The sequence below is a fragment of the Eumetopias jubatus genome, unplaced genomic scaffold, assembly GCF_037043125.1.
Source record: "Eumetopias jubatus isolate StellerSeaLion01/CBP00866 unplaced genomic scaffold, mEumJub1_p1.0 scaffold_12, whole genome shotgun sequence".
NCBI lineage: Eukaryota > Metazoa > Chordata > Mammalia > Carnivora > Otariidae > Eumetopias > Eumetopias jubatus.
The window spans coordinates 3,958,734-4,102,912 of NW_028274818.1; the positions used below are offsets into that span (position 1 = coordinate 3,958,734).

The 144,179-nt window shown below is 46.1% G+C and overlaps 4 protein-coding genes and 2 pseudogenes across 6 annotated transcripts; 4 read left to right on the plus strand and 2 right to left on the minus strand.

The window, feature by feature from the left end:
- The first annotated feature begins 13,712 nt into the window (after positions 1-13,712).
- Positions 13,713-42,904, plus strand: CADM3 (cell adhesion molecule 3). 3 transcript variants are annotated; one of them, XM_028091000.2, is made up of 10 exons: positions 13,713-13,794; positions 31,029-31,130; positions 33,214-33,354; positions 33,859-34,011; positions 34,669-34,806; positions 35,148-35,318; positions 37,469-37,559; positions 37,982-38,151; positions 40,675-40,800; positions 42,786-42,904. In XM_028091000.2, exons 1-10 carry the CDS (start codon positions 13,713-13,715, stop codon positions 42,902-42,904), a joined length of 1,293 nt encoding a protein of 430 aa, XP_027946801.1. The 3 variants fall into 3 exon arrangements, with proteins under 3 accessions (XP_027946801.1, XP_027946802.1, XP_027946803.1); XM_028091001.2 differs by lacking the exon at positions 31,029-31,130; XM_028091002.1 differs by lacking the exon at positions 31,029-31,130 and having other exon boundaries at positions 35,148-35,180.
- A 3,313-nt stretch (positions 42,905-46,217) lies between these two features.
- ACKR1 (atypical chemokine receptor 1 (Duffy blood group)) lies at positions 46,218-48,014 on the plus strand. The gene is made up of 2 exons (XM_028090971.2): positions 46,218-46,579; positions 46,993-48,014. Exons 1-2 carry the CDS (start codon positions 46,556-46,558, stop codon positions 47,962-47,964), a joined length of 996 nt encoding a protein of 331 aa, XP_027946772.1. The 5' UTR covers positions 46,218-46,555; the 3' UTR covers positions 47,965-48,014.
- A 57,889-nt stretch (positions 48,015-105,903) lies between these two features.
- On the plus strand, positions 105,904-106,642 carry LOC148162718 (mucosal pentraxin-like; annotated as a pseudogene).
- A 1,543-nt stretch (positions 106,643-108,185) lies between these two features.
- On the minus strand, positions 108,186-109,409 carry LOC114199202 (olfactory receptor 10J1-like; annotated as a pseudogene).
- A 16,406-nt stretch (positions 109,410-125,815) lies between these two features.
- Positions 125,816-132,179, plus strand: FCER1A (Fc epsilon receptor Ia). The gene is made up of 5 exons (XM_028090880.2): positions 125,816-125,966; positions 126,401-126,421; positions 127,463-127,726; positions 130,049-130,306; positions 131,730-132,179. Exons 1-5 carry the CDS (start codon positions 125,816-125,818, stop codon positions 131,912-131,914), a joined length of 879 nt encoding a protein of 292 aa, XP_027946681.2. The 3' UTR covers positions 131,915-132,179.
- A 4,963-nt stretch (positions 132,180-137,142) lies between these two features.
- On the minus strand, positions 137,143-138,078 carry LOC114199159 (olfactory receptor 10J3). The gene is given in 1 exon segment (XM_028090950.2): positions 137,143-138,078. A coding segment is annotated over 1 exon segment (936 nt).
- Positions 138,079-144,179: the final 6,101 nt, after the last annotated feature.

Consider the following 144,179-nt stretch of genomic DNA (forward strand, 5'->3'; position numbering starts at 1 on the left):
AAAATACTGAAAGGTTAAGCACTTTGTCCAAAGTCACACTGCCAGTAAGTAGCAGTTCGTATACTTAAACACACATTTACACGTAGATGAAACATAACCTAGGCACATATATTGTTTTAGGTTTCTTTCCTATTTTATACAAAAGGGATAATAGCATGTGTACTTTCTTTGTATTTTCATTTAACAATACATCTTGGTTATCTTTCCAAGTTGGTATATATAAATTTACCTCATTCTTTATTAACTGTTACGTGTTATCACAAAGTACAGATATAGTATAATTTATTTAACAAATTCACTATTGATGGATATTTAGGTTGCTTGCTATTTTTCTCTACTGGAAACAATGACTTGATTCACATCTATGCACATAAATTACGGTGCTCATGTGTGACTAGACATATAGCACGGGTTTGTGGAAATAGCACCACTGGTGTTTCAATTTTTAATTTTGATACATTCTGCCAAAGTATCTCCAAGACGGCTGCCCCAATTTACATTTTCATTAACAGTAAATGAAGGTGCTTATTTCCCCAAACACTTGCCAACACTGGATGTGATCCATCATTTTAATTTTTAACAATCTGATGGGTCTCTGATACTTTTTAAAAAATTATTTATTTATTTTGAGAGAGAGAGAGAGAGAGAGAGAGAGAGCGTGTGCGTGAATGCATACAAGCGGGAGGGGCAGAGGGAGAAGGAGAGAGAATCTCAAGCAGACTCCACGCTCAGTGTGGAGCCAGGCATGGGGCTCGATCTCAGGACCCTGAGATCATGTTCTGAGCTGAAGCAAAGAGTCAGATGCTTAACCAACTGGGCCACCCAGGCGCCCCTAGTCTTTGATACTTTTTAACAATTTCAGGGCTCTTTGTTGCTTTAACTTGTATTTCTCCAAATCCAAATGCCATTGACCATGTTTTCAGATGTTTAATAGATAACTGTGTTTCTTCTGAGAATTCCTACTCATATACTTTGTCTACTTTTCTTTTGGATTGTTTAGCTTTTTATGTGTATTTATTAGGTATTTTGCATGTTATCCATGTAATACTTAGCTATATGTGTTGTAAATAAATTGTCCCCAGACTGTAACTTACTTTTATATTTTGTCTATGGTATCTACATTTATATCATTTAAAAAAATTAAGCAGTAAAACTTGTCAGTCCTTTCTTTCATGGATTCTGGGTGTTGTGTCTGGCTTAGGAAGGTTAAATGTATTTTTATGTATTAAACATAAATATTATTAAACACTATTTTTCTATTAGTGTTGAACAATTTCTTTTGCTCTGTTTTGTTTATAAAATTTAGTACTTCAGTCCAGCTGAAATTTATTTTTGCATATGGTATGAGGGAGGGCTCAACCTATCCCATGCCAACTGGCAAATAGATAATCTATTATTCTAATACCATGCATTAAACAGTCCAATCCTTAGTCAGTGATTAGAAACATAGTATATGATATAGTGTATGATTCTTCATGCACTATATTCATACACCAAATTCATACACTAAATTTCCACATCAGTTTGTGACCATGGTCTCTCTCTTGTTCCATTGAACTGTTTGTGTAATCCTGGACAATACTTCAATGTTTTCATTGCTATAATTTTAAAGTAACTCAGGATAGCTGGAATAATCTCCCCAACCTCCCCAACCCTGTGTGTTAAAAAAAAAAAATACATATATATATATATGGCTATTCTTGACTTTCTCTTCTAAGGGAATGTTAGGATCAATGGATCAAGTTCCATAAAAATAAAATACTGGGGGGACCTGGGTGGTGCAGTCAGTTAGGCATTTGACTCTTGATTTCAGTTCTGGTCATGATCTCACAGTGGACTCCACTCAGCATGGAGTCTGCTTCTGCTCCTCCCACTGCTTGTGCTTTCTCTTGCTCTCTCTCTCTCTCTCTAATAAGTAAATAAATAAATAAATAAATAATCTTCAAAAACAAAAATAAATAAAATATTGGGATTTAGCATGGGATTGCACTGAATTTACAGATTAAGTGGGAGAAAGAATTAACACCTTTGTCATTGTGAATCTGATGGTTAATCTTTAAGCAATAATTCAATCACATAACATCCTGCTACAAAATTTTTCTCACTCTCCTTGGGTTAAAGATAAAACTCTGCAGGGGCGCTAAGCCACTCTGAGTGGCTCAGTCAGTTAAGCATGCGACTCTTGATTTTGGCTCAAGACATGATCTCAGGGTTGTGAGATTGAGACCAGCATCAGGCTCCCTACTGGGTGTGGAACCTGCTTAAGATTCTCTCTCCCTTCTCCCTTTGTCCCTCTGCCCCTCCCCACTCTCTCTCTTTCAAAAACAAAAACAAAAACCTCTTCAGTGTCTGGTACTCAAGTCCGACCCTCTCAAATTTAGTTTAAAACCACTTCACCAAGTGAATTTCCCTTTATTCTCATCCTTAAAGTTTTTCAAACAGAATAGTGTATTTACTGTATCCCAAATAACCCTTTGTCGCTCTTGCTAGACAGCCATGCAAGTAGGAGAAGTGGTTGCAGAGATCTGGACTTAAGGGCAAAAAGAGAGGATTTCTATGACAAAATAACCTATGGTGGGGTGCCCAGGGTGACTCAGTCGGTTAAGCGAGTGCCTTCGGCTCAGGTCATGATCCCAGGGTCCTGGGATCAAGCCCCGCATTGGGCTCCCTGCTCAGTGGGGAGCTGCTTCTCCCTCTCCCTGCCACTCCCCCTGCTTGTGTGCACTGTCTCTCTATCTCTCTCCCAAATAAATAAATAAAATCTTTAAAAAAATAAATAACCTACGGCAACTGTTGTCTCAGCACTCATGGGTCAGAGAACTTTGTGTCGAACAAAGCAACAGATCATGGGATTTGAAACCCGAAGTGACCTTACTGGCACCCAAACTCTCCACATGTTTCCTGCAGCAAGCATCTCTTACAGATGAGATGCATATTAGAAGGGATGAGTAATGGTTAGAAGAACCTATATAATATTACCTGACAAGACAAGACTGAAATTAAACTGAACTCTGTTTTACGTGTGTGTTTGAGACACAGAGGAGTTAGGAGCCAGTTTGGCCAAGAAGCTGCGAGGCGCTGCATTACAGCAAAGCCACCACACCGAGGGAGCAGAGGATCGGGAATGGTGCGGGGTCGGGGTGGCCACACGAGGGTAGCAGAGAGCAGGATGAAAGGCGGCGCTCCAGGTAGGAGTGGTCAAGGAGTTGGAACTGAAACTCTAGACCCAGGTAGCACTTTCTATTCAGACAATGGGCACCGAGCAAGAGTCTACGGTCCACCCAGGCAGCCAGAGACAATCCCCCACACCTCTGCTCCAGGGTGAAGGCGGCACAGAGAGAGAGAGAACTAACATGTGCTGAGTTCTTAAATCAGATCAGTGTTTCACATGAATATGAATGTCCTCACTCTTCACCACAAGCCAATGGGGACAGTCGATGATCATGTCTAACGTTTAACAAATGAAAAGACTGATCTCAACGGCAGTGGCCCAGTTGGTCCATCTTCAAGCACAGGGGAGCCCAACTTCAAAATCCACACTTTCTCCCTCCCACACTGTATCTTCAGTGAGTCAGGAATGGTTCCTGAAACTTGCTTAACGTTCTTAGAGCAGGACACACAAGCACTCCGCCCAATGCTAGCCAGGGCTCACATGAGTGGGGCGAAAACACCCAAGTGCATCTGCCCCCATTTCTGGCTCAGCCACGGGAACACGAGGAAGCCCTGGGGTGGGATCTGGTGGTAAATCTCAGCAGGTGTCACCTGGCAAGGGAATGCTACTCTTAACGGTAGCAAGCCCTGGAATTTTAGGGCTTACGAAGGTATTAGAACCAAAATGGACCAAAAGTGACCATTAATTAGCCAAAGAGACAGTTTAAATCAAGAACAGCAGAAAAACAGGGTGCCTGGGTGGCTCAGTCGGTGAAGCGTCCACCTTCAGCTCAGGTCATGATCCCAGGGTCCGTTGGGTTCTCTGCTCAGTGGGGAGCCTGCTTCTCCCTCTCCCTCTGTCTGCTGTTCCCCCTGCTTGTGCTCTGCTCTCCCTCTCTAATAAATAAAATCTTAAAAAAAAATAATAAAATAAAATAAAAATGGTCAAACCTCTTGGAAAAAAAAAAAAGAACAGCAGGAAAACATACAAGAGAGCCAGCAGGAGCATGAGATGCTCGTAACCATCAGACAGGGCCTTACTCACCTACCAGGACCTGTTCTGAACCCGACTATCTAAGTAAAGAGGATCAGAGAAGAGGTTCCAATGAGAAAAGAATGGGCAGGAAGTTAGGAGTTAGGACACATTCACCTGACACCTGGGAGGTTGAGGGGCAAGTTACTAACAGTCTCACAGCCTCCAGAAGATGCTACATCGAGGCTGGTGAAGAGAAAGAGACGTTTTCTTTCATGAACCAGCAGGAAACAGGTTAAATGACAGAGGGAGATTTGCTTGGGGCCCAAGAAAAATATTCTTAACTGTAAAGTCCAAGAATGTGGACACTCTCTCTCGTGTGATGAGTGAGAATGTTCTTTTTTTTTTCAAGATTTTTTTAAAAAAATTTATTCATTTGAGAGAGAGAGAAAGAGCACGGGAGCACAAGTAGGGGAGAGGGGCAGAGGGGGAGGGAGAAGCAGACTCCCTGCTGAGTGGGGGCCCTGACAAGGGGCTCCATCCCAGGACCCCTAGATCCCAGGACCCCAGGATCATGACCTGAGCCAAGGTAGCCACTTAACCGACTGAGCCACCCAGGTACCCCTAGAGAGTGTTTTCTTTCATGCATTTATGCAAACATTTACTAAGCACCTACTACATGCCAGAGATTATTATGCACAATATCCTCAGGCTACTGGCAACAGCTTTGATCCAAGTTGACAGGTCTTCCCTATCCTGTGGCGCTTCTGTCTACCAGGAGAAGCCGCACAGATAACGAATACACAAACCAAAGACACATGATTAAGACTGTAGCTGAAAATGAGAGGTGTTTGCAAGGCAGTGGGAAGGTCTCCCAGGGGAGGCGACACTGAAGCTAAGATGTGCATGCAAGAGCAGCTTCCTACAGAGCAGAGGGGGAAGGTTCTGGCGCAGGAAGGCTAGCCAGCTAGCTAGAAGGCTTGGGTGTGTTAGGGACAGATAGCCAAGGGGGAATCCTGTGGCCATCAGTTACAGGGTGTCAGAGCTAGGAAAGGGCCAGACTGCACAGAGCTTTATAAATAATAAACATTTAGCAATCGTTGTAGAGAAAAAGTCAGGAAAAACTACTTACTGAAAGACTCGGTTATATTTTGCTTTTAAAACTTAACCCAACAGTATTCTACTGAGCTACTTACACATGGGGTTCTCTCACAAGTCAGCGGGGTCTCTGTGAGGAGAGAGGGGCTGAGGCATGTTGTTTCTCAGGACTGTCGGGGTCTGGGCATCATCTGGGGGTACTTGCTAACAGTGAGGCTGGGAATCTTTATTATGAGGTTACAGAACCAGAATCTCCTGAGAATCTGTATTATTTGTAACAGGTGGATATGCTGGTTTGCTGGAATGACCGGGCACTTTGGAGACAGAGCTAAATTAAGATCTCAGCTCTACCAGGTAATGTGTGACTCAAAGGAAGTTACCACATTTCCTAAGACTCATTTTTCTCATCTGAAAAATGGGAATAACTCTACCTACAAGTCATATGCGAAGACTAAATGACAGAGCATCTGCACAGTAAGCCCTCCATGAATGTTGAATGAATAAATGTATGCATGAATATATGAACCCTATGCATGAAGGAAAAGCTAAATAAACACGTTCACTCTCTGCAATGCCTGTTCTTTTGAGTCTGCAATGTTCCCTACCACCAGCAGAGAGCCCAGCATCTCAGAGAGCGGAGGTGGGGTCCTGGGGAGAAACCAGCCTCCACACTCTGTCTCCTACTTGGCCTTTCTTCTCTCTTTTCTGTTCAACTGGCCTAGCTCTTCTGAATCACCACTATCCCCCACCCCTTCCCATCTCTCCCCTCCCCCTAAAACATAAAATAACTCCGCTTTCCTTCCCCTCCAGTCTGCCCTGGAGATGACCCCCAGCTGGTTGCCAGGGAGATGCTCCGAGTAACAGGTGCCAGGAGGCAACTATCTGTTGACCAACCATCCCAGTGTATCCAGGACTTTCCCAATCTTAGCACTGAAAGTTCTGGAAAGTGCCTCAGTCCCTGGAAAGCCAGGACAGCTGGTCATGGTACCTACCCCCTTCCTCTACACAACAAGTTCCTGTCTCCAAGGCACTGTCTACTGGGAGGGGGCGGGTACGGATGGCTGGCTGGGTCCTCAAGCTGTGTTCTGGGTGTTATCTCTACTCTGCCCACAGGATCAGACAAGCCCACACTCAGGGGGCCCTACTCAGTGTCATGGTACTGGATCTGTGGTCTCCAGAAGGGTCAGCCTTCTGAATCAAATGATGAGTATCCGCCAGTCCATCCATCCACTACTGCCAGAGTTATCACTCTAAAATGCAAATCCGGCACTGACATTTCCCTGCTTAAAACCCTCCATTGGCTCCTGGTCTGCAGAATTAGGAGCTATCTCTGGCATAAATTCCTTTCACAATCTAGTGACAACTGAGGGGGCTGCTTCTAGCTTCCCTGCTTTTGCATACACTCTCCCCTCTTTTGTTAATGCCTTCATTCTTTTTATACCTGGTTGACTCCCAGTCATTCCTTAACGTTTCCCACAAATGTAATCTCTGTCTCTTCTGTGATTCTACAGGCCATATTTGGAATTGCACCACAGTATTTATCACACGGTGTAGCAATTATGTGCTTACATGCCTATTTTCCCTACTGGACTCTGAGCTCCTTAAAGGTTAGTTTCAGACTTGCTCATCTCAAGAGCCCAGCACCAGACACTGACATTTTGTTGTAGCATTTTTTAACATTCATTCCTATCTTATTCTAAAAAGCAAACCATTACTGCCAGGCTAGTCTTAATTACCAAGTATTTCACATCCCTGAATATTATTCTATCCCTGACTTTTGTATATTTCCTTACGGATAAAATAAGGCTCAAAACTGGGCTGGAAATTGGAGATGGGGTTAAGAACATTCACTGATCATTTTGTTTTGTAATTGAAAAAATAAAACCTGGGGTTACAGATTATTTTTTGTATAGATTGCAACAAAACAGCTGGGTCAAAACACCCGATTTCAACAAGCACTGTGCATGGCACATAAAAACTCCATAGCTACAAATGAACGAATGAAAGAATGATCAGAGAGTTCTATTCTCGGACATATGATCTCTTGTGTTCTTATATCCATGCAAGTATGTCCACCAGGTGTGAGTACAAAATGACAGTACTCTAGCTTAATTTTGTTTGTATTAACAAATAGACCAGAATGCCTTTGCTCAGAAATTTTCTAGAACTCCTCTTCAGGAACTGCCTTAAGAACCACCATTATTAGTCAACCTGTAAGTCATCTACTGTTACCCCACAGCCAAATCCTGTTTTTGTATTACCCAATATGAACCACCACTTATCCACAAGGCTTGGATCCTAAGGGCATTCGGCTATTTTCAAAATTAAAAGCCATCCTCAAAGGATGAAAATTTTCCACAACTGAAGATATGCAAAAGGATGTGGCAAGCTCTCAAGTCAATTCCAAGAATGACAAAAATGTATCTTGAATAAGTGGTTGGAAATACGTGTACACATGTATTAGAGTCATTCAACTTATTTTTTTTAAGATTTTATTTATTTGAGAGAGAGAGAATGAGAGATAGAGAGCATGAGAGGGAAGAGGGTCAGAGGGAGAAGCAGGCTCCCAAGGAGCAGGGAGCCCGATGCGGGACTCGATCCCAGGACTCCAGGATCATGACCCAAGCCGAAGGCAGTTGCTCAACCATCTGAGCCACCCATTGTATCTACTTGAACGCATACATAACTGCAGGGAATATGCCAGTGAAATGTGGTTGGTTATATACATGTATGTACTTCTGAAGAAAAATGGTTCATCAAGTCTCTGTGTTTATAAATATGCTATTTCAGTTAAATGCAGTAGAATTAACTGAGAATCTACTATTTTTCTGTTTCCACACTAAGCACTGGGAATAACAAGATTCGTGAACTATCATTGCTGCCCTCAAAGAGCTCACAGTTAGCAAAGAAAAACACAGACAAATCCTTGCACCACCGCAAAAGAAGGATAACAAGGGGAGGTTATATCCCCTATCGTGGTAGCACCTAGCAAGGAGTGAGTATCTCTGACTAGAAAACTTCACAGAGGCAGCGGCACCTAATCAAAGTTTGGATAGATAAACACAAGCGCCAGTTTCATCAGACTTAATGAGATGGGCAATCCAGGTATAGGAAATAGTATGTGCAAAAACACTGAGGCATGAAACAACACAGTGTGTTGGGGAAATTACAAGCCATTTAATATTGTGGAGCACAGAATGCAAGGAGAAGGAAGCTGGGATATTCGCTGGAGAGGCTGTAAATACCCATGTAACCGAAAATGGGTATTTTTGTTTGCAGATGATTATGTGTGTCTACCGTCTTTCCGAAATTCGTCAATCAGCCCGTCGCTGAAACAAAGTGGCACACACATTTATTGCATGATTTTATATTTGCCTGAATTTATCACAAAAACTGCCCCCAGTCTCAGCTCATATTTGTTCCATCCCCGATGACTTGCACCTCGCACTCATTCCCCTCTGTGCTCAGGTTGTCCTGCTCCGTTTCCCCTTGCACTGCCTCCTCCCAGACTGATCTGCGTCCTCCCATAGTCTCTCAGGTCATCCTCCTCTCTGATGTCAAGCAGTGCCTCTTCCCTCCTGCGGAACAAAGCTCAAATGACCTTTTCTATCTAACAAGTCTCCTGGCTCAACCCAGGCGCTGAACACTTAGGCTCTGGGCTAGGACAGATCTAGTGTATCTGAAACCTGGATCTCTCTGCCACGTCTCTGTGTTCTTGGGCCAGTCATTTGGTGTCTCCAGGCTTTATCTCCTCCTGAGGCTCAGACAGGATCACCCCTGTCTGTACAGCAGGGGTAATGCATGCTGTCCAGAAAGCTTGGGAGCACCAAAAGGAATACTAACAGGAAAGAACTTTGTGTAGCACCTGGCATATCGTTGGCCTTTCACAGTTACTGTTAATCATAAATTCAAATTGTCCAGCGATTTTCATGCCTAAGTCATATATACACCTAGGGTGATTTCATGGACAGGTATTGACCTTGACTTTATCTGCTGTTCTGATATGCTGTGGGAGGCAGGCTTGCTGGGCAAATTCAATGCCAACAACGTCCCCCCTGCCCAAGGTGGGGGGGGGGTTGGAATTCAGCAAGTCTGGGAAGGAAAAGGAGGCTTTTCAGTTTGTTTCTTTCTATAGTTTGATTATTTTAACTTATAAATACATTCACGTTTTTAAAGTGTCAATGGGGTTTCTGGGCAGGGAGATTTGGGCTTTTGTGTTGGTGTACTTGTTTGGTTTCTATTTTGTACCACTATTTAGTAAACAAACAAACAAATAAAAACCCTAAACTAATAATACACTCTCGGGAAACTCAATATTTTAGAAGTCATTCCAGTCAGATTTAGTTAGGATTTTAGGAAAGGGTTGGTCAGAAAGTATTTGTTGGCAGAAAGAGGAATGAGCACAGGCTTTAAGTTCAAGCGGGCCATAACTAGTAGATTCGGACCCACTATTGTCAAATGACATATCTCGTTAAGCCTTTGTTTCCTCATATTTGTAAGGCAGCTAATAATTCCATCCACCTTCAGGTACTTTCCAGTCCCTCAATGAGATGCTCTGCACGTAAAGTACCCAGCGCCAAATGTGGCAAACGTCGGATTCTCAAATGGTACCTGTGATCATTTTTATTATATGTGTGTTGCTGTCCTAGTTGCTGGCTCACAGCAGGTTAGAATGAAGATGCTGGCTCAAATTGACAATTAAATTGGGGTTGGTATTAGGACTAATAGTTAGAGTCTGTAATAGATTAGGGTTAGGATTGAAATTAGAATTCAATTAAGGTTAGAATTAAAATGCATACAGAGGTGATTATTAAGGATGGGGTTAATTAAAACTGGATAATGGAAGAAGGAAGCAGTATGAGGAGTACTGGTTCAGCTGGGTGGAAAATTAAAGAGAAAAGCAATGTGGAAACCCACGTAGAATTCACTGATAAAGGAAAAATCATAGAGACGAGAAGGATTAGAGTCCAGAACAGAACTGAGCCCAGTCTTCCGAGCTGTTTCCTACAGGTGCGGTCATCCCCTCCTGGATGAATAATACCTAGTATTCACCGGGCTTGGCTGAGGCCCCCTCCCATCCTGAGCAGGAGCAGGACCAGCATGGGGAAAGGAATGCCCAGGGCCCACACAGCTGCATCTAGCCCAGCACCAGTGCCAGCACCACATTCCACACCCCCAGCTCCCTAGGCTGTTGCTGAGTGGACAGGAGCATCCAGGAGCCAAAACCCGCCTTCTCTCCAGTCTCCTTCTCTGCTTCCCCCTGACACCCAGCCTCCACTGTAGCTACCAGCTCTTTAATCCCACAGACAACCTACTCCACACTTTGTGCAAGTCTCTTAGAAATGCATATTGTGTGTCACAGCATTTTAGAGTGGAAAGTAACCATAGAGATCACAATCCAACATGGATACTTTTATTTTACCTATTTACATGATGGGGATAATCCTTGTAGGTCAGTCTTGCTTTGCAAAAACTCTACTCCTAGTGATTAGGAGTGAGAAGCCGGGTGTGCACGCATGTACAAAGGGCATTAGAATGATTATAGGCAAGGACTTATTCCCAACGGAGACATCCACATCTGCAGGAGAAGCTACCCTTTCACTCAGAGACACGCAGGAGTGAGCAATTCCTCAATTTGTACACTGCTCAGAAGTACTGACAATGATTCTCCTTATTCCTCCTGCCCCCGAGGGGACTATCTGCCTCCCTATCCAACGTGGCTAACCCCTTTACTGCGTGCACCTATGTGATCGGGGGAAGTCACTCAACTTCTCCGAGCCTCATCTTCTTCATCCATTCAACAAGGGGCGTTGATTAGGTAATCTTGAAGGTTGCTTACGACTCTAATACTCTTTCATTCTATAATTCTAAAAGCCAATGTCTGCTTCCTATTCCCAGGGCCTAAAGTGCTGCCAAACTGATGCTGATGATGCAGAAAAGGGAAAAGGAGCCAGTAGGAAAAGAGCATTCCAGAGTCACATTTGCTAGCTCTTAATAGTCTCTCCAGAACAGCTCTCGCTCTCCCCCCACCCTTGATCTTCCTCCTGTGCGGCTACAGTAGAGGGTGGGGCTCGACCAGCAGGCCTTAGAGCTTTAGGTGAGGACAGGCAGAAGGGGATCACGGCAGAGCAGCAGACAGAAAAGACGATTAGTTAGAGAAGCTCGGGACCTAATCCCCTACCCTGCTGTCCCATCCTGCCCAGCTCCTCTCACTCCTGCGACAGTAACCTGTCATCTCTTAAGCCCGCTCTGATGATCTCTAAGGCTTCTTCTACCTCCTAAGGTAATACTCTTTAGCCATCAAGACCCTTCAGCTAGGAGACCCTGATCCTTCCCTTCTGAAGCCCCATTCTCTCTGAAAACACACCCACTGCTTCTTTCTCTCTGTAGGACTAAACTCATACCACCCTGGCCCCACCACTGTCAGAAAGCCCGATCTTCCTCTCTGGCCTCTCCTCTGTCTTGCATCCTGGTCTCTACAGCCTTCAACCACACTCTCCCCTCCATTTTAATCTCTCAGAGACTTTAAGACATCAGGGAGCCCCAGGGAAGAGAATGGTTTGGAGTCACTGAAATATGGGAAAGCAAGCAACTCAGACAGCCCAAGGTGGCCAAAAACTTCTGCAAGTAATTCTAAATAACTACCCAGACGCTCAGAAAATGTACAAAAGGCAGGCAGACCTCTTCCCCCAGAGACCACAGAGAGATTCTAGAAACAGAGAAAACAGTGGGGCAGCATTCTGACCATCCTGAAGGAATTTCCCAGGGAATATTCATTGGCCTCTCCATCAGTGACTAACACTGACATAGAGCTTTCCCGATTACAGAGTACTCCCCATATCCTTGTCCTTGAGCTACTAGGTGGCAGACAGTTAAGTCCATCACAGAGGGCCGAGAAAGCCTGTCAGAGAGGGGGCAAGATGAACCAAACATGAAGGATTTGCATGGTGAGGCACAGTCTCGCTGCAGAAAGGGTACTGGTGTAGAGGTTAGAAGACATGCACCCAAATCCATCATTCAGGGACAAAGCATGGGCTCACAGGACTGGAAGACACTGCAGAGATCATACTGCCCCATGTCCTAACCACCACTTTCGTTTTCTACTATTAACTGTCATGTAACCTTGGATGGGCAGTTAAGCCCCTACCACCTGTATAATAAGGGGATGTACCAAATGTTTTTAAAGAATCCTTATATACCTAAAATTCTTTGATTCAGAGAGTCTAAGATTTAGGAATGTATACCCAAAAGCTATGGTTGAGCGAAACTGACTTCAAGGGCTCCCTTTCTGAGATGTACCAAGAGTCTTCCAGAAATACACAGATCACACAGAACAGCAAACCCCAGGGACTTGCGACTCTCGCTCTAAAAGCAAGTGCAAAGGCCCTGCCTCTCTCATTCATCTTATACCCGGCCTCAGGGACAAGAGCTGCTTTAGCCACAGAGGCACGGCTCCTTAAAGAAGGCATCTCCTCGAGGGTCTGCAGATCAGACCATTCACCCAAGAATCTTACTTACTAAAACTGGAGAAGGAAGAACAATCTCCTCTGGAAGATTAAGAAAGAAGAAAAAATACCGGGGGGAAGGGCTGTGAGTAAAGGGAGGACAAGGAGGATTAAGGGGGGAAACTACAGAGTTGCTTTGTAGGCTGTTGGGTTGGGCAAGAGTCTGAAGTGGAATCGGGTTTTAGAAGGGGAGTCATTTCTTGAACAAGGGATTGAAGAAAACGTTGATTCCCATGGCCTGGGGGTTTGCTGGAAGAAGCCTTTCAAGGGAAATTGCCTGGGGCCACACATTGTTGCTGGACAGATAATTGGGGGCTCTTGGGTCAGAGGAGCTAGGGATGGGTGTGTTTAGGAGATCCGGTCAGGGTAACCGGCGACCCATGGGGAGATGTCGCTGGGCAACACTCTTGATAGGGGGCCCCCCCGGGGCTCATGGGGTTCCCCAGTTGCCAAAGGAGGGAGGGCGGGGCTGGAGGACCTCGGGCTAGTGGGCACGCCCTTGCCCAGGCCTGCAGTGGCCGCTCCCGCCAGCTGGCCCAAGGCCCTGCCCAGGTCCCCTCCCTCCACCCAAGCCTAAGAGGGGTGCGCGCCGGGTCCCACTGCTGAGCCAGCTCCCTCCCTCGGCTCCACACCCGCGCCCGGCTGGCGGAGCTCCCGGGGGAGAAGGTGGAAGGCACCACGAGGGCGCGGAGGGGGTGTGGGAGGCGGGGGGCGTGGGGAATGCGGCAGCTTGGCCCCCCCGCGATCAGCCCAACCCCCCGCCGCCCCCCCTCCACCTCCAACCGAATGGTTTGCTCCGAGCGCCCTATTTAATCCCCGCCGACTGCAGCAGCGCCGGCTCCCTCCCGGTCCCCGCCTCGGCCCCGGGCTCCGAAGCGGCTGGGGGGCGCCCTGTCGGTCAGCGTCGTCGCCCACCCCCTGCCCAGCCCCCGCCCCCGGGGACCCAGGCTCGCCAGCGCGCAGCGGGGAGCCGGCCGGGACGCGCCATGGGGGGCCCCTCCGCCCTGCCCCTGCTGCTGCTCCTGGCCTGCTGCGGGGCGCCCGGCGGGGCCAACCTCTCCCAGGACGGTGAGTTTGGGGGGGGGGCGGCGGCGCTGGGGAGTGGGGGACCGGGGCGGGGGCTCTGATCGCAGCGGGGCGGGGGAGCCTGTGGGCTTTGTCTGGAAGCGGGGGTTCGAGTCTTCGCCGCCGCTGTACCCGGGTGGGTCTGCCCAGGCATCCGTGTCGGTGTGGGTCTGGGGTGTGCCGGCTGTGCACCTGCTGTACGCCTCGCTGTGTGCGTGTGCGCCGGGCTCGCTCGGCTTGGTGCAGCCCCGGGTCTGGCTGTGCCGCTGTCCGTGTGCGTGTGTCTGGGTGTGCGCGTCTGTGTTGGTGTTTCTGTGTCAGGATCTGTGTGTATGTCTGTGTCAGTGTGTGTTGGGGGCGGAGTGAGATCTGTCGCCGTTTCAGTAAGGGCGTGTGTCGGGGGTTTGTGTATGTGTCTGGAGGGGTTGGATAGCCAGTGCAAACCCCCAAACTGCTGTATGCAAACACCGCTGCCCACCCCCCGCCCGCCCCCACCCGCGGCGCAGCTCCGAGTGGGCAGGGAAGGGGCCTGGGTGAGGCTGCCGAGGGGGGCGTGGGCAAGGAGGGGGGGGGGCTTCTCCTTGGAGCAAAACAACAACACAGGGCGGGGGGCCCCAGGATGGCAGTATCCCTAGCGGTGGCAGCAGCTGGGAAAAGAAGCCCAGACAGGAGCGGAGGAGGTGGGGGAAGGTTGGGCGAACGGAAGGATCAAGATATTTGGGAAGGAGGATGCCGAGAAAACCCAAAGCTGTCTTGGGCTAAGCACTGATTTTGCCAGATTTGGGGTGGGGTAGCTCGCCTGGTCCCCTTTGCCCCAGGTGGGAACTCAAGCCTTCTTGGGTTTGTCAGCGAAGAGACAAGGAAGAGAGTGGGGGGAGCAGGGAGGCGGGGCCAGGGCGAGGGGACTTGGGGAAGAGCCCCTCCCGCCCTGGACCCAGCTATGTAGGTCAGCGCTGTGGGGGCCCCTCGGTTTTCTTAAAGGTTGCTGACGGTTCATGGGGTGGCAGGGGACAGTTTGTAGGGAGCCCAGGAAGAGAGCAACGGCTCAGAGCCTCAGGTCCCCTGAGGCGGGAGGGCAGGCAGTGGAGGGACTAACGGAATGCATCCTCAGTCTTCCCCGCCCAGTCAGAGGAGGGCTGGGCTGCCGTAGGGGGAGAGGGCACAGGACCTCTGCGGAGCAAAGGGATGTGGGGAGAGTGAGAGGGAGGGTGGTGGCTATGCCCGGACAGATGCCAACGAAAAACAGAAAGAACCGCAGGGGAGGAGAAAGGGGAGGCGGCTCCTGGGCTATGGACCCAGTGGCCAGCAGGGATGGGCACAGGGCCAGGGCGGGGCGGGGGTGGAGAGGGGAGGGGTTGAAACTGGGGAGGATGATGTAAAGAATTTCATCGGAAGAAAACAGGCGAAGAGTCAGGGTGCTGGAGGAATAATTGGTCCATCTCCCGTGACCTCCTCCCCCCCAGCCCTGTTTCCATCATGATAAAGGAGCTTCAGTTGGTATGAGGACACGGGGGATCCCCTCCCTATAGCTGCCTGACTCCTTCCGCGCTGTACACATCAACACCCCAAAGGGAGTCCCCGCCCGCCCGAGTCACCACAGAGACAGCGGCCCCTCCCCTCCGTGGAATCCCCCTTCCCCAGAGGATTACACTCATGACCCTGCTCACTGAGGAGGTGAGGTGAGGAGAGTCCCGAGGGCCAGCTAGGTGAAAGGCAAGGAGACACTGCTGGCCGTATGTGTCTCAGTAATGACCCTCTACCAGGCCTTGACTTTCAACCGCAGCCCCTGGCTTTCTCAGCCCACTAGCTGTATTCAGCATAGACGGTGTGACCCAAACTGCACCTGTTCAGGAGTGGGGATGGACAGCCCCAGGCTGGGACCTACACAGAAAGAAGTCGCCCCAGAAAGCTGGGAGCTCTTCAGCCCTAGCACATAAACATTGGAGAACAGAGTAAATCTGTATACTAGCCAAGTCTTTCTTCACCAAACACAGTATTTTGTCTTGGCCCTCAATTTGGGGGCCCAGCCCTTCCTCGGGGGTCAGGTTGAGAGGAAGAGAAACCCTCTGCCCTCACATTTATGAACACGTCCCAGCAGTGCTGGGGGGAAAGAGTACAAGGCACTAACTTTGGAATGGAGAATTTCCAGAGGAGAGGTCAGGAAGTCAGGGATGGGGAGGGAGGTCTGTTCCCAAGGAAGAGTCAAATGAAGCTTCATTTTCCTTCTAGAGTATTATCTGTCTAGATAGTAGACATACGTCTGATGTGCAATGTCCTGGGACTTACTGATGTACAAGACATACAGCCCCACACAGTCTTTCTCTCAATTAATTCCACCTCTTAGTTTCTGGACCTAAGAAGGCCAGCTCTGATGCAGGAGGTAGTCGCATAGATCTGAGGCTCATGGATGGTGGTCTTGATGACCATTCTGACCAGGATCATGCAGAAGGTGGGTCTGGTGCCCCTGCTGTGGCCTGGGTCCCCTGGCAGGGAGCGAGGCAGTGCAGAGTCTACCTGGTGATGTTTGCCCAAAACAAGGAGATGTGGTGTGAAAGCGTGAGGACAACATTGCCTAACGCACAGATGCCTGAGTGGCCTCGGGTGTGTGGTAGAGTGGCTACTTCCAGGCAGAGGGAGGGAAACAAACAGCATGTGCTGCTGGGACATAGAGCTCCCTGGAGTAGAGCACGTTTGGAGGGTTCACAAGGCTGAACAGGGACTGAGAGGCTGGAGAAGCGCAGGAAATGCTATGAGAACGGGCCGTTCATGCTGTGGCTGGAGGCCCGGGACCCGTCCGCACATTCAGTTTGCCACCTGCTCCTTCCCTCTCACATTTCTCCACTGGTCCTGGCAGAAGCCGGTGACTACAGGTTTGGCAGATACGAGGCCTATGAGCTTAATGTGTTCTCTGGTAATCTCTGGTAAGCAGCTCTACATTGAGCACTGTGACCAGCCTTCCTTGGGCTCTTCCTTCTGCTTCTCAAGTTGTTTCCAGCACCCTGTGAGCTGACCGAGTGTACAGGATGGGTGGACAGCTTGACTTTGCTTCAGCCTGTAGCAATTTAACCTTGTAGCGCACTGCCCAACACATGAATATCTTTCCCTGTCCAATGACCTTCTGTCCACTGCCGTCCATTCTTCAGCCCCCTGGCCAGGTGCCCAGTGTAGAGCTCATGCCCAATGTGCCAGAGAAGTCCAGAAAGCATTCACTCCAGAGCTGCCCGCGGGTCTGCTTGGCAGGCCTCCTCCATCCCGTTTCTTCCTCCCTGCAGCTGTAACCGTTCTGTCCCTGTTCCCGTGCTCTCCCTAGTGCAGCTGTAGCCCTTGGGAAGGATAGACGTGCATTTCCTGGCACCGAGAACTTGAGGCCTTCAGAGATGCTGGTATGGCAGAGCTTCGTGAACTCCATGCAGAACCAGTCTATCTGACGAGGGGCCCGAGCTGTGGCACGTCCACTGGCCATCCAGAGTCCCAACTCGGTCTCTGCCCCAAGCTCTCCCCGGGGCTAGGCAGCACCGCTGGGCGAAGGAGTTTCTTTCAGGACCAGGACGGTGGTTTTCTCACTTCTAGTGTTGAAAATGTGAAATTCCTTTATCACATAAGTAAAAAAGATCAAAGGAGAATTACCCTGCTTGAAAGAGAGAAGACAGACCTGTGGCTCTTTCACCCTTCTTCCTGTCCGCCTCCAACAGTCTTGACACCTGGGCACTCTGCTACATGCAGCTTGAGGTCCTCTGGTCTCGCCCAACAACAAGGGAGCTGGGCCGCTGCCCTCAGATGCTCTCTCTCCTTCCTCTTCCAACTGAGGAAGACTGGAGGCCCAAGTCTAATTTCAAGAGTGCCTTGTTGGAGACATTCCCTCTTCACTTGGAGGGTGACTCACAGTTCTGCAGCCATAAAATTCCACAGATGGCATCTTTTTTGGTGCGCTGGTCACTTTGAAACAGCAGATCGGGGAGTTGTACCATTGGTCTGTGAATCCTGAGATTTGATGTCGGTACTCCTCGCTGATACTACAGTACTTCCTTGAGGTCCACATAATATGTAGAAGGGGATCAAAAGCTGCTTGTCCTTAAGTCACATGCTAGGACTGATATCTTCACAGTTATCACCAGAGAGATAAAACCCCGGGGTGAGGGGTGGCTATGAGGCATCACATTCTTTGTTACTTCCTACTCCAGTAACTGCACACTGGCTCTATGATCCCTGCTTTGTCGTCTGCTTCTCAGTGACAGAATGTCACCTAAGGCTGGTAGCCTAGGTTCCAGATTCTCCATGAAAGCAACTGGTGGCCTGGACTTACGTCCTTACTGACCACTGAATGAAACATCCCCAAGGCGTTAGAAAGTTTTGGTGATTATATCTCCTCTCATTTTTCACGTTAAAATTTAACATTTCCTGTTTAACCATTGGCTATAGGCCCATATACTGGAACATTCTGTTTCCTGGATGAGGTCATGTCCTAGAGGTCTATCCATAAACTCTGAGAACAGCAATCCCCTCGGGAATGCTTATAAGAGATAGAGAGAAACAAACCATCAGAAAAAGAGCCCAGAGAAACAAGCCATCCGATAAAGATTCAGGTCCCTAAAAACTCAGTCAAATTAAGAACAAACACTCCATGCAACTATAACATGGAGAAGAATAAGTCTCTGGAGCCAAAGACCTGTCTCTTCCTCTAGGATCAGCAGTAGTGATGATTCTTTACAAGGTCAGAACCAGCTGGTGCTCAGGGTTCCTATAACCCAAGTAAAAACCCAATCCAACCCTGTTATATAACAAGGAGATCCATCCCTTCTAACACTGAGAAACCTAGCTTTCAAGAGTCTTGAACACATGAAGTTGTTGAGACTTTTGCAAAATAGAGGCTTAGCAAAGCTACATATTCTTCACTGAAGCAACAAGTACTGGAGAGAGAGAACTAGATTTGTCCCTTTACCAAAATTTCTCTAAGTGTAAAGAGACCGACCAAATGTCCCAACTAATGTCCTGAAGACAAATGCCTTCTTAAGAGGCATGATCCATTCCTCTTTCCCATACCTGATGAATACTGGACCGTTCATGCCAATTTGGGATGCCTCTGGGCACCCTGACTCTGATACATCTCATACCCTATCTGATGGTAAGACACAATTTGGCTTTCTCATGCCCTAGTGTCTCTGAGGGGACACAGGCACTGTTTCCCTCATTAGGAAGATACTTTTATTCATAATTGATTGTGGCAAATTAAAACGCCCTCCACCACCCCTAATGCCTAGGTAATTGTCATAATTACTAAGGCTCACATTGACAAACTCAGTCTGGTGGTGGTCCTCACTTTTTATATGATCTTGGGTGTATATATGACAGGTTCAAACAAAGGACTTCAGGAGGCCTTTTAGAGCAAGTGACGGGTATAGCATGATCTTAACAGAAGTCCCGATGTCTGCTTTCAGTATGACTTCTGGAGAGCTGGATGCCTTAACCCATCATCCCTGTTCCCCTCTGCTTTTTGAGGAAGGACCCGAAGCCCTGAGCTCTCCATGGTGCTAGCCCCCACGTGCCACTCCAGGCTCTCTCTGCTGCTCTCCGTGGTCCTGCTCTCCCTCCAAACTTCCAAGTCTCCACCTCTCCTAAGGTGCATCTCCGTCCCCTCACCACAAACCCACCTGATCTTGGCTATGATCCCTGACCTGCTCCACCAGGAAGAGGGGAACAAACCTTGACATAGAGATACGAAAGGTCGTCACGACCATCTAAACAACTGTAGGAAGGGGACAGAACAAGCAGGTGAAACTGAGGTTGAGAAGATGTGCTGTTTGAAATGCTCAGTGACCTCAGATGGCCTCAGAGGAACTGGATGTTTTGCCATATGTGGAGTCATAAATGATAAACAGAACTACAAATAGTCCTGTTTTCGATTAAGACAGTATTGCTCATATACAATAGTACCACATCTGCCCTGTAAGTGTGGAATACAAAAATGTGCCCTCCTCAGTTTGCTAAGTACCCCCCTCTTAACACGACTCTGAGCCTGGCAACCAACTCAAACTGTCCTGTCATGGTGCTTATTTTCTCTTTTCCCTCAACCTTAGAAGTAAATACAAAGAGAATACATACGGATGGGTTATCCGAATAGGTAAGGGAGGAATTTAATATATATGAGAGGCACCAAAAACAAATACCAAAAACCTGACTCACGTCCCCCATCTTTACAACCATCTTGTTCGGAACTAAATACAACCATCTTATCCCAGAGTCCAAGTCCTTGGCCAAATCTCAAGAGGCGCATCTTTAAACTGGACTCTGCTACTCTTTGGGGGTATCTGCCAATACTGATGACGTCAAATGCAGCAAGGAGCCGAGAATGCTCAGCCCCTGCCAGTCTGAGACTAGACAGCCTGTTCCTCCCATCAAATTAGAACCACACAAGCTTATCTTCCCCTAAATGCTGATTTCCCCTAAGTGCTGATTTCGTATCAATTTCCTAGTAATCGTTCTTGTAATAGTTTACACTGGTGAATGACCTACAGCAGAATCTAGTTGGGGAGGCGAGCTTCCAGGATGAATTTTCAGGGCCCCTCTTCCATCTCCTCACGTGAAACAAGGAGAAACTTCATTCCTCAAGGACAGGTAATGGAAGTGATTTATCTCCATGAGTGAGCCTTCAGGAAGACAGAATTTGGGTTACAGTAACAGCTGGAGTATCTCCTATCTACTCATCTCCCTGAGCCCCCTGTTCTCATGGACAGCAGACACGTTTCAGGAAGGATTCTTATGCAGAGCTTCCAACATTTTTTTTTTTTTCAAAATTGTATCATTATTCTGCATTGAGTTCTTCCCTCTGGGATTCCTTAAACCTCTCTCTCTCTCTCTGTCTCCTAGAGATCTCCAGGAGAATGATAAGAAAGCTAAATAATATAAAGAACTAAAATGTAGTCTTCTCTAAGGATTTATTTTTCCTTACCCCAGCTAGACCTGCATTAATTGTGTACTGATTGCTAATTATAAGCACCTTTGGCTCATTTACTTCCAGTTCAGGGTCAGGAAGGTCAGATGCATCACCTTGCCCTAGGGGAAAAAAAGAACAAGAAATGAAGGCTGCTATCTCAGCCATTCATCTCTAACCTAACCACTACTTAGCTCTGCATTTCCTTCATATAATCCCAGATATTAGCCAGGCAGAGTGGGGAAGCGGTACTTCCAATACCAGATTTCATTGTGATTATGCAAATCCTGGCTTCCTACATTTATTTGTCTTCTTCTGTTGCCCTGATTCTTTGCTTCCAATCCTGATTCTAGAATTCCAGCCAAAACCTTGGGGTAAAAAGCTCTGGAGGGTGAACTGGTTTCTGGAGTCTTTGACTTAAATACCTGATACTTCTTAGAAACCCAGCAAGGCTCTAATAAATACATTGATGACAAGTAACTTGAGACTGAGCTTGGCTTAGGTCAACCTCTGAAGAGCCTAGAGCCAAGTTCTTTCCTTATTATGAAACGAAGGGCCAGTTTTGCCATCTGCTCCTAATCATTTGTCCCTCAGCAAATGCAAAAATGACAGTAGGACAACTGTACTCATTCTTACTAACTCTTACTCTAATTCCTAAGGATGAAATCTTTCTAAACCCGTATTATGTGTTTTCTCCTCTAATCTCTATCCTATCCTCTCAAACAAATATAAAAACTACCACCACTAAGCCCCTGGGCCTCATATATTCTCATTTATCCTCAACCGCTCCTTCATGCCAACTCTCTCCTGGTTTCCAAGCCCTGGAGTCCAGTGTCAGTGACAGATGGCCTGAGCCTCAGCCCTCGGGAGGGGAGAGGATTCTGTCCCTCTCCTGGGGAGCCTGAGCAGAGGAGAGAACCTAGATTCTGCTTTGGGGAGAATCTCTGAGTTTAAGCCATATGGTTTTCTGAAGTAAGGGGTTCTGACTAATAATGGGCTGGGGAAAAGGGCTCTGTATCTGGGTCATAAGAAAAGCTGTGTGTTTATGTCAGAAAAAAATAAAAACAGAGATATGAATAGTGAAAACTGTAGTGTGTCATGCGTGTTGAGGGACACATGCTAAATGAGAGAAAGAGGGTGACTAGGTTGGAATATATATGCATCGTGGAGAACAAAAATTGAGTATATACCCTCCTCAGAGAAGGTACTCAGTGAAGGTTAAGAAAAGAACAGGAGATCTGTGGGTCCCCATTGTCGGGACCATGAAGTCTGTAGGCTTGGAAGAATGTGTCTGTTTCACCGAAGTGCTCAAGTCCCCCTGGAAGGCACAAAGTAAGGCTAACTGAACAATGGGCCACCCTCTGGAAAATACATTTTTAAGTGAAAAAAGTGAAAGGAAGAGACGGTTACGCCTGAGGGAGGGGGCCTGGAGCAGTGTGGGTGTGCAGGGCGGAACACATTTGTCTCCATGTAATGCTCCTCTGCACTGCCCTGAACCTGCCATCCACACCCTGACTCTCATCACCCAGTGAAGGGAAACAGTAAAAACAAGTCAGTGAAATCAGAACCAGCACAGATGAATGCTTTCTTGCCTGACTTCTAACAAGTTAAACTTTTTTCCCCAGCACTGTTATCCCCGCACGCCGAGCCATTGGGCTGAGGTATCTAAAGTAGGACTTAAGAGCCAAGGAGAGTAAGACAGAGCCTGTTGAGAAAGGGAGGCCATCCATGCACTCAAGCAGGTGCTGAGGCTGGGGTTTCTCAGCCTTGGGGAACCCACTCTTTATTTCTCCTCCATGGCCCTGGGCTGCCTTGTCCATTCCCAGTCCCTCTTTTACCACAAACATACGGTCCAATGAGCTAGGTCTAATTCTCTGTTCACTTACTCCACACTGCCTCTGTTATGTTTCCTTTCCCAAGTATTTTATAAGATAGGAGATTTTCCCCCAATTCTATTCCATTCATGTGAAAGCGGCAAGGTAAAAATTTAGGGGAGGGGTATGAAGTGCCTGCACCTCATTCAGGGGAGCATCTCAGAGTTCAGACAGAGTCTGGCTTCCCGACCCCTGCATCAGCATGCGGACCCCGGCTCCCACCTGTCCTGATTTCTGCGTGTGTGAGCATGTGTGGGAAGGGAATGAGGAGGTGGGGTAAATGGACACTCCCCAAAATGGCTCAGAGCTACCATCAAGGGAGTGATGTCATGCCCAGCCTTGTGAGCTTACCTGAGCAACAGCAGAGGAGACAGCCCCCTGCATAGACCCCGGCCACTCTCCCAGCAGCAACTCCTGAGCCATCCTCTTTGCTCTGCCTCAGCCCCTCCCAGCCTCTTAGTCCAGAACACTAGATGCTTGTCCACAGAACACAGCCCAGTGCTGCGAGGAAAGAGCTAAGCCTGGGACGGGGCTCTTTTGGGATCAGATCCCCTTCCTCTTTGTCTCCCGACTGCAGTTCTTGCTACAAGGCAGTATTGGCTACAGAGGGGCTTGTTTCTGTCGGGGGCCAGCCCAGGGCTCCCTCCCAGTGCTAATGCACCGAGAACACTGACTCAATAGCAAATCAAAGCAACAGCTGTCCCCACCTCCTTCTCCGCCACCCACTTCCCAGTCTCCGCTCCTCGGAATCTTAACTAAGTCTCCGAGGGGCCCCCTCAGCCTACCACAAGCCCACTGCTGCCTCCAGATTCTTCTCCCTTCTGAGCTCAAGAACAGGACACGCTCCTCTGCTTTCTCCTCTCTTGCAGCCCTCCCCTTCCTCACAGTCAGCCCTGCATCCCGAGGCTCTCCACCACCAGAGGCCAGCACACGGGTGCTCGCACACAGCCTGTCCTCAGCCAGCCTTTTCACATCTAAGGGCATGGAAGCGCCTCTGCCCCTTGGTGTCCTCTCTGGGGAGACCTGGGAGAGGCCAGTAAGGCCCCGAGTCTGTGAAGACGCCATTCTTCACGGCTGCAGGAGCTCACAGCTCACCTCACACCACCTCTAACCTGCCTGGCACTTAGGAGCCATACCTCCTTTGAGGTCCACGGTCCTGGGGCGGGGGGGCCTCGCTACCATCCACAGAGAGATGGGGAGCAGGGAGGGTAGATGTCACTGAAAGTAAAATCACACCAGCTGGCAACTTAACCTCTGAATCCACTGGCCCACAGGGCTGCTATCAAATGACAGTGACCACAGTAGACGGGCTTCTAACCATGGGTTCCACAGACTGCCTGTGTGACCTTGCTCAAGTGTCTCCACCTCTCTGAGCCCTGGTTTTTCTTCTTTAAAATGAGATTTGCACTAGGTGCTACTTCGGATTCTTGGCAAGTCTCAAAGTCTATGCTTCTAAGAATGATAGAGGGGAAAATATTTTGGGGAGGATTAGGCATAACAGAAGGAAGAGAGGAATTACTGAACTCAGGTCTAAGAGGGGGTCAGAGAGGACATCAATTCCATCCTCCGTGTGGTAGAATCAAAAAGATCTTAGGATTAACCACCTCTGGCCATTAGGGGTCAGTAGAAAATGACCAGACATGCAAATCGATGGCTGGGTTTTAGGAAATATACAAAATAGATTTATTCATGACATATTGTAGTTTGGTACTTTTTTCTAATATTTGGGTAATTCAAAACATTTGGAATAACGAAACTTGTTTTTGGTGTTTTGGGGGGGTTTTTTGGTTTTGGGTTTTCAGGGGGTTTTTTTGTTTGGTTGGTTTTTTTTTTTTTTAGTGAAAAGAGGGTTAACCCACAGATAAGCTTTTTGTTTTAACCCCACCCTCACGCCCACCACAGGCGAGCTAGTCAACTAACCCAAAGATTCCCTCCTCCTCATTCAGCCTGGAAAAGCTTAGCCACACACCATTCCAAGCCCAGGAAACAAAAGCCTTTCATTTTCAATGACCTGCTTAGGATGGAACCAAAAGGCATCTGCCAACGTTCAGTAATAAACCTGTCGGAGCCTGGATCAGCCCTTCCAAACCTAAATCTCTTGGATTAACTAATAGTGTAGGATCCCTGGTTCTGCAGATCTGAACCTCTTGGCCATACTTCACCAAGCCATGGGGCAAATCAACATAACAGGCACTTCTTCTAGTGAAGGTTCTGTTCCCCACCCTATATACCATCTATTTTCACTTATATCCTGTGTGCCTCCTGGGACAGAACAGCAAAGCCTAGAGGGTAGTGCCTTCTGGGCCCAAGCGGCTGCTGGGAGCCAGAGGGAAAGGAGATAAACAAGACTCCAGGAAGAAAAGCCAGACAGCAACAGAAAGGACGGAGCGAGGGAACAAAGAGCCAGGTCTCAGAGGCCCCACAATAGAGAGGGTGGAGGGGAGGCCTGGGTGAGGGAGGCAGGCCACTGGGGTGAGACTGAGCTCAGAAGTCCTGCAGGAACTGTGAGCTGGAGCATATGTGAACCGAGCCAGGGCATCCTTTAGGCGATCCTGCCGCCTGTGAGCGGACAGAGGCCCATCCCTGAGGAGCAACAGAGAAAGCAGGAGATACACCTGGGAAGACAGACAATCCCAAATGTCGGAACAACTCCCACCTCTCAGGGCCCCAGCTTCTGTCTGACTGCACTCTAGTACAGAGGGAAGGAGGGATTGAGAACGCGGGGGGGGGGGGGGGGGGGGCGGAGTTAGAAAGGGACGGAAGGTAGAAGTAAGAGTTTTTCGACACTCAGGCCCTCCGTGCCTTAGATGAGGGAGAGCAGCACAGTGACCTCGGCAGAAGTAGAGTAATTCCTGGCAGCACACAAGCAAGTGTGAAAGTATGAAAGGAGTCCTTTTTTGATCAGGGTGTTGAGCTCTAAAGTCTCTCAGGTCAAAGTGACTCTCCCCAGATCTCGGAGTCATCATCTAAATCGGGACTACAAGGCCCACCTTCCTCCGGACTCAGAATCAGACATTCACTGATAAAGAAACATGTGGCTCTGGGCACACAGGAGAGCTCCAGGGGCTGAGTTCTAAATCTGATTTTGCCAGGCCCATTCTCTTCTGTGTGTGATCCAGACATACACAAGAATTCACTAGTAGCTCAGGTCAGGGAAGAATCCAAGTGAGACCCCTTGGCCGGGGAGCCTAGCGGAGGGTGTGGGTAAACGATCCTAAAAGTGGGTCCCTTCAGTATTTTGGGCCACAGCCCCCAGTGTGTTTTTCCCTTGGAGATAACACTCCTCCACCCACCTGTCATGGTAGTCGTGAGGAATAACAAGTAGGCTGGGAGGAAGAATATTTTTAACTCTGGAGTCAGAAATGCTGACTCATCATCATCATCACCATCACCATCATCATCAACTCCCACTCGGGGAGCTGGTTTTCTCTAGTCAGGGAAGTGAAGCTCTGGACCCAGGCGCTGGCAAGGCCAGCAGTGGTAACACGGGAGCTCTCCGTTCCTGGCCCACCACCCCACCTATGCACCTGTGACTGTGTTCACGGGCCCGAGGGCAATGCATTGTAGATTCCCAGCACAGACAGGGCAGGGGAGACATGAACCAAGCGATCGGGGCTTATACTGGCACATTCTCTTAGACTTCCCTCCTAGCATCCCTCAGACATCCCACATCTTCATTCATTTGAGTCGCTCATTTATTTATTCAATAAATATTTATTGAGCACGTACTATATGTGAGGACATGTGTTATGAGTGGAAAACTGAGTCACGGGCGCCACTGCGCTTTCAAGGGCACACGGTAAGTCTCCAATTCCCACTTCTGCTACTCTCAATGTGAACAATCAATCAGGAGGACATTGGTGGGTGAAAGGGCTACTTTGTCCTTTAAAATGCCGGGAGTCCTTAAGATACTGGAACTCATGGGTAAATCAACCAAGAATTAAGAAACCCCCAAGGCAACTGAGGGCAAACAAGACACTCTTTTTGTTTTCAGCCCAGACACTAGAGTCCTGTGAAAACGTGAGGGGATTCTGTTAGTTTTAACTAGACACATCTGCTGCTTGGTTAACTGAAAAGTCCCGCATTGTAAGGCTCTTGGGGGTAAATGAAGTATCCCCCAGAGGTATAGATGAAGCCACATGAAGAAATCCAATTAACAAGGAAATTCAGTGGGTATAAGCCATCCCATTACCACCACAAGCCCCCATTCCCAACTTGCTACACTGTTATCTTGATCATCTTACAGATGAGCAGTATGAATGTTGTTTAGTGAGCCAGCCCCCCCGCCAGCAATGCAGGAAGGAATCTTGACCCCCAGAACTCCTGCCCCCACCCCCCACCCCCACCACACACACAAAATGCATACTTCAGCAGAGGGAGGCAGTGCCGCGGAGATGTGCACAAAGTCTGGGCTCTGTGGTCAGAGGGGTCTAAGTTTGACGGCCGTCCCATCCCAACACTTACTGGCTCCGTCGTGTGGATGAGTTACTTGACTTCCCTGAGTCGCAGCCAACTCATCCTTAACGTGTGCATACTAATGCCTATCAAAAAGGGCTGTTCTGGATAATGATTATAGAGCACCTAACTTGGGCTTTGACACATACAAGGTGATCAATAAATATCGATTCCCACCCATATTGTAGGTTCTAGAGCTTCAGCCTCAGGATGGTCTACCTTCTCCTTTGTCCTGTTTCTTCCTCCTCCCGTCTGGTTTGCTTTTTCCTCTTCGCTGGCAGATGCTGAGCCTGGTTCTCACAACAGAAGATGCCCAGCATCTTGGATTCATTTATTAAATATTTGTTTATTAAGCCCCTTCCATGTGTAGTATGCTGCATTAAAGCCAGTGCTGGATACAGAGATGAATCAGATATCCCCACCTGTGGAATCTTTATAATTTAGGAGGGAAGCCAAACTTGCAGTACAACACAGAGTGATGCACACAACTTAAGAAAAGCAGATCAAGTGTTGCAACTCAGAGAAACCAGAAGCCATTTCCATCTGAGACAATTAAGGAAGACTTACCAGAGCAAATGCCACAGAAAGTAGGCTTTAAGCACTGGTAGGGCTTAGATGTATGAAGATGGGTGGAGGGCATTATCAGCAGGGCTATGGTAGGAAAGGGAATGTAGGCGGGAAAGCCAAGGGTTTTTAGAAAACTCAGACTGGCATCATGCCTGGGATATGAGTAGGATAAAGGAAAGACAAAGCTGGAAGGCACAGTGGCGTCAGACTGCCCGGGATCTTGAAGGCCAGCCTAACACATCTGGATGTTATCTGCAGACCACGGGAAGTCAGTGAAGAAGTCAGTGAAGGCTCGCAAGCAGGAAGACAGTAAGGCCCATTTCAATAGAATGTCTTCATTGCTTTTCCCTATGAGTAGCCTGCCCCCCACCCCCCAACAAGTGGCTCTGTGGTCCAAAGTCTGCATTTCCCTCCAGTGTCCCTGCCTGAGCAGAAGGTCCACTGTGTGCACAGCAAAGTCCATGCCGCCCTTTCAGAGCGCTACTGAGTTTTCTCTTCCACCTGGAGTCCACAGAAGGAATTTATGCTGATGTCATAAATGATGAGCACAATCTGAACCCAAAGGCACAAGGCTTTTGCTGCGACCGGTCATAATTTCTGCTACTTATCCATGTTTCTGTTAATAGCATTATAATCACTCGTCCACTGCTGGGGGAATGGCCATTCTGCGTTTATCATTGCAGGTGCACAGTGTTATAAGAACAGCGAGAAAACTTTCAGGCATACTAACAGACAGTTTTCAAGAGAAGACATGCGATCATAAGTACTTTTCAGAACTAGAGGGAGAAATATCACCGCAGCAGGGAAAGAAACACACACACACAGTTATCTGTTCACCAGCTTCTTAAAACACTACAAACCAGAGTGAGTTCCCTGGAAATCTACAAACACAATATATGTCATTTATTGGAGGCTATTCATTTTAATTATCTGTCCCCTCATCTGAACAATTCAGTGTGGTTTGAATGCCCTACCTTACCATTTCACATATTCATCCTGTACAGGGGGAGGAAATGCCAGCAAAATGCAGGAGGGGAGAGATGAAAGAAATAGAAACAGGAGGGAAAAGCAACTGAGGGAATGCAGCAAAAAAGCACAGAGGAAAGAAGGCACAGGAAAGTGGGGACGAAATCCACACTGTTGGGCAGATACATCCTCTGCCTGACTGTGAACAGAGCAGAGCGCCAGGTGTGTCTGAATGAATGACCAGAGCCAATTTAATGCACCAAGAGCCTGCTCTGCACTAAGAGCTGAAGATACAAAATGAGTAAGGTCAGGCCCCTGCTCTTAACCAGCTCAAAGTTTAGATGGGGAAACTGGTAAGTAAACAAGTGTACTGCAATACAATGGGCAGAAATGCCACACGGAAAAAAGAGCTGTTGAAAAAGCTTTGAGAGCCCCAAGGGAGAGAGAAAGAGGATTCTTGAGAGGTGTGCTGTGTGTGTGCCTTTAGGTAAGTCACTGGATCTCTCTCAACCTCTCTAAAAAGCGATTCTGTTTGGCTGCCTATCTCTCAAGGTTGTTTAGTCATTAAATGAACTGGTGGCTGAAGATCCACCCTGCAAACTGAGAAGTCCTGTGCCAAAGTCTGAGATCCCTATTCCCTCCGCTGCCATGAGCAAAGGCCTATTTGGTGCTTACGCAGTGCACATAGTACCAGTACTGGGGGTTGGAGGTTAAGCATGGACCCCTCTCTGGCTTCTCCCTGACCCTCTACCACCCCAGTCTGGCTTTTCACCGTGTGTCCAAGCACCCACAAATACAAAAACCTGGAAAAGAAGATGAAACACTCACCAGCGTCAGGTTGCCTCCAGCCTTGAAGTCCGCAGAAGGCAGCAGGGCCAGGGCCCGGCCCCCGGTGGTGGGGACGGGGGGGTGGGGTGCGGGGGGGCACTGCTGGGTCCGAGAGCCCCTGTGTTAGCCCTGGCCACCTCTCCTGGAGGCCTCCGTCTTCTTGCCTCCCTTCACCAACACTTTCCCTGGCCCCTTTGCTGCCTACTTCTCTCCGCGGGCTCCAGGTTTTCTGCTGTCTCTACTTTCCCTCCCTATTTGGACACTGGTGGAACACTCCCGGAGAAGAGTGTTTTCTCGAATTTCCTGGAGGATGTGTGGGAGGACCAGTGGAGGCCGGTGACCCCCTGAGGCGCTCTCTCGGGGCCCTCGCTCTCTTCCTCCGCCCCGCCCGCCCCCTCCCTCCCTCCCTCCCTCCCCTCTCCTTCCTTGCTCTCCCCTGCAACCTGTCCCTTCTCCCCTTTCCTTCACATTCCACAATTCCCCCCCTCGTCCCGTCCCCTTTCTTCAGGCCCCCGTCTCAGTCGGGTCTCGCACCCCGGACCCGAACCCCCGACGGGCCCTAGCACCGCCCGGGCGGCGCCGGCCTGTCAGGTTCCCGCGCGCCCGCCCCGCCCGCCAACTTCCCGCGACTCCCGGCCCGGGACGCGCGGCCGCTCCGGACTCTGCTCAGCAGCCGATGACGTCACTGAGCTTTGCGCCAGTGATTGGCTACTTCTGGGTTTGCGGCGGGAGACTCGGCAGATTCGCGTGGCCGGTTTCTTTGTCCCTCCGCCTCTTCAGGAGGAGCTGGGGACCCAGGCCCTGGGCTCCGTGCAGTGCTTCTCCGGCGGGTGCAGGGGCCACCGGCCGGGAAGACAGGCCATGACTCAGGCCCTGGGGTTAGTTGTGGCGGGCAGGGAGCGGAGCCAGGGGAATCAAGTGGGCAGTGGGCCGGGCTCAGGAGGAACAGTCCAGACTGCGCGTCCCCTAGCAGGTGGCTGTCGCCGGCCCGCCGCGGTCTGTCTGCAGTGGTAGGGGCCTCTGGACTTGGGATCAGGCATTAAACATTAAATTTCCAGTCTTTGTTCTTCTGTTTGTATGACCTTGGGCAAGTCACTTCGTCCTGTTTCCACTCTGCAAAACAGGAATCAGCGTGTTTATTTCACAGGTCTACTAAAAGGATTAAGAGTAAAGGTATTTTGTAATTATTAAATCTGTTGTTATTTTAGTAGATAATATGGTGTAGCAGAAAGAATCCTGGATAAGGAAAGAAAAACCTACGCTTATCTTTCATTTTCTGGGATGACCTTCACCAAGTGACTTTTAACCTTTGTAGGCTCCATTGTCCTCCTCTGTAAAGTGGGAGAACTGGACCAGAGGATCTTTAAGGTCTCTTCTGGCTCTGACTGGTAAAACTCAGCATCCTCCTTTTCTCTCTCCTTCCGAGGAAGAGTTCACTTCCTTTTTCAGGACTCTAGTTAGTCTCTCCCGTTTGTGGGAAACCCACCTTCTCTTAGGGGATCCTGGAGAACCTGCCTTTCATTAAGGGCCTGCCCTCTCCCCACCCTCAACAACCAACGTATCCCAAACGGCAGCAGCAAATACGTAGGGCTCATCCTTGATGGAGATTCTCTCCCCAGGCTACTGGCAGGAGCAGGATTTGGAGCTGGGAACTCTGGCTCCACCCGGCGAGGCCATCAGCTCCACAGTCTGGAGCAGCTCTGACATGCTGGCCAGTCAAGGTGAGAATCCAGGACCCTCATCTCAGTGTCCCTCGGTTCCTTCGGCCATCCTCACGTCATCTCCCACTCGTGTTGCCTCTGCCCTATGTTCTCACTCCCTTCATTACCACACAGCTCCATCTGACATTTCAGTTCTTAGTTCCACACCACCAACTTCTCTTGCACCTACGCCTCTTCCCTTACTCCAGTGCAGAGACCTCTGTATCCCCTACACCTTTTTCCCAAAATAAAATGATCCCAGGAGGAGGGTATTACTCAGAATAAAGAGGTTCTGAAAGACACAATCGAGGTAGAATTCTTCAAAGGGACCCAGGGACAACAGGATTACTGGTCAAAACGCGGTACATGGCGAGCAGTAAATGACAGGTTTCCCAAACCTTTAGTTCAGATGCTTAAGGGATAAATCATGTCCCTGTTTACTCAGCCAGCTCCGTCTCTGGCTCACTAATCTTAAAATCATCGTTTAAATTTTCAAGTTAGATGGTTACTTGAGGAGCATTCCCATGAAAAGGCCCCTGCATTGAGAGTCAAAGAACAGAATCGTAGTCCCCGCTGAAGTCCCTGGTTAGTAGAATGATCATAGGCAATCACTCCACCTCCATGGCCTCATTGTCTACATCTGTAAAATGAGGGAATTGGATTCCGTGATCCCTAAGATCCCCCTCAGTTCTGTTACAATTCTAAACACCAAAACCAGTGGCCAGACTTTGTGCACCAACGTGGAGACAGACACCCCGAAGCGCGCGTGCTCGTTATCAAGCCCAGCACACGCCACCTTCTCTCCCCAGGGCCCCTTCTCTGCTAGGAGCATCCATTATGTATTTCTTGGAAATGGAGCTCTGGTGACCAAGGAGGAAAGGAATAACAGACAGGGCAGGGGTAAGGTCAGTGCCAGGGGGAGGATGGGGATTGTTTAAAATTACTCAATTAAGAAACGCAGGAAGTAAGTTCCCTGGCTTCCTATTCGGAGAAGAATAATGCCGCTTTTAACTGGTTTTGTGCTACCGAAGGGATGGTGCGGATGCTTCAGAATCAGAGCTGGAAGGTGTTGTGCATTTTCATCCCGTGGAGGTCGCTGCTCTGGGGTCACAGAAAGTCAGCCCTGAAGATGAGGGAGTCAGCATGGGGAGCAGAAGCCAAGCCGTGGGGAACACAGAACAATGTTGGGTGGAGGCAGAAGCGAGGGTCACTCAGTGAGGGCTCCCGGCTAGGCCAACTTGAGGGCCCATTTGGGAGTCAAATGGCTCATCCATACGATACCTTATTCGTCCTTTTTTTATTTTTTTTAAATCAATTTGACTAAGGAGAGAGGGATGAGAAAGTATTTCCATCACATGGCAGGGAAATCTTTAATCCTTTGCTCTAAAATAACAGGAGGGGGGTGATTTGGGTTGGTGTGTGGAGAGGCCGGTTGTCCGGGTACTGAAAGAGTGTGAGCTGACGATGAAGGGAAGTTATTGTGGGAGGAATTCAAAAGTCTGTGCCAAAATGTTTCAGCTTTTCTTTTCTTTCTTTCTTCTTCTTCTTTTTCTTCTTCTTCTTTTTTTTTTTTTAATCTTTTTGGTTGCTTATTCCACAGTTTTATCAGCTACCTCTTATGTAAATGAATGTGGGACCCAAGGCTGGCTCAGCCTTCTCCTCGCTTTTAGTTTGGGGATTGTTGGTCTCAACCGCCTCTCCTGTCCTTGCTCGAACAGGCAGGCCCAGGCAGGAAGGCGGAGTGCAGAATGACAGATGCGTGTGCGTGCTTTCAAAGTGAACGGCAGAGCCTCTCAGGAAAGACGCATGTGCGGTGCTCTGTGTAGATTTGGGCGCCTTTATTCCCCTAAATGTTTGTGGCCCTGTCAGTTCACTCAGCAAACATTCAACAAGTGACTGTTTTTCTGTGTGTTCCGAGCAAGAGGAAATAAGGTCTGTCTCCCCTTCCCCACCACCTCCCTTCCTTCTCCCACGATGCCTTAAGAGAACACAGACAGACACCTGGGCCTTGGACCGCCTGGGTTAGATAAGGCACGCTTTGGCCCAGAAGTGGGTGGAGGGGCCAGGGCTTCCTCGGGAAGCTGACCCTCTTGTACTCCTGCAGATAGCCAGCCCTGGACATCGGATGAGACAGTGGTGGCTGGTGGCACCGTGGTGCTCAAGTGCCAAGTGAAAGATCATGAGGACTCATCTCTGCAGTGGTCTAACCCTGCCCAGCAGACTCTCTACTTTGGCGAGAAGAGAGGTACCGTCCCAGGTGTCCTCTCTCTGGGGGCACTGTGGGCTGGGGCAGGGGTCTGCAGAGCCCGGGGGTACATGTGCCTGGGGTGCAGAGGCTGGGCACTGGGAAGGCATGCTGTTGGAGGAGGCAGCTAAGCCAGGGGCTCCTCCCCTGGCTCCAGAGAAACTGTAGTGTTGCAGCTCTGACCTAAGCCATGCACGGTCCCACAGGGTCCTCCCTGGAGATACCCCAAAGCAGCCCTAAGATTTAGCTGGTGTCAGTGTTGCCCCATATACTTCATACGGCAGCCGATGAGATTCAAGCCTAATTTTCTGAGTGTCCCTGAGGCTGCTGTGCCTGCCCAGTGGCTCAGGAAAGTGACTGACCACATAAAGACTGCTCAAACTCAGGAGCAGTTTTCCCTGCCCCAAACCATGCTAGACCCCTTCTCCCAAAGACTCTGGCATGGGACTGGAAGATGAACAGTGCCAGTAAAAGCCCTGCTTCCCGTTCTCCCGATGTCCCCAGCCCTTCGTGATAATCGGATCCAGCTGGTTAGATCCACACCCCATGAGCTCAGCATCAGCATCAGCAACGTGGCCCTGGCGGATGAGGGCGAGTACACCTGCTCCATCTTCACCATGCCCGTGAGGACTGCCAAGTCCCTCGTCACTGTGCTCGGTGAGGCTCCCCAACCCCAGGGGCCCCACAGTGGGCTTCCTTGCAAACACAGCTCCTAGGTGAGCCCCCGAGGCAGCCAGAGGCCAGGCAAGTCTCCAAGCGTTCGGGAAAACTTCAGTCTGTGCTTCCTTCACAATGGAACCAAGTGCAAATAGCACTGGGTTCTCATCCTTTCTCCTCTGCTTACTGTGTGCTCTGGGAGGAATCTCTTACTCTCTCTGAGCCTGAATTTCCTAACCTATGATAGAAAGATGCTAATGTCTATTCCATGAACCTCCCAAGATTATATGAGGAAAACGAGAAGTGCTTGCAGTGTATGATTCTATTGTCCAAGTACCCCAGCCGCTTACATGCTCTTACCTGGGTCCTACGTTTCTGCTTTCTTCTTTGCTCCCCTGGACTTCACACCATTTCTTTAGCCAGCCAGGTTTGCTGTGGGGTGTCAGGTCATGTAACAGATCTTCCCTGTGGGTCCTTAGGGAGGAGAATGAAGAGAAAGATGATTTCTCTAGTCTTCTACCCATTCTAAACCAAAGTAGGACTCATGCATCCTGACTCCTCCCCACCCCGCCACTGAGAGGCCATCTCTGCAGGGAGAGCTGAGGTCACCTCATGGTGCCTCCCCTTCCTATCTTGGCCATGCCCCCTCCATGGCAGGAATCCCACAGAAGCCCATAATTACTGGCTACAAGTCCTCATTACGGGAAAAGGAGACAACCACCCTAAACTGTCAGTCTTCTGGAAGCAAACCTGCAGCCCAGCTCACCTGGCGGAAGGGCGACCAAGAGCTCCACGGTAAGTCCCCCTGCTTTGGGGTTCAGAAGGAGGTGGTGGGGAGGGTGAGGAAGAGAGGGGTACATGTCTCTGTATGTGCACATTAGCATGGTGCAGAAGGAGAAGGACAGATATTCTGTGCACACTCGTGTGTGTGTGTGTGTGTGTGTGTGTGTGTGTGTGTGTTAGGGCCTACATTTTCCCTGTGTGTACATAACCATTTCACAACTTTCTAAGTTTGTCTAAGTTGAGACTCGCCATCTGTATGTCTGCCGTGGGGCCCACACTGTGTCTGTATGATAGGGCTTCACTCTGTGTGTGTGTGTCTGTGTGTGTGCGTGTGCGTCTGTTCTGTACTCCAGGAGAACCAACCCGCGTTCAGGAAGATCCCAATGGTAAAACCTTCACTGTGAGCAGCGCAGTGACATTCCAGGTTTCCCGTGAGGACGATGGGGCTGACATCGTATGCTCTGTGAACCATGAATCTCTAAAGGGAGCTGACAGATCCACCTCTCAACGCATCGAAGTTCTATGTATGTGGTGGGCTTCTGGGTGAAGAAGGATCAGGTATGAGATGGAGGGGGGCGGGGGAGAAAGCGCTCGTGACTATATGTGAAGCACCGTGCACAGATAAGTGATGAGTTGAGGGGTGACAGCACCAGGCCAAGAGTCAGCAAGCTTTTCAGTAAAGGGCCCAATAGCAAGTATTTGAGGCTTTGGGGGTCCCATGGTCTCTGTCTCAACTACTTAACTCTGCTGTTGCTGCAGGAAAATAGCCATAAACAGTATGTCAACACATGAGTGTGGCCGCATTCCAATAAAACTTTATTTACAAAAACACAGAGCTGGCAGGATTTGGCCCCAGGGCAAGTTTACTAAGCCCTAAGCTAGGCCAGTGTTATGCAGCTAGATTGTAAGCTCTAGTGGTAACTGTAGCAAGCCAGGAGTCAGAAGATGCAGGTGCTAGTCTTCCCCCTGCCCCCTGCCGCTCCAGGCTCTGTGAGGTTAAGAAAATGGCTTTACCCACTGAGCTTGACTCTTTATTTGCTCTATGAGAAGATGAACCTGGCAATCACCAAGGCTTCTTCCTAGACGAACATACTGTGATTTCAGGATCCCAGATTTTCCCTGTGGTCCTCCTCATCTGCCCCAGCTCTGCAAGTGTTTTTGGGTTTCTGACCTACAATGGCCACTGTCATAGTCCCTACTCAGAACCTTTCCAAGGGTCCTCGTTTCTCTGTGGAATCTGCCTTGGGTGTGGACAGGAAACTTCCACCCTCACCTGAGGAAATTTGTAAATTTTCTGAGTCAGGGAACCAAGAAAAGAGAAAAGAAAGTACCGAGGCAGAAGACAGAGAGTTATAAAAGAATGCATTTCTCATCCTAACTTATCTAGAGGCGGGCATTTTCCTAAAATAACTCAGCTGTTTCATCTTCTTTCTTATGGAAGATCCAGGACTGAACTTGGCACTTTTTAAAATTGCTAGACCCATTGCTGAAACCTGAATGTGAGGCAGGTGAGGGGTGGCGTCACTTCCCATTTGGTACACTCTCAAGCTGGCGGCAGACGGCCCCGATTCCAGCTGTGGGGCCCCTACCGACTAGCTGTGCCTCTTTCACCAAGCTTGCCACCTCCCAGGGGCTGCTTACTTCCCAGAGTTAGCGTGAGGGTCAAGGGGAAAATATCTGTGAAAGAACTGTGCAGACTTCGGAGTTCTCCATTGCTGTAAGGTGTTTCTCTGCTGATTAGTTAGAGGTGTGGGGCCCCAGGCCCGGGTCCCTGTCTAGGGCTCAGGAGGGCCCTCCCATGTCCGAACCCCACAGACTTCTCTGTCAGGTACCCGACCATCTGGCGCTGACTCTCTAGGCCCAACTGTGGTCAGCAGTCAGTCAACAAATGCTAGACTCCAGGCACTGTGCTAGAGGTTTCTTTGGCTGTGGGGCCCTGGAGCACCCATCTTCTCACCTGGCCTGATGCTCTTTGTCCTGTTTGATCTGACAGAAACACGGTCATTAACTGGTGGTTAAGGTTGGCTCTGTCCTTAGGGGAAGCTCGGCCTCTTTATCTGTTGTTCTAAACCAGCATCTGGCTGTATTGTTCATGCAGCCATCTGGACCTAGCCTCCTAGCAGCCCTTTGGCGCCGGGGCAGATGCCATTATTCCTTCACAGAGCTCATCTATACAGTGTCAGTGCCTTTCTGCAGCCCAAATACAACCCCCATCTCTTGTTGTTGGGAAGCTCTTACTTCACTGTTGGACTGATGGTGGAAAATGATATTTTGTGTTCCCTTGTTGCTTTCAGTTAAAACTCCCGGCAGAACAGAGAGGATGGAGAGAGCGTGAGCTCAATAAACAATCCAGTTCAAGTTCACCGGTTATCAAAAATGTGTATTAAGTCAACCCTTTCTCAGCTCTCTGTTAGGACGTCCCTTCGGTCCCCACCACGACAGATCTTCAGAAATCCTACCTCTACGGGTTGCAGTGCGAATCCCACGCGCGTTCTGTAGCAACTGTGGACTGGGCTCGCGGCAGGCTGGGGGTGGAGGCCTCTGTCCCTGGCCCCGCCAGCGCTTGAGACCTCTCGGGGTGGAAGCCGTAATGTGCAACTGGACGATGGCGGGATGACGGTCCTCTCCTGGACGGTGTGGCTGTTGTGCGCTGACGCCCTTTCCTTCTCCACAGACACACCGACGGCGAAGATTAGGCCAGACCCCCCACACCCCCGCGAGGGCCAGAAACTGCTGCTCCACTGTGAAGGCCGTGGCAATCCCGTGTAAGAGGATCCGCCTCCCGGCCCTGGCACACCTCCGCACCTCACACTGTGACCTTCCCTTAGCGTCTCCCCATCACCCTCCACTGTCAGCTTTTCGCCTTCCCTGCCCCTGCCCTGCGCCGTCCGTCCCCCGCCTGTTTCTCCTGCAAAGCAGCAGAAGGGGGACACTCTCTGGCTGCCCCCGAGGTCCCCGTAGGATCCACCAAGTCACAGTCAGATACAAGTTAGGAAATCGCCCTCAAGCCTCAGGTCGAACCCCAGGGGGTCACCCCTCCCTTCAGCACCTCGTGCCTGCGGCCCCTGTAAGTCCTTCAGCCTGCGCCAAACCGTCCGTGACTTCCTCCACCCAGGTGTTTTCTGGTCTCCCTTCAGCCCCCTGGCCTGCTCTCTCCCAAACGCGTGTGATTTCTCTGCCTCCACAGGCCCCAGCAGTACCTGTGGGAGAAGGAGGGCAGTGTGCCCCCACTAAAGATGACCCAGGAGAGTGCCCTGATCTTCCCCTTCCTCAACAAGAGCGACAGTGGGACGTACGGTTGCACGGCCACCAGCAACATGGGCAGCTACAAGGCCTACTACACGCTCAACGTGAACGGTGAGCCCTCCCAGCCCTCCCCCGCATCCCCCTTGCCCTGTCCGCCCACCCCACGCCCTGTGTCTCGGCTCCTGAGAGCACCCCTCGCTGTACCCTGGGGGCAAGGGAGGGGACAAGAGCCCACCGCGGAAGGGCCTGGGACTTGGGCTCTAGGTGCACTCTGGAATGTGTAACACGGAAGCCATCAGCAGGATGGTGGACTCTCGTCTGCCTGCTTAGCACTGATGGCCCGCCGGACCCTGCCCTCCCACCCCAGCGCTCCCCAGGCAGCAACAACTGCAGTTCTGTGTGGAGAGGCCCCAGCGTCTCACCAGGGCCAGTGTGGGGGTTCCCCTTCCCAGTGGGCTGTCTCAGGGCTGCCACTCCTGTGACCCGCGGGGGACATGTGGTGCCACCACCATCTCCTCGCTGCAGACCTTGGACAGGGTAGGGTGGGTCCAGGCAGAACACAGAGGTCCGCCGGTACGACGCTGAGACACAGGGCATTTTCTCCGGTGCTTTATCTCCCGGAGACACTAGTGATGCTTCTTCTCTGAAGCTCTTCCCAGAGGTGTGACCCCAAAACCCAGGCGCCATGACAGGCTGGAACAGTGGCCCCCCTTATTGGAGAGTGGGCAGAAATTTTGAAGATCCCGGTGGCAGTGGGGTCCTGCCAGAAAACCTTATAAGCCCATAATAGGGGAAAGGCATTGTCGGGGGAACACCAGAGGCTCCCTTGCTGGAAATGCCCGTTCAGTCAGTGAGGTGATGGCAGTCGGACCTCCCATGGATGAGAGACCTGAGACCCGTGGGAGTGGGGTGTTCGTGTGGACGGGGTGGATGTGACTCCAGGACAGGCCTGGGCATGTGGGAGCTGCCTCAGCACCACAGGCGAAGCTAGTGTAGGATGCCAGCAGCAAGGACCAGTGTCAGCCCCCGGATCTCCCCCCACCACCTCAGAGGGTGACCGGCAGGGCGCTGAGAGAAAGTTCTTGGCCCCTGTGGTTGGTGGTTGGTCTCCTGCGGCCCGCCCTCCCCCACCCAGTCCTGTCTCACCACGTCCGCTTCCAGTGCTGACACCTGGCGGTAGGAGGAGGTTCTGCATCTGCTTCCAGGCGTCTCCTGAGCAGTCCCCGCCCCGCCAGCCTGGAAGGAATAAAGGAGTTCCAGCAGAGACAGGGATCTGTAACTGATGACCCCACACGTCATTTTGGCCATGGGAAGCTATGTTTTTCTAAGGGATTTCCGTTTCCATAGCCTTGGAACAATTATCCAGGATTAATTTTTTTTTTTTTTTTAGTGTGGACTGTGTGTCACCTGCTGCCCGGGAGAAAGACAGGGGCAACGTCCCTCTGCTTCTTCCCACTCAACACCCTCACGCCTACCCCGTCATATCATGGAGCCCCCAGGCCAATCCTCCCCCCACCCCCAAGCAGAGCATAAAAAACCAAAACATAAATGTTTTCTTGTCAAATTAGGCATAGCAACAGTCAAGGAACCAAGAAGCTGGCCCAGTCAAGCTTGAGGAGACATAAGATAGGAAAGAAGAAATATATAAGGAGTCAGTGAGGCATCAAGACTCAAACTGAGTCTGTAGGAAAACAGTAGCACTCCCATGGGTGGGAGAGTTGTATCTACGGCTAATGTAATTTTGGACACATCAGAACTGTATCCTGGGCCTGGGCACTGTCTCGGACATTTGGGACCCAGACTAGGCTGCTGCTGTCCGTGGCATGCCTGGCCCAGTGTGTCCTCTGAGGATCTACACCACCCTCCCCTGTAGATGCTGCAGTGGAGGGCAGAGACATTAGCCACCATGAGAGGAAGCTTGGGGTGGGGGCGGGGGGGTGTGGCATCCATGAAGGAAGTCTTTGCCTTTCCCACAAACCTCTGGACGGTGGGATGTGATGCTGGAGTCCCAGACCTCCCGGAGGAGGCATGCTGGAGGACTGGGATTTCGTTGGATCCTGGAACTGGGATCCTTACACAGCAGCCATAGTCCATGGCACTCTGGGAGGTGCTGTCAGAGTCCCCCTTCCCAGCTTCGTCGGTGTTTCACTGCCCCTCCTCTGTCTGGTCCCTGGGGGGCGGGGAATAGTTTGGAGGCCCCCCTAGAGAGGCCAGCTCTGAATGGCAAACAGACAGGAGGTAAGCGGGCCTGGAGGAGATAGAAAGAATAGTCTGATACCCCCGAAAGTAAAAGCAAGAGCGAGAACAAGAACAAGAGACGATGTAGGCGTTAAAGCAGTGAACTTTGACCAAAGCTTCCATGCCAGAAACACAATTTAAAGGGTTGAGTGTGAGCAGATTTGTCCATTTATTCAGGAATACATAATTTTTTAGAACAATTACTGCGTTCCTGACACCATGTAAGAAGAAAGGGTACAAAACAAGGCAAGGCATATCCCCCCTGCCGTATGATCCAGCCCGTTCTGTGGGCGTCAGCCCGTGTTCTGTGCCGAGTCCGATTGCCCACGACCAGGCCAGAGACGCTCGAAGACCAGGGCTCTCCCCAGGTCTGACTGTGTGCGTCCCTCCCCGCAGACCCCAGCCCGGTACCCTCGTCCTCCAGCACTTACCACGCCGTCATTGGTGGGATCGTGGCATTCATCGTCTTCCTGCTGCTCATCCTGCTCATCTTCCTCGGACACTACTTGATCCGGCACAAAGGTCAGAGGCAGCGGGGAGCCGGAGGGCAGGTAGGGAGGCAGCCGGGAGCCAGCTGCAGGACGGGCCTTTGGGGACTCAGCTGGCCCCTTGGAGTGTGAGAGGAAGAAAGAAGACAGCCAGCCCTGTGATGACTGAGCACCACCAACCCCGCAGTACAGCCCGATCCCTCGGTGATCACCCAAGTAAAATGGAGTCTTAGCACTCAGCCTGCTGCCGCTCCCACAGCGCTCCGCCCCCAGGGTCTCGTGCTTTCGGGCAGAGACCTGCCGACTCTGCCACTGCGTCCCATCTCTTCCTGCGCTGGCTCCCTTTCTCATCTCTTCGTCCTTTGGTCCCCTGGCGCCTTGTCCCCACACCGTGTCCCCTCTCCTGTATCCATGCCTGCTGACTCCTCACAGACTTTCTCCTCCGTGCTTGCTTTAGCCAGCAGTCCAACTGCATGGGCTGACCCGGATCTCAGCTACCTGCTCATGGCTGACCTGCAGTTTCCCTGTCCCCAGCCTAGTGGGGCCGTGCATGCACGCTGCACACCTACTCACATGTACACACATGCTTGTGCACACAGGTGCACACACATACATGCACACACGGAGGCATACATGTATACATACACACTCATGCGCACACAGGTGCACACATACACACATGCACACACGGAGGCACACATGCATACATGAATACTCACATGTGCACACGGGTATACACATATATGTACACATGGAGGCACACATGTGTGCATACTCATGTGCACACAGGTGCACACACATACACGCATGCACATATGGAGGCACACGTATACATACTCACGTGTGCACACAGGTGCGCACACATACATGCCTGCACGGAGGCATACATGTATACATACATACATACATGCGCGCACAGGTGCACACATACACACGTGCACACACGGAGGCATACATGCATACTCACATGTGCACACAGGTATACACATGTACATATGGAGGCACACATGTATGCATACTCACATGTGCACACAGGTGCACACACATACACGCATGCACATATGGAGGCACACGTATACATACGTGTGCACACAGGTGCGCACACATACATGCACGCACGGAGGCATACATGTATACATACATACATGCGCGCACAGGTGCACACACATACACACGTGCACACACGGAGGCATACATGCATACTCACATGTGCACACAGGTATACACATGTACATATGGAGGCACACATGTATGCATACTCACATGTGCACACAGGTGCACACACATACACGCATGCACATATGGAGGCACGCATGTATACACACATACGTGTGCACACATACACACGTGCACATATGGAGGCACACGTGTATACATGCACACATGTACACACACATACACATGCACATATGGAGGCACACATGTATACATACATACTCGCATGTATGCACAGGTGCATGCACACATGCATACGTGCACACACACAGGTACACACAGACACACACCTATGGGCACACACCTGTACATGTACACACTCACATGTATGCATATACACAGAGGCACATACATGCTTGTGCACACATACACACAGGTACACACAGACACGCATCTATAGGAGCACACATGTACATGTGTGTACTCGCGTGCACACGCACACACACATGTGTAGGCACACATGCACATACATACACCCATACGCACATAACTGTGTATGTATGCACGCATATACACACACATGCACATATACACACGCACACATAGGGCTTTTTTCCTGTTTTATAAATGAGATTCTAATTAAGGACCGCATTCATTCATTAATTCATGAGGTGTGGTCAGGTGATGGATGTTGGCAGCAAGAGGCAAATTGGGTCAGGTGGGGAGGTAGAAAGCTCTAGGCAGGAGAAACATTGCAGGAGGAGGTGTGGTGGGCGGGCAGGGCAGGGCAGGGGTGGGGGGTGGGCTTCAGAGGTGTGGAAACTGCTCCTGAAACTGACAGGAGGAGCTTCTTCCTCTCTGCAGGGACCTACCTGACACATGAGGCCAAAGGCTCCGATGACGCCCCAGATGCAGACACGGCCATCATCAATGCAGAAGGCGGGCAGTCGGGCGGGGACGACAAGAAGGAATATTTCATCTAGAGGCGCCCAGCCACCTCCTACGCCCCCCAGGGGCCCCAAGGGGACTGATGGGGCCATCACCACCCTGGACTTGTACAGAGCGACCCCAGGGCCGCCCCTCCCGCTTGCTCCCCAGCCCCCCCCACCCCCCTGTACAGAATGTCTGCTTTGGGTGCGGTTTTGTACTCGGTTTGGAATGGGGAGGGAGGAGGGCGGGGGGGAGGGAGGGTTGCCCTCAGCCCTTTCCGTGGCTTCTCTGCGTTTGGGTTATTATTATTTTTATAACAATCCCAAATCAAATCCGTCTCCAGGCTGGAGGGGCAGGGGCCCTGGGTGAGGAAAGCAACAACCCTGGAGTGTTAGGAGGAGAGCGAAGGCGGAGGGGTGAGGACGGGGAGCCAAGCTGGGCTGGTGTGGGGGGCCCTCCCCGGCCCTCCGCCCTCTGTCCTCTACCACAGGGCAGCTTCCTGGCCTCCAGGGGACAATGGGGAGGTGGTGAGCAGAAGCTGGAGGGGGCTTTTCCTCTGCTAGTCACACACCTCAAGCTACGGACAGGGAAGCAGGTACCACCCGGTCACCCCTCCTCCAGCACATCGGGAAAGGGGTGAGTGGGGGCCCCGAGGAGGTGTGACCCGCAGGTGGAAGGCAGCCACGCAGGGACCCAGGGCTTCCGCTTGGGGGGGACACAGGTCCCTGCCTGGAGGGGGTAGATCTGCAGGGGGAGGATGGTGGAGAGTGCCGTGTACCCCTTGCCCCCTGGGGCGAAGGAAGCCAGGCCCTGGGGGGAGTGCTCCAGCAGCTGTAGGAGAGGCGCTGCTCCTGGCCCCTGGCTCTGACCCGAGCCCCCCTGTCGCTCGGCAACCATTCCTCCCGTCTTGTGCCGCCTGTGCCCCTTCCCGTTCCCACAGCAGCCAGGCAGACATAACAACAAAAATACTAAAAGGCGCTTCACTGCACTGAGCTGTGTCCTGCCCAGACGAGGGGCGTGATGTGAACTCTGTGAGTGTGTGGTTATGGTGTCTGTGCTTGTCTGTGTGTACATGCATGTGCGTGTGACAGAGCTGGAGGGGCGCCCGGGCAGGAGGGGGCTGGGACACTTTGCAAAGGAGGGCTTCGGGTGCGGCGGGCTCCTAATCAGGCTGTGGACCTCACCTGGGCTGTGGCTCCGTCCCCGTGTGTCCCAGGCCACCCTCAGTGCCCATCAGTCACGGAGAAAACAGTCCCAGGATATGTTTCGCTCAGTTGTCCATCTCGTCTCTCCCTAAAACACAGCATTCAAACCCTGCCTCAATTTCCCTTCTCAGAGCCGCGGAGTCAGTGCCACAGCCTTTGCTATGCACCCCTCAGGCCTCTCCCTGGCACTGACCCTGGAAGGACCGCTGTCACTTCTTTCCCCTATAGTCTGTCCCCGGGGCAGCAAGGGCCGGGAGCGAGACCTCGGTCTCCTTCCCATTTCCACCCCTGCTTTTGATTTTCTGTCTTCCTTCATTGCCGTGGAGATGAGGTTGCCCACACTCCCGGAGCCAGGGTGCCCCTCGGCCCCGCTCACCCACTCCGGCACGTCCTCCCTGCTGCATCCAGCAGGCTTGCCCACCCCCTCAGTTCAGGTAATAGCCTCGTGACTCTTCCAGCCACTGGTTAGGGCCCTTGGACACTGCAGGCACGCCCCACCTCAGCCAGGGCCCCCCCCCCCCCACAGCAGCAAGGCAGCCTAGGGCCCCAGGCCTGTCGGCTCCCTGTCTCCCAGCACCTTTCCTCTTTGAGCTGAACCACTCTGTCCATATTACACAGAAGCCATATTTGTACGGGGGGCGGGGGGGGAGGGGCCGTTGTGCTGTGTGTGTCTGTCTGTGGGTGCGGGGGAGGGGAGCAGGGAGGGGATCGTGTATCTTTATAATCTTTCTAACTCTCCTGTGCTAATCTCAGAGGGGCCACCCTCAATATATCTGGATTATCCGTGTCGTCCGGCTGCCTCCTTCTTGCTCCAGTTGGGACGTGTGCGTGTGAGGGTGGTCCTGCTGGTGTCCCCTGCACCCGGCGCCTCCAGGGGTGGCGTGCGCCTTGCCATGCCCCTCTCCCAAGGGCATCCCTGTATGGAGACCACAGAACTCTCCAAGGGAGAGAAGGGTGTTTAACCCCCTTTGGGGTCCTGGCTGGGTCCTTGCTTTCCAGCATGTTTGGGGAGAGGTGTCTGACTCCTCCCCGCGGCCCATCGCCAGGCAGTGCCAGAGAAGGTTAAAATGAAGGCAGAGACTCCACTAGCCCCACAGCAGGACAGACCCTCCCCAGGGACCACTGTCTAACCCGCTCATGTTGAACCTGAAACTGGAGTTGGCATCCTGGGAAGAAAGGGGATGCCGATCTGTGTAAGGCGCCCACCTTTTGTGTCTTGGCTTTCCTACTCCGGCTCCATGCATCCCTACCTAAATGCAAAAGAGCTTCTTGGTGAGATTGGAGTTGAAACATCCCATGCCGTCTTGGAGTGAAATAATGTCATCTAACCAGCTCCTGAGACTCCATGACTCACCCCTCCCAAAGTCCCGGCTGTTTCCCCACCCGAGAGAGTAAAATGCAGGGAAACATCAGAGATGTGCAGAATCCGGGTGGGGGTGGGGGCTGCAGAAGAGCAGAGGTGTTGGCTCAGGGGCCTGGTCTGCAGAGTCCATGCTTTCACTCTGCCAGCCACAGAGAAATAGAGGACCCCACCCCAGTAAGGGACTGCGCACGTTGCTGAGATGCCAGGCCCGTGCGGCCATTCCAGAACGTTTATGTCCCCCAACAGAAATATGAATAGAGATTACCCCACAGGCAACCGTCCCATTTTAAAACATGTCCCATTGTCCCCCAGAGCCTGCTTTAACTTGTCAGGCCGTGGGTTGTGCTTGGTATGGAAAACGCATTCATTGCGCCCATAGGTGGCTAGACAACGCCCAATCGCTCCCCAAAGTAGCTTCATTATGTAGCCTTGACAGCTGCCCCCCAGCTCCTCCTGTCCTCACACGGAAACACCCAGACACCTGCCTACCACCTAGCACTCGGATATGTGCATGCGACATACAACACACAGCCACATACATAGACTGGGGCACCCACGGCGCTGGGCGCTGGGGCTATCAGCCGCCCGCGGATCCAACCCCAGGCACCACTCACACCCCCTCCCACAAATGTCGCCCTGGAGCCATCTTTCCCTGGATCCAGTTCAAGGGGTGGAGACTCAGTGAGAGTCATCAACTGCCCCTTCCCTCCGCCTTCCCAGCAGGTCTCTTATCTCTGTCTCACAAGTCACCCCTGGCCCCTCTTCCTTCCTGGTGCTTGAAGACTCTGTCCTTGCTGGAAACCCCCCTGGCTTCTCAGCCCCCCTTTCCACCTTCGGGAAAATACCCACTATCTGCTGGCCCGCCTTTTTCCTTTCCTGAGCGCAGGTCCGCACCAATGGAATCCAACCTCAAAACAGGAAGCCCCGGGCTAGTGCCCCTTCTGCTCCTGAGGCTTAGGCAGGCCATGGGCGTGGGGCGAAGGCTTCCTGAATGCCCAGCTCCCCCCCGCCGCCTATCCCATGGCCCTGCCCAGAACTGATGGCCTTCATTAGCCCCTGGCACTTATCTTGGAGCCGCAGCTGCCCATAGGACGTTCCCAGCCCTTCTCTCTGCCTGCCCTGAGTCCAGCAGTGCCATGGGGAACTGTCTGCAGCACCAGGTGAGTGCGGGGCCAGGCCCACAGTCCCCCATCTCTTTGCCCCACCACCTCTTTCGGTCTGCCCCGGGGGGGGGGGGGGGGCTTTGCACCTCTTTCCTTCTCCACTCATCTCTTACCCTTCCCTCTGTTTCCTTTTTCTCCTTCTTACTCTGGTCTCCTGGGTCCCCCATCCAGCCGGGTCCCTGGCGCCCTGGCCCTGACCTTGTCTGGCTCTTGCAGCCTGTCCGGTCCCCTCCCCTGCTCTTCTGCCCAGGTTCCGAGGCTCCCTGTTCCCACCTCTCCCACTGCCCCCACTGTGTCCCCTCCTCCAGGCTAGCCTCCCCTCCATCTCCCCCACCCACCCCCTCATTCCCAGGGACTCCTCAGTGGGGTAAACAGATGATCTGACTGTCCCCTCTGGGGCTGTCCTCCAGGTGGCGGATGAGGACTCTACTAAGTTCCCCTTTGGAGACGATATTTGGGACGAGTTTAATGATTCCTATGACCTGAACTATAACTACAGCAATGTGGACGCAGCTGCCCCCTGCCGCTCGTGCAGCCTGCTGGACAGCTCCTCGCTGCCCTTCTTCATCCTCACCGGCGTCCTGGGCATCCTTGCCGGCGGGGCGGTCCTCTTCGCGCTCCTGAGACCTCTCTCCCACTGGCAGGTGTGCCCCGAGCGGCCTTTCCTGGTACAGCTGGCCATGGGCAGCACCCTCTTCAGTACTGCAGTGCCCATCCTGGCACCGGGGCAGAACGGTGTCCAGGGCACAGCGCTGTGCCACCTGGCCCACATGGTCTGGTATGGCTCAGCCTTTGCCCAGGCTCTGCTGATAGGGGGCCATGCCTGCCTGGGCCCCAAAATGAGCACAGGTCAGGTCCCCAACATCGCCCTGGGACTCGGTGTGGGACTCTGGGGAATGGCTATCCTACTGGGGCTGCCAGTCACCCTGGCCACTGACACTTCCCGTGGACTCTGCTCCGTGACATTCAGCAAGAGCCACTGGTTTCTGCAGCTGTCACACGTCATGGCCTGTTTCACCCTCTTCACCTTGTTGCCACTGGGTTTGCTAGGAGCCAAGGTGCTGATGAAAATACTGGGCAGGTGGCCGTGTCCCTGGGTCAATGTCCTGTGGGCCTGGTTTGTGTTCTGGTGGCTCCATGGGGTGGCTGTGGGCTTGGACTTTCTCGTGAGGTCCAAGACCTTGGTCCTGTCGACATGTCTGGCCCAGCAGGCCCTGGACTTGCTACAGCACCTGGCGGAGGCCGTGGCTATTCTGCACTGCGTGGCCACACCCCTGCTCCTGGCCCTGTCCTACCACCAGACGGCGCGCACCTCCCAGCCCTCCCTGCCCCTCCCGCTCAGACGGCCTTCTCATCTGGACACCGAGGGGGGAAAGTCCTAGCTCTCTTCCTACCTGTCCGCCTGCATTAAAGTCTGCGCTGCTTTTATGAAGCTGGTGGTTTCTTATTTTATCCAGGGACACAGAGGAGAGGAAGGAGCATGGAGAGAGAGGCATTTCATGCCAGACCTTCCTGCCGGCATCTGTTTCTCTAGCCAGCCTGGGGAGAAAGTGAATGATGTACAAACTTCCTCAGGGTGCACAGATGTTCTCTAGAGGTGTGGGGTTACTGCCGTCTCAAAGGGGGTGGGAGAAGAGATGCCAGAGTATGAGGGGAGCAGGACACCTGAAAACCTAGAAGACATGAAGGAGGAAGAGACACTGCTCCAGAAAGCAAGTGAAACAGGAATAGAAACCGGAGAGAGAAAAACAGAAAAGAGAGAAGATCTCAGAGCATGTCTTCCCACCCTGTCTGTCTTGTCCAGCCTTCCTCTCTGCCTTCTGTGTCCCTGACACCTGTTGGCTTTGCTTAGAGATCAGGGAGAGAAGCATCCCGGGGGGGGGGGGGGCTCGCTTAGTCCAGGGAACATATCAAGATAATTCCAAAAGGCACTTCCTAGGAGTCAATTCCCCGAGGTTCATTTCTCGGCAGGACCTTAATCCCTGTGTGTGTGTGTGAGTGTGCACACGTGTGTGTGTGTGTATGTGTGTGTGCATCTGTCTGTCTCCATCTGTTGGCACCTACATCCATGCTGGGTGCATGCATGTAATACCACCGGTCCGCGTGTGGGTGCCTCTCCCTCAGCGTCCGACCACACACAGCTGTGTGCCCGCCCTGCTCTCTCTCAGACTCTCCCTCCACTTTGCTCCACTCTCCATCCTTGTTTTCAGAATGTGGAATCAGGATTAACGACTCACTCCCTACCCAAATAAGTTCTTTCCCCTGGCGTCTCTGCCGAGTTTTCTCTGTGTGTCTGTGTGGGATGCATACAGGGGACCAAAAATCAAGACGTTGAGAAGGTTGAGGCACTTCAAGGGGAGGGGTCTGACCTGACTCATCTTCTGCTTAGAATCCAAATTTCCCCTTTGAACCCAGCTATACCCCCGATGCTCTGGTTGCATAGTCATGGTCCTGGAGGCTTTTTCTCCAAGTTTGGGTAATGGTTGGAAGGACAGTGGATAAGCCCTCTCCATAAGGGACGCAACTTCTACTGCCACCAGCAAATTCCCCCTCGACCCAAGATGCCACACACCCAAAAATGAGTTTCTCCCTCCAACCCATTTGAAAGCTGGGGAAACTTGAAGGATACCTTCCATTGAATCCGGACACAGCCTGTCCTGTCTTGTAAAGACGTGCTCTAACCTGGCTTTCCCCTACACCGTTTCTGCTCGCCTCCGGGCTTGGAGACAGCTAGGAGAGTGCAGGAGAGGAGCAGGCACGAGCTAGAACATCCAGGGCAGGCGGCGGAGAGGCTCGGGAATTTTCCTGGGTGGGTGCGTGACAAAGCCTCCAAATCCCCCACCTCCTGTCTCTTAGCAACCATCGGGGGAGCTGCTGATTGGTGCATCCTAAATTGAAAGGCGGGACTTAGGGCCCATGGAACCGCGGGAGGCGTTCTGAGACAGAAAGGAGAGAAGGGAAAATGAAAAGAGAATTTACAAACCTAATTTATGCTAAGGCCTCCAACCACAGTTCGGGAAGGCGGCACAGGGATTTCTCTCTCAGCCTCTTTACAGAGACTCCTCCTCGGAACCCGCCAGCCCCGCTCCCTCTCCATCCTACCTGACATCCCCCGACCCCCTCTCCGGGCAGCGAGACTGACCTAGTCCACGGGCAGTGGAGGGTGCTCTCGGTCCTGAAACCTGCAGGGTCAGCCTGATACTCTGGAGGCTGTACTCCAGCCCCCGGGGCTGTGCACCCCCGCCCCAGCCCCGGCCCCAGCCCTGGCTCCAGCCCCGGCCCCTAGACACAAACTGCGTCTGCAGGGTCTCGCTGGAGAGAAGCCCAGACAGCCCCTATCACATCTCTCACCAAGCCAAGGATGAGGCAGAAGCTGGTGGCTGATAAGAGGTCCGGGAGTTTGGGGCGGCCTCTTCACGCTTATCTCCTGCCCAGCCCACCCCTGCCCTGCCGTTTTGCCCCAGTCTTTCCCCGCGACCCTTTCCTGCACTGTCTACTGCACAGGGATGCTTCTTCTGTGCGCCTCAACCTGACTTTGGATGTTTCTTCAAGACTTTCCTGGGGTCCTCCCATCCCAGGTTGTCACCCCAAGCCATCTAACCCACCCACCGCTCGCCACCGGCCTCCCCCAAACTGGTCTGAACCTGGCATCCTTTCAGCAACCCCTCGGAAACCCAGCTCCTGTTTCCTTAGAACCCTTCAGAATTTCATCTTAGGGTTGGCAGGGACATTCGCTGTGTCTCAGTTAGTGGCCCCCCCCCCCCGCCCCGGGCTAGAGGAACAATCCTCTCCGAAAGATGAGAGCAGGGAGCAAGCAAGGGTGGGGAGTTCACCTTGCCCTGGGGAAGGTCCATCCACACTGCTTCCGGGGGGAGACTTATTTCTCCGGGGAAGACTGATGATCACAGTGATACCCACAGTTCATTTATTCCAGGCTGGGGTCCCTTCCCAGAGGTGGCAGGAAACAGATACCTGTCCTCACACCCTTTTTCCCACCCCCATGTCCGAACCCCACAGCCCCATCATCACGTTCCCCCAGAGGTAGCCCTCTGAGGAATTCTGATTGAAAATGTCACTGGGATTTCAAACCCAATTCTTCGCCAGCTCTAATTGCCAGGGATTTGCCTGAAAACCGTCGTATGCTCTCTAATTATTCTGACAAGAGCAGCCCGCCGTCTGGGCACAAGGAGAATCGCAGCTTTAATTAACAATAATGCACCTTGCAGACGAATGTGACTGTTTAGGTTAATTAACAAGTCCAAGTCCTTCCAAACCGAATCCGCACATCTTCTGAGTGATTTGGGCAGGAGGGATGTGGGGCACGCAGGGGGTGGGGCCAGCCGAGAAATGAGTTCAGCAGAAGTGGGCGTCAGCTTTCATCTCTCCCGTGACTACCTGGTGCTGAGTCTCCAGAGACCCCCTTGAAAAACTGGTTTAGGGGAACTGGGCGGGGGGCATAGCTGTAGAGGATTTCAGCCATCTTTACGTCACACTTACATTTAGGAAATCTTTCCAACGCAGTTGTATAAACGAGAGGAAGGAGTCCTTGCAATTTCTCAAACGTGTCTAATTCACCATCCAGGTGTTTGGGAACTGGATTTCCAGCATGAGAACCCCAACTGCCCCAACACTGCCATGTCTCTCCGCCTTCCCTGGTACCATGTTTTGGCGGTGTTTAAAGTTGTCTACTCCCTAAGATTCCCAGATAGTGTTCCAAGTCCCAGCCATGTCCTTCTCAAGGCTTATGGTTTGAACTTTTTTCTTGAGTCTTTCCCTCTATCCTGAAAGAAAAATACACTGTCTACGGCTGCAAACTGCCTCTTTCTGAAGGACCTAAGCCTGATCTTCTCCCTCGAAGTCGGGTATTACTAATGCTTGGGGAAGGGGGACTCCTAGGTCTCTTGGAAAATCCAGTGAAAGTGATGAAATCTCTCTTTAGGAAGATAGAATATTACACCCACAATTTGGCATTGAGTTCTTCCCCACCGCGCTTGGAGTTAAAACTCAACGGAGGAATTTCCATGATCAGACGGTAGGGGCTTCGTCTCCCCCTTGCTCAGGAAGCTTGAGGCCCAGGGACCTAAAGAACTTTCTGTTCTCTGAATGGGAAAACCCCGTTTGTACTCTGGGCTTTGCACTTGACATCTCTTCTGCCTGGAACACTCTTCCTTGTGCATTTTCCGTGCCTGGCTCCTTCTCATCCTCGGGATCTCAATACAAATATCGCCTCTTCCAAGACTCACCTTTCCTGACATCAAATGAGATGGAGCCCCTGGCCACTCCATGCACCCAGTTATTCTCTGCCAATTCAACTGAGATGTTTCCAGTGTGGTGTGTATCACACACTGAAATTGTCTCCTTTCTTCATTGTTTTGCTGACCGGTTTCCTGCTCATCTGCCCCTCCCCCCACCACAACAAAGCAAGTGTCGAGAATGCAGGAGCTTTTACTCTGTTGTGACTGACTTCCTCTCTTTAACATTCCAGCTAAATATGTGAATTAATTACTTTCCTATGAATAATGCGTGGTGCCCCAGCCTGGAGGGATTGGAGGCCCCCGGGACAAGTAAACACAGAATTCCCCCAGAACAAATGCCAGGGCCCAGAGCTCCTCCCCCCAAAGTCCCCCAGGGCATCGCTCCCAGCTATCCAGTCCTTTGGGGGCTGAAGAGACCGGAGGACTGTCAGCACAAGGTTTCTGGCCTGGGTGGAGGGAGGTGGGGCGATGGGCTAACTGGGGGATGGGCGTTAAGCGGGCCCTTGGGACGAGCACTCGGTGTCCTACGGAAGTGATGAATCACTGAATTCTACCCCTGAAACCAGTACTACACTCCGTGTTAACTAACTTGAATTTAAGTAATGTCTCGGAAGCAAAACAATAAAAGATTTCTGGCCGGGGAACCTGTTTTCTGTGTCCACTCTCGGGCAGCTGCCGCCGGGGGGACTCGCCGCCGTCCCCCGAGTCACAGGTGGGAGGAGGGATGCTCGCTTTCCTTCGGGACGGCACAGCTCTGGGCATCGGGGGAGAGCTGGAAGGCCTGCCATCCTTCATCTTTACTGGAGGAAAAGTGAGTCCCTGGGGATGCCCCCGAGTCCCCAGGAGACGGTTTTCCACTGGCTCAGAATCAAATTTGGAGTCCAGCCACTTCCTCAGATTTGATCACACTCAGGGAGGCAGCCCACACTCTTCGTGGACCTAAGAGACGTTTTGGCCTCCCTGCTGCTTGTTTCTTCTCCTTCCTTCAGTCCCAGCTCAGCTCAGTGCCCCCACTGCCCGTTGCCACCACCCCTCGGAGACCTTGGAGCTCTGGCTCCTTCTTTAGCCTGCTGGAGCCCACCCCCACCCTCCGCAGCAGTCCATTCTTTCCGCAGTTCTGAGCACTTGGTCAGGTTAACCCTTGAAGGCACTTAGGGGTGTGTAACTCATTTCACTTAAAGGATGTATTGAGTGCCTCCTAAGTTCAGGACATTGGGAGAGGTCCCAGAAGACACAGAAAGGACTCAGACACAATTCTAGACAACAGCATCTCCCTGGACCCACCTGGTCCCTTCCTGTCCCCTTCCTTCCTAGGTTCTCAGGACTTCCCAGCTCTCTCCTCAAGAACCTTACACGTGTTTGGGTCCCAGGACATACAGAAACCCCACAAGGTCCTTGGTCACCTTGACAGCTCAGTCCGGGTTTCTACTTCACACCCAAAGACGCTTAGCAAATCACAAAGCCCCTCATCAGCGGGTGGTCCTGCCTCCCTGTGGTGGCCAGGAGCGTTGTTTAGTTCTTTACGTACAGATGCAGAGAAGACAGAAGAACGGAGGGCATTTTCCCTCCACACTTTTCCAAGGTGGGTGTGGTGGGTTATGAAAGTCGGTACAATGAGGGCAATTACCCAGAGGAGAGGGAAAAAGGGTGTGGAGCTTCGGGGAAGAAAGTGCTTTACAAATCAGTTGGCCCCTGTCTGTCTGTGACCCCCAAGGAAGAGGTGAGGAAGAAGTGGACCGTCTCTTCTAGCAACCTGGAAGCTCCAAAAGCATGCCCATGTCTCTCCTCTATGGCCACTCCTTCAGTCTCCAGGATGGGGCTGCTCCGGCCATGTTCTTGGTTGACAGAGAACAACCCATGGAAATCTCTGGGAGCACAGAGTTGGAGGGAAGTCCACTGGGGTAGAAAGAATTGCAGAAATTAAATACAATTTAATAGAAATTAAAACAAAACCTGTGTTTTAAAAAATCATTTGCACAGAAACAAGATGGAAGAGACCTGGCTCGACAGAAGTTCTTACTAAAAAACAAACAAACAAACAACTTAGAGGTTTCACTCGGCCACAGGCTAAAGACGATTCAGTAGTGTGTGTGGCAGCCAAAAAGCGAATGCAGACCCAAGCTGCAGTAAGAGACAAGGCAGGACGCTCCACCGCTCCTTCCTGCCCTGCACAGGCCAGTTTGGGAACCAAGGGCTCAGCTCTGGGGACCACACTAACAAATTAGAGCTCTTTAAAGGGGAGTGGCCGAAATGACAGTCCCCCACCCCCGACAGAGGGGCTGAAGGAGCAGGGGAGGCGGGGGGGACCCCAACTCTAGAAAAATGTAGAAAACACACAGCTATCTTCAGGTCACTGAATGGCTGTCCTCTGAAGAGAGCATTAGAGAAATGTCCGCTGTAGCCTTAGAACTAGGGACACTGGATGGGGGAGAAGTAACAGATTGACTTTGGCTGAATGTTAAGAAAGTCTTTCCACAACTAGATTACAGATGACAGGGATGGGCTATGGCATTCTTGTTACTATAAAAAATAGACACATGCTCACAGGCACGCACCACACGTGCACACACACACACACACACACACACACACACACACACACACACCAAGCTCTGCACTGCTCTGTGCTCTTGTTTTATTGTGGTGAAACATATCCGAGGATGGCCTTGTCCTTGTGGAGTTTAGAGACAAATGTGAGAGGCAGAGATTAGACACTAAACACACAGATAAATTGCACATGCTTTTTTTTTTAAGATTTTTTATTTATTTATTAGAAAGAGAGAGAAAGGCAGAGAGAGAGCATGAGAGGGAAGGAGGTCAGAGGGAGAGGCGGACTCCCTGCTGAGCAGGGAGCCCGATGCGGGACTCGATCCCGGGACTCCAGGATCATGACCTGAGCCGAAGGCAGTCGCTTAACCAACTGAGCCACCCAGGCACCCTGCACATGCTTTTTTAAATGCTGTTACAGGAGAACAGAACTGGTGTCTTGCAAGAGAATAAGAGGACAGATCTGATTTGAGTTATGAGCTCACAGTTACAGAAAGGACTCAACTGGAGGCTGAACAGCAGCAAATCATCAGACACAGTAGAGGGATGTCCCATGCACTGGGACAGAGCCAGGACTAGTCCAGCAGCTTTTCCCCGAATTGGCAGTGCATCAGAATCGCCTGGGGAGAGGCTTTCAATAGTCCTTGACTCAATTCAAGATATTCTGAATCAGAATATTTGGGGCCAGAAGACTCTGAAACCCTTGTGATGATATGTTAAATGAAAGAGTTAGACCAAATTGCATAATTCTTTGATTCTGGTGTCTGGGTCTCACTTGTGATGATTTTAGTCTCTTTGCTTGGATCCTTGAATTAAAGTGCTCTGGTTCAGAGCTAGGATACTCTGGTCTCTTCCAAACCTGGTCTGTAGAACAATGAAGGGATTCTTAGCCAGATACGCCGCTGACCTGAATCTTTCCAAGAGGTGGGTACCATTCCAGGCACCAATTGCTGCAAAAAAAAACTGTAGCTGGTGCCTGGGGTCCCTCTAGTGGCCAAAAGTAGTCACTTCGGCTCCCCTTCTCTCCAGACCCAGGTTTGGCCGGAAAATGATTAGCTGATACTGGCTCTAAGACGAGGAAGGGGCACTATGAAGAGAACGCAGAGAAGCCGAAATACGTGTTTTAGAAAGCTCTTCACTAGACTTAGCATTAAGAAATAGAGGTGGTAGAACTAAGGACCTGCTTACCAATTACATCCCCCCTGCCTGCCCCTCGTTGCCAAGCCTTGGATGATCTTAATTTAGATACCTTCCCCTAACCAGAGTAGACGGCTCTTCAGGATGCGCAGCCACCAGCCAGGGATTCCAAGATCGTCTCTGTTCCCTGGGAAAGTACACAGTGTGTGAAGGCAGGGTGTCTGGACGGCTGGGTCGAGGCGTCCTGAGCTCTGTGACTTAGCTCTCCGGGCTTCAGTTTTCCCACTCGAGAAAGAGCAGGTAATGATGCCAGTCCCACCTCCCTCACAGGTCTGACCTGACGAGTAAATGAACTGACAGATGTGGAAGCTGTCAAATGAGTTACAGCTGGGAGGACATGCACCACAATTAGTATTAAAGAAGAGTCTGCCTTGCAGGCAACTGGGGAAGTGTCCGTTGCCTTCTGGGCCATTCACTCCACCTGTAAACTCCACCAGAAGGAGCAGGAATGCTGGGTGTCCCCTGTGTACCTCCGGAGGTTCCTGTGTCTCCACCTGGCCCAGGGACCAAAAGGCTAACGCAATGTGCCTGAGACAGCTTAACAAGAAGTGCCGAGGAAGTGTTCCTTTAAAAGAGAGGCTGGCCTGGCGAGGGCGATAATGGGGCTGTGGCAGGCATTTTCCTGGCATTTGGGCTGGATTTGGCTGCATTACAATATTATTTAGGGCAGAGCATAAAATGTTCTTGGACTGCCAAAAAGCAGCAATCCCTCCCCCATGCTGTTTATGATACTGAACCTTGCCCCAGGGACCCCAAAATGACTACATTCCAGCTCTTCTCACATGGTCGCCTGTGGTTTCTGTCCCTTGGTATATGGGGTCTTTCGGAGGCTCCTTGCTGTGGGAGGTGGTGCGGTGGGGAGAACCTGTCTGCTCAGCAGGTGCTGAGCTGCCTCCAGCTCTCTGGCATAGATTAATGGCATATACTCTACACCCTTGCCATTCAAAATATGGGCTATGGATCACAGTATTGGCATGACCTGGGAGCTTGGAGGAAATACGGACTCTCGGGCCCTGCCCCAGACCTGGGGCTGAATCAGAATCTGCACTTTAACAGGATCCCAGGCAATTCATTTGAGAGCTGGAGTGTGAGGAACACTGCACGCTTCGGTGGCTATTCAGCCGGGCTGTCTTCATCCAGAGCCCCTCCCGCACCCTTCCCCTAGCGGGTGAAGGCCTGGGTCCTGGAACCTTTCCCTTCTCCAGTCTCCTTGCCTTCCAGACTTGACTTCAAAATTCAAACATTACCATGCACTGGTGGCAGGCCCTGCACATGCTTAGTTCCCATGCTTTACATAAAGTGAGAAAAAAAAAAAAAAAACACATTCCCGTTCCTTCCCCGGCCTCCTTGGCCCCAAAAGTAGAGACGTTCCTCACATCTTCCCCCATGGGGCACCAGTCGGAGGGCAGGGTGATGGAGAATGCAACCTTCCTGCCTTTCTGTCCTTCCCGTGTCCAGGCTGGGAGGGGTCCCCAGAAAGGGCAACTGTGGGAAACTGTCAGTAAGATCAGCGGTGAGGTGAGTGCAAGATCAGTCATGACTGAGCTTCCAGGGGTTGCCAAGGAGCTGGCTGTGAGCCGCAGGAAGGAAAAGCATCACTCCCTCTAGGTAGCAAAGGGACCCCAGAGCATCACGTGGGACCCAGGGTCTCACACCACGCACCACAGACCTGGGGCAGGCAGGCAGCCCCACACGATCTTCAGCTTCTAGACCCTGAGTCTGAGCACCATGCCCTTCACACAGAGGCCAGGCTTTGTCTGCGTTTGGTGGCTCAGACCCGACCCCAGCAGGCTGTCCCCGTCCCCGGCAGAAGGAGGCACCCTGTGATGGGAGCGCGGGTGGGGGCAGTGGGAAGTCCTTGCAGATTCCTGAAAGGCCTGCCGTTGGACCCCTGCCTCTCATTGGCACACACCACCCCTCACCCCGGGGTCCCCCTTCAACACAGAATTCCTCTAAGACGGGCCATGAATTAAATAATAGACCATAAGTGCAATTTCACTTCTCAGAAATGTTGCTGCAAGGAGGTCAAGGGTCAAGTTGCTGACAGGAGACAATCAGGCAGCTGAGGTGGATTGGGAACCAAAGGGAAGAAGGAGCAGAGGTGGGGGCCCCAAGCTCGTCTTTCCCTGCCTCACGGTGGTGCCAAGGAGCAGGGCTGGTTCACAGGGCAAGATGTTGGCACAGATTCACCTTCTCCGGGGCAAGCAGGGCAACTAGGCTTTCCAGCCTCCTGATGGGCCTCTCAGGCCCCAGCCTGGCTCACCCCAAGACCACTCCACCTGCAGCAAGAAAGATTCTGAAAGTAGACCAATCAATCCTCTGGGAGTCACTGGCTTCCGGTCATCCTAGAGGAAATCCAGGCCTCAGCATGGCACGTGCGGCCCTCCCTACCTTCCCCTGAACCTGCCTCCCCGGCCTTGCCAATCATGCCAAGTTCCAGACATGATGTGTGACAAGCTGCTCCCCAAAGTAAGGCCTTCTGTCTTCCTTTGTGTCTCTGCGTGGGGCTGTTCCACTGGACTGGAAAGCTCTCTACACCTGCCCCCTCTGTCTGGCCAATGCCCACTCGTCCTCCAAGACCTGCCTCAGGTGTTCCTTACCTGCAGCCACCTTCTGGGTCCCTGCGACTGGGGTGGTGAGTTAGATGTACCTGTTCTGTGCTCCCAGAGCATCTTGGGATCATAGTTCGCACCCGGTGTTATTTTACCTCTGTCCTTGGGTGTTGGCCCCCCTAGCTTAGATGTCTGAAGGACAGGATCTATGGTTTCTTTTTTTTTTCTAAAGATTTTTATTTATTTATTTAACAGAGATAGAGAGCACAAGCAGGCAGAGCGGCAGACAGAGGGAGAGGGAGAAGCAGGCTCTCTGCCAAGCAGGGAGCCCGATGCGGGGCTCGATCCCAGGACCCTGAGATCATGACCTGAGCCGAAGGCAGCCGCTTAACTGACTGAGCCACCCAGGTGCCCTTACCTTTCAGCCGTGCTCGAACCTTGCCCAGGGCTGGACACAAAGTATACATTTTAGAAGTCTGTTGTATATACTGACGCATGTATGCAGGACAGAGGTTAAGTACCGAAAGGGAAAAATGGGGCCCTTAAATCAGAAATCATGCAATTTGTCCACGAACTGTTAGGAACCAGAAAAATCGAAGATTTGAACCCAGGCCTGTGTTCCAGGATGACTTTCAAGTGTGCTCCTTCCTCTCTCGCATCCAGCTGGTGGTGAGTCATATCAGCGCAGCCCTGTTGCTATATTTTCCATCATAGATCCCAGACATTCAGATCTGAGCTTCTGGGAGGGACCTAGAAGTGAATCGAGCTCAGCCCTCTTGTTCTCCAGCTGGTGGCTGAGCCTCAGGGATGTGGGGGCTTCCCCCATCCTGGTGATACTCCCAGCAAGGCCGTAGCGCCGTCACAGACTGGGCCGGCTGGGATGGGAGGGGCTGGGGATGAGGAAGGGGCCAGAGAACAGAAGGCCCACTTCTCCGGGCCCAGATCAAGCTGAATCAAAGCAAGAGATATTTCTTGGACAGGAGCCTCCCCACCCTACCCCCTCCCCAAACCGCCGGGAGGGGGAAAAGGTGGCCTGCAGAACAGAGGATCTGTTTCTCCAGCCACGCCCACGGCCCAGGGGGAGAACTGAACAGAATCCATCCCTTGGAGCCCCCTTCCTTCTGGCCTCACCACAAGGGGCCACAACCAGATGGAGAAAACAGTTAAGAGGGTCGTACATTTACATACATTTGCATGTGTTTGCATATCCACACAAGAACATGCAGTTCATTCTCAGGCAGTTTTCAAGTAGATGTGATTATTGCCACCTTCAGGTTGTCATGGATAGATTTTGCTCTTCTCACTTTCCTTCTCACCTGCCGCCCACAGGCCCCCAGCCCCGGCACTGGACGCGTGTGGTGTGGTGAGAAGGACGGGGCTGAAGGGGTGCAGCAGGGCGCAGGGGTGGGTGGCAGGAGAGGTGGCCAGGGCAGCTCATGAGCCTCGGAACATGCTGCTCGGTCACATCTGCTGTGCTCACATAAAGGGGACAGCCTCGCTGCTTGGACCCTGGGCGAGTGGCTCTCTCTCCCCCCGTACAGTACCTCGGCCCCCTGGGCACGTGGGACAGTGGCCTGGGATGCGCACTGTGTGCACAGAAGCTGGGAAGTCAGGCAGCAGGCTGTCCGTCCCCCGAATCTTACACTCTCACCCTCCTCAGAACCACCTTTCATACCGTTTGGCTCACACGGTGTTAATTCCCAACCATTTTTAATGGTGCCAAGGCCCGACAAGACCCCGAGGGGAGCCTGTTTGGTCTTCCAGGTTGTAAAACAGTTGGCAGGCCTGGCTGGGTGGTTGGAGAACACAAGAAAGAAAGGGCAGGTTGGGTCCTTGCTGTTCTCCCTGGCACGGAGAGGAGTCTGAGAAGCAATAAAACGTCAGGACTTTCCTTCTTCGGGTTCTGAAGTCGGAGAAAAGACGGTCTCTGCTGATGATTCCTGTGAGTTTGAAGATTCAGCATATAAATTAAACAAGAGTACAGTTGTACTGATTGCAGAGATGCATCATTCTCCTACACAAATTTGCTGATCACCCCATCAACAAGTATCTGCTGTGTATCTTCTGTAAGTCCTGAGCTTACTGGCCGACCCATAGCGGGCATTCAATAAATGGTGGCCGATTTTTTTGACTGCGATAGAGGTAGTACATTGACTACAAGCACGGAACTAAGAAATAAAAAACGTACCGACCCTGCCATCCAGGAGCTTGGGGCCTCCCAAAACACTTGCAATATCACACGAGTATTTAATAATGGAAGGGCTGTAATACAGTCACTGAGGGCAAAGGCACTGAAGGCAGAGACCAAAGCCGGATTCCCATCCATGTGACCAGGGACAAGCCCCAGAGCATCTCCGAGTCTCAGTTTCCACTGGAAGTGGACGAGCAAGTACCTGTTCCAGGGGTTACCTGGAAGATTAGATTGGAGAGCATGTAAAGGACTAAACACATTGCTTGGCACCGAGTCCACGGTCAAGAAGTTGGATGCAATAGAAGAAAGGTGTAATTTGGTACCCAAATACGTGGTTTGGAGTCAGGCAATTTTTAGAATTAGAGAGAACCTTAAAAACCCTCTAATCCAATGTTTCCCAAATACTGTTCTACGGATTCTTGCCAGTTTGTGACAAATCTTTTATCGGTCTCTAGCAAGATGTGAAAATAAAAGGTGATGTAGTAGTAAGTTGTGCTTTCTTTGGCCTTGAATTTTCTTCTTCTTCTTCTTTTTTTAAGATTTTATTTATTTATTTGAAAGAGAGACAGAGAGCATGAGCCGGGGGAGAGGCAGAGGGAGAGGGACAAGCAGACTCCTTGCTAAGTGCAGAGCTGGACGTGGGGCTTGATCCCAGGACCCTGAGATCGTGACCTGAGCCGAAATCAAAGGCTTAACCAAATGAGCCGCCCAGGTGTCCCGAGTTTTCTTTTTTCAATGGGCTGATACAAGGCAACTGGTAGGATTGCCAGTCCCACATCAGTCCTCCACTTAACGATGATTACTCCTGGTATTGTTCTCTCGAGGGAGCGTAAATCCATCAGACCAGCCTGGAAGCAGTCACCAGTCCCTTCGCCCCACGCGAACGCTCCCAGCGTCAGGTGCTGTCTCTGCTGGGACGTCCCGCCCCTGCAGAGCCCAGACGGGGCTCCCCAGACACATCAAAGTCCTCTTCTACACCCCTGCCCTTCAGACGGCAGAGCCCGTGGTTAAGCTCCGTTCCAGGTCCGCAGGCATGTTGGGTTCCTCCTCCAAACCTCTGCTCCGTAGGCTAGGAGCATCTACTGAGGAACGACGCTGTGGGGACCGAGCACGATGAGGCGCGTGGCAGCACCCTTGTAAGGGTGAATGTCGTGTGAGTGTCACATGCGTAATGACGGGAACTCCGTGGCCATCAGGAGGACTTCGTACAGTGCCCACTCTTCACCATCAGCTTTTACTCCTCTGGACATGGGTGGCATGGTGGTGAGTGCTTCCCGCAAGATGTCACACCCAGAACTGGGCCTGATCGAATCAACCACCAGGAGTACAACGCGACAACAGCAGCATGGGGCGTCCTCAGGATCTTGCGTCCTACGGCTGTCACTCCTCCGCCCCTCCCAGCCGGGGCTCTGGTTTCCTTTCTGACCAGCTAACAGAATCCCCAGGACAGCTATGATTTGGGAGCAACTAGAAGCTTTTCTCTTTTTACGCGGGCTTCAGTATTACAGCATGGTTTAATCTACCTGCTCCAACTTAAAATTCTTCGCTTTGGAGGAAATGGCAACACAAGAAGCATTTAAGGAGACTGCCTTTCCTTTGACACCTGTTCCCACCATGTCACCTCCTCTAAGCCCGTTGTTGTCTTCCTCACTCTGTTACATGGAATATTCCCTCTCAAAGCCATATGAAGTGACTATTTTGCCAAAGACTGATGCATTCTGCCCTTTCACCTGCTCACAGTGTCCTGAGAAGCGCCGTTAAGAGTGTGAGCCCTGGAGCCAGCTTGCCAGGGCTCACTCTGCTCTGTGTTGGTTTTTGACCTTGGGCCAGTGACTTAACCTCTTTGTTTTTTAGATTCTTCATCTGTGAAAACAAGATAAAATGTACACCATACTTCATCATGTTCTTCTGAGGAATCCGTGAGTTAATATATGTAAAGTGCTGAGAACGGTACCAGGTACCCAGTAAATCCTCAGTAAATATTGGGCATTAACGTTCTTCCTGTGCTTATAGGACCACGTGAACTTGCGGATTTGCTATGAGTTACGCTTTCCTCCTTACATCTTTTGTGCAGCTCTTTATTCAATCTGAGCTCATCAAAGAGCTCTTTATGAAGCCACGTGGGTTTTGTTAGCCGACTTCTCTTTCTATCAGGATGACTCATGATTATTTTATTTGGATTTCATGTCTCAGAAGTGCCCATCCACTAAAGAACGGAGTTCCATTACTATTTTGCATTGTGGGTCACAAGATCATAATCCTTTGCTCTGAACTTTTAGAAATCTGCTCTCCTGGTGTCTGGGGTACACTGATCTGAATATTTTAATTAATTTATTCATACATTGCCTGTTTCCCAAAAGGAATTGAGGTGGTTGTCATATTTTGTTATAAGAGGCCACCCTACCCTTTATTTTTAGTTTTTGGAAATGCCAGTCACTTTCCTACAACAGGCACATCATGACCCAGGTCTTCTTTACTGGTCCTAATTAAGTCCTGAGTACCAGTTTCCCCGTCATTGCTTTTTCTACCTACAGAGAGATTAAGTTGTCAGCAGGGCAAGGCAAGAATTCATCAGATGTTCTGCATGAGACTTCCAGCAGATGTCCTGCTAGTTGAAGTCCCTCATCACCACTAGGTCTTGCCTCTCTGCCAATTTTTGCAATTCAGAGAAAAGAGATTAGAGCGATATCTATATGCCAGTTGCACAAACACCTGCCTCATCTCCTCCATAAGAATGAAAGTTCCCGAAAGACTCCTTTTTCTAACCAACTTTCATGCATCCCTTAGATTCTGTTAGATTTATTTTGTTTTTTAAATCAATTCTCATCTAGACTTGAGGATTTTTCCTTGACGCAGAGCCGATTTGAAAGGAGCATCTGTTAGACACCACTTTGGTATCTGACTCTGCTCTGTGGGTCAGAGACTTACCACCCCTCCACAAAGTGTGGACCTCATCCAGAACCCTGGAGAGAAGGGAGATCACCTGGGCTCCTGCTGGACTTTTTATAAGCCCCCGACTGATGCTGAATCATCACAGCTGGCCATTCAGCTGATCTGAGCTATTAGTTGTTGGTTAGCTAAATATATTTCTATGTGTCTCCCATCTGCATAGTAATTCTTGGTGTCTCATTTACCCCTCATATCTCGAAAGGATCATTATTTATAGTAGTAATAATTAATGTTAAATTGGTTGTAAGATCCTTGAGGGCATGGGTCAGCGCTCTCACGAATTCCAGATATCAAAGGAGGTCAGTGAAATGCAGCAAAACCACAACCGTCCTCTCTTGAGCACCTACTATGTGTCGACAAGGCACTGTTGTTGGGATAAATATCACAAAGGTGAATGAGGCATAGCGTGTTGGAAATAGGCGTATGAACAGACCTTGTAGTTCAGTGCAGTGAGTGCAGGGTCAGAGCGGTCTCTCCACCTGATACAGAGCACAGAGCAGTGGTGCCCGGCCCGGCCGGAGCGGGAGAGCAATGCTGCTGGTCAGAGTGGCTTCTGGACAGTGGTGATGCCCAACCGAGTCCTCAAGCTCAGCAAAATGCCCTATCGTAAATAAGTGTCATCAACTTCTTTTTAATTAGAGAGATACCATTGTGGCATAAAACTAACCGCTTCTTCCCCTGATTGGGAAAATGATCAATCTTTGGGTTTAAAGGCTGGACAGGAGAAATTGCCCAGTAGCTATGGATGGCCCAGACCAGAACTTCCTTAATAGGCTTTTAGGTAAACGTACGGGCCCTGAGGGGCCAACAGCCCTACTGTGTAAGGAGGATGGAATCAGTCCTTGCTGAAGGAGATGTGGAGAAAGGGGAGGACCCAAGGGAGACACGAGAGAGAGGGAAATGTGTCAGGACCCCGAGTTCCCGGGAAAGCAGAGCCAGGATACGGGGCCGGAAAAGGCCAGGGCTGAAGGACAAGAGTGCAAGCTCCCTGGATCCTCTGCAGGCGGATCATTCCAGCAGTGCCTGCTTGGGACAACCCTCCCAAAGGCCAGCGAGCCAGACCACACCTGCAACCCTGACCGTTCTTGTTATCTGGGGACTCCGAGTCACTGTGTGTAATCTGGCCTCTGCCTCAGAGACACCACCCGCAATGGATCCAGCAACATGGCAGATTCCCTAATTCGACTCACCCAGCAAATGCTCCTGGTCACCTAATAAGGTGATGGAAGGATTGTTTTGAATTTTCTTCTATCACCACCCCTGGGGTAAGGGGCTCAAGAACCCGCACTCAGGGGATGTACTGAAGCAAGCTGGAGGCAGAGCAAAATGCATACCTCTGTTATGAAGGGCAGACACGGACTAGCCAGGCAATGGGAGGCACTCTGGGCAGAGGGGAGAACTCGAGGCATCATAGTCTGAGCACTGCGTGAGAAGCAGGTGCATGCTGTGGTAGCACAGAGTGGCAGGTGGGAAATGACGTGGAGGAAGGGAGGAGTTAGATCCTGAAGAAGTTTGCAGAATAAGTTAGGGAGCATGCATTTTATCCAGGAGGTGACTGGATAGACTCATGGGAAGATTTTAAGCAGAAAAGTGAGATGATCTGGCTTGTTTTTTAGAAGCTGTAGATAAATCACTTTGGAGGCTGTATAGGAAGCTGCTAAATGGGCCAGATGAGGAAGAGACAGTCTGAATAGGCAGGGGTGGGGAAGAGGAGCAGATCTGAGGACCGCCTAGGCAGGGAAACCGGCAGGACATGATCAGAACAGGGGGCAGTGGAGGAGATGGGCCAGTCAAGGAGGATGCCTGGGTCTGTAGCTTGCATGAAAAGGCATTTTCACAAGAATCTGCCTTGTGATGGGTGTTGGATCAACATTTATGTAAACACAGTTCACTGTCGTGATGATTGCCTTTTCTGTCATTAGTACCGACTGTTACTAAAGTGAACATAGGAAGTCGAGAGATTCAGATTCTAGCTTCTGGTCACTCGCTGTGTGAGCTTGAGAAAGTCGCACCGTACCTTCCATAAAATGAGAGGGTTTGACCAGATAAATTTTGAAGTCCTTTTCATCTTTGACTTCTCTGGCAAAATGCCGCGGATGAATATTGGGAATAGAGCATAATTTATGACAATGTTTCCATAGGTAAATGTTCTCCAAATTTCAAACAACTAACTTAAAATGAATTTTTGGAAGAGGCTTCTAATTCAAGGACTGCCAGCATTTCCTTATATCGTTTCCTTTTTCCCCCTCAGGTAAAATTTCTTCATCTGAAGGGCCACCGGGAATGCCTGTTCAGTCTTGTGAAGATCGATGGACGCAATGGTCACAATTAACGTTGTAGCTGATGGCCACTGAATGTTTGCCGTGTGCTGTATGGATATCCAGAGCACTTCAATGTATTAATTTATTCAATCCTCATGGTGACACACAAAGGAGGTACTCTGGTATTCCCTTTTATGTAAGTGACACCACAGGGGCACGCCAACTGTCCCAAGATCATGCAACTAAGATGTGAAGGTATCAAATCCAGGCAATTTGCCTCCTGAGCACACACCGTTTGATCCTTATGCCCTATTAACTTCTCTTCCAGCATAACGGCACTTTGCAAGCTGTAGATGATATCAATGGGAGCCATCATATTGTTCTAACGCAGTAGGCTAAGCAATCCTCACGAAAGTAAATAGAGGTAGTAACATCGTTAAATAGGAAAAGATGCACGTTACGTAAATCTTAAGCATTAGAACAAGTCCTCTTATACTAGCTTTTTGGTGGGTTGCTTTCCTCAGGAGGTAAAATTACAAATGATATGAATTCAAACTCTTAACACTTGAAAATCACACAGGGATGATCTAGCCCAGACTTTTCATTAATTATTTAAAGTTAGACCCAGGAATTTAAGTGACTTGACTAAGGTCACACAGTTGGCAAAACAGAGAACACGAAACTATTTGGTGATTGTAGAATTCAGAAGTAAAACACTGGGATGCTCCCCAGAATTAATGCTATCAAGTGTCTGTGGATTGGTGAACTGACATCCTTTCATCAAGGTGTATTTCTCAATAACTGAATTACTGAATTGCTTCTCTAAGTCAATGCTGGAGGCATACATTCTTCATGTGTAATCCTTCTTGTAAAAGATAACTTAGGGTAAAGCCTGACTGCTCTCTTTGTATTAGATTACTTGATTATGGCATTGAGAGCCTATGAATTGACCTTTGGCATCGACAGCATTTAAAGTTGGCTACTTCCTCCAAGTATATGAGAAGAAGCTTCATCCACTGTGGGTGGATTGCTGTTTTCCGGTTACCGTCAGTCAAGGGATTTGTCTTCTGTCTTGGACTAGGGAGTCGGAGCCTTTTCTAAGCTTTTGCTTTGAGTGCTCTTCACTTTGGAGGCGAGGGAAACCGTCTTTCCTGACGGGGTTCCAAGGCTCTCCGACTTAGGTTTCCGTCAAGTGATTGAAGCCAATCTGAGGAACTAATTTAAGCTGTGTTCCTGGCTGATAACTGCTTTCTGTGCAATTCTGATGTGTGCCTCAACAGACAGTCCCACAAAAGGACTTTAGGGTCCCAGGACAGTGCCCCAGTAGAGGTGGGAGTGTGGGACGGGGGATGTAAAGTTAAAAAAAAAAAACAATAAATGAAAACTAGTAATAAAAACATAAGCAAAACTGTTCTTTATGGAGTGCTTGATCTAGGGATTCTGAATGGGATTTCCTTCAATGTACTTTGAGAGAATCAGTTAAAGATCAGACGATTTTTTTTCTGACTTTATATACTGTTTTTAGGGCATCCTTAGATACAACCTGGAGACAGGACTGAATGACATAAGGCTCCGAGTTTTCTATATATTATATTCTATTTTCTCAAGGAGCTTGAGTTTGGGAGAAAGGAGAATTTTATCTTTGGGTGGGCCAGGGTAAACACAGTCCTAAATCTCTCTTACAGAAGCCAAAAGTTAAGTTTAGAAGCCATGTTTTAGTTAATTAATGAATGAAAGAATCAACTCTTTATACAGGGAATTACTGCACATTTTCAAGATACCATGCCCTGAGAAGGATTTATTCAGAGACAGACGGAGCCCCTTTCTGCACCCTTCCTGGCTCCCTCCCGGGAACGCTGCAGAGCAGGGAGCACTGGTTTTGCTCCTGAGTGTCTGGGCTCACGGGGGTGGGATGGGGTGGGGGGTGGCTTTCCACACAGACAGCAGAATCGAGGGCACGGAGAAATGCTTTCAGTACAATGGCAGGGCTCAGGCCCATGGCTCTGATTTAGTCAGGACGTGACGTTTTGGCTACTGCTCAGGGCCCACCAGTTCAGGATGTTGGCACAGACACTGGGCTGGAGAGAGCACATGATCTTTCAGGAACACGTGATAAAGCAGGTGCCCAGAGCAGCCCCCAAACAGCAGGCTCTGTGGCCACGTTTGCCACTGAGCCAGTTTCCACCGCCACCACATGAAGGGAAAGGGATCGCTCCTCCAAAGATCGTGCCCCAGAACCCATACCCTTTCCCCTTCACTTATGCGCCTCCTCTCCCCCACAGCTGTTTCAGAGGACAAGGATGTTTTACCACAATATGCAAAGCTCTCAGGATACAAACTGTATCTGGGCGAATAATTTTTTAAACACAGTTTTGTTACTTCAGTTCGGCATTTGCTGACACATAAAGCTGGTCTCTATGCTCATCTCCATCCTGCTTCCTAGTGTTAACTTTTGTTCTCCCTCCCACCCCACAGCTCCAAATCCAGAGCTATTTTCTTTGCTTCCCTGGGTCACTGAGGTGATGTCTCTCCTCCCTTGTCCTCAGGTCCACACCTCATTCTGAAGCCCAAGCCATCACCCTGTTAGATTCCAACATGGCGAGTCCATCATTTCTACTCCTGGATTTTCCTGGAGTTGCTGATAAACGGCACGTGTTTGAGAAAGCTTAAGCTGTCTGGCAAGCATGGTATCAGTCAACTCCTGCCTAGACGAGAGAGAGAACCATGCAAAAGGGAGGTGGCCAATCTTCACAACATTTCATTGGTCACATCACACCTACAATGTTAATTGCTGGGAACTGGTGTGTAGGGAGAGGTTCGGGACAGGATTAGTGAGGATCTGGGGCCACATAACTAATTCATTTCAAAATACGTACTGAGTACCTCTATATTAATAACAACAGCAAAAGGCATTTTTGAGTGCTTAGTGTGTATTAGTCATTACACTTTCTATGGATTATCTAATTTGATCTAAAAACACTAAGAGGCATGAAAGGCAAATGTAAGAGCTGTTCATTATTAAACCAACTAGGAAAACATCAATGCTCTCTTCGAGAGAAGTAAGTCGGGAGACATGGTAAACACGGTCATGGAACCATGGAGAGAAAGGCCACTGAGAAATCACTGGGTCTAAGGCATCTGAAACAAACAAATGTTATTTTGTTTCCGTTTTAATGTTTGTTTGGAGACTGAGAGGAGCGCGGAAAGTTTAGGTTTTGCAGACAGTGTTTCCAGGCTCCGAATTTTGCTTCTGTTGCCCACTAGCTGTATGATCTTGGGCAAGAAGCTTAAACTTTGTGAGCTGATATTTTATAACCATAAGAATAACACACATCTCAAAGAAATTAATTAATTTCTTTAATTATTTATTTTTTACTTAATTAATTTATTTTTTAATTAATTAATTAATTTATGTATTTGAAATAAATTTCAAAGAAATTTAATTCCAGAGGAGGATCTGGAAAGTGCTTCCATATATGGGAAAAAACAGTAAGTCTTCGTTAGCTTCATTCACTCTTTTATTCGTTGTCACAGAGATTTGAATGGGGAAGTCATACAGAAAATGCTACAGTGAAGTACATAAAAGAAAAAAAAATCCAGAAGCCAGGCGGGAGGACAGTTGTGTATTATTTGGAACACTTTCATTATAAATGCAAAAATTTAACCTGAGTTAGGTAAGGAAAAAGACAAGAATCAAAGAATGTAATTGATCATATAACCTCAAACGCCCAGTAGGTGAGGCAGGATCCAAGGGCTCAAATGACATCACCAGGTGTCTTTCTCTTAAATCTCTTGGCTCTTACTCTTCCGGGTTGGATTTTTTTCTCAGGTAGGCATTCTCTAGTTTGTAGCAAAAATAGCTGGTGGCATCTCTAGGCTTACATGTTCATTAATGCTTATAATTTTGAAGCAGAGAAATCATACCAACTTCTGAAAATCCATGTTGCTGCTGGGGTCATGTGCCCATCTCTGAACTACTCACCATGTCTGGGGTATGGAAAGCAACTCTGATGGACCAATGTGGATCACACGCCCAGCGTGACTGTGGGATCCCACTTCCCCCAAGACTATCCTAAGCAGATAACCCAGGTTGGTTGATCAGAAAAATCCCATCCCCCTGAACACAGCCCAGAGTTGAGAAGATGCAGTTGCTAGAAAAACAGAATTTTATTACCAAAGGAGAAGGAAAAGATGAAGGGGAAAAAATTACAACCAACGTAAACAACTGTAAAACAGATTGAAATTCAAGAAATATAAGGTTGTTGATGTTACAGCTGACAGTGGAGGTGAAGCCAAAAGGAGAGTATGGTTTCTCACCTCCAATACCATGTGAAGAAGCTAAACTCAATATATAAGAAAATTGCGAGTGTCAGTAACACTTTTTGATTCTGGCAAAGGGATCCTGCTCTAGGTCCCACGTTCTAGAGGGACTCATATTATAAACGTAGTCAAGAGTAAGTTTATTAAAAAACACATAATAGTGCCTCTGCCCTGGGGATCCAGTGTCCAGCAATGGCCAAAGGACAGATAATCCTGACATCTGCTTTTATAACTAATACCTTTACTTCCCCCAGAGAAGCACTTCTCCACATCTCTTGTCCTTTGTCTTCAAAATAAAAAGTAATTGTGTCTAAATACTGTTAAGTCGGTAGGTTGCAGCACTATGAAACGAATACCGTCTAGCATGAAAAGAGGTTTGAATGGCAGAAGCTCTTAGGACAGAACAAAACAAATTAATTAACTTGTCACATTTGTGCTCTCTGATAACATGAATGCAGCGAGTTCTTGTATAAAAGATGATCCTTCCCAATAGAGCCAACTGTCCATTTTCTTGCTTCTCTTTGCATTCCAATTTGAAGTTTCCACAGAGACTCGCTAACCAGCACAGGTTACACGTGGCCGATGAAAAATGTTTTGCGATGTTAAACAATTCACGTTCCTCTTAAGTTTAGATCTTTATAGCCAACACAATATATGAAAAGCCAGCACTGATTCTTTACATTTGCAAGTAAACAGACATTGAACTCTAAAATTATGAATATCTTTATTTTTATTTATTTATTTGAATATTTTATTTACTCATTGAGAGAGAGAGAGCATGCATACAAGCGGAGGGGAAGGGGCAGAGGGAGGGGGGGAGAGAGAGAGAGAGAGAGAGAGAGAGAATCTCAGTCAGACTCTGTGCTTAGTGCGGAGCCAGACACGGGACTCAATCCCAGGACCTTGAGATCACAACCTGAGCCAACATCAAAAGTTGGACGCTCATCTGACTGAGACACCCAGGCACCCCAGAATATCTTTATTTTTATAAAGATATTAAATATAATTCTAAAGATTTATTTATTTATCTATCTATCTATCTATCTATTTATCTGAGAGAGAGAGAGCATGAGCAGGGAGAGGGACAGAGGGAGGGAGGCAAGGAAACTCGACGTAGGGCTCGATCCCAGGACCCTGGGATCATGACCTGAGCTGAAGGCAGACGCTTAACCAACTGAACCTCCCAGGTGCCCTGATATTCAATACGATTCTAATAAAGTTTCAAATATTGACTAAAACTTTCAGCTTGAAATAATTTTTAATTTTTTAATTATAATTCATATTTACTTTTTAACACACTTAAATATTTTAGAAGAAAAATAACTCTTGAAAACAAATTATTTTGTAAAATCTTTCACATTTACTTCAATTTGAATTTTTAAGGAAAATATGTTCAAATTTTATACACTTTAAAGGAAGACATTTTAAAAATTCTTAGGTCAGTAAGAATAAGTCAAGAATATGATAGAAATAAAAATTAAGAAATTTGCAAGTATCTGTCAACGGATGAAAGGATAAAGATGTGCGATGTTTGTGTATACACACACATACACACAAACACACAATGGAATATTATTCAGCCATGAGAAAGAAGGGAATCCAGCTATTTGCAACAACATGGATGAAATTTGAGAGCATTAGGCTAAGTGAAATAAGTCAGACAGAGAAAGACAAATACCGTATGATATTACTTATATATGGAATAAAAATAAAAACTCAGAACAGTTTATTGGTTGCCAGGAGCTAGAGGTAGGGGAAATGGGGAGATACTGGTCAAAGAGTACAAACTTCTAGTTATAAGGTGAACAAATTCTGGGGACCTAATGTACAGCATGAGATTATAGCTAATAATACTGTATTATATATTTGCAAGTTGCTTAGAGAGTAGATCTTAAGTGTTCTCACCACAAAAAAAGAAATGGTAATTACCTGACATGATGCAGCTGGTAGCTAAAGCTATGGCGGTGATCATTTTGGGACATGTCAATGTATCAAATCAACATGTTGCACACCTGAAATTTATACAATGTTATATGTCAATTATATCTTAATAAACCTAGAGGAAAAAAGGAAATTCTGAGCTAATAAATTTTTGAAAAGCTAATAAAAGAGGCTGAGCTATTTAGAACTATAAACAATGAAGGTGAATACTTTCTGATGTGCATGACCAACATAAGATTTGTGATGATGATATTACAATCTCTAGTGAAAGACTTATTTACAAAAACAATATACATGAGTAAGAAAACTATTCTCATCAAATCTGCAACTTGAACAGGTGAAATGAAATGCCTACAACTTTCTATCCCTTACCAAATGAAAACTGAATTACTAATACAAACAATGATAATGAAAAAGAATTACTCAAACTTACAATTTGGAAACAGCAAATGTAATTTTGACCTGCCCACCTGAAGATGAAGAAAATCACATTAGTGAAGTTGGCAAATTTCATAGCTGAGGAAGACTGACCCTCTTGCACTTTATTGGATGAGAATCTTAGAAAATGGCCATTGCATTATTTTGACATGATACGAATATTTTGAGCAAAACAGAATCCAATTCAAGTTAATGTGTCTATGACAGAATTTCAGGTGAAAAGTCAGAAGCTTTCTTTGGTGACATACAAATTGCGTAATTTAAATTTGTCACTAGAAGACATGTACCCAACTGTGCCAAAAGAAATGACATTTTTTGGAACAAATCAAAGATTACATACAATATTTTCTGGATCAGATGAAATATCTTGATGAAACACCTAATAAACTGACCTTAAAAGTGCTCTTAGATACATAATGAGAATGTTACTAATCACTGTTAGAATAATTACATTAGGTTAAACAAGGTAAAGCACTGGAAGAATTAAGGGAAACAAAAGAAGATCCTAAAATAAATAGTAAATCAAAACCGCAATGAGATACCACCTCACACCAGTCAGAATGGCTAAAAATAACAACTCTGGAAACAACAGATGTTGGCGAGGGTGCAGAGAAAGGGGAATCCTTCTACACTGTTGGTGGGAATGCAAGCTGATGCAGCTGCTCTGGAAAACAATATGGAGGTTCCTCAAAAAGTTAACAATAGAACTACCCAACGTCCCAGCAATTGCACTGCTAGGGACTTAATCCAAAGGATACAAACATAGTGATTCGAAGGGGTACGTGCACCCCAATGTTTATAGCAGCAATGTCCACAACAGCCAAACTGTGGAAAGAGCCAAGATGTCCATTGACAGATGAATGGATAAAGATATGGTATATACATATACAATGGAATACCACTCAGCCATCAAAAAGAATGAGATCTTGCCATTTGCAATGATGAAGATGGAACTAGAGGGTATTATGCTAAGCAAAATAACTCATTCAGAGAAAGGCAAATACCATACGATTTCACTCATATGTGGAATTTAGGAAACAAAACAGATGAACATAGGGGAAGGGAAGGAAAAATAAAATAAGATGAAAATAGAGAGGGAGGCAAACCGTAAGAGATGCTGAACTCTAGGAAACAAACTGAGGGTTGCTGGAGGGGAGGTGGGTGGGGGACGGGGTAACTGGGTGATGGGCATTAAGGAGGGCACGTGATGTAATGTGCACTGGGTGTTATGTGCAACTGATGAATCACTAAATTCTACCCCTGAAACTAATAATACAGTATATGTTAACTAAATTGAATTTAAATAAAGAATTTTTTGAGGTGCCTGGGTGGCTCAGTCAGTTAAGCAGCTGCCTTTGGCTCAGGTCATGATGCTGGGGTCCTGGGATCGAGCCCTTCGTCAGACTCCCTGCTCAGTGGGGAGCCTACTTCTCCCCCTCCCTCTGTCACTCCTCCTGCTTGTGTGTTCTCTCTCTCTGTCAAATAAATAAATAAAACCTTAAAAAAATGAAACATCAAAAAAAGAATTTTTAAAAAAAATAGTAAATCTTGATCTTCCGCAAAAAATAAAGTTTAATTTCTGTTCCACACAGTTATTTGTTAAGAAATATTGCTTGCTGTCAATAATGTTAGCAGAAGCTTATGAACAACATCAACTAAGAAATAAAAATAGCAGATTAATTACTTAATAAAAAGTAATAACAAGTAATTTTTAAAGAGTAAAGAAATACTTGTTAACATTTTAGAGAAAATGTTTTTCTAAGTCAAAAGAAACTGCATAAGTGAAATAGATTCCAAAAGTGATATTCCAACAACACAAAACAAACCAGAAAAAGAAAATTAAAAGCATTTCCAAAACTCTGAAGGAAAAGACGCATATATAAAAAATTCTAGTATTAGTTTCTATACAGACTATTTTAAGTCTGTTAGTGATAATGGTATAGTTTCAACTAAAGAGAGATAACTACATATTACCATTTTTAAAAAAAGATTTACTTATTTATTTGTGAGAGAGAGAGAGAGGGAGGGAGTAAGCACACCGATGGAGAGGGAGAGGGAGAAGCAGACTCCCCGCTGAGCAGGGAGCCCAACGTGGGGCTTGATACCAGGACCCCAGGATCATGACCTGAGCCGAAGACAGATGCTTAACTGATTAAGCCACCCAGGCGCCCCTCTAGCATTGACATTTTTGAAAGAACTAAGTAATACTGTATGGCTCAAGATACTGCTCTAAAAGAGCAAAAAAAAAAAAAAAAAAATATGATGCAAGTGATAGTAATTTAAAGGATGAAATCTAAACATTTGGTAACATACTCTGTGGTAATTTATTATATTTGACCCCATCACAATGTTTGAGCATAATACATAAAATGTATAGTTCATTTCCAGTGAAATATTGCTTTACACATTTTTTGTTCTTGTTGGTTCCAGTTGCTACTGCCTCAGAAAAGCAAATTTTCTGCACATGGAAATTAATAAAAACTATCTATGAACAACTCAAGGAAAATTATCTAATTTGGCATTGCTTTTAACAAGACAACTATAGGGGCGCCTGGGGGGCTCAGGCATTAAGCGTCTGCCTTCGGCTCCGGTCATGATCCCAGGGTCCCTGGATCGAGCCCCGCATCAGGCTCCCTGCTCAGCCAGAAGCCTGCTTCTCCCTCCCCCACTCCCCCTGCTTGTGTTTCTGCTCTTGCTATCTCTCTCTCTGTCAAATAAATAAATAAAATCTTTAAAAACCAGACAACTATAACCTGGAAATATTCATAAAAGAACATAATTAGTGACTTTTCTGAAATAAAGGCAAGAAAAATAAGTTTCTTGAAACAAACATATATTTTATGAATTCTGTATCTATTTCTTATCAGCTTTATCCATATTTTTAGTTTTGATATTATAAAGATATGCCAGTCTAGGGAAAAGTTTAGAACATTTTATTTACCATTGTTCCTACTTGATTTATAAGATACCTAGTTAGATTACGTGGGCCTCCCTCCTTTCGTACTTTTCCACAGCCCACACCTATGAGGCACTCATTCATGAGGATAACCCAGTTTGGAGCTGGGGTGATCCTCAACAGCCATTTCATCATTTATGGAAGGTACAGTGCCTGCCCCCTCATTTCTCTGACTTCTCAGAGGTTTCTATTCTCACATTTACCTCTGGTCCCCAGTGCATTCGTTCAGTCTCTAGGGGGCTTCGTGTCTACAGCATCCTGCCCCACGCATGTGCTCACCTTCCTGTGGAATCCCCTTTACTTCTGCCTACAGATCTCGTGTGGGATGTGTATCGGGCTTTACTAACGAAGGTCAGGATGATGGGGAAGACCCTAGGGCACAGAAGTCACTGCAGAATGCACACTTACAAGTGAATGTTGGTCATCCCTGCCCGAAAGTTTATGTTAGCCACACTCCCACAAAACGTGCTCCAGTGTGGCACCTCTGTGGATCTACATGTTTCTTACCGAGGATTAACTCCTTCTCCCTCCCACCTTTCTTCCCGTCTTTTCCTCAGCCATTTCTCCCACATCCACATCCCCCCTGCTAGGAACTCTGAATTATTTTCCTACAGAATGCAGAACAAAGCTCTCTCTAACCTTCGCTCTAAAACTGAGTTCCAGGCTCACATTTGTTGTACCAAAACCCATGAAGGTGCTTAGCAAAGGGGCCATGTCCTGCATTAGGGGCACAAAAGACCGGCAGTTCTGAGATTATTTTTAACAAAATCTATCGCCCTCCCAAAGGCAACTGTTGTTTAAAATAGGGATATTCTTTCTTTTCCTTTCCTTTCTTTCTTTTCTCCCCACCCCCCTTTTTTTTAGTTCACCAGAAATAGTTCCATAATAGCGCAAGAATATATGCCTGTAACCCATCAGGACATAAACACAACAGCATGGCTGCTGCCGGAGGCTATTGTATTCGTTCAGAATCACAGAATAATTAGACGGATAGCACAGCTTTATTTTGAGTGAAACCCCCTTGCACAGAAGAATGAATAAAGTCAAAATGTAGGTACGACTGTGGGGCTTTCAGGGGTCAGTCCAAATGAGGGGTTGCCCCAGGATGAGGGCCCTTACTTATGTGTCAGGATGCCTGGTCTGGAGAGAGCCATGTGACTCTCGTTTTCTCCCAGCGAACTGCTAGAGGTTAGGACTTGGGACAGGGGGAAGCCAACTGCCCCAGTTTACCGAGGGGTTCTCCGTGAAGGAACACCCGCCTACTGGTGGACTAGAGCATCTTGGGGAACGTTAGCTCCTCCCCCCTCACCCATACCATCTTCAGAAAAGGCAAGAATTAGGTACTTTGGCTTCCTGCTACCACTTCTATCACCAATAAGACTCTTACTTGGCCTCATATTAAAGTCTTCCTTTATTCTTGGTGCAGAGAAGCTTCTACAAATGTTTTTTTTCCCTAAAATATCCAGATTGCTTCCCACCCTCAGGAACCTGAAGTCAGGGCCTATTCACTAGTGCATGCAGGGGCTCAGAATGGCACTGGGTTGTGGGCCCCGACTCTACCACCCTGAGTGTGGCTGACAGGGCCCCAGAAGAGTGTGTGCTGAAGTGAACACAGCATCAAAACGCATGGCCCCCTCTCAGGATTCACGTACAAAGTCCTGAGCCTCGCCTTTCTCTCTCCTAAATAGTTCTCCCTCCCTTCTGTTCACTTCTTTCTCATCACACCCATCGTCTCTTCCTCAGATTACCGGAAAAGCTCAGTAACTAGTCTTTTTGTGTCAAGTCTCCCTTGGCTTCTTACAACAGTTAACAGAATGGTATTTCCAAAATGCCAATTGGACTATGTCGTTTTCATGGATGGAAGTCGCCCGTGTCTTCCCTTCAGGGGCATGAAGGATGAAGGTCATCCTTATTGACAGGATTAAAATGCCTAAATAATCTGACCCTGCTTATCTTCAAGACACTCTCTTTTTATATTTCCACCACACCCTCCCCGGCTCCCCATCCCATGCTCTGCACTGCAGTCACACTAAACCGCTTTCAGTTTCCCAAACACACTGCAATTTCCCTAGGCCTTCATACACACCGTCCCCTTGGCCTGTAATAAACACTCATCACAATCATCTGGCTGTTAAACTCCCCCTCTTCATTCACTTCTTCACTTTGGGTGATACTTGCTCCAAGAAGCTCTTCTTGATCCCCTTGCCTGGATGAAACACTCCTTCTGTGCCCTCCCATTACACACCCAGGTTCCCCATCATAGTCTTCATGTGCTACGATGACCAGCTTACTTGTCTTTCCTTCTGGCCTGCAGGTTCTATGCACATGAACTGTATCGTTCTTCTCCTTATTATTTCCAAAGCCTTGCAGAATGCCTGGCACACAGAGAGTGCTCAGGTCTTCCTTAAATCAATCAGTGACACATATGGATAGAGTAAGAAAAAGGGCCGTCACCCACAACGTAGGCAGAGTCAGGGAAGTAGAGGTGCAGGAGCTGTCCCCGCACAGATGACTGCTCGGGGGCCATTGCCCCTGCCCTGAAATGAAAGGATTTATTGTTGTATCTTGAACTAATAATGAATGACGTGCCAGTCACTCGTTTGGCTGTTTTGTCCTCTCCTCCTTACCTTCCCATCTATCCAGACAATAAGCCTCTATTAACTGGAGCAACCTGAGCATATTTCTGTTCTGAAAGTCTGAGGAAGCCTCACTAACACCAAAATCAAAGAAAAGTAAGCAACTGCCATACTGCCCTAAACACTTAATTTAGTATTTGCTATATGCCTAATATATACTTCCAGCAGTAGAACTAGGAGTATAATAGCTGCATGAAAGATTGTTCCTCCCATAAAAGAGCTTGTAGTTGAAGAGGCAGCTCATCATCTAAAATTAAATGTTACTAAGTAGTATTCAATTCAGTGCAAATCAAGACAAAAAGACAACACGGAAGGGGATGTAAGCTCAGATGAAGGTGAATTCAGTGCCAGATGAAGGCTTCACGGAAGACATGATATTAAGAGGAAACTCCAAAATAATTGTATTATTTGTGTAGACCTAATATTTCCACCTGGTGTTCAGCCTAAGAATAAGCCAGGCTGTACTGACCTACAGGGGGTTCCCTTAAAAAAAAAAAAAAAATCTGGTCTTTAAAATTAGATTAGATGCTTCTCAGTTCCAACATGTAAAGAACTTGGAAGTCACTCCCATTCTTACAGTAACAACAAAACAAGAGACAGGGGCGCCTGGGTGGCTCAGTCGTTAAGCGTCTGGCTTCGGCTCAGGTCATGATCCCAGGGTCCTGGGATCGAGCCCCACATCGGGCTCCCTGCTCCGCGGGAAGCCTGCTTCGCTTCTCCCTCTCCCACTCCTCCTGCTTGTGTTCCCTCTCTCACTGTGTCTCTCTCCGTCAAATAAATAAATAAAATCTTAAAAAAAAAAAAAAAAACAAGAGACAAACAAAATCAACCACATTTTCATGGATACCTCAGAAATTGAAGTTGCAGAGTGAACTGTCCCTGCCAGACTGGACACACAGGTGAATCCAGAGAGCCACGGGGAGATCTGCTTATTCCTAGAGAAGCTGCTGGAGCCATAAACTGTAACACTTAGAAGACGATTTTGATGAATTGCTTGAGGCTGAGCGTGGAGTGTCCCGAGAGTGAGAAATACCTGGGGGATATTGTCTTAAGGGACCCCTCATCCCTTCCTGAGTCGCCCCTCCAGATGCCCCACAGGGCTCTCATGGGGAAGAGCTAAGAAGGAACAGCAGGGCTCTGGCTGAGGCAGGGAAGAATCACTGTAATGAAGTACGGTGTGAATATCCTCCATAAAAAGACCTCTTCTCACAGGGTAAAGATTTACCAAGAGCTTTAGCCCATGTGGGGAAGAACATTTCTCTCACTCCCACCATTCTGGCATGGCTCTCTCACCCAGAAGTGGGGAGGGGGGATAAGATACACTCATGAAGGTCACTTCCTGTGGACACCAGCCCATTAAAAGACTGAAAATTAATCATAAAATTATAGAGTGAACCCCCGCCCATACCTTACCACCACATCAAGAGGACTCCAGCATAATAACCGTGGTTCACAGTTAGAAGACTTATAAGAGGAGGGAATCCCCAAGTCATTAGAGAAGACAGAAACAAGGGCCCGAGAGGAATTTGAAGTCTCTGGTACCTGCAGATACAGCAAATATTAAACACAGCCCAGCTCCTAGCCAGATTAACATAAAGCCTCACCTTAAATGCCCATTTGCCTCAGTTTTTATTCTAATACATGACGCCCAACTTTCAACAAAACTTAAAAAGTACACTATAAGGCAAGAAAAAAAATACAATCTGAAAAGACAAAGAATGAGGAAACAAACAGAACAGAACATCCAGGAACTGTGGGACAATTTCAGAAAGTTTAATTGGAATACCAGAAGAAGAACGAGACAGAACGGAAGAAATATTTGAAATTAGAATAGAGAGAATTTTCCAAATTTCATGATAGACCACAAACCATAGACAGATTCATTAAGATCAGTGAACACCAAAAAAAAAAAATATATATCAAAAAAATCTATAACTGGGCATATCATTTGAACTGGAGAAAACAAAAGACAAAGACAAAATCTTGAAAAAAATATAGAGGGGAGAAAAAGCACCTCATCTATAGAGGAACACTGATCAGAACTTCTCATCAGAAACCATGCAAGCAAGAATAAAGTGAAATATTTAAAGCTTTGAAAGAAAAAATGCTACTACTTAGAATTCTGTATTCAGAAAATTCTCTTCAAAGATGAACAAGAAATACTTTTTCAAACAAATGATAACTGAAGGAATTCATTGCCAAGAGATTGGCCTTACAAGTAATTTTAAAAGATGTTTTTCAGGCATAAGAAAAATGGTATAGGTCAGGATTGGGATCTACATAAAGAAAGGAAGAACATCAGAGAAGGAATAAATAAAGCTAAAATAAAATATTTATTTTATTATTTTAAGTGATCTAAAAATAAATGTTTAAAGTAATAATAGTCACAATGTATTGGGTAATTATAGTATATAAAAAACTGAAATAAATGACTCAAAATCATAAGTGATGGGAAAGGGAAATTAAGAACACTCAGTTATGGGGTACTGTACTACACATGAAGCAGTATAATGTTATTTGCTGGTGGACTTCGACTGGGTAAAAATGTATATTGCAAACTTTATTGGCAAACTATTTTTTTATATTTTATTTATTTATTTGTTTGTTTGTTTGTTGAGAGAGAGAGTGTGTGTGCACATGGGGGGAGGGGCAGAGGGAGCCGGTCTCAAGCAGACTCCGTGCTGAGCACGGAGCCTGAAGTGGGGCTTGATCTCACCACCCTGAGATCAGCACTGAGCTGAAATCAAGAGTTGGATACTTAACTGACTGAGACATCCAGTTGCCCTTCTTTTTAATATTTTTTAAAAGAAACATAATTGATATGCTAAGAGAGGAGATAAAATAGAATCACATAAAATGTTCAGGTAAACAAGAGAAGCTAGAAATATGGGGGAAAAAATAGAAACAAAACAAATGCATTGAGTAGAAAACAAATATAAACATGGTAGTAGTGAACTTAACCTTATCATTCATCACTTTGTGAATGGTCTAAATACATCAATGAAAAGACAGAGGTTGTCTTTCAATATTAAGATATCAATTCTTCCCACCTTACTCTACAGATTCATTTCAATCCCAGTCAAAATTCCAGCAAGGTATTTTGTAGCAAACTGACTTTTGACAAGGAGCAAAGGTAAATCAAAAGAGAGAGGATAGTCTTTTCAACAAATGGTGCTGGGAATCTTGGATGTCCATAATGACAAAATGAACCTAGGCCAAGATGTTGCGTCTTTCATCAAAAGTAATTCAAAAGGGATCATGACTCCAATGTAAAATGCCAAACTATAAAACTTCTAGAAGAAAACACAGGCGAAAACTGACATGACCTTGGGTTTGGTGATGGGTTTATAGATACAACACCAAAAGCACGATTATTGAAAGAAAATAATAAATTGGACTTTATTAAAATTAAAAAAAAACTGTTCTTTGAAAGTCTTTATTAAGAGACTAGGGGAAAAGTCATAGACTGGGAGAAAATATTTGTGAAGCACATATCTGATAAAGAAATTGTATGCAAAATACACAAAGAATCCTTAAAACTCAACAATAAAAAAAACCCCAATTACAAAATGGACAAAATATCTGAACATACTCTTCACCAAAAGCAGGTGGAATGTAATTCCCCACTTGTTAAATATTGGCGATGCATGGTGACTTCCTTCCAAAGACTGGTATATGTCATGACAGGGAGAAGGGGAACTTTGCAGTGGAGGAAGCTGACAAACACTACTTCATCCCCATAGTCAAGGTCAACATCCGCACTAACAGTGTGTACCCTTGATATAATGGGATGAGAAGGGCACTTTTCCTTTGAGGTCTTCCTCTCTACAATTCACAACCCCAGTCTAAACATGAGAAAAACATCAGACAAAGCCAAACTGAGAGACAGTTTGCAAAATTCATGACCAATGGTTCTCACAACTGTCAAGGTCACCAAAAAGAAGAATCTGAGAAAATGTCATAGCCAAGAGGAACCTAAGCAGGCATGACAACTAAATACTACGAGGTGTGCTGTATGGGATCCTGGGAAAGAAAAAAAGGACAGTAGGTAAAATCCGAGGAAATATGAATGAACTATGGCCTTCGTTAATAACACTGTATTGATATTGGCTCATCAATTGTGACAACTGTACCATACCAATGTATGGTGTTAATAACAGGGCAAACTGGATTCAGGGTATATGGAAACTCTTTGCACTATCTTTCCAATTTTTTTGTAAATATAAAACTGTCCCCAAATTTTTAAGTTACTGGGGAAAAAATAGAAGAAAAAAAAAAAACCCCAGAGAAACCAGAGTAACGTTGAGGTTGGGATTTCATTAGGGTGAAATTCACCATAGCACTAATTCCATAGAATTAATTTCATGGTGTGCCTATCACAGGGAAATTTCTGGGTTGCACCAGGGCTCAGGGCCTGGCCTTCTTGTTGAGAAGTGGGAACATCAAGAGTCTAAGCAGCCAAACCTTTGGGTAAGATCAAGCCCCATTTGAGGCTCATCTTGGACAACTCTCTCTGGAAATACCTATCTTACTGAAAATCTCATGATTGTTACTATTTTCGTCCTAATTTTCTCAGAAATCTCTGCAGGGGACCCTTTAAGTTTGGCTGGCATCTCTCAGCTGTGCTGAGCCAAGCATGGGGAGAGTCATGACCAGAAAAGAATGGTCTCACCCAACTTCCCCCCCGCCCATGCATCCCAATCCAAGAAGAAACCCTCTCCTGATCCTTTATGTTTAGAATCACTCCCAGCCAACCTCAACTCATCCATGAAGTTCTGGATCCTTTAGTCATTTTTCTTTTCCCATTCCCTACCTTCCAAAGCTCTTGCTAGAATATTCCAGCAAGGTAATTATATTAGTTTTCTAAATCTGTTATAATAAATTACCACAATCTTGGTGGCTTAAAGCAACAGAGATGAACCTCTTACAGTTGTGGGGGCTAGGAGTCTGAAAGCAAGGTGCCTTCAATGACACACTCCCACAGAAGGCTCTGGAGGAGACTCCTTCACCTCTGCTTCATGGCTCTGGGTATTCCTTGATTTGTGGCAGCATAAATCTAATCTCACTTTTGTCTTCATATGGCCTTCTTCTATGCCTATGTCTTCTCCTCTTCTGTCTCTTGTAAGGACATTTGTCTTTAGATTTAGAGCCTGTCTTAATGCAGGATAAATCTCATTCTGAGATCCTTACCTTAATTATATCTGCAAAAACCTTTGTTCCAAATAAGGCACATTCTGAAGTTCTGGGTGGACATATCTGTTGGGTGAACACCATTCAACCCCCTACAGTAATCTTTACGAGTTCTGGCTCTGACCTAGTATCTAAAGATTTTACCTGGTGAAGACCAAAACATTCTTTCCTCTATCTTAAATGTCCTTAAAAAAATCATATTTTTATCTTCTGTAAGGTAGTATTGGTTAACCACATGTCAACTTTCACTGCTTTTGCTTGAATTACTTCAATTAACTTTGGTAGCACTGGTTTGGAAGACTTTGATGTCTTTTTTTTTTTAATGAGAATATGAGTTATTTAAGAAACACAATTCATTTGGTAAAAACAAACAAACAAACAAACAAACAAACAAACCTAAAACCTTTTAAAATATGCAGGTCCAGGAGGATATACTAAAAGGACCCTTTCTAAAGGTAATAAACTTAAGATCTAATCTGATAAGCATGCTATCATTGTTATACAACCAGTACTTAACATCTAACTATTTATAGGCAAGCTATCTATGGTATACTCTCCTGATAAGCATTAACTAACACATTCTTCTTATAGGCATGCTATTGATGTCATATTCTTCTGGTAATTCTGATAAGCATGCTGTATTATACTACCCACACTTAGTATCTAACTCTTTTTATTGGTATAAACATAGAGAAGGGAATTCCCACTAAAATAAAACCAGTCAACTCACACAATTGAAGCTGCTTCATCTTAGCCACAGACCTGGAGGGGGTGGGGAGGGGGGGATGTTTGTTTAATCAGCATTTCCTATGGATTTTGTTCTAACAGATATGAAGCTATCAGTGGTGTGTTTGCCAGCCTACACCAGCCTCATTTTGAATAGTTCCTGATCCTTACCCCACCCTCCCCCACCCCAAAGCCAATAAATTCATTTGAAATGAAAAAACTGGGTAGGTGTCTGGATAATCGAGAGAAGTAATTATCTCTAAGGTCTGGGATGCCTCTCGGCCAGTGGGAGTTGGTAGCAACAGGCATCACTGATTAGGACTTAATTAGGATGAAGAATTAGGAAGACCCTGAAGAATGACTATTCTGTATGGATGGAGGAGAAAGTCATTTGGAGGATAATCAAGGAGAATTCTTTAGGGGAAGGAAAGAAAGGCAAGGTGCTGTGAATGACAGTGGAAACCAGGGCATTAGGTGTAGTCAGTAAGTCATAGCTATAATCAAAAGAAACAATGAAACAAAACAGATGAACATGGAGGAAAGAAAAAAAAGAGAGAGAAAGAGAGAGAGGGAGGCAAACCATAAGAGAGACGCTTAGAGAATAAACTGAAGTTTGCTGGAGGGGAAATGGGTGGGGGATGGGCTAGATGGGGGAGGGGTATTAAAGAGGGCACTTGTGATGAGCGCTGGGTGTTGTACGTAAGTGATGAGTCACTAAATTCTACTTCTGAAACCAATATTACACTATATGTTAACTAACTAGAATTTAAATAAAAACTTGAAACATGAAGAAAAAAAGGCATTTGTTGATGAGTGAGAGAACAGACCACCTGCTCAAAGCAAAATAAAACAAAACAAAAATGGGTATCTTGTAAGAAAGAGGATTTGAAGGATTCAGTCCTAAAAGACCAGTCAGCATTTAAGAGATTGTGGTTTGAATGGTTGGTGTGTAAAGAAATTAAAAAGTGACGTATTAGCCCAGAGTCACAGAAAACTCACTATAGAGCTGGCACATGAACCCACAGCCCTAAGTATGGCATTCTTTCCACTGCCCATTCTGTTTCTTCATTCTCTAGGTCTATTTCTGTCTTTCTCAACAGGACAACCAATTGGAGACACAAATGGATTAAGGATTACAAACTTCCCCTCCCACTAATGGTCGTTGGTCCCCCTGAAGCAGAAGCCCCAGTACCCCAGGGAAGGTAATCTCAAGAATCACAAGATATTTTATGGTTGCGAAAATGTTTGCTAATTCTTTCATATACATAGTAATCCCAGATGTCAGGAGCCACCTGCCCTTTGACATACATATATAATTGCTTAAAATTGATTCAAACCTACCATTCTATGTCTGATGAGAAGTCCAAAGCCCTCTTAACAATTTCAGCAAATTCACCAGGATTTTTATTTTTATGCTTGCACTTCTAATTTCTTGATTCCATTTCTGCCTTGCCCTTACTTCCTATGGGCTATTGTCTTTTCTTGACCCTATACCAAGAGAAAAAAGAAATCCAGCCCATTTCTCTAATTGGCCACAAACTAGCAGTCAGCCAGATACCTGTTCTTGCAGCAGAACTAATAGAAGAAAGGGATGGAGTACGATTACATCGTATATAGCACCTTGTGGCAAACTGTGTCAGTGTTCATACCTGATCATTCTTCTTTAAATTCTTCAACAATCCCCACTCCTTACAATCTCTCACTGCACACCACTTTATAGGTCACCATCTAAGTCATATTCCCCACCCTCTCTTCCGCCTTCTCTTCTGTTTCCTGAGGGCCACTAAAATTCAGGTCATTTCTTAGGCACTTCAGCTTTAAATCTCTTTGCTTCTGTGCCACCGCCCCCCCCCCCCCAAGCAATCTCCTGGGCTATCCAAGAGAAAAGAAAATGGGAAGTCAACATTGTGATACAAATGGTCTAAAAGGCGTTTTGTTACTGAAAAGACCCTATGCTCCAGAGAGAAGGGACAAGTGGCTGAAGAAAGAAATTGTTTTAAATGGCAGTTTTTTAGTGCTATTATGTTTTATTTGTTGTATATCACACCATGAAATTCTGAGGAAAGATTCCTGAGATGAGATCTTAACACCAAGATTTTTCCTATCAAATAAAACAGGTGGCCAGAACTTGACCTCGGTTCTCTGGATAGGCATCGAACGAGGGGAAGGCTCAGGCTCTGAATACATGAAAATGAAAGTTTATTTTCTGTGCAAATGAGGGAGAAGCTTAAGTTTCATTAGCTTCTCAGTAAATTCATCCTTGAGCTTAACCAGAACCTTAGTGCTATGAGTTCAACCAGGTACATAAACTTAACCATAATAGAAATCAGACTTCCTCCAAACTGGCCTGACATAAGACACCCAGGTGCCCTATTATACATATAGAAAACCATTGTATATGCAACCTTGACATTCATGAATTAAAAATAAAAATTAAAAACTGACATAGTTGAAATACTACTTAATAATATTAGCACAAGTTTCCTCTCCATACTGACCTTGCTTTTAATGAACAATCTTCTAGAAAAATAACTTAAGTAGTCTTTTACTTAAAAAATATAATAATAATCAATAATTATTTTGCTCTTATTAATGCTAGACACTGAGCTAAAAGCTTATTTCATGCATTATCACATTTAATCTTTAAAATAACTCTTTGAAGTATGTACTATTTTTATTCTCCATTTTGCAGATAAGAATAGTGAAGTTGATAGAATTTTTATTTTTTTCAAGGGCATAGAGACCAGATCAATACTTAAAACAAAGGGATCTGTCATGGCAGAAGTCAAACCATTACACATACTGTCCTTTGAATAACAGGAAACTCAGTTTCTCCCAGAGAAATCCACTTCATCTCCAATACTGTGTGTGTGTGTATGTGGGTGTGTGTGTGAGAGAGAGAGTGGGGGGAGGGATTCTTTACACTGGGATTAAATCTGTTTCCAACAGACTTTGTCCAATCAAATGGGGCTGTAAAGAACAAGGCTACCCCTGTTCCCGTGTTACCCCTAAGTCTTTCCTCCCATGGGCAATCCTTTCTCAGTGCTTTGTAAACCCTTCTCTAGAATGTCAGCTCCATGAACATTATCTTGTTCTCTGCTATATCCTCAGTTCCTAGTATTTTACTCTGAGAGGCTGAAAAGGGCACCTGAAGAACACAACGTTACTTCCGTGGTGTTCCTGGTGAAATGTAAAAACAAAACAACACAAAATTTATAGATTAGATTACTGTATCAAGTTAATTTCCTCATTTTGATAATTGTGTATATAGGACAATGTTTTTCAACGATTTTTTTCATTATTGTACACCCAAAGGAGAAAAATTAAATTAATTGATACTTAAATTAATTTCTCCCTAATAAGATAAATTAAACACTAAGAAATATGATTTTGTTGGATAGCGTTGAGTTTTGGAGAGCCACAGGTCATTCATAATATCTCAGACTTTTTTGCCCATACAATCAATTTTTGCCCCCTTGAGGGTGATGTCACCTCTACTGAGACTATATGATGTAAGAGAATAATCTTGGAATAATAATAATCTTTTAGGAAACACACACTAGGGGCACATGGGTGGCTCAGTCAGTTAAGCGTCTGCCTTCGGCTCAGGTCCTGATCCCAGGGTCCTGGGATGGAGCTCTGCAGTGGGCTCCCTGCTCAGCAGAGGAGCCTGTTTCTCCCTCTCCCTCTGCCCCTGCCCCTCCCGCTCTCACTCCCCCCACCCCCTCCCCTGCTCTTGCACTCTCTCTCTCAAATAAATAAATAAAATCTTTAAAAAAATACCTTTTAAAGAAAATGAAACACACTAAAGTATTTAGGGGTAAAGGAGCCTCATGTCTGCAACTGACTCTCAGCAGTTCAGAAAAGTAGATAAAAAATATACATATATATATGTATATGCATACACACACACACACACGCACGTGCACGTGCATGTGTGTGTGTGTGTGTGTAGAAAGGCTATATAGCAAAAAATGATAAAATATTAACATTTGGGAAATCCAAGTGAAAAGTATGTGGGGCATAAAGACCAAAATAGAGACCACTGAAATAGACTAGAGAGCCCAGTTGATTTTCAGTAAGGGTACAAGATCATTCAGTGGGGGAAAGACAGTCTTTTCAACACATGGTGCTGGGAAAACTGGACATGCATGTGCAAAAGAAAGAAGACGGATGCTTACTCTACACCAGACTCAAAAATTAATTCAAAATGAATTAAAGACCTAATGTAAGAGCTAAAACTATAAAACTCTTAGAAGACATAGGGAAAATCTTTATAATATTGGATTTGGCAATGATGTGCTTAGATATGCATCAAAAGCACAAGCAAAAAAAGAGAAAATAGATAAATTGAACTCTATCAAAATTAAAAACTTTTAGGGGCACCTGGATGGCTCAGTTAGTTAAGTGTCTGACTTTAGCTCAGGTCATGATCTCAGGGTCCTGGGATAGAGTCCTGCATTGGGCTCCCTGCTCAGTGGAGAGTCTGCTTATCCCTCTCCCTCTGCGGATCCCACCACTCATTTGTTCTCTCTCTCTCTCAAATAAATAAAATCTTTAAAAAAATTAAAAACTGGGGGGCAGAGCAAGATGGCAGAGGAGTAGGAGACCTGGATTTCGTCTGGTCTCAGGAATTCAGCTGCATAGGGATCAAACCATTCTGAACACCTACGAACTCAACAGGAGATCGAAGAGGAGAGTAGCAACAACTCTCTGAACAGAGAAGCGACCACTTACTGGAAGGTAGGACGTGCGGAGAAGTGAATCCGAGGCGATATTCGGGAGGACAGACGGCGGGGGAGGGGGCCTCCGTCGGCCGCTTCTGGCAAGTGCTAGAGCCGCGGAGCACAAAATCGGACCTTTTAGAAGTCGGCTCTGCTGAGGGACGTCGCTCCAGTGCCTAAGCGGGGGGTGGAACCCTCCCGGGACGGTGTGGTCTCAGGACCCTCGGGGTCACAGAAAGACCGGGGGTGCCTGAGTGCGGCAGAGCTCCCAGGGATCGGAGCGGGGAAGCCGGCTGCAAAGACGGAGCCAAGGCGCGGGCTCTCAGCTCGGGGTGGCCATAAACTGTGATCAGTGACAGTCGGGCCACTGCTCCTCCAGCAGGGACCCAACAAGCGGCAGAGCTGGGGAGACTCCCCTTCCTCCCCCGGAGAGGAGCGGCGCGGGAGCGCACCGCAGGGATCTGCTGGGTTTGGAGACTCCACACGGGGTCGGGTGCCAGAGATACAAACGCTCGGTCACAGGCCGGGTGAGCGCGGAGTGCGGCCGGAGACCGGGGACACGGGAGTGACTGCTTTTCTCTGGGGGCACAGTGAGGAGCGGGGCCCCGAGTTTTCGGCTCCTCCAGGTGGAGATTGGGAGACTACCATTTTAACTCTCATCCTTCAAAGCTGTACCCAGAGCTTGCAGGGAACAAAAGCTCCTGAGAGCAAACCCGAGCAGACTGCTTAACCACGACCGACAAGGGCGGGGCAATTCCGCCTCCGGTAAAGACATTTGGGAACCACGGCAACAGGCCCCTCCCCCAGAAGATCAGCAGGAACAGCCAGCAAGCCAAGACCAAGTTTACCGATCAAGGAGAACGGGAGAACTCCAGCGCTAGGGGAATACTGCACATAGAATTCATGGCTTTTTTACCGTAATTCATTAGTTTTTCAAAGTTAATTTTTTTAACTGTTTTTTTTTTTTTAATTTTTCTTTTTCCCTTTTTCAACCAACATTTTATCAATCCCTTTTTTAAAAAAACATTTTTTATTTTTCATTTTTAGAGTCATATTTTATCCCTTCATAGTAGTTACCCTTATTTTTGGCATATATATATCATTTGTTCTCTCTTTAAAGTTTTGAGATACAGTTTCTTCTAACAGATCAAAATATACCCTAAACCACAAGTTTATGGCTTTGTTCTAGTCTCCTGCCTGATCACATTCTCTCCCTTTTTTTTTCCTTTTTTTAAAAATCTTCTTCTTTCTTTTTTCAAGTAACTTTTTATCTTATCAATTCCTTTTATAGAATCTTTTATAATTTTCATCTTTACAGTCATCTTCCATCCCTTCATTGTATCAACCGTTATTTTGTACATATATAAGTCTTTCTTCCTTTAAAATTTTAGGAGGCACGTTCTTCTAAGAGACCAAAATACACCCCAAATCTAGTGTGTGGCACTGATCTATGCACTAGCCTGATCTTATTTGATCATATTCTGTTTTGTTCTGTTTTTGTTTGTTTTTATCTTTTTCTTTTTTTTCTCTTTCTTTTTTCTTTCTTTCCCTTTCTTTTCCCCTGGTTTCAGGTCTTTTCTGATTTCTATAGAGTATATTTGCTGGGGACGTTGTTACCCTGTTAGCATTTTGTTCTCTCATTCATCTATTCTCCTCTGGACAAAATGACAAGATGAAAAAAATCACCTCAGCAAAAAGAACAAGAGGTAGTACCGTCAGCCAGGGACCTACTCAATATGGACATTAGGATGATGTTAGACCTAGAGTTCAGAATCATGACTTTAAAGATACTAGCTGGGCTTGAAAAAAGCGTGGAAGTTATTAGAGAAACCCTTTCTGGAGAAATAAAAGAACTAAAATCTAACCAAGTCGAAATCAAAAAGGCTATTGATGAGGTACAATCAAAAATGGGGGCACTAACTGCTAGGATAAATGAGGCAGAACAGAGAGTCAGCGATATAGAAGACCAAATGATGGAAAATAAAGAGGCTGAGAAAAAGTGAGAGAAACAACTACAGGATCACGAGGGCAGAATTTGAGAGATAAGCAATACAATAAGATGAAACATTAGAATAATTGGGATCCCAGAAGAAGAAAAAAGAGAGAGAGGGGCAGAAGGTATATTGGAGCAAATTATAGCAGAGAACTTCCCTAATGTGGGGAAGGAAACAGGCATCAAAATCCAGGAGGCACAGAGAACCCCTCTCAAAATCAATAAAAATAGGTCAACACCAAGACATCTAAGAGTAAAACTTACGAGTCTCAGAGACAAAGAGAAAATCCTGAAAGCAGCTCGGGAGAAGAGATATGTAACCTACAATGGTAGAAATATTAGACTGGCAACAGACCTATCCACAGAGACCTGGCAGGCCAGAAAGGACTGGCATGAGATCTTCAGAGCACTAAACGAGAAAAATATGCAGCCAAGAATACTACATCCAGCTAGGCTGTCATTGAAAATAGAAGGAGAGATAAAAAGCTTCCAGGACAAACAAAAACTAAAGGAATTTGCAAACATGAAACCAGCCCTCCAAGAAATATTGAAAGCGGTCCTCTAAGCAAAGAGAGAGCCTAAAAGCAGCATAGACCAGAAAGGAACACAGACAATATACAGTCACAGTCACCTTACAGGCAATACAATGGCACTAAATTCATACCTTTCAATAGTTACCCTGAATGTAAATGGGCTAAATGCCCCAATCAAAAGACACAGGCTATCAGATTGGATTAAAAAACAAGACCCATCCATATGCTGTCTGCAAGAGACTCATTTTAGACCCAAAGACATCCCCACATTGAAAGTGAGGGGGTGGAAAACGATTTACCATGCTAATGGACACCAAAAGAAAGCTGGGGTGGCAATCCTTATATCAGACAAATTAGATTTTAAACCAAAGACTGTAACAAGAGATGAAGAAGGACACTATATCGTACTTAAAGGGTCTACCCAACAAGAAGATCTAACAATTGTAAATATCTATGCCCCTAACATGGGAGCAGCCAATTATATAAGGCAATTAATAACAAAAGCAAAGAAACACATTGACAACAATACAATAACAGTGGGGGACTTTAACAGCCCCCTGCCTGAAATGGACAGATCATCTAAGCAAAAGATCAACAAGGAAATAAAGACTTTAAATGACACAGTGGACCAAATGGACTTCACAGACATATTCAGAACATTCCATCCCAAAGCAACGGAATACACATTCTTCTCTAGTGCCCATGGAACATTCTCCAGAATTGATCACATCCTAGGTCACAAATCAGGTCTCAACCGGTACCAAAAGATTGGGATCATTCCCTGCATAGTTTCAGACCACAATGCTTTGAAACTAGAACTCAATCACAAGAGGAAAGTTGGAAAGAACTCGAATACATGGAGGCTAAAGAGCATCCTACTAAAGAATGAATGGGTCAACCAGGAAATTAAAGAAGAATTAAAAAAATTCATGGAAACCAATGAAAATGAAAACACAACTGTTCAAAATCTTTGGGATACAGCAAAGGCAGTCCTGAGAGGAAAGTATATAGCAATACAAGCCTTTCTCAAGAAACAAGAAAGGTCTCAAATACACAATTTAACCCTACACCTAAAGGAGCTGGAGAAAGAACAGCAAATAAAGCCTAAACCCAGCAGGAGAAGAGAAATAATAAAGATCAGAGCAGAAATCCATGAAATAGAAACCAAAAGAACAGTAGAACAGATCAACGAAACTAGGAGCTGGTTCTTTGAAAGAATTAACAAGATTGATAAACCCCTGGCCAGACTGATCAAAACGAAAAGAGAAATGACCCAAATCAACAAAATCATGAATGAAAGAGGAGAGATCACAACCAACAGCAAAGAAATACAAACAATTATAAGAACATATTATGAGCCAGCAAATTAGATAACCTGGAAGAAATGGGTGTATTCCTAGAGATGTATCAACTACCAAAACTGAACCAGGAAGAAATAGAAAACCTGAACAGACCTATAGCCACTAAGGAAATTGAAGCAGTCATCAAAAATCTCCCAAGAAACAAAAGCCCAGGGCCAGATGGCTTCCCAGGGGAATTCTATCAGACATTTAAAGAAGAATTAATACCTATTCTCCTGAAACTGTTCCAAAAAATAGAAATGGAAGGAAAACTTCCAAATTCATTTTATGAGGCCACCATTACCTTGATCCCCAAACCAGACAAAGACCCCATCAAAAAGGAGAATTACAGACCGATATCCTTGATGAACATGGATGCAAAAATTCTCACCAAAATACTAGCCAATAGGATCCAACAGTACATTAAAAGGATTATTCACCATGACCAAGTGGGATTTATCCCTGGGCTACAAGGCTGGTCACCATCCACAAATCAATCAACGTGATACAATACGTTAACAAAAGAAAGAAAAGAATCATATGATCCTCTCAATAGATGCAGAAAAAGCATTTGACAAATACAGCATCCTTTCTTGATCAAAACTCTTCAGAGTATAGGGATAGAGGGTACGTACCTCAGTATCATAAAAGCCATCTATGAAAAACCCACAGCGAATATCATTCTCAATGGGGAAAAGCTGAGAGCTTTTTCCCTAAGGTCAGGAACACGGCAGGGATGTCCACTGTCACCACTGCTACTCAACCTAGTATTAGAAGTCCTAGCCACAGCAATCAGACAACAAAAAGAAATCCAAGGCATCCAAATCGGCAAAGAGGAAGTCAAACTCTCACTCTTTGCAGATGATATGATACTGTATGTGGAAAACCCAAAGACTCCACCCCAAAACTGCTAGAACTCATACAGGAATTCAGTCAAGTAGCAGGATATAAAATCAATGCACAGAAATCAGTGGCATTCCTATACACCAACAACAAGACAGAAGAGAGACAAATCAAGGAGTCGATCCCATTTAAAATTGTACCCAAAACCATAAGATACCTAGGAATCTATTTAACCAAAGAGGCAAAGGCTCTGTACTCAGAAAACTATAAAATACTCATGAAGGAAATTGAGGAAGACACAAAGAAATGGAAAAACATTCCATGCTCATGGATTGGGAGAACCAACATGGTGAAGATGCCAATGCTACCTAGAGCAATCTACACATTCAATGCAATCCCCATCAAAATACCATCCCCTTTTTTCAAAGAAATGGAACAAATAATCCTAAAATTTGTATGGAACCAGAAGAGACCCCGAATAGCCAGAGGAATATTGAAAAAGAAAAGCAAAGCTGGCGGCATCACAATTCCGGACTTCCAGCTCTATTACAAAGCTGTCATCATCAAGACAGTATGGTACTGGCACAAAAACAGATACATAGATCGATGGAACTGAATAGAGAGCCCAGAAATGGACCCTCAACTCTATGGTCAACTAATCTTCAACAAAGCAGGAAAGAATGTCCAATGGCAAAAAGACAGTCTCTTCAACAAATGGTGTTGGGAAAATTGGACAGCCACATGCAGAAGAATGAAACTGGACCATTTCCTTACACCACACACAAAAATAGACTCCAAATGGTTGAGAGACCTAAACGTGAGACAGGAGCCCATCAGAATCCTAAAGGAGAACACAGGTAGCAACCTCTTCGACCTCAGCCGCAGCAACTTCTTCCTAGAAACATTGCCAGAGGCAAGGGAAGCCAGGGCAAAAATGAACTACTGGGATTTCATCAAGATAAAAAGCTTTTGCACAGCAAAAGAAACAGTCCACAAAACCAAAAGACAACCAACAGAATGGGAGAAGATATTTGCAAATGACATATCAGATAAAGGGCCAGTATCCAAAATCTATAAAGAACTTATCAAACTCAACACCCAAAGAACAAATAATCCAAGCAAGAAATGGGCAGAAGACATGAACACACCTTTTTCCAAAGAAGACATCCAAATGGCCACCAGACACATGAAAAAGTGCTCAACGTCGCTCGGCATGAGGGAAATCCAAATGAAAACCTCAATGAGATACCACCTCACACCCGTCAGAATGGCTAAAATTAACAAGCCAGGAAACGACAGGTGTTGGCGGGGATGCGGAGAAAGGGGAACCCTCCTACACTGTTGGTGGGAATGCAAGCTGGTACAACCACTCTGGAAAACAGTTTGGAGATTCCTCAAACAGTTGAAAATAGAGCTACCATACGATCCAGCAATTGCACTACTGGGTATTTACCACAAAGATACAAATGTAGGGATCCGAAGGGGTACGTGCACCCCAATGTTTATAGCAGCAATGTCCACAATAGCCAAAGTGTGGAAAGAGCCACAATGTCCATCGACAGATGAATGGATAAAGAAGTTGTGGCATATATACACAATGGAATATTATGTAGCCATCAAAAGGAATGAGATCTTGCCATTTGCAACGACATGGATGGAACTGGCGGGTGTTATGCTGAGTGAAATAAGTCAATCAGAGAAAGACATGTATCATATGACCTCACTGATATGAAGAATTCTTAATCTCAGAAAACAAACTGAGGGTTGCTGGAGTGGTGGGGGGTGGGAGGGACGGGGTGGCTGGGTGATAGACATTGGAGAGGGTATGTGCTATGGTGAGCACTGTGAATTGTGCAGGACTGTTGAATCACAGATCTGTACTTCTGAAAGAAATAATGCAATATATGTTAAGAAAAAAAAAAGAAGAAGAAGATAGCAGGAGGGGAAGAATGAAGGGGAGTAAGTCGGAGGGGGAGACGAACCATGAGAGACAATGGACTCTGAAAAACAAACTGAGGGTTCTAGAGGGGAGGGGGGTGGGGGGATGGGTTAGCCTGGTGATGGGTGTTAAAGAGGGCACATTCTGCATGGAGCACTGGGTGTTATGCACAAACAATGAATCATGGAACACTACATCAAAAACTAATGATGTAATGTATGGTGATTAACATAACAATAAAAAATTTAAAAAAGATAAAAAATTAAAAACTTTTGGGCATCAAAGGACAGTATCAAGAAAGTGAAAAGACAACCTACAGAATGGGAGAACATACTTGCAAATCATGTATCTGATTCGGAATTGATATCCAGAACATATCAAAAATTTCTACAATTAGGAAAAAAAAGGAAAATCATATTCATAACTAGGTGAAGAATTTGAAGGCATCTCTCTGAAGAAGATAAATAAATGGCCAGTATAAGTACACAAAAAGATGCTCAATATTACTAGATAACCATCGGAGATACAAATCAAAACCAGTGAGATACCAGCTCACACCTATTAGGATGGCTATTAATAATTTTTAAAAATGAAAAGTAACAAGCGTTGGTGAGGATGTGGAGAAACTGGAGCCCTTGTTTATTGCTGGTGGGAATGTAAAATGCTCCAGCAACTGTAGGAGACAGTTCAGTGGCTCCTCACAAAGTTAAACACAGAATTATTGAATGATCCAGAAATTCCACTCCTAAGCACATACCCAAAAGATTGAAAACAGAAACCCACACAGATACCTGTACACCAATGGTCATAACAGAGTCAACAGCCAAAAGGTGGAAACAACCCAAATGTTCATTATCAGGCGAATGGATAAACAAAAGGTGGCATATACATACAATGGAACATTACTCATCCTTAAAAAGAAGTGAAATTCTGATCCATGCTGCATGGATAAACCTTTAAAACGTCGTGCCAAGTGAAGTAAGCTAGACACAAAAGGATGCATATTATATGATTACACTTATATGAGGTACTTATAATAGGTAAATTTATAGAGATAGAAAGCAAATAGAGGTTACCAGGGGCTGGGGAGGAGGTGGAAATAGAGAGTTATTGTTTAATGGGAACAGAGTTTCTGTTTGGAATGATGAAAAGACTGGAAATGCATAGTGATGAGAGGATTATACAACATTGTGAATGTACTTAATACCTCTGATGTACACCTAAAAATGGTCACAATGGTAAATTTTATACAGGCATATTTTACCACAATAATTTAAGTATATGGAAATTTTTTTGTACTATTCCTGCAACTTTTCTGTGGTCCAAAATTATGTCAAAACAAAAAGTTATAAGAATGAAAAGGAAACCTCAGAACCTGCCAGGTTAGGATGATGTCATTACAATAGGTGGTACATATCTTCTCTGAGAAGAGCATGCAGTCCTATAGGACTAATCCCAAATCTCCCCATCAAAGGGCTAGCTATATGAAATCTGCCCCCTAAGGAATCCTGCTCCTGTTTCAGGGTGATCTTTCTCTCCATCCAACTGAGTATCTCTTTCTTACTTGGGGTTTCTCTCCTACTCAGGAGTTCCATGGTGCCAGAGGCTGACTCCAGATGGTGCAAATGGACTGAGGCCAGAGAGGCTCAGAGTAGCCAGACAATACCCTCTCTTTGTCCAGTTGAGAGATTATGCTCCCCAATTTTATGTGGCTATAGAAGAGCCTATTGTCTTGGTCCAGGTGCTGTAGAACAACAGACTTCAACCACAGGTGAGGTTGGTGGGGAGGATTTCTCTAGAATCAGGACATGTAAACAAGATGAGAGTTGAAATAAAAATTGAAATAAAAACCAACTTCCTGTGGGCATGTTCTATTTCCACATACAGCTTGCTGGAATTTACATAGGACTTCCAAATATAGCTTATATTATTTATATGTGATAGAGGAATTAAAGATCTCATAAGTTAAGCTGTTCCCCTAACTCACTTGTTTGGTTCATCAACTCAATTCCAGGGGGAAAAATAAGTTAGTGTATTGAGAGTAGTGAACAAAGGTTGTGTTACCCCATTTATCTCCTTTCCTCATACCTGGTCCCTGGGCCTCAACATCCCCCTCAGAATCAGAGACTTTTCCATGTAGATTTGGATTTGGCTGATGATAAACAAATGTGGTGTTAATTCTTTCTTTTGGACAATGTCTTGATTTTCCTGAGTCTCTATTATAGCTCCTCTTTGAGTAAGAAGTAGAAAACTAGAAGCTGGTTCTTTGAAAGAATTAATAAGATAGATAACCCTCTGGCCAGAGTTATCCAAAAGAAAAGAGAAAGCACCCAAATTAATAAAATCATGAATGAAAGGAGAGAGATCATGACTAATACCTAGGAAATAGAAACAGTTGTTTGAAATTATTATCAGCAACTATATGCCAACACATTAAGCAATCTGAAAGAACTGGATGCATTCCTGGAAACTTATCAACTACCAAGACTGAAACAGGAAGGAATAGACAATCTGAACAGACTAATAACCAGCAAGGAAATTGAAGCAGTAATCAAAAACCTCCCAAAAAATAAGAGTCCAGGGCCAGATGGCTTCCCAGGGGAAGTCTACCAAACATTTAAAGAAGAAATAATACCAATTTACTGAAGCTGTTTCAAAAAATAGAAATGGAAGGAAAACTTCCAAACTCGTTCTATGAGGCCAGCATTACCTTGATCCCAAAACCAGAGACCCCACCAAAAAGGAAAATTACAGACCAATATCCCTGATGAACATGGATGCCAAAATATTCACCAAGATCCTAGCCAATGAGATCCAACAGTACATTAAAAGGATTATTCACCACAATCAGGTGGGATTTATTCCTGGGATGCAAGGGTGGTTCAACATTTGGAAATCAATCAACGTGATAGAGCACATTAATAAAAGAAAAGAATCATATGATCCCCCCAATTGATGCAGAAAAAGCATTTGACAAAATACAGCATTCTTTCTTGATTAAAACTCTTCAATGTGTAGAGATAGAGGGAACATACCTCGATAACATAAAAACCATCTATGAAAAGCCCACCGTGAATATCATTCTCATTATCAGTGGGGAAAAACTGAGAGCTTTTCCCTTAAGATCAGGAACATGACAGGGATGCCCACTCTCACCACTATTGTTCAACATAGTACTAGAAGTCTTAGACTCAGCCATCAGACAACAAAAAGAAATAAAATGCATCCAATTCGGCAAAGAAGAAGTCAAACGCTCACTCTTTGCAGATGACATGATACTCTATGTGGAAAACCCAAAAGACTCCCCCCCCCCCACGAAATTGCCAGAACTCGTACAGGAATTCAGCAAAGTGGCAGGATATAAAATCAATGGACAGAAATCAGTTGCATTTCTATACACTAACAATGAGACAGAAGAAAGAGAAATTAAGGAGTTGATCCCATTTACAATTGCACCCAAAACCATAAGATACCTAGGAATGAACCTAACCAAAGAGGCAGAGGATCGGTACTCAGAAAGCTATAGGACACTTATGAAAGAAACTGAGGAAGACACAAAGAGATGGAAAAATGTCCCATGCTCATGGATTGGAAGAATAAACATTGTGAAAATCTCTATGCTGCCCAGAACAATCTACACATTCAATGCAATCCCTATTAAAATACCATCATTTTCACAGAGCTGGAACAAACAATCCTAAAATTTGTATGGAACAAGAAAAGACCCTGAATCACCAGGGAAATGTTGAAAAAGGAAACCAAAGCTGGGGGCATCACAATGCCTGACTTCAAGCTCTATTACAAAGCTGTAAGCATCAAGACAGTACGGTCCTGGCACAAAAACAGACACATAGATCAATGGAACCGAATAGAGAGCCCAGAAATGGACCCTCAACTCTATGGCCAACTAATCTTTGACAACGCAGGAAAGAATGTCCAATGGAAAAAAGACAGTCTCTTCAATAAATGTTGCTGGGAAAATTGGACAGCCACATGCAGAAGAATGAAATTGAACCATTCTCTTACACCATACACAAAAATAAACTCAAAATAGATGAAAGACCTAAATGTGAGACAGGAGTCCATCAATATCCTAGAGGAGAACACAGGCAGCAACCTCTTCAACCTTGGATACAGCAACGTCATGCAAGACACATCTCTAAAGGCAAGAGAAACAAAAGCAAAAATGAACTATTGGGACTTCATCAAGATAAAAAGCTTTTGCACAGCAAAGGAAACAATCAACAAAACTAAAAGGTAACCTATGATATGAGGAATTCTTAATCTCAGGAAACAAACTGAGGGTTGCCGGAGTGGTGGGGGGTGGGAGGGATGGGGTGGCTGGGTGATAGACATTGGGGAAGGTGTGTGCTATGGTGAGTGCTGTGAATTGTGTAAGACTGCTGAATCACAGACCTGTACCTCTGAAACAAATAATACATTATATGTTAAAAAAAAAAAAAGGAGAAAAGATAGCAGGAAGGGAAAAATGAAGGGGGGGGGAAATCGGAGGGGGAGATGAACCACGAGAGACTATGGACACTGAGAAACAAACTGAGGGTTCTAGAGGGGAGGGGGCTGGGGGGATGGGTTAGCCTGGTGATGGGTATTAAAGAGGGCACATACTGAAAGGAGCATTGAGTGTTACACGCAAACAATGAATCATGGAACACTACATAAAAGAACTAATGATGTAATGTATGGTGATTAACATAACACAATAAATAAAATAAAATAATTTAAAAAAAGGTAACCTATGGAATGGCAGAAGGTATTTGCAAATGACATGTCAGATAAAGGGCTGGTATCTAAGATCTATAAAGAACTTCTCAAACTCAGCACCCAAAAGACAAATAATTCAGTCAAAAGAAATGGGCAGAAGACATGAACAAACACTTCTCCAAAGAAGACGTACAAATGGCTAACAGACACATGAAAAAATACTACACATCACTTGCCATCAGAGAAATACAAATCAAAACCACAATGAGATACCACCTTATACCAGTTAGAATGGCAAAAATTGACAAGGCAAGAAACAACAAATGTTGGCAAGGATGCAGAGAAAGGGGAACCCTCCTACACTGTTGGTGGGAATGCAAGTTGGTGCAGCCACTCTGGAAAACAGTATGGAGTTTCCTCAAGATGTTAAAAATGGAGCTACCCTACAACCCAACAATTGCACTACTGGGAATTTACTTCAAAGATACAGAGTAGTGAAAAGAAGGACCATATGCACCCTAATGTTCATAGCAGCAGATAGCCTAACTATGGAAAGAGCCCAGATATCCATCAGCAGATGAATGGATAAAGAAGATGTGGTCCATATCTACAATGGAATATTACTCAGCCATCAGAAAGGATGAATACCCACCATTTGCATCCACATGGATGGGACTGGAGGAGATGATGCTAAGTGAAATAAGTCAAGCAGAGAAAGACAATTATCATATGGTTTCACTCATCTGTGGAACATAAGGAATAGCATGGAGGACCACAGAGGAAGGGAGGGAAAACTGAAGGGGAAGAAATAAGAGAGGGAGACAAACCATATGAGACTCCTGACTCTGGGAAACAACCTGAGGGTTGCAGAAAGGGAGGTGGGTGGGGGGATGGGGTAACTTGCACAGTGGGAGCTGTTCCAAGGACACAGCCTTGAGACAGATATGGCTTTGAGAGCCTCTGGAGGGTACAGGAGGCTGAACGCAGTTAATCTATGTAAACTTTTCAGATTCTGGTGGGCTGGTGCAGAGATCTATTCATCTTGCTGCCACCCCAGTCAAGCCCCCTAGATAAGCTCACTTGTTCCCGTAAGAAAATTGCCACCTACCGATTTGGAGTGGACTACCTCTTTGTCTTTAGTGCCCACCCCCCCCACCTATCCCCCCCCACCCCCGTGTACAGGAAACTGGCTTGTGAACCAACAAGGCCCCAGACCTTCTCTTGAACCAAAGGTAATGGTGTTCCCATCTGGCAGCCACACCGACTCTCCTCTCTCTGGCCCTAAGGGTCCCTGGTGCTCTGAAAATCAGTTCTCCCATTTATCTGCCACCTCTTCTGGCTCCAGCCCCACCTCTCTACCCCCATTGACAAACAACAAGCAAACACACAAAAAACCTCTCTGTCTCCCTGCTTTTCTAGCTTGGGAGCTTCCACCCAAGTGGACTCAGTACCTACCTGACCGCACCTCCGTCCTCTGTGAAGACTGAGGGGACACTCAAAGGCCGCAAGGGTCTGAGCAAGGGGAAGACGCACACCACCAGGCCTCTGACCCTCTTCTTTCAAGGACAGGGTCTTTTTTTTCTAGCTGACAGGAATCAAATTCAGATGACAAATAAGCACAGAGAGGGAGGCAAATGCTCTTTTACTCCTTGGTCACTTCTTGCAGGTGTGATGGCCCCATCTCCTATAACTCCCCTTTTCCTGTTTTCCCCTGAGGAAGCCTGAGCACGTCACCCAAGGAGACAGGCTGTCTGACCATGAGGATACAGCCTCTTTGACATTATGATCTGTGTGTCCAGGTCTTGGTTCAACGTGGAAATATGAAAGACCGGTATCTTATAGACAACTGACATCATTCACCACGGAGGTCAGCTGTGGGCTTCAAAATGGAAGCCAGGGGGGAGGCCCTCCATTTCCTGGTCTTGTTTCTTTCAAGAGGAGCCTGCTGGACACCTCCCAGTGGGAATCAGGTGAGCAGGTCCGGTGGTTCGTGGAGATCAGAAATGCCTGCTCGTAACTCAACCACTCTTGAGAGTTTATCACTGCAAGGCGAGCTGGTGGTTTTGACCGTTACACCATTTTACAGTGGCTTTTTTTTCCCCCTCGATTATACATTTGTTTCATTTATATCCACAATGAATCATTGGTTAAAGTTATGGATCATGAGGAACATTCACGTTGAAATAGAATATGTTAATGAAGAACATAAAAATGATCACTCAGAATTCACCCGAAGATTCTTTAAAAATAAAAATAATTGTGAAAAGTTTAAAATTTACAAAAAAGGTGGAGAAAAGTTATAAAATTACAAATCAAGTACCATGTATTCACTATGCCATATTTGTCATAATTGTTTCCTATCTTTTTTTTTTAAGGTAAAAACACTTGAGGATAAAATCAGGAGCTCACTCCGTCCCTTCCCCTCCCTTCTTCTTCCTCAGAGATAACCAGTGTGTTGAGTGAGAGCTAATCCTCTGCACATTTACTCATTAGCACATATGTCTATATGTATAAATATATGGTCTTATCCCAAATATACATATGTATTCTATTTTTGATATTTATCCATATCAATTGCCAGAGATCCCAATCTAATAAATTATTCTATAGCACATCAAGATATCTTCAGCACTTAAATAAACACTTGGAATGTAAGTACTTGGAAACTAAGCATGAATATTATTTAACATACAATATGTGGGGTTTTCTTAGGCTCTAAACCTCAGAAACATAAATCAAACATTCAAAGGATTTTTTGTATATTTCTGATGTAGCAAAAAGTAGTTAAATTTCAATGTTCATTTTAATGCATCTATTTTTATCCCTGAATGAAATGTAGTATATAAAATATTGTGAATCTGTCCATAAATTATGTTCTTTCTTTCATAATAATTTTAAAGTTAATTCAATAATATGGAGCACTTATTAAATGTAGATAAGTCAGATTTTTTTTAGATATATATTAATGGATATTAAAGACTGATAAAATGAACTTACAGTGTAAGCTTTGGTTGTAATATATTGATCTAAAGTAACATATGTTATGGAAAATAACTTGTTTATTTAATATTATGCAAAAATATGCTGTGAAAAATTATTTTAAGACTCACTTAGGGAATTTTTGATGTTATATATCACAATGAAAGGAGTTTTAGAATCAAAAGTGAGAAATCAAGATTGATTTAGACCAACCTAAAATTATACAAACAAGACAAGGATTTAATAATGTGTTAATTCCCATCACCCCATTTCTGGCCCAGATGATATTATTGCCTCAAAAGTAGCTGACTTGCTATTAATCACCTAGTTGAGATTAAAAAAAAAAAATCCCTAAACCCAAATCACCTACCCACAGATTGATGTACTAAATAAATGTTTATTGTTTCACAAACTGAGTTTTGGGTGGTTTATTGCACAGAATAGTTAAGTAGAGGTGGACAGCCACAACTCAATATGGTGGCTTTTGTTTGCAACTGGGAGCCTTATCTCAGACAACTTGCTTCCATTCTTCTCACCGACCAGGAAACACCAAGATTAGTCCATGCTCTAAGTACTTGTATGGCTCTTATTATGAATTAATCACAGAGATAGATGCTGGAGATCACGCTGTGGGGGAAACCATACCTGACCCATATGTTCTTGGATTTTAAAGTCTCACTCATAATGTATGATACCTAAAAAACAAAACAGGGAACTGATACAGTTTTTATTGGAGACAGAGAAACAAACCCCAGGATGAAATGCTTATAGTCAAGTTTATAAATCACAGATTTAGGCCAATGTAGCTGGCTTGTTCTCAGTATCAAGCACTATTTCACGTCCTCTTGAGATGGGCTCAGTCTATCCATCTTCACAGATACCTTCTCTGAGCTCCTAATTTCCTAGCTGGTGTCCTGATTCCAGGTGAAGGGCTTCATCCGTTAACCCAATATCCAGGAGCTCGTTATCGACAACTGGGCCACTTCATCATCAAGACCACAAGAGCTAGATCTCCACGCTGCTGCAGGTGGTGCTATGCCTTGCCCTGCCTGAGACCACGGAGAGCAGGCTGGAGCTCTGGCAGTCCTCTCGGGCAGTGTGACACTGTTGGGTGGGTGCTAAGTCTTGCTGGGAAGACGTTTCTCCATGTCCCTGGGGGAGCAGGGGCACAGCACCTGTGTTGTTGCTGTTTTAAGAAAGACGCGGAAGAAGGACGCCGCCTAAGTTACCCGCTGTTATGTGCCACGCACCTCAAACCTTAGCAGCTTCAAACACAGACACTTATTATCTCATCCTTTGTGGGGGTCAGAAACCAGAAGGAGCTTAGCTGGACGACTGAATTGCAGTCCATCCACCAGGACTGTTGTCTCATCTCAGCCTTGACCAGGACAGGACCTGCTTCCATGCTGGCCTGCGTAGCCACTGTCAGGATCTGTTCTGGGCTGGCTGTTGGGTTGGGGGCCACGGATCCTCACTGGCTACTGGCAGAGCTCCCCCTGGTTCCTTGCTATGTGGGCCTTCCTACAGAGCAGCCCCCAGCATGGCAGGCATCTCCAACACTGATCCCTGCCTCGATCCCGCCTAGCACAGAAGTCTGTCTTCCCCCACTCTAATCTTGGAAACCACACACCTCAGTTTGGCTGTATTCTACTCAGTAGAAGTGAGTTGACCCACAATCAAGGAGAGTAGAGTTATTTTTTGGACATCTTTTTAAAACAGCCACAGACGCTGCTGAGTAAGGATATGCTTGGCTCGAAAAAGCCCCAGGACAGAGAAAGGAGAGTGGTTTGTTTCCTCCATGGGAACACCATTCTCTCTCACCTGCGGTGGGGGTACGAGAAGGGGCAGGCAGCCTTCACTAGTAAAAGAGAAGGTCCTGCAGGGTTGGGGTGTCCCCTCTCTGACCCTTCCAATCCTTCAGTCTGGGTCGCAGGGGAGGAAATACGAAAACTTACAAGGATCTCGGACTTTAATCAGAGAGCTGGTTTCTCCCAAATTGCATTACGTTTGTAATGCTCAGTGGACCCTGATCCTCAGTTTCTTCATCTATGAAATAGGGATAAAAATGACATCAATCTTGCAAGAGTTGCTTTGAAGATTGGGCGAGATCAGTTAAAGGGAAAATGCACTTTGTGATGTGTAAATGTTATAGAAAGTTAGTTTTTATTAGCAGCAAAAACAAAGCATTAATATTCTGTCAACCTTTTTTTTTTCCCTATTCCTGCCACTAAGCACAGCCTCATCTTCTCAGGTTTGAGACACCCCCTTTCTCTATCATGTCACTACCAGTAATCGAATATTCAAAATGCCACTCTCGGGCTAACCACGCTGTTTTGCCCCAGGTTTGTACACTAACAAGTTCATAAATCACACACAGGGAGATAATGAGACCAGAGGGACTGCCTCATCCTCCTAGTTCCTACAGGACTGACTAAAGCACGGGCTCTCTCCCTCCTTCCTCCTCCCCCCACACAGGTGCTCTCCCTCTCTCTCAATCTTTGTCTAGGGTGAACATTTTAAGAAACGCTTGTATCCGAGGAAAGAAGAGTTCATGCTGTTTTCCCATTTCCTACTATGAAGCAAAACTAACTCAGTTCGGGACTTCGCAGTGTTTCTAGGCTGTGTCTCCCTTGATTAAGTTATTCATTATTCCCTAATTTACTTCCAGACCATAATATTTGTTAAATCTGCTTCCCTAAGCAAGAGAAAAACAGTTGATTTTATGATGGTTAAGCCTGCCTCTCCCAGGGGTCTTAAGAGGAAATAAGTCGATGATAAGTAACGCCACGATGCGGATGTTGCAGCCATGGGGAAGTAAGCAGTAGGAATGTGGCCCTGAACACAAGAGCTGCACAAAGGGGGGGTGGGGGGGGCACGGCAGTCACACTTCTGCTCCTCAGGCGTCCACTGGCTCTGAGCGATGGTCCAGCACAGACAAGCCATGCTTCTAGAAGAGTCACGATAAGGCCCTCGAACCACAACCACTAGCGTCCCATGTGAGATATCTGAGTGTGATCAGCGGTGGGGGAAGTGGGGGCACTCCATGGGTTATCAGTCACACTGAATGAGTCAGCGGTGTTTCATGCCCCATGGCGGTGTTTGCTGTCTGCACGATGAAATCTGCAGAGAAGATGCAAGTGGAGGGTGATGTAGGACGTCTTTACTTCCTCTTCTAAGGACAACTGGACCAAAGCCTGCACTTTACCACAACATTTCTTAGGTAATGACTGAGATAATGTGCTCACAGGCAGCCTGTGAGCTCCAGTGTGTTATATGCATATATATATATATATATATACACACACACACACACACACACCCTGTTTGGAGGCAGCCTCTGATCCCCCGTGAAGGGGAGTCCTGATCCCCAGGGTGAAGAGGCCACTGAAGGACTCTACAGGCCTCACCTGCCCTTACAGCCTTTCCCCCCACAGCACCCAGTCCAAGGACAGTGAGCGGCTTCTCTATGTCAACAAAGCAAGTGAGCACATGGGGTCCACTGGGAATGCTATGGTCACTGGCAAGAGCCCCCGTCTCCTTATGCCCAATTCCATGTCTGTGCCAGGAGTCAGCTCCGGGAGGATGGAAAGACCATGGGGAGGATGGGCGTGAGCAAGGGGTACTGTGTGGGGGACAGAGGCAAAGAATATTCTGGGACAAGAGTAGCAATCCTTTGTTGGGGAGATATGGGATGTGTCCTTGCGGGATTACATGTTCTCCCAAAAGGAGATGTGTGCCCCATGTCACAGTAGCAAACCCCTCAACTGGCAGGCCCTGACTTAGAAAGATAATGGCTATGCAGTGACCAAGCCCAAGGTGTGGGCTTGAGCGTCATCTGTTCAGACATGATTTATGTTGAGTGAGAATTAGTCACACACACTCTCTTTGAAATTAAATGCATTGGTTTAATTTTTTTTTCTGGCTCTGTTATGATGGTATAATCTATATTTTAAAAAAGACAAAGGATGGGTGGACCTTTAACACACAATCTTTACTGTTGCAAATATTACTTTGGGAAAATTACACCATAATCTTCTGCAGCATCAAACTATAGGAACTCAGGGGAACACACTATTTTCAGTATGAGCGCCAATCCTATAAAGCCCTGGGCAGCTGTGAGAAATCCCATGGGGGTTCTGTGCGCAAAAATTCAGCAATCTACAAAATGGGTTGACCGCTGGGAGAGGCTTTCAGGAACGGGCTGCTACAATGAGCCGGACCCCCAAAGAGAGGATCTCCTTTGGGGTTTTCCGAGATGCAGGCCTAGGAGAGTGTTTCCCTTGAACCAGGCTCAGAAAGGATTCTGAGGTGCTGTCACAGAACCCAGATAAGGGCAACAATGAGGCAGCTGCTGTGAGGAAGCAAAGCTTTTATTCTTTCAGGTAATGCTGCATAAACATGAAAGTTTCTCTTCTTGGCCCCTCTACCATTAGGGACCCCAAGTCGCTTGTCCGACAGGCACTCTCACTGCACCTTCAGTGGGGGTACTTGGACTGTCCTTGGGCGGAAGAGGGTGGTGGGTGGGAAATTTGGATTATTATTATCTTTTTAACATCACCTTTTTACAGACTGGAAGACATTTGACAAGCTCTGTCTCTTTTTCACTCCAGGCCAAATAACCCTAAAAACTTCCACCTTTCTCACAAATCAATGCAATCTCCCCCCTGCAGAAGGCAACAGCAATAGGAACTGGGAGACACCCCGGCCCGCGTTTAGACAAGTGTTCAAACTTAGAGTTTAAAGTAGGCACCCAACTGTTGACAGAAAATGAGTTCAGCAATGCAGAAATGAAGAGCGTGAAGGCAAGACACGTGTCTCTGCTCAGGCTCCACATGCGCTAATTATCCATATCTGAGACAGCCAGAGTTAGGTGGGAGGTGGGGTTAATAAATTTAATTTCAGAAAAGGTCTTCAGATATCCCCACGCTCGTGAATGCAGCACAGCTCATGCGTTACCCCCACAGAGAGCATCTCTAACTGCAGGGAAATGCAGCTGCCGGATGTGACAAGTTACTAACGTGAATATATGAGACTCACCAAGGAAACAGTTCTAATGTGAGCTTCAATAAAATTGGAAAAAAAAAATTCATGGGTCTCCAAGGCAGGTGAGAATGTTAAAGCAGAGAATATTTCTTCTGGAATGTCAGGGTCTGTTACTCTTGTCACTGCCCAAAGGAGAAAGTAATGATAAGTAGGAAGGTAGTTCTCACTGTGTTTCCAGGACATCCTGTGCACCAGCCATGCTCTCTTTACATTTCAGAGCTCAGGATCTACCTGACACTCAGGTTGCTCTTTCAACTCCTCCCTTCAAACAGGTGTCATACAGCCCAGGTTCCCGCCACCAAAAACTGATAACAATCAGCCACCCTCTTGCTTGTTATTCCCTACCAGCTCTCCACCTTCCGAGCAGCACCTGACACCTCCTCTGGTGCTAACCTCTGAGATTAGTAGAAGGCATGGGAGCATGATGATGAAAATGAGCTTCCAGTCAGGGAAACTCTGGCCTCCTCCCTGCAGCCTTACCACCACATTCTGCAACTCTTTCTGGGTAGAGAATGAATGACAGGATCAAAAAACAAATTTTTTTTTGAGATTATGAAATACCCAGAAGATGACAGGCTATGTGTCAAACTACCATAGATCCAAGGCAAGAGGATTTTTGCTAATAGCACGGTGGAGAGCATCCTTGACCTCCTTGTTCCTCGGGGTGTACACCACAGGGTTCAGCAGGGGGGTGATGACGGTGTAGGCCACCGAGATCAGCTGATCCTGATCCCTGGTATTTTCGGACTTGGGCTTGAGGTAGGCAATGGAGGCACAGCCATAGTGGACCACGACCACCGTGAGGTGGGAGGCGCAGGTGGTGAAGGCCTTCTTCCGGCCCTGGGCAGAGCTGATCTTGAGGATGGTGGAGACGATGAGGACGTAGGAGATGAAGACCAGCCCCATGGGCATCACGATAACAAGCGAGCTGATGATAAAATTAGTTATGTCAGGTAGAGGTGCTGTCCGCACAGGAGAGTTTCATAACTGGGTGGATGTCACAGAAATAATGGGCCACTTCTCTGTCACAAAAGGGCAGCCTGAACACAGAGGAAATCTGAATTATGGCCACAAACAGCCCAAAGCTGAAAGCCCCCCACACAAGCAGGGCACACACCCTCTTGTTCATGAGGACTGTGTACCTCAAGGGGTTGCAGTTTGGCCACGTAGCGGTCATACCCCATGGCTGTGAGCAGGAAGCAGTTGTCGACGGCCAAGGTGAGGAAGAAGAACATCTGGGTGGCACAGTCAGCCAAGGAGATGGGTTGGCTAAGACCTGTAAGGCTGCAGAGCATCTGCGGTACAATGACCAGTGTGTACACGGTCTCGGAGGTGGAGAGCACACTGAGGAAGAAGTACATGGGTGTGTGGAGATGATGAGCAAAGCCGATAACGGTCACAGTGATGACATTGCCAGCCAGAGTTAAAAGGTACAACGTAAGAAATATCACAAAGAGGATGACCTTGTGTTCTCGGAAGCTGGAAAACCCCTGGAGAATGAATTCACTCACCACTGTGTGGTTCCTGCTCTTCATGGACGAACTGTTGGGTCGATATGATGGAGACTCAGGCCTGTCAGTGAGTCAGAACATGCCTGTGCCCCACGCCTGCTCAGGACCAGGAGAAGGGGCAACAAGGACCTGCTCCAGGAGGTGTGTCGGGTGCATGGGTCCTCCTGTGCCCCAGGAGGGAAAAGGCAGAAAACATAATCAGGAAGCAATTGCATGTACAGAGAGTTTTGTATAAAAGCACAGAGGACGAAACGGATGGGACAGTGTAGCAGGAAGGCCACCTGGGCTAGTTTGGAAGCGGTTCCCTCATGAGCCAGAATGTGGGTGTTGGGAGGCCACTGGAGCTAAAGAAATAGAAAATGCATAATTTTGAAAAGAATTTTCTCATGAATGACAGTTTCAGATTTTTATTTACTAAAACCAAAGTGGCCAACCTCTTCCATTTTGTTGAAGCCACAATTTTGATCATCTTCTTAAAAATCTTACCTTCCGAGTTGCCAACTGGGACAACACTCCGCTCTGAGGGGACCTGAGTCTTTGTTCTGTCCCTGTTCCACCTGTCTGTATCTTTTCGTGAACGCTTTTCACAAATCATTCAACTGCTTCAAACCTGACTGCCCTCCCGAATGTAGTTTTTAACCACACACATTCCCCCTCTTCCCTGCGTACTGACGGAGCCTCCTCTTGCTCAGAGGGCCCTCTCAGGACCAGCCAGGCCCTGTCGATGTGCACCTTCTGTGTGTAGGTCAGTTACCAAGTGTTGGTTCTCCTGCACTGTGTGTATTTTCGTGTTTTGCAGCTGGTGCTTGGATGTGAATTTTCACAGGTGGTCTGACTCATGACTAAACTCTGAGCTCTCTTTTCTAATTTCTTCAGAATAATATACTGTACCTCTGGGAAAACCAGTTTGCACACTCTCCCTTGCTATCTGGGGAGTTTTAGAGATCAACAAGTTCTCATTTAAAAAAACAGTTTAATAATAATAATAATAATAATAATAATAAAGAATAGTTCCTTATGGCACTTTTTGGTTTATGAAGAGTGTTTATATGTATTATTTAACAGCACATCAATCCCATCTGTTCAATAACTATCTTCATCTTCCAGATGGGGAATCTAAGACACCTAGGGTTTGGTGGTTTGCCCAAAATTAGTAAGTCATAGATCCAATCTTCTCCTTTTAAGGCCGGTGTGAATTGCCTTTACCACAACTGCCTGAAAAAGCATCATGGCTACAAAACAGGGGAGAAAGAAGACACTTTTTTCCCCCCGGCTTTTATCGAAAAGAATTAAAGGATTTTCCTCACTCTGGGAATGAGATTACATTGGGAAAAAAAAAAAAAAACTGGAAAAACTGGAAAACATTGGGGAAACCGGAAAAATTTTAGTATGTTTACCTTGATAAGTAAATGAAAAATTAGCATATTAGTGACCATGAGTGTCCATTCTCCTTGGCTTAATACTTCTGCTGCCAATTACTTCCTTTAAAGAAATAATCAGAGAGATGTATCAAGATATATGTGTAAGAAGCTTTTATGATATTATTTATAATAATGAATACCAAAAGCAATGTAAATAAGTAAGGGAATAACGAATTATAACATATCCATCTGATGGGAACTATGGAACTATTAAAGATCTAATGTTCTGACACGGAAAAATATGATAGGTAGATAGATAGATAGTCCATAATTTTTCAAAAATAAAAAGAAAAGAAAAGAAGAAGGAATAAACAATGAAGGGAAACACATGGAACAGTACACACACCATTAAAAATGGGTTGGAAATAAATATACCAAAATGCTAAAAATATTTTTTTTCTGGATAGTGGAGAATCTTAAATGACTTTTCTTTTTATCTTCTCTATATAAGACAGATTTTCTTAATTATTTCTCTTCTAAACATACTGAAAAATAACTTAAATTCTTCTTACAGTGAGCTCCATAATGAGGCTGCAGTGAGGATTGAAGAGAAAAGGAAAGAGAAAAGGTAAATGTAGTGGGTTAATTTACCTTGGAGAAGAGAAAGCTGACAGTATCATGTAAGACCAAGTTAGCCTCCGAACAGGCATTTCATAGAATTTGAGCACCCAACAGCCAGATCCAGAGGAAATTAACTTCGGTTTTTAAAGAAAGATGGTAGTTGGAAAAAGAAAACCTTTCTGAACAGTGTTGGAAGTGAAGTATGGCACGTGAGACACTCATCTTGGGCGCAACATTTAGGGGAGCACCAAAAAAACTCAGTGATCAAGATGAACACGATTTTGATGCAGTATTTTTTTAAAAAGCTAATGCACACACACAATGAATCATGGAACACTACATCAAAAACTAATGATGTAATGTATGGTGATTAACATAACAATAAAAAATTATTTAAAAAATACAAAAAAAGCTAATGCAAAAATCCATGATGAACAAAATATTAAAATTTTAAATAGGGACAAAATAAAAATTCTGACTATCACCACAGTGGGCTGCAAGCAACTCAATGAGGGCAGATTTTGGAATTTCCTTATTAAAGATTTTGAGGAATAGAAAAATATAAAATATTTTCAAAGTATAGGGGGAAATGGAGAGCAAATTATGTGTTCATTTTCCTTTGAGATGTGGTGATAGGCTAGTCTTGAAACCACTGCTATTTAACTGAGATTCATGATGTGTTACTGAACAAGATAAAACCCCATCTTGTGTAACTGGAAAATCAATCCTACCTCTGCTAAGGGAGATGAGAAGATAAGCAAGGATAGAGAAGAAAAAAGATTGAATTGAGCTTGTGCCTCCCTCTCCTCTCTCATCACCCCCTCGGGAAAACGAGGACTCATCAAGATGGCAAAGACCTGGTGAGTGTTAACACCATGATAGTAAGGTCATGACAGCAGAAACAAAATGGCAGCCTACTTCTGTGGAATCCAGGTCACCGAGAAGAACAATACTTTACACCGCTTGCTGTTTTCTTGGATTCTGGATCTTTAGCCAGAAATATCCCTCTACCCTGAAAAAAAAAGTCAAAATATTTCCTTCTAGAGTAATCATGTTCTGCTTAGACCTGACAAGCCATCCTGGGCAAGGGGTTAATCTTATCTATTTCATTATTCAAATCTTTCCAATGGGAAGCAAGCTGGGAAAACCCATGTGCTTGGTGGCGTTAAGTCCTTTAATATAATGGAATCACAGGACCTTAGTACTAGGAGGTAATTTTAAAAGCAAGCATTCCTCACAAATAGTCCCCCAAATTCTGCTTCAGTGCTTCCAATGATTGAAAATTCATTATCTTACAAGTTAGCACCCTCTCTTTCTTTTTTTTTTTTTTTTTTAAGATACCAAGTTTACCTCAAAAATAAAACCAGGCTTTTTATATTATAAAAATGCTTTCGGGGAAAAACAGCCATCTGTACAAAAGGATATAAATGGGAAAGTTAGATTTCTCTTCCTGTGCTTTGCATTCTCTGGTCCAGGGGTAAAAATGATTCATGTTTGTGTCTTTCTAAAATTTCTGTCTAGAAATTTTCTAAGTACAATTGTGCATATTTCCATATCATTTCAATTTTACACAAATGAAATGAAACTGCACATACCAATTCACAACTAGCTTTTTTCACTTACTATTATATCTTGAATACTCTTGATAACAGTGGAGTGGATCTATCTCTTCATTACCAATGGTGCACACTCTCCCACTATACAGATCCACATAGATACACTATCATCTATTCTGTTGTTGAGTAGCCTTGATTCTTAGAAAATATCACTTTCTATTGACTCAACTTCTGTCTCCCTGCAACTTGCCACCTCCCCACATTATCCTACCTTCTATTTCCTTTTCAGCTCGATAGTGGAAGGTTATTATCATGTCTCTGCTAAATTTCATGTCTTTGAATCCATTACTACAGCAAGATGAGCATGAAGAAATATAATATTAATGCCATGAGAATCAATACAACCAAAAAATAATGAAAAACTTAGAGGGAAAATAATAAGAACACATGGCATTCCATTTTCACTTAGTTCTGCCCACAGCCACTCACTGCTTCTGATCTTGGTGAAAGGAAGAAGGAATCACTTTCCAGATAGTGATTTTTAAAAGTCACGGAAAGGGCTCAATCTATTCAGAGGAAACCAGTAAAAATACCTTGTGTTCAAGAGCCATTTACAAGGGAAGCTAAAACCTACAAAGCAAGGAAAATTCAGCTTTCTCTAGTATCAGAGAAAACCTCAAATTATTGCTATATTTCTTGAAGTTGAAGGCATTGGTTCCTTTGGCTTGAGAAGCAGGCCAGGAAAAAATGCAGGCTCTTAAACTCCAGATTTTAGGAGCTTTGGCTATTTATTATCCCCAAGGGAAGCAAATCCCTCGTGCCAGGTCTCCTGAGACCATCCTTTTGAAAATCCCTCTGGGGTAACAAGAGCTAAGGATGAGAGAACCCTAGGGCTTGTCTCAAGAGCTTCGTTAGGAATTTGGGTAGCAGACAAGGGAGATGCTTTCGTTTGTTTACTCACTGTTGGGGACTGTTGGGGTTTCAGAAACCAATACTGCATTGGGTTTAGTCAAGTAAAACCACGGGAACACTGGATAAGCTTACAAAGAGAAGACCCTAAATTCTAGTTTTTCGGGATCAGAGAACAGAAAACTTCCTGCAGCTTATCCAAATCTGATCAGGGCACACAGAGGGGAATGGTGGCCAGGGCTTCTCTTGTCCAGTGTTGGCCCATAGCCACTTTCCTTAAGGCTCACCAGACATACATCTCAGCCTAGCTCCCGTTAAGGGAGACCCACCTCCCACACTTGGACAGGCAGAGGCTGCTGTCAGGCCCATTCCTCACGCTCCCTTTGGTTCATTCTTGGATCTTGCTGGAGAAAGAATGACACAGCAGATCTCTGCCCCAGTTCCTTTAGTTTCTGGCTCAGCGTCACCATCTCCATCAAGGTTCTCTGGGCACAAGGGAGATGTCTGAGGAGCCATTTCAGCTCTGCGCTGCCAAAGGGGATTGCCGTAAGGGTCTTCCACCCAGACTAAGAACTTTCTTTCTAAAACCATCCTATTTCCCCTTGGTTAAAAACAGTAATATGTGTTCGTTTTAGAAAACACAGAAAATAGGGAAAAAAAAAGATCACATAAATCACTTACGATCTCCAACTTAGAAATACCAACACTATTAATATTTTGGTGACTAATTCTCTAATTGGTTTTCTCTGCATGAATGTGTGTGTGTTTACACACACATACACCCTTATGTTTACAGCAAACACAGCATGACTTGTTTTCGTAGCTCTTTCTCCTTTTCAGTAATATGAGGTCATGCCATACAAACTTCCTTACATCCAGTTCATTTTTTCTCTTAGCCACGTACTGTGAGCCTTTCCCATGTAAGCATTTTTCCATCCTATCCTTTTTAGATAGCTGCCTTGCCTTCTCTCTTGTATGTGTAGTGTGGTGTCAGGATTCAGATGGGCAATGTGCATTTTTGCACTGGTTGTTAAGTCTTCAAAGGCTCTTTGAGACCAGGTCAGGGTCTCTCAACAGTGGCACCGCTGTTCTCAGGGGCCTGATGTGTTTTGTGGTGTGGTGAGGGGTAAGAGTGTCCCGTGTGTTATAAGACAGTTAGCAGCTTCTCTGTCTCCGCCCACTAGGTGCTCCCAGCATCCTCTCCCCTCCCTGCAGCATAGAGGGGGAAACCAAAAATGTCTCTAAGTATTGTCAATACCCAATGAGGGGTGAAATGTTCCTCCTTTGAGCATCTTTGGTCTAGAGCTTTCTACCATCCTCCACCCAGTTTTTTCATTTCATGGGCATGCACCTTTCAGTGTATCATTCATGCATTGTACCATTTTTCTTTCTGTGCCTGTATTTCCTGTAAATTTGAAGTCAATTTTAAAGGCTTAATTAGATGCAGGTTAAATCTATTAAACTATATAAACTATATTAAAATATATATACTATAAACTTCATTATACTATATTAAACTATATATACAAATTATATGTAAAACTGTACTAAACTATATATATGCATACACACACACACACACACACACACACACACACCTTTGCATTACTTCAAGTAGAGGTATCAGATTCAACAAATGAAAATAAAGGATACTTCATTAAATTTGAATTTTAAATAAACAGCAAATAATTTTTTAGGATAAGTATGTCCCAAATATTACATGAGACATATGTACTAAAAATTATTCGTTGTTTATCTGAAATTCAAGTTTAGCAAGGCATCCTGTATCTTATCTGGAAGCCCAACCAGGAGGCGCACACTGGTTTTCCCACCCTAAGCAAAGCAAAATTGATCAGCGTTCCAGGTAGCAACAGCCTGGTGCTCTATTCAAATTGATCCCATCCATATTTTATCATTTCATCTTTTGATGACTTTTGTCTAAATCAATTTTTTATTAGAAGTTGCAAACAGTGCTTTCCTAATCATGTCCTTTCTCTTACATTTATTCTGTGAAACTGTTTGTGTATAGAAGTTTCTTTTCATCCTTTAGGGCCAGAGAGTGAGGTAGGACTGAGTAGAATTGGAATCAAACTTGGTCCGCCTAATCTGAGTCGAGCACGTATTCCTGCATATTCGGTGGGGGGAAATTCACTCTTTCCATGTCGATGATGCAGGACCACACACCATGGTACTCCGGCAAGCCCATGTCTTATAACCAGCAGAGCCATGAGGTGGCAGGAGGATAGCACGGGGATAGGAATGGGGTCTGCAAATGTTAGCAAACCCACAAGCGATCCTGTAAGCAGGAGAAACAAAAGCTCTAGAAACAAGGGATCAACGATGGCATCCAGAGAAGAAGAGGGTGATGCACACTAAAGGATCTGCAATGTTGCTCTGCTTCCCTCTCATTCTGGCCACGAAGTCTGAGTGAGACACTTCAGAATAATCCTTGCAGTCAGTATCTGGCTGGTGATGTGCCCTAGAAAATCAAATTGCTTGTGGTTTCTGAAAGAACTGGAGTTGCTGCCACAAGGACACCATAAAAGGCAAGTCAGAGAAGACTCTCTCTTCTTCAGCAAGGTGACATGTGCCCGAGTGAAGGGCATCTACACACCAGAGCCAGGCACCACAAGGGACTTCATCTTCCTTTTCATTTGTTGACTTTATTATACTATATTTCCAGTAAATTAAATATATAATTAAATATCCTGTGGTTAAAATAATAGAAAGGATTAGAGGCTATATCTTGTCCACATTCTATATATCTCAGTAGGGCTGGCAGGCCATCAGTCATAAAAGAAAACACTTGATGATATTACCATAGGAACGAATCGAAGAGTATGGCCTTAGGTGCTGGTTTTTCCTTAGCATGGAAGCAAAAACGAGATTCGTGTTTCTCACGAAAGATCAACAATTGGTGACAGAGTTGTCTAGCATGCTTCAAATGCTCTTCAAGAGATTTTTTTCCTTTTAGAAAATTGTCTCTAAGGAAGAGAAGGATTTACTAGGCTGCAACATCATGATAGAAATAATCAATGAGTTAATTGCTCATTTATACCTCAAATATTTATTGAAGGTCTACACATGCCCTGCACTGTGCTGAGCACCAGGTAAAGAGCAATGAATCAAACACACATTGTGTGTGACGAGGAACCAGACAAAAAAAGATGTGAATTTCATAGATTGTGATGCATTCTTTGATAGGGTAAGAACAGAGTAATAGGGTTATAATAAGTAATCTTCTGACATACATTTTAATATACTAAATTGCTTATATCCACCAGGAAGCAAAAGCCACAAAGATATGCCTGGTCTGGTCTATTTACCATGAAAAATGAATTAGCATTTGGAGTTACCTAGTGAGTCCGAGTGATGTCTCAGAGACTGGTCAGCTTCCGTGAGTTTACCATTGAGATGTGAGGCTTGCGTGGCTAAGACACAAACCCTGGATGATGAGGGCTACACCAAGATTTTCGAACGGGCAAATTCACTGGGCTGTTCTTGGTTCCCCTACTTAGTAAATCGGATGAATTCAGGGCTGTGAATCACTTTCAGTTTTGAAACGTTCTTCAGCCTGTATTTTGTGACACTTCAATCTCCTGGTGTTTCTCCTAAAGAGAAGTTTGCCAGCTGCAGTCAGGTAGCCAGTGGTATTCACCTGCCAGTCTGTTCTGCAGACTCGATGGTGACTGTCACCGAATGTGGTGACTCACTGAACTTGGGATTGAGAGAGTCAACTGCCCTGTTATCATTTCAGTATGCGATGAACCTAAATACATGAATGAGACACCCACTCATGCTTTATCACATCACTCTGACTTAATTCTCCATCTTGTTATTACATGTGGTATGTTTTAGCTCATTTATTTTCTCATTTTTTCAGGATCTTTCCCCCCACACTGGAGTAGAATAGTCCCTCTTAGGAGCACTGGTTCTTTAAGCCTTTGCTCAGCCTGAATCTTTAGTCCAAACAAACAAACAAGCAAATGGAACCTCAAATTTAGTTCTGCGTTGGCTACCGATGAATGGTTTAGAAAACCTGCACGAAGCATGCCCTGGGGCTCGGGCTTCTCACTCCCTAACACAAGGACTTTAAATCGATCATCTCTAAGGTCCTTTCCTATTTTAAAGTTTTATGATGTTTTTCCCTACTTTGGGACCGAGGATAAAAACGGATTAGGAACCTGAAGTTCCCATCTGTCTCCCAAGTCACTTCTAACAGACACCCCATGGTTATCCTCAATCCTACCATCCTTCCCATATTCTGCTTTCAACTCTGTTCTTCCACTGACTTCCGCTTTCAAATCTATCGCCACCTCCCGCTTCCTCTTTTCACTTCCACCTGTGTGAGCCAGGATCATAGAAGGCGAGGGCACGACAGCTCCCGAACTGTCACCTGGCAGACCGGAGAGGAGAAGCAAGGACTCATCAGCCAGGCTGCAGGAGCCACTGTTCTTTGGGAACCACCACAGGGCCACACTGTCCACCTAATGGAGCTGCCTGAACCGCTCCAATCCCAATTGCCGGCAAATGTTTGGATGTTAGACCTGCAGAGGATCTTACGGCCCATGTGGTCCAAAGTTTCCATTTCATAGACACAGCTGTGTTGAAAGGAGTCTCAACTTGTGAGGCATACACATGAAATTGCTACTTTTCCCCCGTAACTATTACTGTGGCCCCATTCTTGTTGGGCAGCATGCTCCCTAATGACGTCTTCGACCAACTTCGCGAGCTTTTCATCACTTTGTTTTACTAAAACCGTCTCACTGGAGTTACTAAACACAATCCCGTGTCTTCAAATTTTAACTTTATATTCGATGTGAAATTCTCTCCGGGTTCCCTCACCCCCTGCTCCTCCACCTGCCCCCGAGCCCAGAACAGGGTTTGTGGCTGTAATGGCTCCATCGGTGTTGGGAGGTGAAGGGTGGTGACCATGCCCCTGCGCCCCTTTCTTTTCCCAGCATCAGCCCCTCGTTGTTGGGGGAGAGAGGAGGGAGGGGGCGCAGAATGAGACGGAGTCGCCCACAGTGTAGGCGAGGTCGCTCCAGGCTTGGTTGTAAGTGCTGTGCCTGCACATGACCGCCACCTCATTAGAGGAGGTATGGTTGTGGTAAGGTCCTCTTTTTGTTATTTGTCTCCATTTCTTCAACATTATTGACTGTTCTTTTCTCTCAGGTATCCAAATGTAGGCGCTCTCAGAGGGGGGCCTTGGTGGGCTTTTCAGAGCAATGTAGGTCCCATCGTCTGCCTGCTCCAGCCTTCCCATCCGAGGCCCCACCTCCCTTGGCCGCCAATGCAAGCAGTCCACTCCACAGCCTGATGTTACTGGAGTCCCCTCACCTAAAGAGTGGCTCTCTGGGGGGAGAGGCAAGATGATGGAAGCCCCTATCACCCTCTGTTTTGCCTGTCTAACCTGTGGGACAGAGGCTTGGTCTTGCCACATGAAATGGTGACCATGCAGGCTAACACTCAGTACCCCTTTGACAGGTCCAATCACTTCTTTCCAGACTTTTCCTGCAACTCCACCAGCTGCAGGAGCTCTTCCAGAATTGTGTTTCATAAACTGTAAGGCAAAAGATGGCCATGAGTTCTCAACTTATTGGAGGTGGGGGGAATGACTCAATAATCCCAAATGTTGTGGGAAAAGTACAGGGACAGCATGCCGAATGCCTTCTCTCCTCATATTTAAGAACCTAGCTATTCAGACCTCTGAGTGTCAAATCCTGGCTCTGCTGTTCACTGTTTGTATGATCTCCCTATCTCGTGAAAAACAAGGATGCTACCAGTACCATTCTATAGGGTTCCTATGAGTGTTCAATGGGATAAAGCAATCTGACATAGAGTAAGTGCTTGATAAATGTGTATCACTGTTGCGATTCCATGTTTATTATTTCTATTGGAACACATTCCAGTCTCCCCTTTATTATTTCTGACTATGGAAATCAAGATTTGGACAAAGTCAGATATGGTTAGGGGAAACTCCCCTTCTTGCATCTCTGTACCCTACACAGTTCTCTGTCTACTGCTGTGCACACAGCAGCGGCTCAGCGAGAAATGCACTAGAGTTTCTGTGACACAGCACATGTTTCTGAAATGCAAATGCTCCACCTACTAACCCAGGAATAATGTCAATATGATGTGGAAGCTAGTTGCCACAAGATTCTCCCTAGCATGTGAGTGTTTACTGCCAAGGAAGAGCGGCTGGACCCAGACCTTACTGGTGCGGTGGAGACGGCCAGGGCCCGAGCACCTACACAAGGAGCAGGTGTTCTCCACAGCTTAGTGTCACCATACGTCCGTTTGGAGGGTGCTCACTGCCTGGTTTTCTCTGGCTTCTGTGCATTTTCACCTTGTCATCTCCTTCTGTCCACCATCCTTTACCTTTGAAGATGATCAAGTCCTATGTCTACTGTTGATTTTATTCACTTACTAGAGATTTAACTTTTTTTAACCATTTAATTTATTTAGCAGAAATGCTAATGTTTATATTAGTGCTCTGGATATAGGTTTTGCATGATCTGCCACAATATTTTTTCCCAAAATCCTTATTTTTAGTGTGTGTTTTTGCAGAATGCAGGGACTTTTTAAAATAAACACATATGGATATTGTAGCAGAAGCACCTGTGTTATGTTCAAGAACTCTTAATTGAATTGAATGAAAACCATTTCTCCCTTTTTGTGATTCAAGGACTTCACTCTTTCCACTACCTGCCTCTGCCTTCCCTCACTGTGTGTCTCTGCTTACTGGATTATTCCGATCCGCTAGCAAATTAGACCTGGCACCTCCCATAAAATACAAACCCTCTCTTGACCCCGCATCTTCCCGCATCATCATCCCACAGCAAAACTCAGACCGGCATGCTCATTGTACTTCCTCACATCTTATTCCCTTTCCAACCCACTTCAGCCTGGCTTCCACAGCTACCAGTCCCCCAAAATTGCCATTGATAAGGTTCTAGAAATTTCCATATCATTAGATCCAAAGAAAAATTTTATTCTCTTACCTTACCCCTCCACAAAATTCAATACAAGCAACCATTTCCTCTAGAATGGCACTCTCTCCTCAGCTTTAGTGGTACATTCTCTGAGATTCTTCCCACCTTACTGGTCATTTCCTCTGGTCTTTTTTTGGGTCTTTCCCTTCTACCCATCCTCTAAATATCAAAATGTCCTGGGACTCTTTCCTGGGACATTCTCTTTCTCCAGCAGCTCTTTCTTTCTCCTTGGCTGATCTCATCTTGCTCCACTGGCTTTAAAGGTAGGCCAATAATTTTCAACCTTATGTCTCTGGTCCAGACATTTCTTCTGGTCTCCTGACTCTTATAACTGCCTGTTTGGCATGAACACATCAGATATCACAGAAACCCTTCAAACTAAAGCATCTCCAAACTGGAACACTTGATTTTCCTCCCTGCATCTGGTACTCCCTCAGTGTTCACCATGTAATGAATGGCATCATCACCTCCCTAGTGATTAAAGTCAGAAACTTGGGAATCTTATTTTATGCTTCCCTCACATTCCAATCTGTCAGTGAGTCCTGTTAATACCACTTCCAACAGATAGCTGAACCCCATCCACTTGTCTTCACCTACACTGCTACCTCCCCAGGCCAATCTATCATCGTGTTTTATTGTCTCCTCCCCATTTCCCAATTGCCACTCAGAAAATCTTTATCACACACAGCTGCAGTGGGTGTATGCATGTGTGTGTGCAAATCTGTGTGCATATGGATGTGTGCATACCTATATTTGATGAAGAGCCATCAAACCATTTAAAGGTGAATACACACAAATGCCTCTGTGTGTGTGCGTGTGTGTATGTGTGTGTGTCCCATTGTTCAAACAGTTTGATTGGTGGTTTTTCATTACCCGTCAGATAAAGTCCTGACGCTTCCCCATGTTGCACCAGGCTCTCACCAGCTGCTCAGCTGCTAGATAAACATCTAATCTCATCTTTTGCCTCTGTTCCCCTTAATCACTACTATGCTTCCGTCCTTCTTGTCTTAATTCCTGGAATTCTCTAAATTCCTTCTTGTTTGGCGGACTTTGAACTTCCTATCGCTTGAAATAGTCTTGCCGTAGCTTTTAGCTTGGTCCATTCTATCTCATGCTCTAACTCATTTTTGTTGAAAGTCCTTCCTTAACCATCCTATCTAAACTAAATTACCCTTGTGATTCTGTATAGCAACGTTATTTACTTTTTACAAACCTTAATTACAAGCTGTTCCTATTTTATTTGTTTACTTGTTTAATGTCTATCTTTTCCAATGGAGGTTTCACTCCGTGAGGGAAGAAATCTGGTCCTTCTAGTTCTTCTTCATATTACCATCACATTACAGAATGCTTAGCACATGAATGTTCGTTGAACAAATAAAGAAAGGAATACATATGATGAATAATGTTTTTGTGCTAAAACAAAATTCTGTGTGTGTTGGGTTTCATGGTAGAATGATCAAGTATCAGTTCTATATCTCTATTTAAGTCATTCCCATATTTGGTTATAATAATTCAGATTCAGGGATTGCCTGTTTGGAAAAGTACGTTGTGCAAAATGATATTAATAGACTGCAAGACTTTGTTCACTCTGGAAAATTAGGGCATATAATTAACCAAAACTCTACCAGCAATCTATGTTCAAAATCTGACTTCAAGGAGGTAGCCCTTGATAATTAGACATAGTTCTCTTTTTCTCTTAAAGATGAATATTTTGATGTTATTAAAATATATTGTAAATTGGTATATCTAATTTAGTAGTTGAGAATATAAAAATTATTTATTTCTTATTTATGATTATACTTACCTCCTAATTAACTGTTGCCCCATAGGTCACGTGGAGAGGATTTTCTTCATGCAACATGACCGTGGCATGAGCTGTGATAGAAACAGACTCATAGGGGCACCTGGGTGGCTCAGTCGGTTAAGCACCTGCCTTTGGCTCAGGTCACGATCTGGGGGTCCTAGGATCGAGCCCCACATCAGGCTCCCTGCTCAGTGGGGAGTATGCTTCTCCCTCTGCTCCTCTCCCTGCTCATGCTCGCTCTCTCTCTCTCAAGTAAGTAAAATCTTAAAAAAATGAAACAGACTCATAGATGCAGGAAACAAACTGGTGGTCACCATAGAGGTGACATAGCTGAAGGGGATTAAGAAGTACAAACCACCAGTTATAAAATAAACAAGTCACAGGGATGTAATGTACAGCACAGGGAGTAGTGTCAATGAGACTGCAATAACTTTGCACGGTGACAGGTAACTAAACTAGACTTATTGTGGGGATCATTTTGTAATGTATAAAAATGTCAAATCACTCTGACGGACACTGACACTAATAGGATGTTGTATGTCAATTATAGTTCAATTTAACCAAACCAAACCAAACAGACGGTGGCTGTGTTTGCGGCAGCCTGTTCTGTGGTAAGCCTTGTGCCGCAGGAATCTTTGCTCCACTTTTCTCTTTTTGAACCCATTTTCATGGCTGCAAAAATGACTTAATTTGATAGTCACTGGATGCAGTTGTAAATTGTAAACAACAAGGCAAATGTCGGCACTGAAATCAAGTGGCAATTTTAGTCACGAAATGGTCATCTGAATGATCCATAACATATTTTATTTGTTTAGATTATCACCAGTGGAAAATGTATGTATTTTCTCATTTAAAAAACTTGCAGATCCTTGAGCAATCCTATGAGAAACACTGGCCAATAGGGATGGTCACCAAAACATCCTGAATTTTCTTTTCTTTTTTTTTTTTAAGATTTTATTTGTTCATTTGACAGAGAGAGAGAACACAAGCAGGGGGAGTGGCAGAGGGAGAGAGAGAAGTGACTCCCCACTGAGCAGAGAGCCTGATGCAGGACTCTCGATCCCAGGACCCTGGGATCCTGACCTGAGCCGAAGGCAGACGCTTCACCAACTGAGCCACCCAAGCGCCCCATCCTGAATGTTCTGACACTGAATCTCTTTCCAATACTCAGTCCACTGTTCACATCCCTTGTCAGACCAGACAGTCTAGTTTTGGGTCCGACACTGGAGGTCTGACCCAAAGTCCTCCAGTGTTTTCTTGAGCCTCTGTGAAAATCTTGCCTGTTTTGAAGGAAAGGACAATTTCTCTAGAAACTGCCCAGTTTAAAGCACCCATCTCACCTTTGTCTGGTCTTCCTCATTTCTTCAAAACCCAGACCAGTGCTTTTCAATCCGATCAGACCCCATCTTGCAGTATATATTTGGTGACACTCTCCTTGCTCTTTTGATAGGAATGCACAGATCATGGACTCACCTAGCAGAGGTGGAGTGGGGGGGCTATAGAAAGTTAACCTTTATGACCCCTCACTGGCATGGGCCCCTCCAAGGTCCTGAAGGAGGTCATATGCTTTTGTAAAATTTACAGAAGTCAGATATTTTAGCCACGTTTGGATGAGACTTCCTTTCCTACTGGCACACGAGGGTAGCTGCAGGAAGGTTCTGGGATCCAGCTAAGGAGGACGTGGGTTGAGGGAATTCTGCCCTGGTTTAGTGTAAGAGATGCATGGAGTTCGCAGTTCCTTCCAGGTAGGGTAAGACAGGGTGAGGCACTTCGAGCCAGCATGGTGGGAATGGCCTCCAGGAAAACTCCACCGAAGAGCCAACTGTCTTGGCTTCGGGACACAAAGGTAGAGGGCCGGCGATCAGGCTGCAGCATGACTGCATCCTCCAGGACTCGGCGCTGGAAATTTGCGGGCAGCGAAGGAAAACCGAGGTTGAAATATCTGGAGTCAGAAGCTAATCTTGTCAAAACTTTTTCCCGAGTGTCAGATGTCTATAAAATTGTAAGCAGAGGATTTGGTTCATTTCTGTGTCTAGTGAAAATGGAAGGAAGTTCTCGCTCTTCAGGAATATTCTCAGTAATGTGAAATACAGAATTATAAACACACCATGATGCTTTTGTCTTCTCGTTCATGGAAATAAAAACAAAGCAGAATTTATCAGGATTCCTGTGTTTGTAAGCCACAAACCTCTAACAGTACTACAAACAGTGAGGGTGTTTCATAGAAACTGCATTTTCCATGTACCCCAAGTATCAATAATAGAAAACAATACTGATCAGCAATGCTAGGGGAAAGAATGAGTTGTATTTCTAGTTTCTCTATTTAAAAGTGATAATACAAGGGGCACCTGGGTGGCTTAGTCAGTTGGGCATCTGCCTTCGGCTGGGGTCATGATCTCAGGGTCCTGGGATCGAGCCCCACATCAGGCTCCCTGCTCGGCGGGGAGCCTGCTTCTCCTTCTCCCTCGACCTCTCCCCGCCTGCTTGTGCTTGCTCTCTTTCTCTCTGTCAAATAAATTTTTTTAAAAATGATAATACAATATCACTGTCTGATGAAGAGGATCAAAGAGTACTTAGTAAAGATACATAGGAAAAGAAAAGTATGAGTGCAATGCTTAGCAGCGAATTGTTATTTTTTCTGGATTTTTATAATGTATGTGTCATTTTTTGGCTTTTATATATTTCATAACTTATTGTGATATAATTTCTTCTTCTGAATAGTCATTCTAATACCTAATATTGTATTCATAATTTTCTTTTCTTTCTTTCTTTGATAGAGAGAGAGAGAGAGAGAAAGAGAGAGAGAGAACACAAGCAGGGGGCAGAGGCAGAGGGAGAAGGAGACTCCCCGCTCAGCAGGGAGCCCGACGCGGGTCTCGATCCCTGGGATCATGACTTGAGCCGAAGGCAGACGCTTAACCAGCTGAGCCACCCAGGTGCCCCTATATTCATAATTTTCTATTCAATTTTTTAAAGAGGGCCCAAACTGTGGGAGTTCTGGATCCACCTCTCCTACACACATAAAGTCTTAACATAAAGAAGAAATAAAGCAAAATAACTTTATGATAATAAAACATATCCATGGCAAGTGTGCTGGCTACACGCACTAGCAGGTAAATGTGAAATTGCCCAATTAGGCACTACTCTGACTATTACCGCCAGAGAAGGCAAACCGAGGTGCAGCTGATGAGTTCACCAGATATGATACAGAAAACATTTCCTTCTCCTTTTTGGCTTCAAGTCTATTTTAAGGCTTCAAGTCTCCAGTCCAGTCGGCACTTGGGAGCCATGGAGGAGATGCCTATTCCCAAGGGAGGCCCTGCTCTGCTGTGGATGGCGTTGCTGCTCTTCTGTAAGTAGACGTTCAGTGACACCCCCCCCCCCACCCCAGAGGGACCAAGATGGATCTGGGGAGCAGCTGGGGTAGGAACACTGACAGTTTTCATGGTGATTTTTTCTAAGCCACATGCAAACCACGGGGCATCTCCTGGGGATTCTGTAGTGGACACAAGCTGGAGAGCAGAGCAAATCAGACTGAGCAAGACTTAAGGGGGAGCAAGCCTGAAAATCTGTCCTTGCCATCACTCTGGCATCTCCCAGAGGGCAAGGGAGGGAGGACAGAGGAAAGAGAGAAGTTTCTTCTCTCCAAGGGTCAGGTTCCTTAGAAGTTGCTTGGCCCTTAAAACTCCATGGATGTAGACCTCATCACTGTACCCATATCTCTGTCCTTAGGAGTGCTAGAAGGCTGGGAGTAGCCACTAACTTTTCTCTTCTGGACTTTTGCAGCTCTAGAGGGCATGTCAGCAGGTGAGTCCTCTGTCCTTGCTCTGTCAGCCTCAACATGGCTGGGCACAGCTACCCCCCTCACTGTTTCTCTTCACCCCATCTCCTCTGCTTTCTAATGATGAGGCATCTTCCCTCCCTGTCCAACCTGAGCCCCGCTTGCACCCTGCCTGTCTTCCTTCTTTCCCCCATTCCCAACAGCTTTAAAAGAACCACCTCATTCTCTTGGGACACCCCACCTCTTTTTTTGCAACAACCATGTCTGTGGAACATCTAAACATCCAAGTGCCACCCAGGCACCACCACACAACCTCTTTCAGTTCCTACATCGTCATCATCTTAGTACTGTCACCATTTTGCTGTTGAGGACTTTGTCTAATTAAGTGCCTTGCTGGAGGTCTCACAGCCAGCCAAGGGCCAGCTTCTAACACAAGCCCCTTGGGTCCAAGTCTAGCTCTGTTTCTGCACCCTTCCTCATCGCCACCTGCCACTTCCTAGGCTTTGGTCAAATTTGTACCACATTTCTTTGTTCCTAAAAACCTATTAAGGCTGATTCTCTCAGTGTTTCTCACTTCCTTCCAGAACTGACATGTATTTTTCACTCCATATGCACTTACAGTTAAATAGTCATAAAAATTTAGAGCTGGGAAAGACTATGTTTCATCTAGTCCAACACATTTATTCATCCATTAGTCACATATTCATCCACTCAGTAAATGTTTAATGAACACGTACTATGTACCAACCATTGTGCGGAGCTAGGGCTGAACATGACAGACATCGCCTCTGCCTTACCAGAGGCTGCAGTCCTCACTGGCTTGTTTGTTTCTTTAATACCCCACATTCATGTCCTGTCTTTCTGCCTAGGTTGGGAGCTCCCCAGAGCTACAGTACTGTGTCTTCCTTCTGTAATCCTAGGAATCAGGACAGTTTCTTATTAGCGGCGGTCCAAGGGTAGACTGACCGCTCACTGACTCTTGTCATGTCTGTACTTTAGAGCCTGGACAGTTTTCTCTGCCCCTTCCCCCCATCTATGTCTCTTTCTACAATTTGATCTCCTCCAAGATACCTCGAAACCTACGGTGTCCTTGAACCCACCATGGAATAGAATATTGAAAGAGGATAGTGTGACTTTTATATGTTATGAGAACAACTCCCTTGAAGTCAACTCTGCTGTGTGGACCCACAACAACATCAGCTTGGAAGAGACATCCTCACGTTTGAACATTGTGAAAGCCCAAATCCAGGACAGTGGGGAATACAGGTGTCAAAACAACGGATCCACCCTGAGTGAACCGAGTGAACCTGTGTACCTAGGAGTCTTTGCAGGTAAGTTCCAGGACTATAGAAAAATAGATCCCCCTATGTGAGGAATGGCCCATCCAAAGATGGGGAGAGATCAAGTTATTCCAGGGTTAGCGCACCGGGGTGGGACTCTGGTCTCTCACTCAAGACCTGCCCGTAGCTCTCCTTCCACCCTTACTCCTGCCCAGCCTTGCTTCATTCTATGTTCTGGCCATCTCCCACCTCCCAGTGTTATCCCTCTACTCCTACCTTATCTCTCTTCTGCTTGGGGCAGATGTTTATGATATGTACAAATGGTAGGTTGGATATGTGAATGTTGCAAAGAGCTGAACATCTGAAATAGGATCAAAAGGTCTGACTGTAAAATTTGCTCAACAAATGTCCTCCCTGCTATTCCTTATGTTCCACAAATAAGTGAAACCATATGATAATTGACCTTCTCTGCTTGACTTATTTCACTTAAGCGTAATCTCCTCCATGGAGGACATTAGAAGAAGGAAGGGAAAGATGAAGGGGGGGAAATCAGAGGGAGCAATGAACCATGAGAGACGATGGACTCTGAGAAACAAACCGAGCGTTCTAGAGGGGAGAGGGGTGGGGGGATGGGTTAGCCCGGTGATGGGTATTAAGGAGGGCACGTACTGCGTGGAGCCCTGGCTGTTATATGAAAACAATGAATCGTGGATCACTACATCAAAAACTAATGATGTATTGTATGGTGACTAACATAACATAATAAAATAAAATTAAAAAAAAAAAGGCCTAGTTAACCTAAAGAAGTTTCAGCAAAGAGATTAGAAACCCTGTAGCAAGTAAATCCATGTGACCTGCTGGATCAGTGTTAGGTAGTTTGTTGAGGGTCAAATACTACAGTTAGCTCTGGGTTGCTTTGGCTTGAAGAATTTAAGATCTTTAAGATCTTATCTCCCCAGCATTGTGGATTATAAAAGATCTTTAAGATCTTTACCTTTAAGATACCTTTAAGATCTCCCCAGCATTGTGGATTATAAAAATATCATTCAAAAGGCACCTCTTGGCTCCTTAGTATGTTTTATGATACATGGAAGTGATATATTAACTGAAGTTGCAAAACTGCCTATTTCCTACAATCCAGTTAAAAACTGTATTCATGTTACTAAAGTCACAATACCAAGTGTAATAACTTTCTTTAATGAATCACAAATAAAAGCCATGGGAAAATTTTAAAAAAATTGCTCAACAATTTCTATGCAGCACGACCTGGATATTAGGTTGCACTCTTGGTTTTGAAAGACATCCATGTAGATCCCTCAACAGCCTTCGCTTTTACTGAAGAACAAATCTTATATTCACTTCAACTTTGTGACTCTTCCACTGCCACCGATTAGCACAGCTTGCTTAGGCCCATGGGGTTAGTTAGAAAATGCCGGATGAACAAAGGAAGGACTTCATTTAAATCGCTAGGTCATGGATATATTTTACTTTATATTTTTTAATGTAAATATATTTAAGGTATAAGCATACTTTATATTTTCCTCTTGAGTGAAAAGAGGTGTGGCAGCATCCATATGCAAATTCCAGATACAAAGTAAAGTAGCATGGAATAGCTTCTTTATTTCCTTGGAAGAGATTCTAGAAAACTCCTCCCGGACTGCTCTAAACTGTGCCTGCACAGCCAAGCCAGATTTTTGTCCAAAATTTTCCTTCAGTGAGTTTCAATTCCTACAATGACATTAGAGAACCTGACTCTTATATTTTACAAAATCATTGTTAACAAGTATTTGTTGAGTACCTACCCCCGAGGTAATGGTGTTGGGCACTGGGGATATAATATAAGGATCAGACATGGCCCCTGGCCTCCTGAAGTATGGAGCCAAATGAAGAAGAGGACATTAAGTGAGTGACTACGCACACATAATTAAAATTGGCATTCACGTTCTGGGGAAGTTTTGGAGCCAACTATGAGTAATGGTAGAAGTAGGGAGCCCCTAAGAGGCAAGAGGACAAGACAGACCTGCCCCTAGGTGAGGACTTCCTGGACAGGGTAGTTTTATTCCCCTTAGTGACCAGAACTGGTGCCGATGGAGCTGAAGGGACCCGCCTCCCCTCTAAAACCATCCACGGACGGGCTCAGCAGAAATGTCAGAGTGGTTTTCTGGCCCCCGACTCACTCCTCAGGAGGAGAGAGGATTTATCAATATAGAGGACAGACTCTAAGAATTATTTTGTGACATTATGAGCCAAGAAATGGGTTCATGATAAACCATGGTTTTTGACACATGCTCTGTGCGTGACCACTTTTATTTTTGTTTCTCTCTGTGTCTATCTCTCCATTTGCTGTTACATAACCTAACGAATGCTCTTCAGAGTGGCTGCTCCTTCAAGCCTCTGCTGAGGTGCTGATGGAGGGTGAGTCCATCCATATCAGGTGCCATAGTTGGAGGAATTTGAACATCTCAAAGGTGACCTACTACAGGAATGGCATAGCCCTCAAGTACAAGTATGATAACTTTGACATGCCCATTGCCAATGCCACAATAAGGGACAGTGGCAGCTATTACTGCACGGCCTGGATTCAGAGGCTAAATCACACCTCTGTCCCCCTCAACATTATTGTGAAAAAAGGTGAGTTGGTAAAGCAAGAGGGGTGCCCATAGCAGGGGAAGGGAGAGAGCAACCCCAGCCTGAAGTGGCTGCAGCATGCAGCAAGGGACAGCAGTGGACAGCAGTGGTGCCTTGTGAGTCTGCTGGCCTGTGGGTGATACCTGTTCACATTGTGGGATTTCTGTGAAGACTAAATGCGATATTGGGAAATGGATGTGTAGCCTGTTAAGTGCTACCCAAGCATGATGGATCACAATTCTTGGTTTGATCTCAAAGTCCTCTTTTGCTCCTGGGGAGAACACTTATATTTATCAAATTGAAAGGGAGTCTCAAAGTTAAAGGAACGAAGGCTGTGAGGAGCTTGAAGACGCCATGCTGGCGGAGGAGAGCTGGGGAAGGAGATCCATGGGCCACGGGCTGAGTGCCCAAGTCAGGAGGAGACAGAGGCTCATGAAGAGAGCCGGGCTGGTAGGCTGCCTCCAGGGCCAAAGATAAAGATGCTCCTTCCTAACTCCAGAGAAGAGAGGGAGCCTTTGGAATATCTGCCTTGCAAGAAGGAAATTAGATTTTTTTGCTTGGCAGATTTGGCTCATACTAATGTCTAAAAAAGCACAAGACCAGAAGCCAGAATTAAGCTTTAATGCCAATCTTCTGTTAACTAGTCTGAGACCTAAGTGCTATTTAATTGTCATTGGCCTTCTAGTATCCTTATTTGTAAAGTAAATGGTTTGGTCTAGATGCCACTTGGGGAATTTTAAAAATACTTAACACTTCGCATCTCATCTCCTGAGGTTCTGATTTAACTGGTTTGGAGGACTGGGCATCAGTATTTTTAAAAGCCCTTTCAAGGTAACAGTCATGTGCAGCCAGTGCTGAGAGCTGCTAGTCTAGGTAATCCCTGGGGGAGGGGGTTTCTGGCTATAATAGTCTGGGGCTCTATAATTCTAGGATAATCACAAAAATCAGCACCTTGCAAACAGAATAACAGAATCACAAGAGAGGGGAATTGGAAGGCAGCTTAAAGAAGCTCTAGCCCAGTATCTTTGTTTCACCCAATAGGCAGGCGGTAAATGATGAATGATTCAGAAATGAGGCAGTGCTAACCCCCACCCCTGCCCTATCTCCTGTCCACCCCCAAATCATATGAGGGCACTGGTCCTGTGAGCTCCAAGAAAGGGGCCGTCTTTCCTCTGACCTTTCCCCTTGGGCACATTGGCTAGAAGAGCTGTAGCCAGGGGTTATGGGGGAGATCTCAGGAGTCCCGGGGTTCCAGGAAGCATAGACAGAGGAACCTAAATCCATGGGTGTTGCTCTCTGGTCCTGGATGCCATGTCATGCTAGTGCTAGAAGACAGAGGACTGTGCTAAGTCCTTCTCTTAGGGAGGATGAAGTCCTGAACCTCATTCATCAATTCCTCATATGACTTGTTTCTTGCTGCATCTAGATTCCTCCAACCGGAATGGTCACCGAAGCAAATACTCCTGGCTACAATTTCTGATCCCATTGTTGGTGGTGATTCTGTTTGCTGTGGACACAGGACTGTTTATCTTGACCCAGCAACAGTTGACACTGCTCTTGAAGACTAAGAGGACCAGGAAGAACAAAAAGCCAGACCCCAAAAAGAATTGATGTCACTGCTTAAGAAACATTAGCAAGAGCAACTTCTTTCTGGCATTCACAATCCCTTCTCCATCATCAAACACAGCTCCCAATGTCACACAGGGAGGTCTGCACTCAAGGCTTTACAGAACTGCTTCATTAAACAACTCAAACTGATTAAGTAGCATGTAATAGTAAGTTCTCAATAAATATCAGTTAAATAAATAAAAGAATGACTAGATTCATCTGTGAAAGAGAAGTACAATTTGAATAAAAGAGGTATGAAACCAGGTAACATGATGCTTCTGAGTATTTGAGGCTTGCTACTTTCTTTTTTGTTTCTAGAGGCAGGAACCTTGAAGTTCTAGACTAGAGTTGTCTTCTCTTAACCACTCTAAGTCTGGACTAGGACTACAAAGACATGGGGGGGATGCTGGTGAGATTGACCATTTTTATGCTCACTTCAACATACCATTTATGAGCTTCTAGCTTTTGCTGAACCTGGGGCAATCTTGGGCCCTAGGGCTCTGAGGGGTGAGACTCAGTCTAAGATTCCTCTGTGATTGTTTCTCCCTCTAACATCTCTCAAACTTGTGTCTTGAATACCTTCTTACAGCAACTGAACTAAGCATCTTGGAGAAATCCCCCTCAAATAACTGCCGGAACTCTCAGCTCTGAAAACAGGGATCTCAGGCAAAGCAGCCTTTGCTTTCCCACCCCCACCCCACCTTTGCCCATGGAGACAGTTACACAGGGGCCTGGGGAAAGGATTAGGGAAGAGAGGCAACCTATTGTCAGTGCTGACCATGAGTTCACAACAGTCAATGAGAGATCAGAATTATCTATAGCTTCACTATGTTTTAGAACAATTACTAACATAAGGAGGAAGTGAATCCAGGGGGAAATTTGTAAATACCCATGAGACTGAGAAGTCCCATTTTCTCCAAAAGATGTTTTTGGATCACAAAGCAGAGAGAATTACTGGAGCTTTTTTTTTTCTTTTTTAATATAGATATCTGGTATGAATCTCCTTAACACTCTCTAGTTGTTTTTTGTTTTGTTTTGTTTTCCAAATCATTTCAGAGAGGTAAGAAATGACCAGATTCCCAGTGAACAGCCTGGGCACTTGGTTTCACATAAACAGGCCTGGTGAGTGGAGAAGAGATTTTTCCTGCAATAACAGGACAGGAAAAGTTCCCGCAGGAGGCTCCTTGGTGTTGCTCCGGACACTCCCCCCTGCCTTTAAGGGAAGACAGAAGATCCATGAGACCTTGAGACCATGGTCTTGCCACCACCTTCACTAACAACATCTTGCTTCATAGAGTCCTAGACATGGCATCATACACATCAGACCAGAGAGCAAGCGACTTACTCCTTTGTTGGGTCTAAGGCCAAATGACCCAGAGTGAAGAGTTGAGAGATATTTAACATGGATAGGAAGTCCAGACTTGATCAGCTTGAGATACAACTTCTGAGAGGTCTTCTAGGTTCTGGTATATCACAATTCACCTCCACCTCCCCTTCATCCCCACCCCAAGCTTGCAAGGGCTCTGCAGAGAGCACGAACCTGGATCTTTAGGCCCCTGTGAACTAGCTGTGTGACTGGAGAAAGTCACTTGCTGGTGTCTGAGATTCCATTTCTTTGTAAAAAAAGCAGTTTGGACTAGGCAGCCTCTAAGCTTCCTCGAGCCCGGATGTCCTGTCCTTGGTGACTTGAAAGCCTACTTCCCATGCGGTGACTACACAGGCTCAGAGGTTCAGAATGCATCCCCAAGAAGCTCTGGGGTGAATTCTACCTTCATCCTCCACACATTGTCTTCACTGTGCTCTTCCATGGATCTGAATCTCAGATTTGTCTGAGACTTTGTCTACCATTCATTTCTACCCGTTTTCTTCCTTCCCATACATCGCTTCTTTCATAAGGAATGTGGAACAGAATCAGGGCTTAAAATTTTGTGGAGCTCTAAAATACTGCATTTAAAAAGATATGTTTTTATTTTTATATACATAAAATACTTTGTCTATGCCAGAGAGGGAGTAAGTACGTTATACCAGTGATTGAAATGGAGATAATCCATCCCTGCTTCACTGTTAGTGCCTCTTCTGCTACCTCCAATCTCTTACTACATTGGTCTAGGTCAGTTCACAGAGCAAATTTTCTTTCCCACAGTTGCTGTTCCAAAATGGCGACCACAAATCATCATGAATTCCCAACATTAGAGATTGGTTTTTTGAAAATCAACTCAGTTAACTCCCTACTGGTGGCCAGAGAAAGACAAATTCCCTTGGTTACCTCGAGCATGCAAACTCAGACAAAATATCCACCTTGTCAGTATGTTGGGGAATTGAGTGCTTGAAAAAAAGTTCTGCTTTTTCTCTTCTCATGAAATGGGAAGTGACACAACAGGATCATCTCCTTGACCCCAGAGATGGGAGATTTATGTTAAGAATGGCAGAGGCACCTGCCAGCCTGGGCTCCTAGATAACCTCGAAGAGTGGTCCTGTCTTCCTGCCTTAAGTTGTCTGCCCAGCTCTGGACAGTAACTCACCAAGCTCAAGTTCCCTCCTGGTGTTTCATCAACCTTCATAGCATTCCCACCCCCAAACCTTTTACCTACAACTGTGCCCAGGATCACTATCAAGTTAGCTTGTACACATCACTTGTAGCATCCACACTCTTTCCCTTCCTGAAAAGTGGAATGACAGATCCTCACATTTAGCCTTCCCCATATTTGAAATTTTAAAAATATCAATAAAAATATGAGCGTGGTCAGCAATCTCACCGCACAGTAATTGAATGGAAATCCAGGGCTGCAATGCAACTGAAAATTGCTCGCAGAAAAAATTCTGAAGATAAAGGAATGACTTCTTGTGGATTCTGAGAAAAGTTACAATTTTTTATTTTTTTTCACCAGTTTCCAAGAAGATAATACTGTACTACTACCAACTAAATGGAGCCACAGGAAATATACTTCAATTAATAGGTTGAATTTTTTTTAAATTGAAATATAGGAGCCACTGGTCTTCAGCCCTCACTAGAATATGTCAAGGCTAAAAATCTGGGTTCTCAGCTTGCCAAGTGCTGTTCTAGAAATGGGATCTGAAAACACTACAGATTAGGATCCTCAGAAAACAGATTCTGAAACAGACCGAAATGTGACAGGGTTCTTAGTGAGTGCCCTCAGCACCAACACCTGTGTGAGAGTGAAGGCGGTGGACCCCCGCAAAGGGAGAAGCTGAAATGCAATGTAGTCACAGCAAATATCAAACCATTTCACAGACAGAGCCCTGGAGCTGGGATGGCCCTTTGTAATCACCTTAGATTGAAGTCCAGGGGCCGGTCTTCACACCCTGAAGTAGACAAGTCTTTGGAGGCAGGGTGCCCTGGGAAGATGTGTGACTCTGGAGAAAGTAGCTCTTCAGCAAGAACAATTTCCAAAGAGCCACTCAACTGACCGCTGTTGGCCCAACTCCCTCCCAGCAGCTTGGGGGAATGAATGTGTGGGTCCTGAAGATGTGCCATCTGAGTAGGGTAGCACAGTACACAGTTGTACTGAGTACAACTGCGCTAGAAGAGAGTGAAGCCCCAGCCGTCAGACCTCTACTTAACAGCTTTTTATCTGGATTAAGCAGAATCACTAAGCCCAAAATTTTTTATAATTTCAACTATTCTCACAGCAAAGCACCGGTACTATCATTTCTAGAAATATGGACATGGAGGCAAAGGTATCTTTGGTCTCCAGGTCACCTTCACACACTAATGTTCTTTGCAAAGTCAGACATGTTGACTGGACTCAGAGACTTTGTTAATTTCCACTGCCGTGTCCCATCCCCCGGAACCAGCAGACCTCAGGACACTCTCACAAGTGATACCTTGCCTGTGCAGGGTCACCCCATGGCATCAGCTCAATTGCGGGGACCATAAGAGCTGTGTCTGGAACTCAGGTTATGTATACTCATTCCTTAGTGTAGAAGGCCAGAGTGGAGCAGAAGGATGAGGGAGAAAGGACTCACCCAGAGCGCACACGTTCACCTTCTGTGATGCTCAGACAGGAATGCTGTTTTTAAGTCAGTTTTTAAGTTGGGAGTATCTCAGAAGAAACTTCTGAAGATTAACCTCTGCAGGCTTAGGAGCTTACCAGAAAGTTTTTTATTTAAGTCAAGCTTCAAACTTCTGCTCATTAATAAGTGTTTTCAGAAGTTGTAGTTAAAGCGCTCACATTCTTAACAACGTATCAGAGAGTTTAGGTCTACCCTGCAAAAGAACTATGCTTTGCTTGGCTCCTTCCAGCTTCTGTGTTTTTCACTCCCAGGTTGGAAACATGGAAGGTGTTGAACTTTTCATCACGTTCCCCTTTACATCTGGGGTTTTCTCACCTAGCCATCTCCAAACAGTGGACGACCCACCTCTGTGCTCTCAGTAGCTGATGACTTTTTGCTTTCTCACATTTGCACCGTTCATTCCAAGGAATGGCCAGGTAGGGCAGTTCTACCACTTGGAAAGTGTGTACCCAACCTCCTGAAGATTCCTCAGGCTGTTTTGGGATATTAGCAATTAGCAAAAACAGATTACATGAAAGTCCTCAATGTCCACAGAAGAGAATATGCATGTGTCTCCTCACTTGTTAAAAAGTTTGCACAAACTACTCTACATCCCTACCAACAACAGTGAGTCTTTCTCAGGTGGCTTCCAAATACTTTGTTCATGGGCTTTTTAGAACGCTGCTGGTTTTGTGTCTCAATGGAGTTGTATAGTTGTGTGCACACATGTGTGACAGGACACAGTGAGGAGTGACCCAGGCAGGTAAATCTTTCCCCTCTAGTCTTGAGCATTTGCTAAGCCATTTTTTTAAAGATTTATTTATTTATTTGTCAGAGAGAGAATGAGCAGGGGGAGGGGAGAGGGGCAGAGGGAGAGGGACAGGCAGACTCCCTGCTGAGCATAGAGCTGGACGTTAGGCTCAATCCCAGGACCCTGGGATCATGACCTGAGCAGAAGGCAGATGCTTAACTGACTGAGCCACCCAGGTGCCCCACTGATTGATTGACTTATTGATTGACTGATGGCAAACCACTTTTTATCCTCTCTGAAGGAGGGCATAGGAAACCATGACAAACTCATATGGAAGCCCACAGTTTTGGTCCCTTTACTTTAGTCTATTCTTCTTGATCTCATACTTAGAAGCATTACTGAAACAGCATTAAAACCAATATATATTTACAAAAGCAAATAAAAGGCTTTCAATAATCTCTCCTCGTTAAGAGGAAAGGAGCTTCCACCCCACAGCTCTGTGCAGAGCATCTTTGACATCCTTGTTCCTCAGGCTGTACACAACAGGGTTCAGCAAGGGGGTGATGACCGTGTAGGTCACAGAGATTAGTCTGTCCTGCCCCAGGGAACTCTGGGACTTGGGTTTGAGGTAGATGATGGAGGCGCAGCCATAGTGGACAATGACCACCGTGAGGTGGGAGGCGCAGGTGGCAAAGGCCTTCTTCCGGCCCTCGGCTGAAGCGATCTTAAGGATGGTGGAGATGATGAGGATGTAGGAGATGAAGACCAGGCCCATGGGTAGAACTAGAACACAGACACTGACAACAAAGTTGATGATCTCATTGACAGTGGAATCAGCACAGGCCAGCTTCAGCAGGGGCCTCACATCACAGAAGAAGTGAGAAATGACAAAGGCATCACAGAAGGGCAGGCCAAACACAGATGTTACCTGGACAATGGCCATGCCCAGACCAATTCCCAGTGATCCGCATGCTCACTGGACACAGGCCTCTTTACCCATGCTTCCCGAGTACTGTAGGGGGTTGCAGATGGCCACATAGTGGTTGTACCCCATGGCCGTGAGCAGGAAGCAGTTGTTGATGCCGAAGGTGAGATAGAAGAAGAGCTGAGTGGCACAGCCTTGGACAGCAATGGGCTGCTGGGGGCTTAGGAGGCCGGAAAGCGTATGGGGAATGATGGCCACGGCGTAGCAGGTCTCAGAGAGGGAGAGCATGCTCAGGAAGAAGTACATGGGGGTGTGGAGGTGATGGTCCAGATGAATAATAGTCACGATGACAACATTGCCGGAGAGAGTTAGCAGGTACAAAGTTAGAAAGACAGCAAAGAAGACAAGCCTGTGCTGCCGCCCAAAGGTGGAGAACCCTTCCAAGAGGAACTCGGTCACAGCAGTGGAGTTTGGCATTGGCACTGAGGGGGGTCTAGGTCTGGGCAAAGGACAGGTGTGCTGAGCCAACCGTGAAAGAGCGTAGGTTAAGTCAAGGCCTTCAGTAAAAAGTGTGTCCACTGGCTGAGCAATGCCCTGGACCTCAAGGGTCATTGGTATCTGCTGCTGTCATCGCCTTTGCCCACTCTCTTCTTTGGCTCTACAGAAGTGTTACCCCAGGACCCTGAGATTGATGGCAGAGAGAGATCTGAGAGAAAAAGTAGAGACAGAGTAAAGGAAAGATGAGTAGAGGTAATTACCCAGACATCGGAGAGGTGAGTCCAGGTCAAGAAAGAAGCTCAGCACTATAGTTCCTCCTCAAACACTCTTGAATTTGCTGGGAAGGGTCCAGTGAGGAACAGTAACTGAGGTGGAAGACAGAATATAGCTGAGGCTGATATCCTTTCAACACCGGTCAGAATGCAGTGTCACTGCCAAATGCCCCAGCACCATCCTGCAATGATCTCTGCTCCTCCAGAACCCTATCTAGGTCCTAGGCTTCACTTCCCTAAGCCCAGAACCTAAAACTCCCCAGTGATCGTGAAAGACAAAAATGGCAGCATTTCAACAAAAAGTTTCTCCTGAAAACCCTGCACCAAGTATTCTCTAGGGCCATGGACAATGGTTTGATAAGGCATGGCAGGTATTCAGCTTATCTTCTTGAATTCTAGCAGAAAACAGGATGGAACAAATCTGAGGATATCCCTTCAAGTAGGGAATGGGTTTTCCTAGTGTGAGAGCGAAGATAAAATTCATCTAACTGGAGAAGGACCGGATGTTCTATTTTTTTCCCTCAGTTTTGCATATTCCAAGTTGAGAGAGGGATAGAAATGAACTCATCTCATGTGAGCTCAGAATTGGAGATTATACAGTGGCAGGTTTAACCTTGTCTTTAAACCCATATCTACTCCTGATAGAACCCACCATGTTTAACCATTACCTCCATTCAGAAAGCTGAGAATCATCCTTTTCCATGTGGAAAACAGTCCATCCTGAAATTCCGTCCTTTCTGACCCCTCCTCCCTGTGCTTTCTAACAACACCCAACTTCTGAGCACAAATAATCATTCTCTGTAGGGACTGCAATGGTCTCCCAATCAAGCTTCCTCATTGCATTGACCTTGGTCCAAGTCCAAGCCTGCCTCCTAAATGTTGTCATAACATTCTTTAAAAAAAATCTTCTGGGACGCCTGGGTGGCTCAGTCGGTTAAGCGACTGCCTTTGGCTCAGGTCGTGATCCTGGAGTCCCGGGATTGAGTCCCGCATTGGGCTCCCTGCTCGGCAGGGAGTCTGCTTCTCCCTCTGACCCTCTTCCCTCTCGTGTACTCTCTATCTCTCATTCTCTCTCTCTCAAATAAATAAAAAAATCTTTAAAAAAATAAAAAATAAAAAAATCTGCTTATGGGATTCACCCAAAGAATATGAAAACACTGACTCAAAAAGATTTATGCACTCTTATGGTTATTGCAGCATTATTTTGCCAGCAGCCCAAGTGTCCATCAATAGATGAATGGATAAAGATGTGGTATATATACACAATGGAATATTACTCATCCATAAAAAAGAATTAAATCTTGCCATCTGCAACAACATGGATGGACCTAGAGAGTATAATGCTAAGCGAAATAAGTCAGAGAAAGACAAATGCCATACAATCTCACTTACATGTGGAATTTAAGAAATAAATGAACAAAGAAAAAAAGAGATAAACCAAAAAACTAGACTCTTTATTATAGAGAACAAATTGATGGTTACCAGAGGGGAGATGGTGGGGGAAGGGGTGGCACGGGTGAAGTGTACACTTATGGTGATGAGCACTGAGTAATGTATGGGAGTGTTGAATCCTCTATATTGCACACCATAAACTAATATAATGCTGTATGTTATGTTAACTCTACTGGAATTAAGATAGAAAATTTTAAGATCTGCTAGTGGAGATTTCCTGCATAAATTCCTTCAGTAGCCACTCAAAATTTTAAGCATAATATTTAAAATCATTTGTAAATCAAGTATAGTAATACCTCTTGGAATCACCATATTAGAGGGCTTAGTGTATTTGAAGAGTTTAACACAACACTGGATAGGGGTAGGGGCCTTCAGGCCAGCATTCCAGGATTATCCAGCCTTGATTTTATAAATTGCATCATTTCCCTTCCAATTGCTCATATGGACTTGTCATTTTAAAAATATTTCTTGAAGTGCACTGACCAGATCCATGTACTGCTAATAAGTACTATTCCAATACAGGTGTGGATCTGGTAGAACAAGATTTTTAGTTTTGCTTTTAATCCCGCTCTTGAAGATGCCCAACATTTTCCTCCTCCCTTAGATCACAGTGGCCCACCCAGCTAATATATCTAAGAAAAACCTGTAGTGACCTCCAGATTGCGTTCCCCGGTTATGATGGATAGTTCAGAATCTGTCACTAGAAAACCACAGTTTTCATTATACTTGCACCCTTACATTGAAATTCATCCAGGTTATTCTTATAACTTAATTTCACTGTCCTGGCAAAATATTTTACTCACATCTATAGCCTAGAATATATCTGTTTCTTTCCTCCTCCAGACCATTGGTCAGTTCTAAATCACCAACACCTGAAACAACTCTATTCCAGCACCATTATGTGGGTAGACGCAGCAGAGAGACCAGTAAAGGGGCACAGAGCGGGATGGGGAAATGAGAAACACTGGCAGGAGTAGGGCTACTCCTCTAGGGTGTAAGAAATGGAGGCGAAGAAGGAGAGAGACAAAAAGGTAGGGAGGGTACAGATGAACAGCAACCTCAAAATTCAGCATATCTTTGGCTTTGAGGTTGCTACCCTTTCTTCCTTTCAAATAAATGATCAAAAAAAAAAAAAAAAGTGAAACAAAGCCTGTCCCTGACCCAATCTTGGATGAATATTCTACTTACATTTTTTTCTCCAGGGAGAACTTGTTTATCTCATTGCTCTCTGATTTTTTTTCTTTAAGTCCACTGTGAATAATAAAATTTTGCTTCAAATCCAAGCAAAACCATTTCTTCGGGGGTTCAATGTGTTGAGTACATCGTGAAGTGTGAGTGCAGTGCTGGTATCAGGAACACAAAGATAACCAAGCAAAGGTCCTTGCCCTCACGGAGCTTAGATTTCTGAACAGCTTTTTGAATGGGATCCAATTAAAGGTCCCTCAAGTCTTATGTCCCTCCTCTCTCACTACTTCACATATCCACACTTCCAAGGTGATAAAAATCTCAAGATTCACTGTGAGAGATCGTGCCGCCCCTTCTACAGACCATCGCCGCCTCCATGACAACTCTACTACAGTGAACCTGCACCATCCCAGCAGATACGGAAGTGAAACTCACCAGCAGTCTGCTTCTCTGCTCTTCTGAGAGTCATAGCCCTCCACTCGGGAAATGTGACTGCCTGCAATAATAGATATGGTTTTTTTTTTTTTTTAAACTAATAGTTATAAAGCATTTCCCAGATTTTTGTCAATGCCCTTCCTGAAATTATTTAAAATCCATCAGTGACTTGAGTTTAGATCACTGTAAAAATATTGCTATCCTACTAAAAGTTTAGATCACTGTAAGTTTAGATCACTGTAAAAATATTGCTATCCTACTAAAAGTTTCGATCACTGTAAAAATATTGCTATCCTACTAAAAGTTTCGATCACTGTAAAAATATTGCTATCCTACTAAAAGTCTATGAATTTTCTTATCTGAGGGTTGCTAACATCTTACTAAGCAGAGCTGTGGTTTAATATAGAACTCCTCCTTCATTGGCTAATCTTGAGATACCACCCAGAATGTGATACTGAAAGGGAACTAGAAAGGAAAGAAATAATGCATCCCCCCATCTTCCAGTGCCTGCGCCTACAAGTGAGGGACAGAACAAGTCACACTAAGTTCCTCTAGATTCCCACAACCTCCTCCGACAGAAGCTCCTCTTTGGGTCACAAAGCAATAACTCTGGCTCGAGGTTTCTTAACAAGGTGCAGATTGCTTGTCCCAGACTCCTGGGTCTCTCTCCCCAAAACAGCACCGACTACTCCCAAGTGACCAATAGCAGAGGGCGCAATCCAAACAGCACGGTGTCTAGAGACCTCATTACTCAGGAAGCTCATGTCCTAATCCCGGGACTAACATTTTGAGAGAGAGAGTTGGCTTGGCTATTAGGAGAAATCTCTGGGGTGAAAAGGCTGATTTCAACATTTGTTAGGTTGGGCCATGGTCCTGCTAAGGTATGTGTCATACTTTCTGTCCATTTCTCTGGTGCCAAAGGAGAGGAGCTTAAGACCTTACGGAAATGGTTCTTCATATGTGGTGCAAGGGAAGCAACAATTTTCAAGTGGGATTTAAGCATGGATCCCTGCGGCCGTGTGCACAGAGGGCTGACCTTCAGATACCCTGCTTGAAGCCAGTTTAAAGCCCCAGGGTACCCTCAGCAATCCAGTCTCTGACTTCTGTTGTAAGAACTTGAAACTTTTTTAAAAAGTTTTAACTTAAATTACAGTTAACGTACAGTGTAAAATTAGTTTCAAGTGCACAGTAGAGTGATTCAACACCTCCCTACAACACCCAGTGCTCATCCTCAGTGCATTCCTTCATCCGCATCGCCTGTTTCACCCACCCACCCCACAACCACCGCCAGTTTCTCTATAGTTAAGAGTCTGTTTCTTGGTTAGCCTCTCTATCTTTTTTCCCCATTTGCTTCTTTGTTTTCTTTCTTAAATTCCACATATGAGTGAAATCATATGGTGTTTGTCTTTCTCACTTTTATACCTTTATTTTAATTGAAGTACATTGTACACCTGATGTTCACGTTAGCTTCCGGTGTGCAAAGTAACTGTGTTATGCTGGGCTCGCCACGAGCGCAGCCACCGTCCGTCACCACGCACCACTGTTACCATATCACTGACGACATCCTCTATGCGGTGCTTCCATCTCCGTGACTTATTCTGCTTTTAAGCCATCTCTCTCATCTCTGCTCTGCTTGCCGCACACCCTGCATCATTCTGGAGCTCTTGGCTCAGTTTAGCCAAAGGCCTCAGCCTTACCAGGCCACCTTCCAGATACCACATCCATCATACTACCCACAGCCCACACAGATGTGGCTTTAAACTAGGTAAAAGCTGGCACTCAGCTGTCACGTATTTTTAACTCTTTTGTCATATTTGTTGCATCGATCTTACATTCCTAATTCAATTGTAAGCACCTTTAGAGACTCATTCATCTCTTCTCTCAGGGTACTTACAGCTGCTACTAATCAAAGTAATTACTAACACTTCTGATACATGCTTCTTATACGCTAGGTACTAAACTATGCAATGTACATGTTAATTGAATCCTAACAATAAATCTATGAGGCAGCATTACCATATGCATCTTCAGAAGAGAAAACAGGCACAGAGATGTGATGGAACTTTCTCTAGGACACGGAGCTGATAAAGGAGAAACCGGGACTTAAACCGGAAATCCAGCTTCAGAAGAAATACTAGCACAAGTCTGGACACAGAATAATTCTCCATAACTATTGGTTGGATGGAATGTAACTTGAAACTGTGCTCAACGGTGGTACTGCTGATGACAGTGATCCAGGAAGGCAGCTTGGTTACGGTGGGAAAGAAGCAGACTAGTTCTGTTTACCACAGTTAGTGTCCAGATTTGCCACCAATCTGGCTGGCGTTTGGATGGACGTGTCTCTGATCTGGTGCTCCTTCTTCATCTGTGAGTGAGGATGTCACAATGTGACGATGGTGAGGACAGGGATGCCTCGCCAGATGTTGCCCTCACCCTGCATCCTTCACATGGCTTTGTGTAATGCACAGTAACATGATGCAGTAGATGGATATTGAATATTACTATCCCCATTTTACAAATGAAGAGACTAAGGTTCAACAAGGGAAGTGGGCCTTCCCAGAGTCCACCGCACCCCCCCCCCCGCTCTTCACATGCGCAGACAAAGGACCGAATTCTCTCTCTTCCAATGCTACAGTGATGTTAGAATGACTATAATAGGTGGTGTATCGTCTAAGTCAGTAATTGATTGAGGGGCCAAGATTCCATAAAGAAAGGACATAGAAATTTTAGCCTAAA

Bases quoted from the DNA above. Each gene is read 5' to 3' on its own strand.
- CADM3 (XM_028091000.2), top strand. From the start codon at position 13,713: ATGGGGGGCCCCTCCGCCCTGCCCCTGCTGCTGCTCCTGGCCTGCTGC. The intron at 34,012-34,668 runs GTGAGGCTCCCC...CCTCCATGGCAG, and splicing joins GTCCCTCGTCACTGTGCTCG to GAATCCCACAGAAGCCCATA. The intron at 40,801-42,785 runs GTCAGAGGCAGC...TCCTCTCTGCAG, and splicing joins CTACTTGATCCGGCACAAAG to GGACCTACCTGACACATGAG.
- ACKR1 (XM_028090971.2), top strand. From the start codon at position 46,556: ATGGGGAACTGTCTGCAGCACCAG. The intron at 46,580-46,992 runs GTGAGTGCGGGG...GCTGTCCTCCAG, and splicing joins GGAACTGTCTGCAGCACCAG to GTGGCGGATGAGGACTCTAC.
- FCER1A (XM_028090880.2), top strand. From the start codon at position 125,816: ATGATACAGAAAACATTTCCTTCTCCTTTTTGGCTTCAAGTCTATTTT. The intron at 126,422-127,462 runs GTGAGTCCTCTG...ATCTCCTCCAAG, and splicing joins TCTAGAGGGCATGTCAGCAG to ATACCTCGAAACCTACGGTG. The intron at 127,727-130,048 runs GTAAGTTCCAGG...AATGCTCTTCAG, and splicing joins GTACCTAGGAGTCTTTGCAG to AGTGGCTGCTCCTTCAAGCC.